General features: G+C 40.9%; 9 protein-coding genes, 1 long non-coding RNA gene and 1 other non-coding gene across 23 annotated transcripts; 8 read left to right on the top strand and 3 right to left on the bottom strand.

Moving 5' to 3' along the window:
- Window positions 1-1402: 1402 nt before the first annotated feature.
- Window positions 1403-6799, top strand: glb1l (galactosidase, beta 1-like). The gene is made up of 16 exons (XM_018702368.2): window positions 1403-1616; window positions 1952-2121; window positions 2225-2375; window positions 2749-2809; window positions 2892-2986; window positions 3070-3250; window positions 3336-3394; window positions 3486-3607; window positions 4182-4222; window positions 4325-4443; window positions 4541-4615; window positions 4706-4795; window positions 4921-5034; window positions 5231-5362; window positions 5749-5976; window positions 6117-6799. The coding sequence occupies exons 1-16, from the start codon at window positions 1548-1550 to the stop codon at window positions 6312-6314; spliced, it is 1905 nt and encodes a 634-aa protein (XP_018557884.1). The 5' UTR covers window positions 1403-1547; the 3' UTR covers window positions 6315-6799.
- ankzf1 (ankyrin repeat and zinc finger peptidyl tRNA hydrolase 1) lies at window positions 6771-13836 on the bottom strand. Its single transcript, XM_051071814.1, is given in 21 exon segments — window positions 6771-7128; window positions 7223-7293; window positions 7382-7549; window positions 7633-7744; window positions 7875-8058; window positions 8061-8159; window positions 8252-8383; window positions 8495-8662; window positions 8848-8949; window positions 9036-9258; window positions 9545-9698; window positions 9848-9957; window positions 10059-10270; window positions 10359-10461; window positions 10557-10672; window positions 10753-10906; window positions 11292-11951; window positions 12036-12157; window positions 12236-12373; window positions 13339-13439; window positions 13684-13836. Coding segments are annotated over 16 exon segments (2205 nt in total). The 5' UTR covers window positions 10877-10906; window positions 11292-11951; window positions 12036-12157; window positions 12236-12373; window positions 13339-13439; window positions 13684-13836; the 3' UTR covers window positions 6771-7001.
- Window positions 13837-13876: 40 nt separating this feature from the next.
- trnak-uuu (transfer RNA lysine (anticodon UUU)) lies at window positions 13877-13949 on the top strand. The gene has a single exon. It is a non-coding gene; the product is annotated as a tRNA-Lys (tRNA).
- A 60-nt stretch (window positions 13950-14009) lies between these two features.
- Window positions 14010-16625, top strand: LOC108901041 (hatching enzyme 1.2). The gene is made up of 9 exons (XM_018702369.2): window positions 14010-14486; window positions 14581-14623; window positions 14714-14776; window positions 14898-15053; window positions 15184-15301; window positions 15501-15679; window positions 15894-15975; window positions 16076-16200; window positions 16321-16625. Exons 1-9 carry the CDS (start codon window positions 14427-14429, stop codon window positions 16338-16340), a joined length of 846 nt encoding a protein of 281 aa, XP_018557885.1. The 5' UTR covers window positions 14010-14426; the 3' UTR covers window positions 16341-16625.
- A 747-nt stretch (window positions 16626-17372) lies between these two features.
- hce2l1 (high choriolytic enzyme 2-like 1) lies at window positions 17373-19444 on the top strand. The gene is made up of 9 exons (XM_018702372.2): window positions 17373-17512; window positions 17613-17664; window positions 17779-17838; window positions 17927-18079; window positions 18169-18286; window positions 18374-18552; window positions 18662-18743; window positions 18833-18957; window positions 19051-19444. The coding sequence occupies exons 1-9, from the start codon at window positions 17441-17443 to the stop codon at window positions 19062-19064; spliced, it is 855 nt and encodes a 284-aa protein (XP_018557888.1). The 5' UTR covers window positions 17373-17440; the 3' UTR covers window positions 19065-19444.
- Window positions 19445-20472: 1028 nt separating this feature from the next.
- Window positions 20473-25891, top strand: tra2b (transformer 2 beta homolog). 7 transcript variants are annotated; one of them, XM_051071824.1, is made up of 9 exons: window positions 20473-20619; window positions 22592-22851; window positions 23089-23339; window positions 23473-23635; window positions 23862-24050; window positions 24135-24250; window positions 25183-25305; window positions 25427-25497; window positions 25596-25891. In XM_051071824.1, the coding sequence occupies exons 3-9, from the start codon at window positions 23218-23220 to the stop codon at window positions 25604-25606; spliced, it is 795 nt and encodes a 264-aa protein (XP_050927781.1). In that variant the 5' UTR covers window positions 20473-20619; window positions 22592-22851; window positions 23089-23217; the 3' UTR covers window positions 25607-25891. The 7 variants fall into 7 exon arrangements, with proteins under 7 accessions (XP_050927781.1, XP_018557990.1, XP_050927782.1 ...); XM_018702474.2 differs by having other exon boundaries at window positions 23194-23339; XM_051071825.1 differs by having other exon boundaries at window positions 22592-22827.
- A 3460-nt stretch (window positions 25892-29351) lies between these two features.
- igf2bp2a (insulin-like growth factor 2 mRNA binding protein 2a) lies at window positions 29352-75901 on the top strand. Of its 5 annotated transcripts, none has more exons than XM_051071851.1 (16): window positions 29356-29931; window positions 31183-31243; window positions 55315-55363; window positions 56890-56941; window positions 59556-59619; window positions 60652-60942; window positions 61578-61712; window positions 64578-64700; window positions 66154-66289; window positions 68342-68500; window positions 69662-69703; window positions 69846-69968; window positions 70429-70503; window positions 70664-70795; window positions 71258-71371; window positions 72522-75901. In XM_051071851.1, exons 1-16 carry the CDS (start codon window positions 29757-29759, stop codon window positions 72618-72620), a joined length of 1830 nt encoding a protein of 609 aa, XP_050927808.1. In that variant the 5' UTR covers window positions 29356-29756; the 3' UTR covers window positions 72621-75901. The 5 variants fall into 5 exon arrangements, 4 of the variants coding, with proteins under 4 accessions (XP_050927808.1, XP_018557877.1, XP_018557878.1 ...); XM_018702361.2 differs by lacking the exon at window positions 69662-69703 and adding an exon at window positions 69025-69093 and having other exon boundaries at window positions 29358-29931; window positions 68342-68479; XM_018702362.2 differs by lacking the exons at window positions 29356-29931; window positions 69662-69703 and adding exons at window positions 29966-30392; window positions 69025-69093 and having other exon boundaries at window positions 68342-68479.
- Window positions 66385-68407, bottom strand: LOC108901036 (uncharacterized). Its single transcript, XR_007813614.1, has 3 exons — window positions 68315-68407; window positions 68020-68163; window positions 66385-66746 (listed from the first exon to the last, which is right to left on the bottom strand). It is a non-coding gene; the product is annotated as an uncharacterized LOC108901036 (long non-coding RNA).
- tmem41aa (transmembrane protein 41aa) lies at window positions 74886-81677 on the bottom strand. The gene is made up of 5 exons (XM_018702366.2): window positions 81393-81677; window positions 80420-80570; window positions 79728-79889; window positions 79052-79190; window positions 74886-78849 (listed from the first exon to the last, which is right to left on the bottom strand). Exons 1-5 carry the CDS (start codon window positions 81569-81571, stop codon window positions 78629-78631), a joined length of 852 nt encoding a protein of 283 aa, XP_018557882.1. The 5' UTR covers window positions 81572-81677; the 3' UTR covers window positions 74886-78628.
- Window positions 81374-92248, top strand: ehhadh (enoyl-CoA, hydratase/3-hydroxyacyl CoA dehydrogenase). Of its 3 annotated transcripts, none has more exons than XM_018702359.2 (7): window positions 81374-81510; window positions 84118-84221; window positions 85158-85327; window positions 86221-86332; window positions 86930-87032; window positions 89688-90031; window positions 90360-92248. In XM_018702359.2, the coding sequence occupies exons 3-7, from the start codon at window positions 85187-85189 to the stop codon at window positions 91610-91612; spliced, it is 1953 nt and encodes a 650-aa protein (XP_018557875.1). In that variant the 5' UTR covers window positions 81374-81510; window positions 84118-84221; window positions 85158-85186; the 3' UTR covers window positions 91613-92248. The 3 variants fall into 3 exon arrangements, with proteins under 3 accessions (XP_018557875.1, XP_018557876.1, XP_018557873.1); XM_018702360.2 differs by having other exon boundaries at window positions 81379-81499; XM_018702357.2 differs by lacking the exon at window positions 81374-81510 and adding an exon at window positions 82024-82804.
- A 731-nt stretch (window positions 92249-92979) lies between these two features.
- zgc:162707 (UPF0524 protein C3orf70 homolog B) lies at window positions 92980-105805 on the top strand. Its single transcript, XM_018702468.2, has 2 exons — window positions 92980-93618; window positions 103286-105805. The coding sequence occupies exons 1-2, from the start codon at window positions 93435-93437 to the stop codon at window positions 103978-103980; spliced, it is 879 nt and encodes a 292-aa protein (XP_018557984.1). The 5' UTR covers window positions 92980-93434; the 3' UTR covers window positions 103981-105805.
- Window positions 105806-141967: the final 36162 nt, after the last annotated feature.

Below are 141967 nucleotides of genomic sequence, written 5' to 3' on the forward strand. Positions count from 1 at the left end.
GGTGTGTGTGTGTGTGCTACCACATGGACACAATGACAGGCCAGCAGGCGGATGCAAGCATTATTAGCCCAAATTACCAGGATTAACAGCTTTGTGTATACATGACAGACAAAGATAAACTGTTGTTTCCATTACACACTACAACATCAACCACGTCTCTCCCACTTAACTTAAGAGCTCTCTCTAACCATAATGGTGTGCAGGAAAAAGCAGCACTAGTGTCCCCAAGTCAATTCTGATTTTCTTTAAGTCAACACACTTGGAAACATGCAGTTAAACAGACAAATAACAGACCTTAATGACAAGTTGAGTCAAGGACAGAGGGAGTAAACAAAATGGTATATTAACAAAAGGAACCTCCCAACGTTAAAATATAACATAAACATTTAAAAAATAAAGCTTCCTCGTTGTATATATAGATTGTATATAGATTAAAATCGTGTGGGTCAGTTTGAATTTGAACCGAATTTCCTAAATTTTCTTATGACGTCTGACATTGTCTCATTTTGGACATCTGCGCAGTTTGGTTCACAGAAAGTATTGAGGTGCCATCTAGTGTCCTTTACAAGAATGTGAAGTCACTACTCATCAACCTAATTCAAAGACCGTCTGCAAATGTATTATTATGATTTCATGATTTCACCACCATAACGAAATGAAGTGTCTGTTGCGGAGGCCTGGTATGAAAAAGTACAAGCCCCTGTTTTTTGAATAATTTTTGAATAAATGTACATTTTATTGTTAAAGGTTGACATGAAATCATCATTCAGACAACATGAAAAGATGCACAGACACAGAGCTTGGTCCTGCAGCTGTAATAAAGCAAACCATTCCTGAACTGGCTGCTTTGTTATCACGCCATGCCAAACACAATGGGAATTGTTCTCAGTCTACATAATGCAGGGTATGACAGCAAAGCATTATATCATATGACTGTCTTGTGTTTTTTTCTCCTTACTTTATACAGCTATTTATTTAATTTGATCATTATTCGTTTTTAAGGTGCTCCCTGTGTTGACATATATAGAGACATCAGCTTTGTTACATTTTAGATGAGCAGATGACAGATGAAATGTTTAGCCCTAACAGTGACATCTTGTGGTCAAACTCTAAACACATCTAAAAGTGTAAATCAAATTCTTTTTCATCATTTGTTACACATATACCCCAGCGGATATTTCTTTATTCTTCCTTCTCTTTTAAATTACACTCTTCAGATTTGTTACAGTTAGAAATAATTAGAAAATTGGAAACAAAAATGAGGGCTGGATTTGTTATGCGAGGTTCACCATGCGAAGCTCACTGTCAGCGGAGGTTATTGAACGATTCGTTCTAGCAGGGGTGGGTTGAGATGAATTCGGCGGAGTTTAGGACCCTGCAGATTACCACTGAGGATCACATGACTGTGCTTTAGAGGCGGGCAGGACGTTGGTAGTCAGGCATGCAGAGAGGAAGACAGCTAAACTGTGCCAACAGACATAAAGTTGTAACAGTGTTTGAAGAAATGAATTAGTTACAGGTTGAGTCGTTAGAAGAAGGCAGCGGACATGGCTGCTGCTGGTGTCTTACTCTTCGTTGCAGTGAGCCTTGCCTGTTTATCTGTCAGTGGAAACCTGGTAAGATGTAAACAAGAAGTTGACTAATTTAGGAATAGAGAAGTCACCTGATCAGTCATAGGTCTGTAGTTCATGGAAAAATATTCTACCAGTTTTTTTTCTATTTTACCTTGATTTTATAATCGGGAAATTCTCTTTGAATTCAAGTAGATGTCAATATAATAGATAGAGATGATATGACAAGAGACAGTTATAACATCTGTATGAACTGGTGCCAAATACTGTACTGTGTGAAATGGAAATTGTATCTCACCCGAGAAAGTAAATGCAGACTGCTACCTGTTTTAAAATGCACTCTTTCGCTCTCAGAGCAGTCACTATACTATCTCTTGCAGGTCTCTGGAGAAAGATCTTTCTCTATAGACTACAAACACAACTGTTTCCTGAAAGATGGGAAGCCTTTTCAGTACATCTCTGGCAGCATCCACTACTCCAGAATCCCACGCTACTACTGGAGGGACCGGCTTGTAAAGATGTACATGACTGGTCTCAATGCTATCCAAGTGTAAGCTGAACACATACATACAGTATATATATTCTGTCAGTGGGGATGTTCTGTCTTTACCTTTCTGTAATGGTTTGACTACATTCACTCTGCCTCCACGCAGATATGTGCCCTGGAACTTCCATGAAGCAGTACAGGGGGTCCACAACTTCACAGGGGACAGAGATTTGGAGCATTTTTTGGATCTGGCCAATCAGACGGGTCTCCTGGTCATCCTGCGTCCGGGACCGTACATCTGTGCAGAATGGGAAATGGTGTTAAAATTGACCTTTGCTTTGTTTATGCCATTATACAAAGTCTGATGACTAAAACAAATAGCAATTCAGAACCCATTCACTAGAAAATTAAATAAACCTAAATTCAGTGTTAGTAGTGTCAGTAAATCAGTATTTAAAATGTATTTCATATACACTTGAAAATACAGATGGGTGGCACTAACTGCATTATAATTTACCATTTTAGAGAGAAAAGAAACTGCGATTTATGAAATGATTACCCGGTTTGGCTATTAGTCACCTTACTAAGAAATCAGAAACATAATCTCCATCTGCTTCCTGTCAGTGTCCTTTGAGTGATGTTGTGCATCTATAACACAACAAATTTGCCACTTTCAATATTTCTTCCCAGGGTGGATTGCCAGCGTGGCTACTTCAGAAACCAAACATCATACTTCGCTCTGCAGACACAGGTATAACATGCACTTTTGTGTGTATTTGCCTTAAAAAAAAAAAAAAAAAGTAATATGCTGCTGATTTGTTTTCTTGCTGCAGATTATGCGCAGGCAGTCAGCAACTGGCTTGCTGTTCTCCTCCCCAAAATGAAGCCGTGGCTCTATATCAACGGGGGTAACATCATTAGTGTCCAGGTAGAGTACTGAGTGGGTACTTTTTTTTCCTCGCAGTTAGTATATTAATCTTGGATTGAACTGATAATCTCTCTTTACTGCAGGTGGAGAATGAATATGGAAGCTACTACGCTTGTGACTACAACTACATGCGTCACCTGCGGACTCTGTTCCGCTTCTTTCTTGGTGAGGACACTGTCCTCTTCACCACTGATGGAAACACAGACAAGGAGATGACATGTGGGACTCTGGAGGGATTATATGCAACAGTAGACTTTGGCACAGGTGTGTTAAGGGGATTGCAGCAACTACTTATCTGAACTTATTCATACAGAAATTTGCAATGTCGTATATTTCCTGCTTTATTCAGACACCAACGTAACAGAAGCCTTCAGCCGGCAAAGACGGTTTGAACCTCGGGGCCCCCTGGTTAGTTACATGAATTCTTGTAATGATTTACATTCATTAATTGCTGACTCATCCAACTAAGCAGGGAAAAATGTTTTAAATGGCGTTTCAGGTGAACTCGGAGTTCTACACTGGCTGGTTGGACCACTGGGGAGATCAGCATGCTGTGGTTGATGCTCAGAAGGTCAGCAGGGTGCTAGGAGAAATGCTAACCATGGGGGCCAACGTCAACATGTATGTCTCCCCAAACTCTCAATTCTTCCAAGGTTTCCTCCTCTCTGGGCAAATTTGGTTAAAGGATACGGCTGCCGTTGTTCTGTATTTTTGTTGTTGTCAACAGATCCTACGAAAAGACCAAAACCAGCATAGCAAACTTTACTAAAAGAGGAGGAGATAGCACATCTAACTGGGGGCTTTTTTCAGCTGCAGATTAATACATTTGCGTGCCATAAACACTCAATGCAATTACTTCCTGTAATGTCTTAAAATAAACCACAGTGCCTGTGGTCATTGTAATAAAATAACCTATCATCAAGTGTGTTTAGTAGTAGTTTTCATGCAGTGTGGGTGGTCTTCAGCACAGATGAATAAGCTACAACAGGCTGTGGGATATCACCAGTGGGAACAGTTTACTGCTGGTTGTGGTCTTTAAATTGGGTTTGTTGACAATAAGAAAAATATCACCTGCCTGATCCTTTAAGATGCATCAGTCACCAACTTTGAGCTCCCAAGAGGTTGAAGTCACCTGTTTGGTTGATGAAGATTAGATTCCCCTGAAATATTACAGTCTCCTCCTCTCTCTTTGCAGGTACATGTTTGAGGGAGGTACCAACTTCGGCTACTGGAATGGTAAAGTACATTGCCTTCATTATCACCATCTCAGTGTTGGAGAGAAAGGCTCAGCTTGTGGTGCAATCATCTCTTTGTAACTCTCTGCCCCTCTCTTCTAAGGTGCTGATCATGACACTAGGTTCCGCTCAGTGGTGACTAGTTATGATTACGACGCCCCACTGTCTGAGGCAGGCGACCCCACTGAGAAGCTGTTGGCCATCAGAGATGTCATTAAGCAGGTACAACTGATTGAACTGCTGCCCGCTCAAGTTGTTTTCCTGGTTTCACTTATACACTTGTTTGTGATATGATTAATTAATCACTGTTTCTTTACAGTTTAGAGATATTCCGTCTGGACCCATGCCACCAGCAACTCCCAAATTTGCCTATGGCTTTGTTACACTGAGAAAGGTAATCCTGTTTTATTTCAGGAAATATTTTGGAACGTCTAATAGCACAAAAGTGGTTTGTTTGATGTTAATAATGGAAAAACTTTTATAGGTTGGTAACGTCAGCAGTCTGTTAAACACCCTTTCGCCTCTGGGGCCAGTCAAATCTCAGCATCCTCTGACATTTGAAGAGATGAAACAGGTATGGTGTCTCTCTGAAGGCAACAACAGGGGGGAGACTAATGTTGTAGCAACAGTAAAACCTCTTGAAACATGGAGAACTTCTAGACTGTTGTGTCTGCAACCTGTCATGTCTATTGTGTTCAGTACTATGGATACATGCTGTATCGGACCACACTGCCCCGGGACCTCTCAGAGCCCACGCCACTTATCTCTCCACTGAATGGGGTTCATGACCGTGCATATGTGTCCGTCAATGGGGTAAGCCTTTACAATGAACTTTTGTTGTCCGGCCAGTCAGATTTCCAGATCATATATGGGGAAAATATCACAGGTCAACTCCAAGCATGCTTGTTCGTGTAATGCCTGTGTTGTGAAAGTTCAAAGTCTTGCTTGGTAACTTTGCATTTTTTTAATGTTCATACTTGTGATTAAGCGTGTGTGTCTGTGTGAACAGGTTTTTCGGGGCCTGTTAGAGAGAGACACAGCTCTGGTGATGAACATCACTGGACAGCAGGGGGACACTGTGGACATCCTTGTTGAGAACATGGGCAGAGTTAACTTTGGCAGCAAGATCAATGACTACAAAGTGAGTGTAACTTTTTTCCTGCACACATGCAGCTCTTTAATGCTTACACTCCACTATAGCAGTCTCTTTATTTCTTTTTCTTAGTGCACCAAAAAAGAAAGTATCTCTTGTTCATGTTAGATTGGCTATACATAAAAACTATATTGAATATTATCTTAAATGTTGACGTAACTGCAGTAACAGAAATCCAGATAGACGACTAATCTGCACAAGAACTTCTCCAAAAGGCAAACTCCCCATATCTTCACAAAAAATAAATAAATAAATAAGGACTGATACGCATAGCTCCTTAACTTTAAAACAACTATGAAAAATTGAGGACTATTTCCACTTGCTTACTTACATAGTGTACAAATGCTAGCTGGTAAACAGTATGTGTACCGCAGGGCCTCTTGAGCAACCTGATCCTGGGTAAAGATGTACTGACCGATTGGAAGATCTACCCTCTGGACATTGACGGAGCCATCGCTGCCAGATGGCCTCATTCAGACAGTCGAAAGTATTTCCCCACCCCTCAGAAAGAACCTTTACCTGGACCAGCCATCTACATGGGGACATTACAGCCCAATGGCTTGGCATGGGACACCTTTCTCAAGCTTTATGAATGGACGAAGGTAGTATAGATATTTTTGGTGGTGGTGTTGGGGGGGCCTTTTGGCTTCAGTACAGTTAATTCCTGTGTGGGTTTAACTCATCATTCCAGTGATACTATCATTTCATAATTTCTGATTTTAACATTGTTGTCTTCTATCAGGGTCAGGTCTGGATTAATGGTGTGAACCTGGGCCGATACTGGCCGGCCAGGGGCCCTCAACAGACCCTTTATATCCCAGGACCCTTGCTCAGCACCTCCCTACCCAACAACATCACAGTGCTGGAGCTGGAGGGGGCACCGGCACACTTACGAGTTCTGTTTATGGACCGGCCTCAGCTCAGTGTCCCTGTGCAATAGTCCTGACAGAGTGCACCGAGTTTTACTTTTTTTTTTTTTCCCCGACATCCAGCTGGAGAAATATTATATCCCAAAAGCTGTTTAAATCACCCTGTATCATCATTAGAAGGTGTGACTGAGTCAGAGTAGAATTACTCCTCTGGACAATTCACCTGACATGGGGAAACTGCGCAGAAGAACAATACTTTGCTCTGCATTATTTCTGTGGCATCATTATTTTTTTACCACTTAAGACTTCAGTGTTTAATATGTAGCCAATTCTTTACCAGTCACATTCCAGTGTAAACCGCTTTAAACTTTGACACAGCAGCTTCACAGTGAAACAGTGATCCAATGATGATTTTGTCCTTGAGGTTTAATATTCACTGAGGCCTGTGGAAAAAATAATAGTGATCCATAAACAGTATTACTCTTTTTTTTTTGCATTTGCTTTTTAACTTTTTCTGTAATTGCGGATACTGTGAATAAATTATAACTTTATTTCATTATGTTTTGATACAGTATATGCATCCAGTTGTCTTAGATCATCTGCTATTTTAAAATGATATTTGAAATGTGTGTTCAGAGTTGAAAATGAAACTAGAACATTGGCATGACAAAGTTACAAGTGTCTTCACAGAGCTGCACAAATTCACTTGTACTTTTAATGAGGTAGCTTCCTTCCAACTGAAAATTTCCACATGAGTGTTAGGTCTTTCCTGGAAGGGTGTTTGCTTTTCGATGTGCTTGCACGCAGCGAGGGGTACAGAACGAATAGTCCAGGTACTGAAATGGGATCTTCCCAAGCAGAGACTCTCCACACAACCAGCACCTCCTGGTGACAGAGACAAACCAACATAGTTTAGTAGACATCTCTGAGTGAAGTGCTGACTAAGCTCAATGACAGGATGGCTCCTGGGGGGTCTTACTTGACGTTAGAGAGGCTGACTCCTGTGGCAGCTACCTGCTCCGCTAACCTTTTCTCTGCTGCCAAAGCTCTCTGTAATCAACAAGCAGACAGTGAGCATTTCCAAACTTCCCCAAAAAAATATTGTTGAGTATCAGTGATCAAATGCACATTAACTCACTTTTTCACGATCAGTCAGTGATGCAAACCTCTTCTTTTCCTCTGCCTCCAACTCTTGTTTCCTCTTCTCCTCCTTCTGCTCCTTTTCTCGCTGTTTTCTCAATGCCTTTTGAGCCTTCTTCTTCTCTGTCTTTTTGGATTCAATCTCTGCTGTCAGTGGCCCTGGGACCTTGAGTTGCACAGGTGTAAACTATAAGTGCTCTGCTTGTATTTAGTGGGATTTGTATCAGACATTAGACCATCAATTCTTACCTGTGCCTTGCTGTAGTCATATTTGTCAGGATTCTCACCCATGTATTTACGAAAGACATTCCTTGTGTCTTTGTCAGGGGCGACAATATATGGGGTGTGCCCTTTGTTATCCCTGTGAAGGAATATTGCAGAAATAATGCTCATACTTAGGCACAGGTTTGTTGCATTTACTGTAATTGTTACAAATTGTCACACTGAAATCTTACTTGTATTAAAGCTGCCTATACTATTTTTTTTCATACCTGCAGGCTGGGTCTGCTCCTGCATCAAGGAGCAGCCTGACCGCTGCCTTTTGTGCAGCTGCTGATGCAACATGTAGCAAAGTGAACCCTGATGAGTCTATGGGCTTATTAAGGCGAGTCAGAGGACTTGGCACATCAGAGAGGTTGCTCTTCCAACTGCTCTCCACTTTCCACCATTTCTCCAGGGTAGCTCTAGGAGTCTACTTAGTGTGTCCACATCCCCGACCTTGCAGGCTGTAAAGAGGGCATCTCTCAGACCATACTCCCATGACTCATCAACGGTTTCTATAAAGACAGAGAAAGTCTAACAATGAATTCTGAGGGTGAGAAACTGGTGTAATGTGACAAACAGCAGCACAGAAAACGCCCTTACTCACCTTCCAGTTGTTTCTTGCTCTGTGGTTTCCTCTTCCTCTTATTCTTTGATTGTATCGCTCGAGGAGTGTCTTTTACTGGTGTAGCCTCAGGTACCTCCTCTTCCTTATTGTCTGCTTCTGTGTTACTCAATTCTGTAGTAGATGAATATGAAATTTCATAAACCCTGCAGAACTTGTGTGTGATAAATAAGCATCCCTTGTAGCTACAGCCACCTATGTGATGGCATACTGGACCAGACCTACCCTCATTTTGCATTTTGGTTTCCTCCTTCTTTCTCCTCCTTTTTCTCCTGTGCCTGGAGGGATAGATTTCACTTTCCCTGAGGTCCAGAGTTCCTAAAGTCAGCTCCACCATCTCCAGCTGGATCTCTCCACCCTCTTCTTTATCTGAGCTATCATGGTTTTCTTCTGCTGGTGCCAAAAATAAAAGGAAGTGTATAGTAATACTAAATTTCACAATAATATTAACAACTTTATGTTGAAACAGTAATGAATTTGCACCTAATTTTAATAAAGTATTTTTTGCCATGATATTTTATCTACATAGAGCTTAATAGTGTAAATCCACAGTATATATATAAACTTCTCAAACCAACCTTGCTCTTGATCAGTGTTGCTTTGTGCCACTGGTTTGACAGTTTTTTTCCATGCCTTCTTCTTAGACGGACTGAAGACTGCAGACATGTCTGTGTCTCTCCCTGCATTAAGATATTTTGATTATACCCTGGCTGTATGACAATGAGCAGACAACATGTTATTACTCTAAGTATGTTATTCATCTTACCATAAACATGAACTGTGGAAAGCACCTCGTGCACCCTCTGTACCTCTCGAAAAGTTGCCCTGCGTGTGGCAAAGGGAAGCGTTCGGACCCTGGGATCTTTTTTGTCAAGGGGGGCTGCGCGGCCACTAAAGAAGATGGTCTTGCTGTAGCTAGGGGCTCGTACAAATATTGCAGAGGCGTCCTTCAAGTATTCAGCCCACGTCACCAGAAGATCCTGAATGTCCTGCAAAAGGTTACAGAAGTGGTGTTGTGTTGAAAAATTACATCACTTTTAAAACTGAGATGCAGTATGAGAAATTGTAAGAATTCAGCCACACTCCCAGCTGGTACTACAGAAAAATGACTGCAATTCAGTAGATGGCCCTCAACAGGGTTATGTGGATCATAGAAAGCTATGAGTAAAGTACAACAGCCTTCAACTTATTTTGTCTGTATTCTGTAATTAAAGCAGAGCTATTCATAGCCATCACTAAAAGGGCGAAACACAGTTAAATGGACTGGAATCTTGCCTTGACTAGCGCTGCTTCATTATATCTCCTCAGAGCAGCTCCTGCAGACTTCGGTGTGTGACTGCGGTTCTGAGAGTCTCTGAGTCCTTGAGCAGTGCCTCGCTTCGCTCGCACTGTGTATCGGTGGAAAGTCTTGTGCTGGAGGACTTCTTTTCTGTAATACAATAATAAATACAATGTGTTGAGCAGGTGCTCACACAGCACTAAGCTGGCTGTTCTACTCTTCTCTTTCTCTTCTTGGCATTATGTGTAACCTTAAGTGCTGATACCTGACAGGCAAATACAAAGAAAATGTCCACTTACCCTTGGAATACAGCACCAGCAAAGTGGCCTCCACCTGTCATGAGAATGACCCACACAGTCTTCTTACTTATCGCCATTAGAGAGGATCCTACATCCTGTTCTTCATCTGGCTGAAATTTTACAGGAGCAGAACATGAAATTAGCATAAAAATCAAAGGTGTGTTAGCACACGGACTGCACACTGTATTGTGCTGTACCTGCTGAGCCTCACCTTCCCCTGCAGTATGCAGCGGTAGACTGACAGATACTGTCCTGCGGAGTTCTGAAAAGCCACCTTGCTGGAGAGCCGGCCGGTAATTAGTCCAGTTTCAGCTGAGCTCTCATTATCTGTGCTGGTGACATTACTGCTCGTTCCCACATCGTCATTATCTGAGCTTTCTTCGTCTGAATCGGACTCTGAGCCTGAGATACTTGACATGTCTCCTGTAAAGTGAAAATTAATTAGCTGTTTCAATCACTTTTATTTCCTGTTAAACTCCATGCTGAATGTGTAGGATTCTGGTTTCCTCACCAGCTCCAGTCTTCCTTTCAAACTCCTCCACTGTGACTGGTGGCAGTCCTGCCATTTTTTGTCTCAAGTTGAAGCGATGCCAGTCGAGCTTGTAGTGCTCCATCTGAAATGTACGCAAATGGTAACCAGAAGGCATGAGCGGGCTTCATTGCACCATTTTATCTTTGCTAACAGCACAGAGCAGTGTTTGATGATCACCTGTTCTTCACGATTAATAAAGGGGCATCTGCAGGCTGAGCAGACCATCTTGTCTGACACCTCTCTGGCCTGGCTGCACTCCCACTGTCTGTCATCCTCTGGGCATGTATCTTCCACTAGATTTCAGACAGAAGAATTAAGATTAATTATCTGCCTTTATTATAAACATGAACCCACAGCTACAGTTCATACACACCTTGTGATGGTGGCTCAGTGTTAACAGGCTGCTTCAGGATGGGGTCCACTTCTCTCAGTCCAGTTAAAGTCTCATCATTTGGGCGCAAATCAAAGATGGAGTGGTGGTCGGCATGAGTCGTCATTGTTACTGTTTTTTTGTTTTACTTCATGACCTATTGGGACATTAGAGACAAACAATCTTACTGTAAGTTTGAAGTTATCGAAAATTATACGTTTCGTTCGGAAACAGCCACAATAATTAACTACACCAGTCTGTTGTTAAGAGTTCAGTCAAGCTCCTCTTTGTGTCCGCCGTGACAACATGACAGTCATGAACCGGCAACAACATAGACATCAGTGTTACTGTTATAAAAGCTAATGTTATGTTGGTTGACTTGACCATATATTATGTCCTTTGAACGACACGTGTAGCAGTGACCAGCGGTGACTATTATCTTTGTTAAAAGGTTGTGCTGTTTTCTCTATTCTCTAACAGGTTGTTCTGTAACTTGTAAATAATATAAGTTACAATTAAGTAATTTAAAAATAGGAACTCACCATAAAAAGACGTCTCACAAGGCAGCGCTGACGTTATATTACCCTGTATTTCCTCATGCTGCTGACATAGTACGGAAGCCCCAAAGCGTCAACAGGGCTTCAATGAGAAGGCGTTCACAGACCAAAGGTTCCACACTAGCCCGTGTTTCCCTCAGCACTCAATGCACATTAATGGCACGTTTATATATTGTTGTTTAATTTGTCTCCCTTTTACCAGTATTTTAACTTGAACTTTCCCACCTGAATATTTCCTTATTTCATCCAAGGATAATGAAGAATAAACTGAGGAAATTTGCCGCTATTAAATGAAGACTCTGTCAGGTTGATACATTTCTATTTACACATTAGATGTATATAGAAGGCACAAATCTGTGTCATTTTATACATTAAACTCATATTGAGTGTGTCCAATACATCACTGGCCAATTATTTTGCACATGAGCTACTGGCTATTAAATACTTCTGAGATGATATCAAGTCAAACACTTTATTTAGGGCTATAAAATATATCCAAAATCCAGCTGTAAGAATTAAATGCAACAAAAAATAGAAAACAAATGTATCTGTAATTTTACAAAGCAAACTTTAAATGTTCGATTCACTTAGGCTCGCCTTGATTTTGCTTTGACTTGCTGCTTGGTGCGTGGATCAAAGCCTCTGCTGTTGGCAAGGAAAGACAGCATATTACAAACTGTATCTTATACAGGCTTACTAGTATGTAGACATCCTCCTTACTCCCCTTACCAGCCATATTACGAGCCCTGGCCTCTGCCAGATGTTGTTTCACCTCCAAAATTTCAGCATCGAGGCCCCTTGCCTTGTTTGTGAAACGCTCACTCCTTTCTTGTAAATCTCTTTTTTGGTTTCTGAAACATAATGAATGTACGGTGCAGGTTTGCACATTTACATACTTCTTTCTCTGAGCACACAGCACAGTACAATACCTGTCTTCAGAGGCTTGACCATTCAGTTGATCAGAGAGATGACTTTCCTCTTGCAGTATACAACCCATTTCCTGTAACATATCAACAACTTCACTCTTCTCAATCAACAAGTCCACCCTCCGCTCAGTTTCCCGGATGCTGCAAGTGAGAGAAGAACTTGTTGAAACTGAACAACTGCACAAAGGTCACATGGTCCAGTGTCACACTCTGTTGCATATTTGCATATTTTTAGTTTGTTTGGCCAAAGTTCACTCAGTTTGATCATGTTAGAAGGATGTGATTTGGGATTCCTTTCCGCAAAGGGCAGAACATTACACCTTTTAAACACAAGGGGTCCAATTTTAAAAGTGGTGGCATGTTGCATGTTACCAGCGATATGGACACACGGCTCGCTTTGCAGCTCATCTTGACCTTTGAGTTGAGATAACAACTGACACACAGTCTGAAGGGTTTTGACTTTCAACATCCCCTACATCTGTTGATTTTGTTCAGTTAATTCATTTTGTTCAAAAAGTGCTTCACTGCATGTGTGCTTGACAATTTAATTTGATCTGATTAATTCATTTCAGTGCTGGCATGGCAAAGCAAGTGCTTTCCTCAAACAGATGGCCTTTGCTGTTGAGTACAAATGTGTTATGCCAATACTATTTATTGGCCAGATTTTTTTTTAGTTCATTTGGATGTATAATATTTAAAGTACGTTTTTTTTTTCCTCTATGATTTTTAAAAACTGAGAGGTGCCTTAAAACAGCGAATACAGATAATTGATGTGCAATGTCCCCTGTCAAAGAATTTTTTTGAAAACTATTAGATCATGGAAGTTACCACCAGAAGAGCTAGATGGAGAGGAACGCTTGGGGGGCTTAGCTTTCCTCTCAGAGTAAGTCTACTGGGAAAATAGGGTGAAAGTAAAAATTGAAATGTTTAACCCAGTGCCTACAAAAACATGTGCTGTACCGTGCAGAACAAATTAACCCTATTTATCGATAACCACCGGCGTTACGTTGCACTGCAGTAACACAGAGGAGACACGTGTTCAGGTTAAAACACTTTTTTTTTACATTATAAACACTAAAGTTATCCAAACTAAGTGATAATGGTACCATTGAGTTATCTCTTCCTCAACATGCTGTCTTTGCCGTCGGACCTCGGTCAGCTTTCGACTGTTTTCGTGGATAGCGTGCAGCAACTGCTTGATGTGCTCCTGCAATTTTACAAGAGCAGTTACTTTGTTAACAAAGCGTAACTTAGTTTCATATGAAAGAGCTAACACTCGCTCTAATGTTGGCGAGCTGTCAGAGCAGTTTCTTTAGTTATTATTATCCTCGATAATTTGTAACTTTAGGATAAACGTATTTAGCTACAGCTACCGACATCAAGCACTCCAAGCAAACATTTAGCTAGGTTGCTAGCTAGTTAAGAGTTAGCCAACGGTGACATAAACCTACCGGAACATCTTCATGTTGTGTTAGAGATGTGTAGTCAGAAAAAGCGGTCATGGTTGCCTTATTTCTCTAAAACTCTCTTGCAGGATTTCTTGACCTGTCTCAGTGAGAAGACACTCCGTACTGGTTCAAGTAGACAAGTACATGCTCCGTTTTGGACTGCTTTTTAGGAAGTGCTTCCGGGTAGTTACTCAGAGCCCGGATAGCTCAGTCGGTAGAGCATCAGACTTTTAATCTGAGGGTCCAGGGTTCAAGTCCCTGTTCGGGCGATAGTATTTTTCTTCTCTCACAGTGTATTTATTTCAAGAATATATTGTTCGTGCGAGTTTTGCGACGATTTCTCTTCATCTGATATGAGCTGCGTAACGCTTCAATGTAACTGCTGGTAAGCTTAACTTCAGCAGAAACAAAACAGCACTCCTGCTGCATGTATAATACACCTATAGCCCTAAAATTGCCCCAGAGCTGTGCCAAACATTAAACCGTTTAATTTAAAGCTAGTCATTGAAGTGCAGCTGTTATTACACACAGTGAGACCTCACATTATCCTGCTGTTGGAGTTGTTGTTTATGAAAGAATCTAACTAATTTGAGGATTAAACTCACTCACAAACAAATAACAGCAACCCTGTAATTTACCCGAGATAATCATGGGTATTATCCCAGGATAGTGATTGGGAACACCTATAAAGCTAGGTGTTAGTGCAGGTAAAATGGCAACACTGAAGACATTTCTGACCAGCAAAGATGGACCGGATTATCCTCTTGTGCATGGTTTCCACCTGTCTCTCAGCTGTACATACTCAGGTAAATTTGCATGGGATTGGAGTGGGACTGCGATTTAAAACGTTTGACAACAGCTTGCAACAGAATTGCAAACAACTTTCTGTTCTCTTTGCAGAAATTTTTGTTCAGCCCAAAATGGGGACCCATTGGCTATAAAGGTAAATACAATTTGGATTTGATCAAATGTTAATGTAAGTGTGACTGCAGGAAAAGCACACTCATGCTGACTAATAACTCTTCTTTTTAAGAGCGTGAGGAGCACGGTGATGGGACAGCAATGGATGAAATCATTAAAGCTAATGAGTTCCAAGGTAAGTTGCACACAGTTTACTTGAATTCTTTTGCAGTTTACACAACATATTGTAACAAAAGAGCTCCTGCTGTCCTGTCTACAGTTCAATTAAATTCAATTTCCTCTGATTTCTGTCTCAGCATCCCGAATCATTGACGGCACCACCAGTCTCAGAGAGGGAGACATTGCTGTTTCTGCTGGAAGGCGGAACAAAGTCTGCTTTGCACGGAGCTGCCTCTGGTCTAAGTCGGTGGATGGACATGTCTATGTTGCATACAGGCTCTCACCTGAATACTGTATGTTTTTAACTTTTCTAAATATAATAAGTGTGGTACATTAGAGTCTAATACTTTTTAAGATTTACCAACATTGTTTTCAGTGACTTATAAATTGGTTCTGCTCCATTACATCTAAACCAATGAACAGCTGAAATGGAGACAAAGCTGATCAAGAAAGGGATGGAGAACATAGAGGAAGGTACTTGTGTGCGGTTTGTTCCTCGGACTCACCAGCGAGACTACATTGACATCCAGCCAAAGTCTGGGTGAGAGCCTTTGTCTGGAAAGTTTAATAGTTTTTGTTTTTAAAAATGTTACTCCTCAGGCAAAATGTTTTTCTGCGTGGTGATGTGAAATGCAGAGGTGAGTAGCAGCAGTTGTTAGAAATATGAGCAGAGTTACTTTTCCTACTTTGAGCTTTTCTAATGATGTGCTCTGTGTCTGGGCATGTGTGTCTTAATCCAGGTGTTGGTCCTACCTTGGTGCGCGTGGTGGAAGACAGACCGTATCTCTCCAGAGCCCCGACTGCCTCCAAGTCGGAGTGATTTCCCATGAATTCATGCACGCCCTGGGCTTTGTGCATGAGCAGTCTCGCTTTGACCGGGACAACTATGTCACCATCATGTGGCCAAGCATTTGGAGGGGTAATTTCAAAGGGGCGGGAAGGGGGGTGGCACTTGGGGAATGAACTCTCCACCAACGGTAAATTAAAGAATATTTTCAATTAACAGTATTTGTGTACCAATTTTCAAAACAAAGATGTAAAATGCTTTACATTGTATAACAAAGCAACAACAACAAAAATCTGGACGAATGCTCTTGATTATTAAGTATAAACTATTTTCCCATTTCCAACAGATCGTCTGAGGAATTTTGAAAAATTCAAGACTGACAACCTGGACCTACCATATGACTACGGCTCAATCATGCACTTTGGGATGTAAGTTATGTAACGTAGATTCAGATCAATGAATAATATTGTGGCTATAATTTATGTATTATAATGTAATACATGTATATGTGTGCTTGTGTGTGTTCAGGTATGCTTACTCTCAGGATGGGGAACCAACCATTGTTCCTAAGAACAGCAAGAACATAAAGTTGGGCCAAGCATCAACTCTCAGCCACATTGACAAGCTGAAAATCAACAGGCTTTATAAATGCGGTTGGTAACAAATATCCTGAACTAACCTCCAGTAATTATTTTCAGCAAAAGGGGCAAATAATACTGGAGATGTCCCTCACTGTCAAATGTTTAATTTTCTTTCTGTCTCTCTCTGCATAGGTACCAAGGATGATTATTAACCAAACTGAGTTGGGGTGAAACAGGAGTGTGCTGGAGGCGAATATATGATAAATTGATATTAAATCATGGAAACAATTCCAATAAAGAGTGATTCAAGCTTTCTGTCAGCATCTCTGTCTGCATGCAATTGTATGAATTTAAACAAGATGTCTTGCTTATGTTGAGAAGATTGAGAAGGTTATAATAAAGTGGTGAAGTGTCACTATCTATCCTATATGAACAGCATAGGTCATTTCATAAATCACTCAGAAATTACTTGAATTTTAAAAAAATGTATCCCTGCTTGCATGCAGGCTTTCCACTACAGTAAAATAAAGTATTTGAAGAATTAAAACGTGGGTCATGTGATCACATTAAATGAGAGATATTTATCCATTTTTATCAGATGAATCCTAAAAAGAATTACTCACCTGGATTAATTAAGAAGCAGTTTGTGGTATGGCAGGTTATGTGCAAATCCATAATACCCTTAATTCAGATTTCAAATGCTATAGTGTTAATGTTTTTGCAATAACCATGGAAGATTAAATAAGATGCTACCCCATTAAATTCCTCCTTCAGTCACTGTCCTTCAAATTGGCCCCTTGATAAAAATAGAAATAATATTTGGAAGAGGATAAAGTTTTGTTTTTATATATTTACCTATGTAACAAAATGATTGCTGTCAACACAGTTATCAACTGAGTTTATCACAAAATCACTGGTTGCCAGTTCAGTCAGACACAAATTGCTGGTCTGTTGGACTGGGTGGACAGTTATTCTCCCGCTAGCATCTGCTGAGTTGTTGCACATCCAGCAGCAAAACACCTTTGAGCGTCTCATTTCTGAAAGTGCTGAATCTTAACACGCGATAAGTACAGGGCACAAGCGAAGGTCAGCATCAGGACCACCTGTTACGGCTCAGCAGTGGACTTGAGTAAATTACATAGACTGGATGATGAGGGGTCTTAATCATGCTTCATCACAGAACATGTGCCCAATCAGTACAGAGCACAGGAGGAGAAGTGGGTATATAGATTCAGTGGTGGTGAGGAGTTCATTGAGCTCTTGCATCGGACGACCGCAGACTGAAACTCGTACACCAATCTGAAACACAACAATGCATTCTACCATGATCCTCCTGGGTGTCCTCCTTGGCTTGCTGACCCAGGCGTACACTCTACCTGTTAAGGTCAGTACCAAGAGAAAATATTCCGGATCAGACCCCCTTTTTTAGTTTTGTTGTGCTTTCAAACCAAACTATATTAACACCCTCCTCCTTTGTATTACAGAATTCTACAGGAGTACATGAGGGAAAAGTGAGGTTGAAAAGGAAATACTCAGGTGGGCTCTATATAATCTACTTTTACACCATGTATGTGAATAATATCTACATTTTTAGGATAATTCTTACTATGGAAAATAGACTCTTAAAACCTTTAATGTTTTTGCGTTCAGATGAAATCACAGACCGTGAGGAAATGAATGTAATGGATCAAATCCTGGAGGTCAACAGCAGTGAGTAAGCTGTAGATTATAAAAAAATCTATTGATTTAATTTTTTTAGTATCTATCATGGACTTAATACAGTGGTTTTCCTCCTAAGGATTGCGAGCCCCTAGAGGACTGACATTCAGAGAGGGAGACATTGCCAGCTCATACATACGGAGTGCGATAACCTGCCCTGGCAATGCCTGTCTGTGGCCTAAATCAGTTGATGGATTTGTTTATGTACCATACATCCTCTCTCCACTATATGGTATGAATCTTCATATTCAAAGAGGTGTCAGAAAGGCATTTGCAGTTTGAATCTTTCTGCAAATTGTTTTTTTTATTTTTTTATGATAGACGACATGGACAGAATCACCATAGAAACTGGGATGCAAGACATTTCCTCTGGAACATGCATTAAATTTGTTCCACGCACTCACGAAGGCAGCTTCCTTGACATTCAGCCAAGATATGGGTGAGTGTGACTGCGACACGCTGCTTTTTGTGTGTGTGTTGGTTTTGCACTGTACTGTCACATGTAATTTTTGTTCTGTACCCCAAGCTGCTGGTCATTTCTGGGGCAGACTGGGGGAAGCCAGACCTTGTCACTTCAGACTCCTGGGTGCATGTGGTCAGGAGTGGCCGCCCACGAGTTCATGCACGCTCTTGGTTTTGTACATGAGCAGTCCCGCTCAGACCGAGACCACTATGTGACAATTGTATGGAAAAACATCATGCCAGGTGAGGATGAATGATCCCCTCACAACATTATGTTACTGCAATCAGAAAGCCTATTTTTTAACCTGACCAGAATAGATCTAATGTGCTTTGTTTTCTTGCATTTTGACAGACCACATCCATAACTTCAGGAAACAAGTGACAAACAATCTCAACAGCCCATATGACTACAGCTCTATCATGCATTATGGAAGGTGAGCTGCTCTTAGAGGCAAAATAATTACAGGTTTTTCATGTTTTCCTGGGGCGTTACCACCATATACTTTATGCATCTTTGATCCAGATACGCTTTTTCTGAAGATGGTGGACCAACAATAATCCCAAGACCAGATCCTTACATTCCCATTGGCCAGCGAGATGGACCCAGTGCTCTAGATCTTCATAAAATAAATGTCCTTTATAACTGTGGTAGGTGAACTTACACATATATTGGCATTTGTTGAAAATTATTTCTTTCATTAAATTTTTTTTTTTTTCTCTCTCTCTGCACTCCCTCTATAGGTGCCAATGAGTAACTGGATCCAGAGCAGTGCTTTCTGTTATTCTGCCATATCTGTTAAATCTGCTCTCAGGTCATGTCAGATGGTTCATTATAAGTGCTGATCTTCAGCAGATTATATGGGAAACTATCAATTTTTAGTGATTTTATTCTTCTTTATTAATATCACTAATTATTATCCCAAATTCTAGTCTGAATACAATCCACTAAAGCGCCATAAAATTATCATAAAATGAACTAAAGGAACCAGTGAGAACTGAAAGCTGCTGCAGACTGAAACACCAGTTCTTGCATGGCTGCTGCTGCCAATTAAATCACTGCATCCACTCTCTGAATGATGTTGCTCCATTTTTCCATTTTCTGCCTCCTCCTCAGCTTCTGCTTACTTTCAATAAAGAAAATGCAACAGTAAGAGTTATGGTCTGTTTTACATACTACTTTACTATGTCTTGCTGATGTGATCTTTTTCCGTTCGGACCCATCTGAAAATAGCAGCTCCCTTTATGTGCATTCACACATGTAGAATGATTGAAGTTTTATTAAAACAAAAAGTGGGGAAATATATCTTCTACTGTACCAAACCATTCAAGTTTCAGGAGTTTTAAATCTGACAAAGCATAGAAAGTACCCCTCAACCCCTGCCCCCATACTTTCTTTTTGACCGCAAGATAGCAGTCATTTTCTGCTCTTCACCCTGCCTTGATAAAATTGTGGTGGAAAAGGAATGCAAGGCAAAGACACACAGCAAATAACAGATAGCAGGAGCAGATAGTTAGCAGTATGGTGTTAATTGAATCCATTAGTTGACAATGTGGAAAAAATACTTCTGTTCTGAAATATTCTCTTATTGGCTCAGAGGCCATAAAATGATCAAACTGTTATAATAATGAATTATCATAATTAACAATAATTATTATGAATGTGCTAAGTTTGAAAACTAAATTGTTGCAAAAAATAGATAGATAAATGTATTCTTTTCTTTTATCATATGCCATGATGAGTGGCTTTGACTAATTATTGTTTTTTGAAGGCTTAAAAGCCACATATTTAATTTAGAGGACAATTTGGTGAGTGGTGGGGACTTGACATACATGAAACAAATATGCAGTAGGTATTATTAAACTTTTTGCTTGATTGTAAATCTCACAAGGTACACTGCAATCTCAAAACGACCTCCAAACCATAGTCTGCAACATTTTGTTTAACAGATTTAAAATATCGACATGAATCTTAAAACTCATTTTCCTTACAGCTCTGTTATGTTGTCTCCTCTTTTACTCACTGAGAGTTAATTTAAGGGCAAGTGTGGTTTTCTTAATGAGGCTCGTTAAGGAAACTATAAGAGTACATACTGGAAGAATGCTGATGCTTATTATGGTCAGGTTCCTGTAGCATGGCATCTCTCTCATGATCCAAATCCAGGCAAAACCTGAGGGAGGAGCTACTGTTTACAGTCGCTGCTGCTTTATACACACACACACATACACACACACACGTACTGTAGATCGTTGTTAGCTGCCACTTTAATATATTCACCGTCATTTAAAATGAGCGATAACGACAAAGGTCGGGTACGTATGAGCTTTGTTAAGGCTTTGTCTGTAACAGCTAACTTAAAAGTGACTCGACTGCACGGAGCTGAAATGTTATGTTGGCTAATACTGGTTAGCTAACGTTAGCTAGCTAGCTCAACCCTACAGTCCTAATCAGTTATTTACATTATCATAATTTTGACGATCTAACATTATCGTTAGCACATATAAAGGAAACAGTAGCGTTTGCCAATAGTCTGTAGCTAGTTGGCTAACTGTAGCCTGTGTTAGCTAGATCTCAGGGCCTGTCTGAGTGTACGAGAAATCCAGCACAGAGGCTAAAACGTTAATGTTAGCTTCAGGCGTTACTGGTCAGGCAGCCTAACCAGTTATTAAAAAGAAACTGGTGGATAATCAGAAGGACAATTAAGCGTTAATTCTATTTTTTTTGAAAGGGCAATTACAGCTACGTTGTTACATAATGTTTAACATCAGTTAGACTTCTTAAAAATATTGAGAACAGGTTAGCTGTCTGCAGAAACTAATGGGGTAATGAAGTGGTAGTAAACTGTATCTGGAAATAGTACATAGTTGGAGTGATGTGAATTTCTGTTTGCTAACAGTAATCATAGTGTGTCATAATGGTTTATCTTATTTACAATAATGCGACTATAATCTTAACAAGAAAGAAAAAACGAAAGAAAACAAAACAAACGGCCTCAAGATCTCCTCTTATTCATTTGCATTAACTCCCTCATTAAGCATTTGCATTATATCTTGGCAACATAGTGATATCATACTGCCACTAGCAGGTAGTCAAACAGAGGGTGTCTACATCCTACAGAAGAATACCCCATATACTGCTCTGTGCAAGTCCCATCTAGCATGCACTGCACTATGAAAGAGTTTTATGACGTCTCTGAAAACATGTCTTTGAATTTTGCTCACAGGCTCAAATATATTTAAAAGGGAAAATGACATTTGGTTTAGACTAAGTCTGTGAGGAGATCAGTTTATAAGAACATATTTGGCCTTCATTTTCCTGTATGTATTTAAGGATGTAATTGACTCAAAACCTTTTTGAACCAGCTTGTTCTGTTTCACATTTGTTATTTCCCTATAGACACTGTTGCCCACATTGACTGTGGACATGCAGGTCATAGCAACCTAATATTTTTTCACATCAGCCTCTAGAACATGATCATCTAGAACTGGTTTCATGTGGTTGTATTGACTGATAGGGAAACCTCACAAGAACTTCAGCTTATGTAATAAAGATTTGCCCCTGAGGTTTCCAAGCTGTTTTATCAGCACCAATGATGCGAGTCAATACAAATGAGTGGCAGCCACATCTTGAGGTCGTTTGGGCTAATTTAAGCCTAGATTTATTTGAAAATTATGAAGGCATTGTTGAGCAGGGATTCACATTCAGTGGTTTGAAATACATTATGATGCCTTAAAGGCCACTTGGAAGAGATTAGGTCAACATGATTCATTTGGGCATGTACATTTCAAGAAGAATCACACTATGTTTAAAGCAAAAGAGACTGACGTGCAAGAATGAAAGGTAATTGTGTAAATATAGTTCATATTATTCTGTCCCAACTTGTGTATAGGACAGTATTGTTTGTTCTCTTCTCCTGATGTGCAGACGGCCTGTCAAAGTGGCAAGACGCAACGAGAATGGAAAAATCAGATGAACATGTGTTCACATGCTTACCTTTCAGTTTAGGCAGCAGTTTTCATTTTCAAGATAATCACACCTTCCTGTGCTGATTTTTGTACCTACAGTGCTTTATATACTTTTAAGTGAAAGTGGCTGATAGGACATAACAGTGAATGTAGAACCACTGAAAGTGAAATATTTATAAAACTAACACTAAAGATTTGTATTATGTGGTCTGAAACGTTCCCATGCATGTCATAAGATCGTAATAACACATTAAAAGTTGAATGAGGGTGCGGTTTTAATTGTAGTCATATATTCTTCATCCTTTTCTTTTTCATAAAGGTTAAGGTCGGACGAAGAAAATGCAGAAGAAGTCTCATGTCCTCTTTATTTTCAATAATATGAAGCTCAGATGTGTGAAGCTGAATTGTTGAATGCATGCTAAAACATGAGGAGGGAAGAAGTATGGGCAGTGTGTGAGATGGGGGAAGTAAGAAGAAGTAAGACAATTGAAGAAAGAAGAATAATGTGAAGTAATGAAGTTACAGAAATGAAGTTAAGGAAGTAATCTGGATAAGGTCACTGCGCTAAGTAATTCTCTGGTCTGTTTGTCAAATGCGTGCATGTTCTTTTTCTTGAATTCAACACATTCATTAAAATCATTACAGATTTTACACAAGTGACAAATTTCTGTTTTTTCATCATGTTGACAATTTAATTATACTGATTAATGTAATCGTACTGATGTCATATTATCCATGGCTACACAAAATAGCATTAACCTGCATTCCTAGTTCACAATCCAAAATTCTTTTTTTCCTTTTCTGTACTCTTCACAGGATAATAGTAATTCTTAACTACATAGAAATATTTAGGCAAATGAGGCAGATTTGTCCTCTCATTGGAGCTGAAAAGATGCGTGTTGGTGTGTGTGGTCCGTTCAGGAGTCTCGCTCTGCATCCAGGAGCATGAGTCCACGTGGCTCAGGGAAGTCGGCAAGCCGCTCCCCGGCTCACTCGCCAGCCCACTCAAAAGATGGCTCCCGCCACTCCCACTCCAAATCTCGGTCCCGGTCCAGGTCAAAATCTGGGTGAGTCTTCCCTATCAGTTGTCAGACAGGATATGAAGATGCTAGTCTGTCTTTTAAAGCAGCCATAGAAGAGTTGGATGGGAATAGCCATATAGCCAGTGTTTATGTTGAGGTATCGTTTCTGTCTGTGCAGGTCCCATTCCCACCGTGGTTCACGCAGACACTACAGCAGATCTCGTTCCCGCTCAAGGTCCTATCATCGCCGATCTCGTAGTAGGTCTTACAGCGGAGAGCGACGGCGCAGGAGCCACAGCCGCTCACCCATGTCCAATCGCCGTAGGCACATCGGCAACCGTGTAAGTGCTCAATGGCTCTTATTTTTAAAATGTATCCACATTGCCTGTGCTCTTGTATGAAAGGTGAATTTTTGTTCGCAAACAAAGCAATGTACTTGTAGCATTTTATATCTGTCTAATATTTAAAACAGCAACTTGATTAGTTTGAGTACTGATGGTCTCTTTTAATTGATGATTGCATCAAATAATACTCATATCCAGACCTTAATGTCTTTAAAAATTACAGGCGAATCCAGACCCAAACTGCTGCCTGGGAGTGTTTGGCCTGAGCTTGTACACCACAGAGAGGGATCTGAGGGAAGTCTTCTCTAAATACGGCCCCCTGGCGGACGTCTGCATTGTGTATGACCAGCAGTCGAGGCGCTCCAGGGGCTTTGCCTTCGTTTACTTTGAGAACACAGGTGATGCTAAAGAGGTAAGAATATGAGTTAGCAAAAGCCTCAGCCAGAAAATGTTGCAGAAATATTTTGTGCTAATTTATATGTTTGTTGGCTGCCAGGCAAAGGAACGAGCCAATGGCATGGAGCTGGATGGTCGTAGGATCAGGGTAGACTTCTCCATCACAAAAAGACCTCACACCCCAACCCCCGGAATCTACATGGGCCGACCCACGTAGTAAGCCATCTGGACCATATTGAGTGTTCATTCATGTTACCACATTTCATGTGGTGTTTCTAATGTGGTGTGCTTTTTTTTTTTTTTTTTTTAACCCAAGATCTATTTAAGATCTAATCCATCAAAGAGAAAGATCAGTGCGTTTTTAATTTTATTAAGTAAGTTTTGCAAGTGGCCAAAATACTGTTTCCTCTTAGAGGCAAATATTTTTGTAATTTAATTGTAAAGCAAGTTTTAAACAAATACTGAAGTTTTGGAAAAGTTATGGACACAAACATCAAAATCATCCAGTTCAGTGTCACACAAATGGACTAAAGTCACCGGCATTATTTTCACAAATCAGAAAAAAACAGAACAATATTGGGCAGTTGAGTGCTCTTGGGCTATCCGTCAGTGGTCACTTCAGTTCAGTTTAATTAGGGGTATTAATTAGCTGAAAAAGATATGGGTAGGCGTTTAATTGCCGAAGTTAATTTCCTCAAGAATTTTATGTTTCAGAAAAGAACATTTTAACTGATTAACCGTTATCAGAGTTACAAAATAAACACAAACCAGAGCCCTTGCAACTTACAGATGTATTGTTAGTTTGTTGAATGTCTATTTGTACAAAATTTTTACTTGGTTGAATTTAAGGCTTGTTGTTGTTTTCTGGTAAAAATAGTCATTGGTAAAAAAAGAATCTTATTATTCTGTTTTCATAATATTGAAAAAAAAAAAAACTTTCTAGACACTGATTGAATTGTATTTATTTTCCCACATAAATGCAAACGTAGGAAGTACGTTGTAGAGGCTTCCTGAATGTTGGCTTTACCATATGCCAACCTCACATACATAGCTTAATAGTTTGCTACATGTACAGTATCGTGTTTTTTCAGTTGGAAATGGAGAAGTAAAATAAGACATACAACTAAATATTTTCTTTGTCTGTGCAGCGGTGGAGGTGGTCCCAGCGGTCCTCGGCGTTATTCACGTGACTACGACCGTGGGTATGATCGCGGGTACGACAGAGGCGGCTATGATCGCTATGATGACAGGGACTACTACAGATCATACAGGTAACGATCTCAATCCTTCAAGTAAAGATTATCATTGAGACACTGATTCTTAGCTGGTGCTATTATAGAAATATAAATACCCTCTGAAGTTGACAAAAATGTTCATTTTGAATTGTTTCAGAAGACGATCTCCATCACCATATTACAGAGGGGCTTATAGGTCTCGTTCCAGATCACGGTCTTACTCTCCCCGTGAGTCTTTCCCATAAATTATCAGCTGTTTGATTAATTATGATTCAACAGGTTGCAGTGTGTTGGGGTTTGTCTCATGACTCTGTTTTGTTTAATAGGTCGCTATTGAACATCATGGTCAAGCAAAATCCCCTCTCCTCCGAAGCACAGACAGGAAATGTTTGAGTGATGAGATTGATTTCACAATAGATGTCCTTTCTTCAGGTGATCTTTTCACTTCTGTTCGCCAACATGACCAGTACATTTAAACTGACTCAACACGTGTTTTTTTATTTTGAATGTATAGGCAACCCCTGTCATAAATGTTATATTAATATTTAGATTTTTTTGGATACAAATTGCGTGAAAATTCATCTTTGAACAGATTAAAAGAGAGATGCATTTTTTCCACTTTGACTTGTGTCCTTCCTGACTGCACATTGTCTCAAAAACATTTTCTGTCGCAAGGCTGTTCTAATAAAGGCAGGGATGCATCAAGGCTGTCGTCTCACCACATTGTGCTAATCTCTGCAGAATTTTACTTCTCTCAGCCCTAACAATAGGAACTGCGATGCATGTGGATGCCACATTTTTTGTGCTATTTAACTGAGTTTTTCTGGACAGCCACTATTAAACTGTCAAATCAACAAATGAATAATGATAATGGGCAGAACATGAGCTCACATATCAAGTCTCAAATGCCTTCCTCTTAGAAACTATAAAAACAGACAAAGTGGAGCCAAGCTACTGGTGAAGCTCTTACAAAATACATCTAGAGTGACAATTTGATAATGTCAAATACTTCATCTTGGGTCAAAACACAGGTGTTGTTACATCCATCCATCGGGCAAGATGAGTTTTCTTGAAATGTCAACACAAATTATATCACCTTGCATAACAGTATAAAGTGTCTCTATGAAAAATTGACCAGAAATAGCCCGTTAATTGAAACAGACTAGCATTTTAACATGGTTATCCAACTGATGTGAGAAAAATGGTGAGGCAGTCTTAGAATGGATTTGGCCAAGTGCTTTAGTAAAGTGTCAGCTTATCTAACAACCCATAGAGAGAATATTAGAGATGCATATTCCTTTAGCCTTGTTCCAGACCTCTGAATCACTGCCCACATTTCTGATGTTTTTTCAGCAATTCAAATAATAATGATGTGAAACAAAATGGCAGTTTGTCCAGCTTATATTCCCTTTACTACAACCTATAAATCTACGACTTAAATGCCACTGCTTATCAGGCTCAAATTTAAAGTGAACATGTATACATGTTGATGATGATTTGTTGTAACTCTTTATATTCCTTTAACAAACATATGACTTATCCACGAGTACATGCAGCTGAACAAGTACAGTGTTTACTGTTTCACTGTTCCCTCACCATGTGGTGAAGCAAGACCTGCCGAGCAGCGCCTGGCTGTGAGGAACTGAAGTCCAATATCTACCCCTACTGGGCACAGAGGAGTCCAAACCTGTTCAAGCATCCATGTCATAAAGTACAGTACAGTACATGACCAAATGTATGACTTCTTGGGGTCTTAGTTTATTGTAGTTTCTCAATTTTAGCTAGTAGTGCAAGAAAAAAAAATCTCAGATCTTCAAGTGTAATGTGTTTTTTGTTTTGATGAACCGTTTAAATAAAAGTGTCATAGTATTAGCATTGAAAGGTATCTGTTTCCTGAAAGATGTCAATGCAGCAATGTGTAGTTTCCAACTATTCTTTGTTTATTGCATTTAATAAGCTTTTCACCTTGTTTTGTTTGAGAAAAAGAAAATGTTATGAAGTAAATTCAGTTCAAGATTTCACTCAGATTTTCTACAAGCAGTAAAAGAAATATAATATATACTTGAATAAATGGTTAATTTACCATTTGTTTTATTGAACAACATAACAGAATAATGAAGCTTTGAGAGTCTAGATGTCAATAATAATGTGTAAACGACTGTTGTGTTTTATCCCACAGGGGATAGAACAGTATAACAACAAACTGTGTAAACTGTCATTTTAATTCCCTTTTAATCCTAGTTTGTGTTAATACTGTTGTTTGAATGGTTCTTTTACCTGATCCCCCTGTAGCCCCCCCCCCCCCCCGTTTAACAGTTTTTAACAGCTGTCCCCACCTTGGAAACTCCGTAAGCCTATTTATTTCCCTCTTTTACCACAAGTCTACATGTATGTATGTGTGTGTGTGTGTGTGTGTGTGTGTGTGTGTGTGTGTGTTGTTTGTTCTGGTCAGCAGTTCTCTCTGCGTTCCCGCAAATGTCACATCCCACCCAGTCCCGTTCATTTTCCTTTCTGAGTGGAAATCATTTTTGGGTGGCTGCATGATTTGACAGCATACTGACCTAAATGGGGACAGCATGTAACAGCAAAGGATGTAAACAAATCCCAAGTGTGCAGTGAAATTTTTCTACTTTGTGTTAATCTACTAGCAAAAGAAAAAAAAATAAATTGCTATTCAAATGGAAATGCACAGGTAAAGAAAGGTGAAAGCTAAAAGCAGTAATGGGATATTGTTCAATTTTTAGTTTAAAATGAATGTAGTAATGATTTACTGTAGTAAATGAGTTTTAAAATGAATGGGTAATCTGTTTGACCTCAGGTCTGAATGAGTTTCAGCTGGCAGCGGCAGAAAAGCCTACAACAACTGTGTTAGCATGTCATCAGGAAAGTAACTAAAGAGCTGTTTTGTAAATAGACCACAGCTTGGACATTCCTCTGTTCACACACTGACGTAAACAAGGAGAGGAATGGTCACTCCTGCTGCTGGCACTCTCTGCACTACAGTGGGGTGGCAGTAATGTTCCAAGGCACAGGCCAGTCACATGTAGAAACACTCAAGTGCTGCAGGCAAAGGCTCCTCCCCTTGGTAACTAGTGTAGGTACAAGACTACACATCCATGCAGGAGCACTGCAGCCTGCCCCCCCACCCCCACCCCCCTCCCTCGCCATGCAGCCGCAGCAATTCCCTCATATATTTCAGCTTTTGTTTTGAAATCCGCTTTACGTACTTCCTCAGTTTCCCTCCCAAACACACCCACATGCACACACCTACATCAAGAAAAAGGAAGGGGGGGGGGAATGCTATACCATGTATGTAGCCTGGAGTATGAGCTCAGACTGGCTGAGTGACACTGCATAGAGGGCGCCTCCTCCCTGCACAGGGCCAGGAATCCCCTCACTTCTCCTTATCAGCCTCTAAAAATAAATGTTTGCTCAGTTTTACATTTTGCTGTTGGATCTATTAGCACGATCCTCAGATGCAAACTGAGAGGGTCGCCGTGTTTAATAATATTGTGTAAAGTGCATAGGACATAGGTTACATGCTGCAGGTCTGTGCCCTTTGACGGTGGCCCCTGGTCAGGCTTGTATAGGGGGCCACCACCAAAATGTAGAGTAGGTTATTTCTGCACCAGGACGACATTTACAAGAAGAGCTGCTTTTAGGTTTCACTTTACGTACTGTTTGGAACCCTTCATTATTTATTTATTTATTCATTCATTTTTATACTTATATTTTTTATACCGTTTTATAATTGTTGCCAAACACTGCAACATCATGAATAAATATTATATCTGGTGTTTTTATTACAGGATAATATCTCCAACAGACGTCCACGGCGAGGTTTGGACCCCCTGCATACGCCGCTCCATAAATCCATATTTCTGTATTGGCCATAAGTAAATAAAAGGCGAACTGTGAGGATCAGTGACACTGTTTGGGTCGACTAGTACAGTGACAGCGACTTGATTTTCCACACAGTAGCCCTTTTTCACTCCCCCAGCCTGGAGGGACCCAAGGCACGGCCCTTATTATGATTTGATGAAATAACCCTTCTGCCTCCTTTAAGCCCATCCCTTTGCTGAATGTACCCAGTGATCATCATGCCACTTTCATACCCTAATGCACTTTCTACGCTGGGAAAGCAGGAGTGATCCCACATGCACCTCCAAATATTTTTTTTCTTGTGATTTTAAGGGAGATTTTATTTAGAGGCGGTGCTTGTTGGCTCCAGAGTAGCGTCGTAACGACACTTTTTTTCCCCAGTCCTTGTTAAAAGAGTTTGACCAGGGCCAGAGTTGGTGCTGGGGGGTCGCCTATAGCTTAGTAATTTCCTGGGGGGTAATTGTCGCGTTTTTAAAAAAAAAATCCCAGCAGATTTTTCTATTTTATTTTTTATTTTATTTTTATTTTTTATTTTTCTACTTCTCTGAATATCGCCACTCTCACTCTTAAGATCTGATACCCTTCGAGATTTTTCCTTTCAGATCATGAACAAACTATATGTTGGGAATTTAAGTCCTTCGGTCACTGTCGAGGACTTGAAACAGCTCTTTGGGGAGAGGAAGCTGCCAGTGGCCGATCAGGTCCTACTGAAATCCGGCTATGCTTTTGTGGACTTCCCCGATCAGAACTCGGCCATAAAGGCTATAGAGACTCTTTCTGGTAAGTGTGGATTTGATAAGTGATGCTGCTGGTGACAGGAAAAATTCACAGCGAGTCGAACTGCGAGATCGGATTATTTAAAAAAAACAAAAAACAAAAAAACAAACAAAAAAAAAAAAAAACCAACACAGACACACACAATAGCTCAGGGTGTCCGAAATGTGAAATATTTATCATTGCTTGTGTTATTTTCCTTTGCTCGGGACAGTGTTTTTGCGATCACATCCGTGTGTGCCATCAGAGTTTAGATGAACGCTCAGTCATGCACGCTCCAACAAAAATTGGATAAATTATCGATCGCAGGACACACTCAGGGCTTTGGTGCCCGTTTGCCTAAAGAAAACAGGAGCCGTCGTAACGCAATTAACGCGCACAATAACCTATATTTTGGAGATTCCGATAGTGCGGAGCTATAGTTTGCAATCACCCGCTGGAATGTATGGGATGGTCTGATGGTTCGGGTAGGCATAATTATTTTTCACTTATTTTTTATCTTGATTTTATTAAAGAGAGCACGGCGAAGCGAGCGCGGAAAACTTGCCAAATCCATGTTCCTCTGGTGTCTGGGTATGTTTTTACGAGGTGTCTTGGAGGTGGGTCACGGGGGTCCGGAGGAAAGAGCTAATAAACAGGTAGCTGAGTGGGGGACGAGGTGAGACGCTAATTCCGTGCTGCGCCAGGCCACTCATAATAGTAACGAAAACCCGTGTTCAAGCTTCGCCGAGGAGCGCTTCAAAATTCGCCCCCCCCTCCTCTCTCTCTCTCCCTTCGGCTTGGGTCAACACGGAGAATTAAGAAAACACCTACCTACAATAGAAAGAGTACAAGTCATTCCCCCCTTTCAAACCATCTCTTCTTTGATGTTGCATTCTTTACTGAGAGCAGAAAAAAATACCCCTCATTGCACTGAGAGGGTTGTGGGAGTGGAAAGCATGGCTGCCCATTTCCCCCCACACTATATAAGCTTATCATGCTTCATTTTGGCGCCGATTTCCTCTATTGTGACCCACAAAATGACACATTGTGCTTGTTTGAATCTAAACGTATACACTTTATCCACCGCCTTGCGTACAACGCGCCCGTGTAGAGTACTTTTTTAAGGGGAGGGGGGGGAGGGGGGGTTGGCTGTTTGAATGGGGACGCACCTACTTGGTGAAGTGATTCAAAGTGTTGCTGTGTAGGCCTACCAGCTTGCATTGTTACTTTCATGACACACGCCTAATGTTACACTATCAATTTTCGTCCTTACAGGTAAAGTTGAGTTACACGGAAAGGTGATAGAGGTAGACTACTCTGTTCCCAAAAAACTAAGGTAGGCCTACAATCTGACACACACACGCAAAGCACACGCACACACACACACACACACTCTCTGACATTGAATCATACGCCTATACTGTGCCCCACGGCAGACTGTGTGACCTGTAGGCTTCCGCCGTGAAATATAGCAAGCAGCTTTTCCCCTGATTTTCTCGGCTTCTGTGTGTTATTTCTGCCACCAGTCTGTTTGTTGTTTCATTTCCTGGCGATGGAAGTGTAATTGCATGGTGATGAAACAAAAGAAAGAGGGCAACAAAGAAACAGTTTAGTCCCAACATCCGCAGAACACACGGTGGCTGCTGCCATATCGCGTGATCTGCAGCAAGGCCTATCTCACTGTAAAACATGGACACACACGCACGAGACACACAGTGCACGCATGTAACAATTTGATCTCAAATGAATCTCACGTATGTGCTGTCAACAAACTTTTCCATTTAGTGCTTCATGTGAATTCATTGTTTCTTCACGAGGCTGTTTTCCTATATGTAGGCGTTAAAGTTTCATTATTGACTGTAACACTGCAATGCACGACGAGATGCATACCAATCAGCTGAGCCTCTCCCCTGCTTACTGAATGCATGTGTGTGTGTGTGTGTGTGTGTGTGTGTAAATATATATGTCTGAGACACTGATTGTGTGTGTGAGGAGAGCGGGAGTTGGTTCGTGGGCTAATGTATAGGCCAACCGTCAACTCCGCAACCTACAACGGTGCTGTCTCGTTTTGTGCTTTTGTATCAGCTTGTCCACTCAGTTTGCAAACACAAGAAATCCAATTTGCTTGGGGGAAAAATAATTTAAACAAGCAGCATTTTCTTGTGCGTAATGCGTACTATAGTCACTCGTTTGTGGTAGATTGCGGAACCTATACTGTCTTAACACGTATAGAAGCGCCACGTTTCTCAACAATGCCCCTGGCTGTAGGGAAAGACTACATTGCGTGACAAAAAGGTAAATATTCAGGCCCCTTGCGGAGGAACACGTGACCCATACTTCATGCGTTTCCAGCATAGTCCTCCCCCTCCAGTGCAGGCTAGACTTTCCTGTATTACAGCTCTCGGTTTTATAGCTGTGCTGCACTGTGGAGGAAAAATATGTATGTTTCAAATGTGCAGTGATCGGGCTGCTATGCCGTTCCCTCGTTTTGTGGCTCGATTGAGAGCGTTTTGTATGCTGCAAAACGCAAAATGGTGTAGAAAAGCCTGCGCCACTCCCCACAGTTAATGTGCACGTAGGCCATGGCAATGTTGGGAGAGCCTCATAATGGCTGCCATGATGGCCTTGCACACTGCAGGGCCATAGGCGGAATCAGATGGAACAGATGTCCATACATGTGCCCGCATGTGTCCAATCGGCATGTGTGGAGCTGCTGGACCTGTATGCGTGTCCTGAACAGGCCTGTAAAGCGAAATCCTCGCCATATTAGCGAGGTCGACGTGAGTACAGCGTAAGGCACGTACAGGTGTTCATTTTGAAGCACAGAGTTAGTGTGAATCTGGGCGAAATCACACATGGAGGTGTAACTTCATATTATTTCCTCAAATCGTTTTAAAGTGATCATGCTTTTCTACAGTGATAATTTAATTTCACGTTTAAACATCTCGAGAGTTTTTCAGTCTCCGCTGTGAGCTCTGGTCTGTTATTGCAGAAATATTTACATTGTTTTTATCTCTAAAGCTTGAGATAAGTATTTTCGTCCTGCAGTGTGTAATGTATTGTCATAATTCAAAGGTATAGCAACGCAATGCAAGTTTCTCTTTTAAGGATTTTTTAAAAATTAATTCTCCTGCAGCCACAGACATGTTGAGAAATACACTTTATATTTAATAATATTAAAAAGCTAGAATACTCAAATTATATTTGCTTTATTTATGTTATTTCTACATTTTGTATTTAAATGATGATATAAATAATTATAGCTATTCTTATGCATTTGATTTTAAATATATGTGGTTACTATAGTGAAGTCATGGTTAAACAGGGCAGGGGCAGTGAACCAATGCTCAGCTTTTGTTTTGTGATTTAAGAAGTTGTGTGTGAGCTCAGTCTCACCTTCAGGCCTACTGGCTTTTCTTGGCTTTGTGAGGCTGCTGTAGTTTCAGCCGCTGTTTGCTGTGTTTGTATATTTGTGTATTTTTGCTGTGTTATGTTCTCAGCATGCTCATAGGCACAGTGGGATTAACAATTAAATTATGCCTATTTTTAATGACAAGAAACAATGACTGATCCTGATTTGTTGTGATAACATTTTGTTTGCTAATGAGCCTTCTTCTCTAAAACACTGGGCCTTGTTAAAGCAATTCTGAATAACCCAGAAAAGAAAAGGTGTGTGTTGTCTTGGTTTGGCTGTCCTATTTATGACTTAAATGTTATTTTACTTACATATATTTTATATTTTGATATTTCATACTGGTTCAGAGATGCCAGCTTGCATGTAATTTTACTTGGAGCTATTTTAAAAGAAGTAAAGTAGATTTTTGATTTTATTTGTAAATGCTTTTGAAGCTTCTTGTCGTGGAAAATACAGAATAATTAGTTGCACCCTATTAGTCATATTTCAAACTGAGTTTTTAGAATTAATAGGGTTATTTGTTTTAAAATGGATTGATTTGATCACTTTAATGGTGCTCTTATAATGCAGGTTAGTTTATACAAATTTCAGAGCTATGACAACTAATATTCAAAATTAATTGAATATTTTCATATTAGTGAGTAAAAACACAGAATCATACTTCTGGTGTATGTCTGTTGATTGTTATAATCACAAAAGTTTGATATATTCTTGTAGGTTTAAAATAAAAATTGTTTAATCCTTTGATGATGAAATTCTCAGTACAACAGAACTCATGAAACAGAGAAAATAAATATATTTATGTTCAATGATTATGAAAAATAATTATTTGTTTATTATTACTTACTGCCATTCATTATTTAATTTATATTGTCTAAATTTGATTGGAAGAATGACAATTAGTTTGAGGAGAAAATAACAGTTGTTTCATCATTCTTGCATTTTTGCTCATGTATTTTTTAATGGTGGCTTATTTTGATACTAGGAATCAGAAATGTGTTTCCCCTCCTTAATTAAGTTTCCTTGTTAAGCAAATCATGTGGGTGAGTGTCTTCTCATGCAACTCAAAAAGAAAGACAGTGATACAGGTGCTATAGAAGTGATATGCAGTGTTGCTTGACTATGAAATATGTGGTGAGGATGTGGAGAAAGCAGCTAGCCTGAGGCTCTTGCTATGAACATGATCAATATTCAGTTATCAGTATTAAGCATGTGAAGACAGTAGTGTTGTTGTTGTTGTTGTGGGATAGATGCAATTAAAGCTTCCTTCCTGCATAGTATACAGATTTGTTTACTTGCTTGTTTAGCAGTTGAGAGTAACAAAAGTAGACTTCTCTCCTCCTAATTGTCTCTCTACACCTTTGACTTAACCTGGAGTGAAAACGTGATGAAATAGTAGCCTGAGTAAATAGTAAGTGATGAACTTGTGCTAACTCTTGTATTACACTCCATTAGGCTGTATCACAATAAACACAAGTGGAACTGTTTGCAGTTTGCAGCTAATGTTGTTTGATAAAGCTAAATTGATTACAAGACCTCTTTCTTACAAAAGGATACAAACCAAGACATGGATGTAAACATCTGCATTGCACCACAGTGCTGCACATGCAGATGTGTGTGTTGGGTTGTCAGTGCACACTGAGTCAAAACAGCGAAATATGATAGCCATCAGTTGATCCACTCCGAATCCATTAATACTCCCCAGTTGATCCTGGGTGAAGGGGGAAGTTCTCCAATTCAGGCTCTGGTTCTGTCCGGAGTGATAGCAGGAGTCACTGCACTGCTCCCCTCTGAAAGCCGCTTCCGCTGCACCCTCCTCCTGACTCCTCACATCTCCTTTCACCTGTCTGAAAGGAGGTATCACGCAGAGGGATCTGTGGAGCAGATGCCCAAAGTGTCTCTCGTCTAAGTTCATTTTCTGTCTTAAAGAGCGTTGTCAGTGTCTTTTTAACTTATGGTTGGTCTGTGTCTTGTGAGAGGTGAAAAAGAGAGGACACGCCATGTTTTTGATCAGTTTAACTTTGGTCAAGCCCGCATGATATAAAATCATGCTCATGAGGTGTGGAAAATAATGGCAAATGAGGTAGCTCTTCATTAGCACTCCCCAGAAATGTATTAACTAAATGCTTTTATTTTGAGTGTGTTAAAGCACCTACATTTCAATTCTCCAAAGCTGCTAAATTTGTACAGCAATTATTAACTTTTTCACGAAAGTGGAGTAGTGTATTTTTCTCCTGAAGTGATAACAGACTTGCCAGTGCAACAGAGTACATAGCTTAAGGGAGCAGGGAGATTAGATATGAGAGAATTGTAGATTCACTGTGTGTCTATCAGACCTGTGGGATCGCTGTTTAAGCTCACCGAGAGCTGGAAACACCGTTTTTAACAGACACTTGTGTGTATATCAAAGCAGCAACTGTAGAGATTCACTTCCCAGCAAGCTGTCATTCACATTCCACTCCAACCTGTTGCATGACAGATATGTTAGTGTAGCAGTGCACTCATTACAACCAGGAGTTAAGTAATCAGCTGGACGACTCGTAGGAGCAGCACTGAGGAGGTGTGGAAGGTGTGGTCGGGATGAGCAGCAATGCTCTAACTGGATGACTTACATTCTTCTGTTAATAGCAAGTCTCCAAAATATACCGGAGATAAGAGAAGTAAAACAGGCGCGCTCGCTACTTGGAGATGGTTTCACCTTAAGGGAAGTGACAGAATTGGAGCAGCGATTGCTGATGTGTTTGGTCAGTGACAGATAGCAGTTTGGGCTGACACCATTCATCCAACAGGAGATGAAGGGGGCGCCTCCTCTACCTGTGTTTTTTATTTGTGACCACAACTTTATACACTACCGATCACAAGTTCTCATTATTGAGAGCAACGGAGAGACAGCCCACGGTAGAATGTAAAATAAACCCTCATTGATTAAAGATGAGAGCTATATCGTCCCCTTGAACTGAGCCACCGAGGCCGTTTTTCTTCTGTTTTGATGAGGACTGATGATATATTTTTTATTGGCCTGCTGAGGTCGGTGTGTGTTTGTCGCAAATATAAGAAAAAGCTGTTTTCCCACGCTCTGTCAGCACTGAATTTATTAGAAATACATTTTGGTCATTATAAATACTGTTAGCACTGTGTTAATTAGAAATGCAATGCTAACAATGCGTGGGAGTTCAACTTTTCCTCTGCATTATTTCACTCTTGAGCACACCTGTCCACCAGGTGTGCATTAGGCAACACTTTGCTATTTGTACATATGTGTGACCACCACCATCTCAGTCCTTTAAAGGAACGGCAAACATTTTTTTGAGCAGATGTTTGAGGGCGCTTTTTTGCTAAGCAGGGTTTGATGAATTGCTGGAATCTTAAATGTGCTGCATATGAATATTTAATGAATTATAAATCACGATTATGAGTAGTTCTGTTTGTACCCAACTTCTTTTTTTGGTGAAGTAATTTGAAGATGTAACAGCTGTTTTGTCTCTCCTTCCATTTCTATGTTCCTCTGTTACTCAGTCTGCGTCTCTTATGCGTGTGTGCGCAGCATGTGGGCGTGGGGTTTATGCACATGTAGATATGTTCACAGACAGCCTGAGGATGACACTGGAGAGAGGGACAAGCTGTGGTGAATCCCAGCTGAAAGCTACGTGCCGGATGTAAAGTTTAGTGTTTCTCACCCCTCAGTGTGCCAGTGCTCCCAATGGGCACCCAAGGGTGTGGTCTCCATGGAAGGGTGGGCAGCTGAGGCGCACAGCAGGTGGCATTGCTCACGCAGGCAGACCCCCGTCCTTGTCCCATATCAACACCATATAACCCTACCACCCTTGTGCAACTTTAGAGCTCTGATGGGTCTTGAACAGGTGAAATGAATACGGCGGAAACTCCCATCGAGCCAATCACAGCACGACATGGAGAGAGCCGGGGGCCGTTATGCTTGCACACAACCAATCCTAATCGAGTGGGTCGAATGCGAGGGATCGAGACTGAAGAGGCTCTGTGACATTGGCTTAGAGCCTCAAGCAGGGAATGCTGTTGGCCTGAAGCTTGAGCCAGTCTTCTTAATCTCTTCAGACCTTTTTCCTTTGGACATTTCTCAGTTCCTTACCTTGCTTTTTAAAAAAGGCAGGAGCACGGCCAGAGGAGTGGCCATGGGTGGCACAAGCCCCCCCCCGATTCCGATCTGATTGGCCCTCTTGGTGCCCTGACCAGCAGAGTCCGAGGTAGTTGGCTCATTAGTGCCATGGATGGATTATTTGATAGGCCTACCAGGTGCAGCTTCAGGACACCCTGGTCTGAAGCTCTGTATGAAGCGACTATTAACTTTTCTTGTTGGAAAAGTCAATGAAACAACGCTAAAAAAAACACCAACAAAAATACATAAAATGACCACTCATACTTAGGTGCCTTGCTCCTAAGTATGAGTGGTGGTGGGGGGGGCTTTTTTATGCTTGTGTCTTATAATCTGTTGAAGCAGCTATTTATTAGTATAATTTCATATTTGAATATTTAATATTTATTTAGCAGTCACTTAATACACGGAATAGACAAAATATCTATCAATACTGTACCATTTATTATTGCCAAGCATCAGGACATTAAGTGAGTCTTAACAGATTTTTACAAATGTGGCCTCTCCTTTTTTAAAACTGTGTCCCCATTTGGCCCCCATTCAGAAGTTTCTAAACCTTCCCCTGTTTTGAGGATCATTCAGATATGGTGTCAATTAAGAAATGATACGCATGGACTTTTTTTGTATACAGTTTCTCCCATGTAACTGCAGGAATGTTTTTTGATGTTCCACCTATTGTCATCTCTCTTTGAAGCAGCAAATGCTGAAGGAGACAGTGTAGTGGCATTTACAGCATCTCGATGTGGAAGCAAGACTTTGTCATTGTGCTTGCGAATGTGTGTGTCCGTGTGTGTTTACAGGTCACACTGTACTCTTTTCCAAATGTTCCAGGTTAGGTTCTCCACGTTGCCATGGGAACCGGTTTTGAGTGTTTTGCTTACTTACAGGAGTAGAGCTCAAATGATGAAGACTTTCACAAAACGAACCCAAAGTCCCCCATGTGAACAGAACATCATGCAAGCTGCAAAAAAAACTTCAATCTAAAGTTGCTGTTTGCTGCATGCGACACCCTGCGATTCACCCCTGCAAGTGATCATAATAATATCTTTTGATATCACTGTCAGAATCCTATGATTACAGCTTAAGTTTGTTATGAGCTGCTGTCAGATGGGGGGGACCCTGTAATTTCCACCCATTCCCAAGAGAGTGGAGACTGCCTACCGGTTATAGCTGCAAGCCCCACACTGCAGTCCAACCGTGTGCTGGTGGCTCACGCTATGGGCGGTGCAGTGGTCAGAGTGCCGATTTTATATGACAGTGAATACATAGCCTAGTAAGGTGCCTCAATGAAAATGCCTGTGTAAAGCTATCGCTTCACTGAAATGTTCAAGTGCTCATTTTCTTTCCACAAGTGCAGCAGGGAAAAGTGCTGAGTGGGCTGTCCATCTATGTCACAGTTGCAGCCCTTTTGTGACCTTTCTTATTCATAAACCCACTCCGAGCCATCATTTCCATCCTTTTCCATATGTATGCAATGGAAGCTGGGAACGCCCCCCCCCCCCTTCCTCCTCCCCCTCCCCACACAACAGAACAAGTCATCTACAGTAAGGTCTTGACACAGCTGAGCCTCCGACACAACCTGGAGCACAGTCTGACCATTGTGTTTTCTCTGTTTTGCACTGTCTGTGACAGAAGAGGAAGACACGGAGAGGACTTCCGAGTCAAGACACGTGCATGTCCCTTTCATGCTTATGGTTTCCTCTGTAGTGTGCGTGCATGCGTGCGCAGTCCATGTGTGACTCTGCTCCTGTGTCGGGAGAGATGAGCACTGCTGACAGAGGGCAGCATTTCTTCCCCCTCTGGCTGAGGTTCGCTCAGCAGGATGTGAGAGGCTGCTGGTGCAGACTGTGACGGTGGCTCTTTCTTGCTGCAGGTGTGAGACTAACAGAAAGCGAAATCATGTATATTCTTATATCAGCCCTTTAACATACCTTCTCTTGACCTGTCATCTGGTTTTATTTCCTCACCGGGTTTTTGCGCTGACTTACAGTCTGTCTAATCTAAACCGGTAGTTTGATATTAAAATGTCACTTGTAAAGGTGATGTGCCCGCACACAATTAGATTGAATTTTCTGTAGTCAAAATTCAATCAAGTTGATCAAGTCAATGCAATCAAATAATGGGCAGCCCAGACATGACAGACGTGGTTTAAAACATGTAGAGCAAAGGTTTTCAACTCAAATTACCCATACTTACGGCACTTAAATACTCAGTGGGAATTTTTTTTTAACAGTAAATGCCAGTTGAGATTGACAATGGGGAAAAAGCAAAAAGGCAACTACTAGACCAAAGCAGTCACATTAAGCTGCACTTTCACTTGAAACTGTTTGTGCTGTTGCTGGTCAGATTTTTTCTTCAGCTCTGAAAAAGACATTTTGAAGTAAGGTGTTAGGTTTGCCACAGTAAATTAGTACTTTTGGTCATCGCTCAAGTGTATATGTGAGTGTATTTTTGAATGTTTTATATATTTCTGGAGCCTGGGGAAAAATAAAAACGTGAAAAATAAAAACATATGTCGTTAAAAAATAAACAATACAATACAATAAATTCTACACGTCGGGGGTCTTGTGAAATTGTCTTGTGAGCCTGACCTGGCCCTGGGCCATTTGTTTGGGAGCCTTGATCTAAAGCATGTGCATAATGAGTTACTTAAAGGAGCAGTTCAGAATTATGGGAAATTTTGGCTATTTTGCTGATTTAGACTGATACAACTCTAATATATATCTATTTAATATGAGTATATGTCATTTTAAAAAATTGCTGATGAGATGCTCATCTATTAGTCCACAAAATTATTTTATAACCGTCACAATTGGCAACCCCTTTTGCTCTCACTGAGCTGTGGCAGGCTATCCTTCAGCTTCAGCAGAAGTAGTGTTTAGTGTTTGGCAATGGTGATATGCCATAAAGCCTGTTGTTTTACACAGCTGTGCTTGATCCTGACCATGATTTGCTGAGCCCAGAGATGAGTCGGGTAATGTGGGCCAGGCAGGTGCTAGAGAGTAGGACGGCTCCATCTGCCTCTCTGCCAAGCGACCCAGCACATGCCAATACCCAGTCAGTCGCAGCGTGAGAGACAGACACAGAGCATGTATGTGAATGAGAGAGATTGTTAGAGAGCAACGGAAAGAAAGAGAAAGAGACGAAGAGAAAGTTGCAGGGGGAAGGGTGGGGGTCCTTTTGATTTTATCACACTGAACGTCACGTTGTAGTGAGAGGGGCAGTGTATTTTCCAACAGCCGCTGCAGAGCTGGACACATAGAGCCATTAGTAGAATGTGAAAAAAACTGTTTGTAAATAGTTGTTGTCTTGCTGACCCTTAGCTAATATTTCCCAGGGGGGAGCAGAATACTTTATTGTGAAGTGTTCAATCTGTGCATGTCTCGCTAAACAGTCTATACTCGAGGGTTTCCCAAGGGTGCAGTAGCTGCTGCAGTAGCGGTGCTCCACTGTGTATGAGGAGTACTCTGTCAGTCCTGAGGTTTTTAAGCTATTATGCTCCTGATTTTAAACGTATTTCATTTATGAGCAAATCAGCACATGTGAAACAGCCAAAATGTACGTTGCAAGTTGCTAGGATACCAGCCCATTGATTGATCGGGTGTGTGTGTTTAGCAGTGAGTTCTTTTTATTTCTTGTTGCCATCTGTCTTCAGCGGTTGCCAACATGTTGGTTGCCCAACCAGCAATGCAGCACCTCTGTCTCACGTACGCAGGCAACATTATGACACTGACTGATGAATTGCCCATCCCTGTCAGGTTAAATGAAGCACACACTGACACAAATCCAATTAAAATTGAAGAGTGCGTCCATAGCATGATAGTGTTAAAAAACCTAAAGGCAAAAACACAGAACACGAACATCTTCAGCTCACCAGGTTAGTAAATATTTGATGCTGAAGCAGCCATGCATGTGCTCCTGCAGGAGGGTTGCAAAAGTTAATGGGGTCTTTGCCCATTAAGCAAAGTCTGTTTTTTTTTTTCCTCAACATTTACTGAACATCAGCACAATCACTCTGTACATGTTCAGGTGATTTTAATTTTTGCTAATGGTGATCACAAGATGCAGCTGCAGCACACCTCCTCGCTCAAGGGAAAGTCACACTCTCTCCCCCACTGCAGCATTTGCTGCCCCCCACCCCCCACCCTCTTTCTCCTCTGCATGCTTTGTGACAGCCCTACCATGTCATGTGTACCACCTAGATTGTGTGCATTGTCTCTCACCGCCTCCCTGCAGCTCACAGTGTCACTGCTCCCCCTGGCACAGTGCGGCGGTGCAGAATGAGGCCGGCTGTGAGTTAGCGTGAGTGAGTGTAAATAGTGTACAACCGTATGTTATGTACTGTAAGCTGAATGTGAGCCGCCCTATCAGAGACAGGCATTTTATTCTTAGTAGAGTTGTGGTTACCCTTAGTTGAATTCTTCTACAACAGTAGACGTCTGTGTGTGTGCGTGTGTCCATGTCATCGTATGTGTGTGTGTGTGTATGTGTGTGTATATGTACTGTGCGTCTTGTGTTCCTGCCATTCCCTAAGCGGGAGGCAACAGTTCATTTCAGAGATGGTTGCTAAGATGGTTTTGTTTTAAGTGGTGTGAGGAGTGACTCCAGGCAGCCCGGTTTCCAGTCGCTTGACGTTGCAGGAGAATAAATTACAGAGATATAGAATGACAAGCTTCAAAGGCGAGTTTGATCTCAAAGAGACAGTGGTATAGATGTGGAGCCGCTGAAGATGATACATCAAATATGCTGCACTTCAAGAAAAGTCTTATTTAGGAGGACTTGTGTTTTGTTCTTCCCTTTGTCGCATGTAATTGTTGCACACTTGGATGGATACATGGTCACCTCAGGCGTTCGTAGAGCATTTACAGTATTGCTGTGTCCTCCCCATCACTGCATATCATCAAAGCTGGCTTATCACAGCACACGCACAGCACACGCACACACAGATAGACTCTGATTTGATCAAACATCAGTGCAAATAACAGAAATGCCACCAGACAAAACACAGCTCTGATTTGCTTTTCATAACACTGGCTAGTTTTTTCTTGTCATTATAAAACACAACCCACCACTACAGATGTTAACCTTTTCCACGATGAGGTCTGATTATGATGAATTATGCTATTACCGTTATGTGTGTGCCACATGCTCAGACCTGCCAGGCCGTCACACTGACTCAGTGCCTTTTCAGAGCAGTTGTTGTGGCTGTCTTAAGGAATGAGCGGCCAGGTTTTTAGATCAACCCTTATTCCTAATAACCCCTTCAACTTAGACAGGGTGTTTGTTAAAGAGGGGAACCAGCCTCGAATGTTTTCTGCCAGGAATGATGAAAGCTGGCGGCCTGTAAATGCTTACAGATTTGTTTTGGTGTTTCTGTGTGGAGGAGAGTCGTAAGGCTGAGTGGGGCTGGAAATAGTTGTTAAATTAGTGGACTGCACCCTTGAATATCATGTCTTGCAAAACTGAGACGCTGTTTCATTGTTACTGAAATTCTCATATTGACGCTTACATATTGAGCCTTGAGGTTCAATGTCTGTTTCTCCTTCAACAAAATGACAAAACAGACATGGGAGGAGCTTGGTTCCTAGACTACGGTGGTGATAAGGATTTGAGATTTTCATCCTGACAAGGTTTTTTTTTTGTTGTTTGTTTTTTCTCCCAACATAGTACTGTCGCATTCACATACTCTAGCATTTTGTCAGAAAATCAAATGTGGTGGACAAACATTAAACAAACATAAACCGTAACAGAGGCTCCAGCGTTTGCGAGTTGAGGGATCGCTTCAGGTTGGCAGACGTTTGGGCTCTACTGAGTGCCTTCTAGTCACATATATAAGAGGCACCGAAAACAAACCTTTCCCTCAGGCTTTTCCACAATCACCAATAATTCTCTCTCGCCTTCTCTGTCTCACTTTAAATGCTGCCCACACAACAGGCATTTCCACCCGCTCCCCTCTGCTGTGGAGTTTGGGCTCCCTAACTTGAGATATCGACGTCAACTCTGAATATTTTCTCAAGTATTTATTGCATATTGATCAGGGCTGACACCCCCGTGAGTGACTCCGATAATTGAATTAGTCTGTGTATTGCATTCTCACACTACATACAGGCATCCCCAGAACTCCAGCTATCGTTTTCCTTATTCACAACAACAGCTTCCCATTCCCAGCACCCCCTCCCATTGAAACACACACACACACACACACACAGACACACATAGCTCCAGTGCAATGCAGCTCTGAACCCTAACCATCTGCAGTTCACTTCCTCTCAAGCCCCCTGCCTCATTTCACAGAGTAGGTCAGGATTTGGAGCCATTTTAGCCACAGGATTAAAGTCTGACAGGGATAATGCCACTTCAGCCACTTGTGGGTCACGTGACACGAGATGATCTAAGGTTTTGGGAGGAGCACTATAATGTAATTAATGTATTGGAGGCTCTTATCCATTTGACTCCACCCATTGTAGAGCTGGACGACCATAACCATTAAAAACTGCTCTTTTACAGGTGACAGTAAAGGAAACAGTGATGGCCATATGGTGTTTTCCGCCCATGTTTTTTGCCATTCTGTGCTCATCCTCTGCAGACAGCAAATAAAAGCCAGTCTCTCCTCTGCTCAGAACTGCCTATTGATGTAATGTTAACCTTAAACCCGTTTGTACTGTCCCCCCAACCTGCACAAGTGTGTCCTATATAGTTAATCCCACCGCCTTGTTAATCTCTTGATGGCTTATCAGGGTTGCTGTACTTTATTTACTTTACTACTCTTCACTCACTTGTGTAAAATTGCTGTTGGTCTGCAATTCATTTAATCTCTTCATCAGTTCTTATCTCTTGCTGATTCTTTGTTTTCCTCTCTTGTCTGTCCATTTTTACAAGTTGCTGATTATTTGTGATGCTTAAATTGGCAAATGTAAAGTACAATCAAAATGATATACTGATAAATAAATGATTGATCATTTACAGTTGATTTGTATTGTTTTCCACATGAATTATTATCAGCCATCAGGAATCTGCTATATTTAAAAATGCTGAGACATTTAAATAAATATTTCTTTTATTTTATAAGGGCTGCAACTCAAAGCATTTTCATTATCAGTTTATCTGCTGATCAATTATTAATTGGGTGTTTAAACGTGTTAGAAAACACTGAAAATTTCTGATCTTAGGTTCCCAGAGCCCAAAGTGGCGTCTTCAGGTTATTTATTTTTCCCCAAATCCCCAAAATATTAAATTTATAATGACATAGTACAAAAAATACAGCAAATCTTCACATTTGAGAACTGACAACCAGCAAATTTATTGCTTGAAAAATGGAAATAAGAATTTATCGATTATCACAATTGTTGGCAATTAATTTTCAGGTGATTTGTTTTGTTTCCCAATACTTGGTAATTATAATTATCACTAATCATTATATGATGACTAGAATTATTTATATTTGTGCCATTTAAATTAATAATTAAATAACTGTATGATGAAAATTCAGGCATTGCTCCCCTCATTTTCATGTATTTAATTTTTCTTTTATTTAACCAGGTAAAAGTTGTCTTTTTTTGAGAGCAACATGACCAAGAGGGCAACATTAAAACAATAAATACAAACAATGCAAACAGGCTAAGACAACTGTCACACACTACAAAACAATACAGACAAAATCCAGTTAAGCTGTATGAAGAGGTAGGATTTCCCCAAACTATCTAAAAGAAAGTAAAAACAATATATTTAAAAGCAAGCATATTAACCTAGACTGCTATATTTCAGACCCTTTAAAACTGACTTGAACTCACCAGCAGTCATTTTAAAAGGCACTGTAATTAGAGTCAAACACTCATCCTTAATTTAACTTATTCTAAACCACATGCATGTGTCAGAGAGTGTCTCCCGGCCTGGCACCGGTTCTCGACCCTGTGTTTGAGAAACGTAGTGTGTGTTTTTGGCTGTTTCCAAAAGCTTTGTTCTGCCGCTGTTTGTAGAGCGAGGGTTCCTCGGTGACAGCAGCTGTGACTGGCAGGGGTGTTTTGAAATATGCTGCTTATTGACCAGCCTTGCCAGTATTTCTGTCTCTCAGTGGATGAATCTTCACACACCTCCTGCTTGTTTCTGTACGTGTTTTCACTCTCTCTGGTAGGAACTTCCCTGCAGACAGGGGGAGGGGAAAGAGAAGAGGTAGTGCGTTCATGTGTGTGTGAACAAGTAAAGCTCGCTCTCAAGAGGGAGCCGGAGGGAGAAGTGAGACGGGCAGAGAGAGAGGGAGAGGGACGATGAGAGATAGACAGCAGAGGAGCGGGAGACAGACAGAGAGGGAAGCAGGGCAAACAGTCCGAGGGCTTGCGTAATGTTGAGTGATGTGCGTGCGGTATTGATCCAGGTTAACCCCACCAGGACCTACACCTATGGCAGGCGGGCTCAGCCTTCCAGCTACAGTATAATACCTTATGGTTGGCAGATTAAAGGATGAGACCTAAGGAACAAGCTGCACAACTCAACATAAAGCAACAGAAGCAGCCATGAGGAGCAGCTAACAGCGGACCCACACTGCACCACCGCAGTATGAGCTGGTATCCACCTGTCAGTAGCTCTTAGCACTGAGGTGTGTGAGAGCGAGAAAGACACAGAATATACATCAGTGTGATCGTGTAGAGAAGAGCTGTAGGCACACCAGTTGGCTATATGTTAGCGTGCCTGTAGTTGTGTGTGATTTGCGTGTCAGTTGTGTCCCTGTGTGCCTGTCAGCGACAGTGCTGACTATGTGCCTTGTGACGGGGACTCAGATGAGTCCTCAGTTAGTGAAGTAGCAGTGTGGTGGAGCAGGCAGGCGTTTGATGTGTGCAGGACAGGACAGAACAGCGTAGCACACGTCTCTGCATGTCCCCTTGAATCAGCTTTCTGTTTATTATTATTACTTTTATTCCTCTTCCTTTTGTTTTTTTTTTTTTGTCTTGATCATTGTGGCTTAGTGTATTAAAATGAAAATGCTGTCATTGCACGTGATTAAATGTTTGCAATATTTTGCATGATAAGCAGAAGTTACTTTTGCCCAGGATTATACATGTTTTATGCCTATGACACTAATAGCTGTATTTAAGGTTATTAATTCAGTTTTAGCTGTTGGGTAAACACTACCTCTATTTGAGGCTGTTGGCAGGGCTCATTGATATAGATATGTATAACCCCCATCTACTTAAAAATGCATTTTGCTTATTGTTGCTTCACTTGGATGCCTATGAAGAATGATGTACGTGCTGTTTGACACTTTTCACATTCATCTGGTGAAGGGGGAAAATAAGTTTCTCTGTACTCGCCTTAAATCTCAGTTTAACATATGTAAACTGTGAGCATGATTTGTGACATCACACATAGTTTAGAAGCCAGTATCGATCCAATCTGCAATTCACACATGTGGTGTGAAAATCAGAGAAAAAATCCAACGCATGTACACAAGCGGTGGATTTTTCCTGTAAATCTTGGGACATCTTGTGTCCAGCAGTGAAACTTTTGAAATTAACCAAATTTGCATATTCATTGATTCTGGATTTTTCAAAAGGAGTTGATGTAATTTTAAGACTTTTTAGCTTTTTAACTTTTTAGTGGAAAAAATATATTCTACACAAATTATCATTCAAAGCAGAGTATTTTTATATATCTTAAAAAATGTCTGGTGGGGATCTTTAAATATTTATTACTGACAAATATCTGCAGCAGATTGAAATGCTGTCTGTTTAAATAAATATGTGGTTTGGTGTCAGTGTACAGGGGTTACTCTTTTCATCGATAGGTCTTTGGAGGCTCTCTGTTCACATGCTTCGTTGAAGTGTCAGTGACATTTAATCTTGAAAAGATTTTCTTCCTGTGGTAAACAGTCATGCTCTGCTGTTGTGGTAGTAGTATCAGATTATCATACTTTCTTCTCCCTGTACAGTTCTGACTTCTTGTTTCTATTTATGAGCTCCAGACTGCAGAGTGATCAGCTGTTTCCTGCTGCTACTATACTGGCCATAAGAAGCTTTAGCAAAACATCTATATAGATAGATGTGGAACAAGAATGCATTTTGTGCATGCAAATGTAAATGTCTGGATTTGATTTGAAATGTCTGACTGCGTGTTTAACACCATGTGGAGTGGTTCATTGTAATATCACTTTGTTAGAAATGTGTTATGCCACAGTGATGGGAAAATGGAACATTTTAAGATACTCATTTCATTGGCTTAGTGGGCATGACGGGAGAAAATTTGTTTTGTGTCAGCTGGGGACCCTGTGGCATTTTAGCACCGACCAGAAATTAATTTATAATGATTACACCTTAGAACTGAAAATTATTTTAGTGTCTACAACAGTATGCAAATAACTATGGACATTCCAGGAGCACTGTGTGTGTCTTACCACATTGTTTACAGCTGTGATTTTTTTTTTTTTTTTGATTTTTTTTTTTTTATTTGGTTGTGTATTACATGCATAGCCTTGAACTGATGTGTCGTGAAAATCACCCTCTATAAACGCCTCTGTGGACACAGTTGATAATGACAGAGGACTGTATGAAGCCATCTCTCACACTGTGTAAATCTCAAATATGAATGACCTGCTTGGACTAAGTCATTGAAATCTATTGAATCATTTGTAATTAAGACCATTATGTGATACTAAATCATTCCTTGATGTAAGATATTAATCTGCTTTAGATTTCCCTGCATACCAGTAGGCCTCCTCAATGAACTTTGTACTACATGTAATGGATGAAGAAACAACGTGCAGTGTTTCCCTATTTACATCTTTCTATTAACCAGCTGAATGAGTGTTGACAGTGAGGAGCAGACAAACGTCAACAGGAAGGCTGTGGCTTCCATTAGAGCTGTGTGTCTACCTGCCTGCTTCTGGGTCTGTGTCTCCCCGCCTCTGTGCCACAGCGAAAAAAAAAAAAAAAAAAAACGAATGTGTGAAGAGAAACAGGCAGGCAGGTAAGCCTGCTGAATTCTGATGAGTTCTCACCCACCGAGGGCTGGGAGGGAAAACTGAGGCAGGCACCTGAGCCCTACACTCTGAGATGAGATGGTTAGCAGCACCATGGAGCGGCAGCTTTGTTCACCCTGCAGTATCAGTGTGAAAAATATGTGGTTAGGGAGCAATGAAACACAGCAGATACAATGCCTGTTTTCTTGCTCAGGGTTTTGGGGGATAGATTTTCGATGAATGCAAATGAATGCCTGGAGGAATAAAAGGATTTAATGAAACTGAAAGTGAAGACAACTGTCACTGGTAACAAATATTAATACCATGGAAGTGTCTGTACTTTCATTTAGATGAACGAAGGACTGCCTCTTTTTGTCTCAGTGGTGTCTGTTTTGGGTGCTTTTTTTTTTTACAACTTAAGGAGGAGAAGCAATTTTCCCACATTGTCTCTGAAGGCTCTCCCTCGCCATAAAAACAACAATTATGACATTGTGTTCAGATTGTGACACTCATAAGTGTAGAGAGATTATTAATTCATTAAGTTAAAGCTGCTATAATTGATATTTTTACATCAACAATGGAACAGATAACTACGTGTAATGGGAAAAGAGACAAAACCGCAGAGGATTATCACCCAACTCAGCTCTTTGTTTTGGTTTTACAGACCACATCTTCTATGTCTTGGAGAATTTAGCAGCTAAAGATCCAAATGTGTCTTTCAGGAGTTGGTAGAGACCTAAAACAGAGCTAAAAGAGAGTGAACTTTGGACCAGGTGGCAAAAACACAACTCCAAATGAATGATAATTTTGCTCCATATAAACAACTGTTTCCTAACATGTTGGCCATATCACGGGTGATAATAAGACAGTTTTGTGTTCATAGCTTGTTTTCGTTGTCTCTAGGTGGCTGACAATCAGTCAGTGCCTCTTTAATTAAGGAGTATAAATTGATCAATTGAGAGGATAGATTCATTAGTTGCATTTTCAACAGCACACTTAATGCTTAATGTGTCACTGATTTCAACAGTTTTTATTGATTGCTTTATTTTTGGACCTGTTTTTGACCTGAACTAAATCTCCCATTCAGAACTCTCTTCCAGACTTTGTACTGACCCCAACAAGTTCTCTAAAACTGTTGAACAACAATAGACTAAAAAAACTATTTTAGATTGTTTTGCCAGCTACTGTTTCCAAGGTCGAGTTTCAGTTTTTCTATGATTTCTATCCTTTATGAGCACACATTATTCAAAGTACCCTCCCAGATAACACCTAATTTTAACACCTTAACTTTCATTTCCTGATCATTTTCAAGAAAGGGTTAGGGGTTAGGGGAAAATGTCCTTAGAAGAAAAGCTCCATTTAAACCCAAGCAAATATTATTATCCATTGATTTGAAATTTTGCTCCACATATACATTAGATTGTGTGCTTGTTTGGAGGCAAATTTCACATCTTGTGTGCAGACCTGCTGTGACCGAACCAACTGAAAAAAAAACAAAAAACAATCTAAATTAGTCAAGCAATTAATTTCAATTTATTAATCAGAAGCGTACAATTTGAACACTCTCTCTTTTCCCCTCTAATTAGTACAAGTGTACACACTTCTTTGCTGGAACCTTAGTGGAAATGATCACAGAATGATTTGGAAATTACAGACCAGAAAAATAAAGCATCACCAGAATCTATAATATAATGATAAATATGTTTTTCTGGCCTAATAGAGCCATTGTGTACACTGGATTACATTTCTCCTGTGCTTGCAGCCCAGTTCACAATCACATACTTAGACACGCAATAGAAAAAAGTTACTTGAAGTCTAACTGAATGTTGCAGGTTGCAGTATATACCATGTATATAGTACACCTTTATATACAGCCTGTGGTAGCACGTGGGCTGAGAAACTAGTTCAGGATTTGTTTGTCCTTCTACAGTGCAAACAGCGACAATCTTTGTGGCTAAAGGACAATAACAATGCGTAGACACTTCTGTCATACAAATCCTGTTATCTCTGCCCCACAACAATTGGATGGGCCTTAGAGAGGTGCTTAGGAGCACTACACAGAAATGGTCTGAGCTCCATCTTAATCCAGCAGCAGAGAGTGGGACACAGTGGGAGCGCCGCCAGGGTTTGAAAAGAGGAGCAGGGGGACATCTCCCACACAGTGGGGTCTATACCGAATATTGTTGACTTGTTGCTTCCTCTCTGAGATTTCAGGGCATTTGGGTTCTTAAGAGCTTAAGGGTCAAAGCTAGAAATTGGGTTAATTCAGATTAGACGAGTCTGTGGGTGGTGTATAAGGACCACCAGGCTATTTGACCAACCCACCCAAAATGACCCATATATATTAAAGTTCTCTTTCACTTCTAGAGGGGGTGTAAATAACAGGTAAAAACAGTGTAGACTTACTGTTAGCTCCGAGCTTTACGGTCCATACTGATGATGCAATAAGCCCTCACATACATGCACATGCAGCTGTAAATGTGGCTGATTGTCAGATGATCACATTATACTGCACTCAGTACTTGAAGCGTCAGACGACTACACATGAGCGAAGCATAGGCATTAGTGTTGCTCAGACAGTCTGTATCACTGGATTTGTAATATGATCATGTAATAGGTGCATAATCACACGCTTCTAGTGTGATTTATGACCACAGAGGTTTTCATTTCCTATTTTATCTGCATGGTATGGCTGCGTTGAAGGCCAGATCATATTTCATTTTGAAAGTCATCAATTATCTTCCCTGCAATGAAGTCTTTCGTCGGACTGTCTCTGGACTGATGTGGACTTCCCTTCCTGGATCTGTTGTGTTGTTACGTGTGGCCTTCAGCGGGAACAAAGCGCTTTGTCAGACAGAGAAGGGGTGGGGGTGGGGGTGGGGTGAAAAACAGATGAAGAGATTTCTGTTTTTCTGACAGTGTGTGAGTGAGTCGGTGATGTTGTTCACATCTTATCACAAGGAATGAATGATCTCAAGCATCATACGTGCCTATATTGGTGTAGCATAAAGCCAGTGTGGTTATAATTGGAGAGTTTTGAACTGAGTGAGTCTGAGTAAGTGCTGACAGCTAAATTGACACAGAGGAGAAGGAAATGACTGTAAAATGGAGAAACAGAAACTTAATCAGGCAAGAGAATTTTGCAAACAATTAAGCGTGAGGTTTCTAGTAGAGAGGTGACTGTGCGTGTGTAGGAGCGTTTGTGGGAGTTTTGTGAGGCAGCGGGCCTCGGACAGACCCGGCAGACTGAAAGGCTATTCGGGATGTCTTTTTATTTGTCCAGAGAGAGCCTCCCCGCTGGGCACAGCTCACAGCCGTGTGAGCCATCTCTGACAGCGTGAGCATCCGCATAGAGCAGCGAGAGAAAGGTAAACAAGGCTTTTAAAGGGCTCATTAGACAGAATCCTTGACCGGAGAGGGAAACGTTTAATCATACACTTCTGTGAGTTTCTGTTATAAAAAAAAAAAAAGGAAAAGAAAAGGGTTTTGACCCCGGTGAAGGAAGTCTATGAGATTCCTGAACAACTCTGACTGACTTTTTTGTGTTCCAGTGTGATACTGATGTGGGTGCGTTTCAGGAGCAAATGATACAGTTTGTGACAAATTGAATAACCATAATGCCGTGTTGATTTTGACTGAATATGTGAGAGATTTGTGGTATCAACGTAGGAAGAAAGAGACTTCCTCTACCTTACTCTTTATATTCTAAAGGTCATACAAGCTATTAATCTGCATAGGCCAGAGCTGCCAATAATTTACTGTCAATCAACTAATAGATTAAACAACCAAAGCTTGGAGCTCCATTCCTTACAGTTCTTTAATCCTAGTCACAATCAAATGCTCTCAGTGGGTGTTTGACCTCTTTCATGTGTAGACACAAAGGTTTTAAAATGTAGATGGAAAGGTAAAACAAAAGTAAACATCACAGGGTTTAAAAATTAGGTTTCATAGGTTCACCTTCAGGAACACTGCAACCCTCTGGCGAGGGGTGAATACCCTCTTTCTCACCCCTCTCCCCTCTCAGAGGTTAAAATTCCTTCGACTGCTCCGCGTGCGTGTGCGTATTAGTATGCACGTGTGCGCACACACACGGTCTCTTACCTCGTGCAGGTGGGTGCAGTAAATATTAGCTTTTCAAATGAACATGGCCACCCTCAGATATTTAAAGGCCAAAATTGAGAGGCTTTCTCTTCTCTCTGGGCAGGCCGCTCCAAACCAACAGCAGACAGCTTGGTTACATTCAACAAACATTAAGTAACCATTGACTTCAGTCTGTATCTTCTTCTGTAGTCCATTTTGGACTTTGGAAAAGGAGGAGCTGAGAAAGGGCGTTGAGTTCACCTTGAAAGCAAACAAACAGGAGATATTAGCAGATGCCTGTTGCCTCATATAATACAACTGAGTTATTCCCTGGTTATAAAGCAACGCATATAACCTGAGGATGTATAGCTGATGTCTGCAGCTGGACCTGAACATTGTAGACAGGCAACAGTATATGTTACAGGGTGGCATGTACTTTGGGCCTCTCCCTGCCTTGGAGACAGACAGACAGACAGAGAGCAGTGATCTTATGGTCAGCCAGCGGCCACAGGCATGCTGAAAATGAGACCTTGAAAACTGTCGGGAGGCAGTGTCACTTTTTCCAAGAGATGTCCATTCAGGAAACATCCTTTGCATATTTCAGAGTGACAGACAAGCAAGTGGACTTTAAAACGTGTGCAAGCTTCAGAGAAAAAAAAAAAACCCCAAGAAGGTCTAGATTGAATAGAAAATGATGCATGTGTTGACATGATGTAGTCTTATTGAGACAGCAGTCTCCATCAGTTTTGTTTACCTTGTAGTGGATCAGCTAATGTGCCTATTAACATGTGTGCAGAGGACAGCAGCACTGTGCTGGAGTTCAGCTCCTAGCATTACATCAAGGTTACACTTAGCAAATCAATTAACAAAAAAACCCACAAAACAATAGCGCACTTGGCCCTCAGAATTCACATTCACAGGCTATTAAAGCAGACAATGCTGAATGAAAGGAGCTTTTAGTTTTCATAATCAGCAGCTCAGGGATGCCAATGTTTGGGACTATTTTGAGGTTTTGAGTTCGCCTCAAATGCTTTGCTGCTATTGGCTGCCTTCAGGTTCCAGGAGGTTGTGTACTGCGTTAAAAAGGTGATGTGTTTTAGCGGCACAGACACATTTTTATCGGTTTACCCGTGTTTGGATACCAGTTGCCAAGAGCGGTCTTTCAACGAACCACTCACTTTAAACCACCATCAGTGACAGAAAGCTTACAGGCCACTGTGTGGTAGGACACACTGGGAGTTCAGTCACTTTTTGATTTTTTTTTTTTTTTTTCCCCTGCGCTTTTGTGTCTGCTGTTTGTTACTCTAAGAGGACTCAGACTGCAGAGAGATAGACTTCACTCATTTTCCTGTTCTTTTATTTATGATAGTACTTTTTAAACTGATGCTAGCTCACTGATAAAGATTTACAGAAGCAAAATTAATTGTTTTTTGTCTTGTCTCTAATCTGTGATTGCTTGCCTTTGAAACAATATTAGCGGTCTGTTCGTTTACTAGTATTTTGACAATACTGTGTTAAGTACAGATAGATCAATGAGGAGAGGAGAGGAGAGGGTTGTCCCAAATCCATGTGACGCTCTGTTTCTCCCCTTTGAGTTTCTTTTTTTTTTTTTTTTTTTCTCCTAGAGTGGCACAATCAGAAAGAGTCATTCATTCATGTCCAGCTGCCAGCTTGGTCCTCTTCTCGCTGCTGACAGGAAATTCTAACCTGCTGTCTTTTTCAGCCAGACGTGTTCAGAGAGAAAGATGCGAAACCTAGATGGAGGAATGTGTGTTAGTGTGTGAGCACCCACGTAGACATAGGAAAATAGCTATGGGTGTGTTTGTTTGTGTCTCCTGTGGAGAGTCCTCCTGAACTTAGATCCACCTCTCATTATCGCTTATTACCACTCCTCCTCCACTTCATCTCCGTACCTCCATCTCTCGCTCTTGTAATGGATTTCTGGGATACGGTAGCTCAGCTGTGTGGCTTTTCCTCCGCCAGCCTCTCTGCTTTTTAAATCGGCAGCTCTCGTTGCGGAGCTGGACGCTCTTACGTTAATGTAGTTGTTAACAGCTTGTGGTCACCAGGCGGTTTGTGCGGCTTTGCTGTTTGAGCTGATGCACTCACTGGAGGCAGAGAGAAGCTGTGTGTACATCTCTCTCTGTCTGTCTGACTTGGTGTATTTACTATATTTACATAACTAAAAAACTCATTTTTTTCAAATCTTTATGGTCTCAACAGCTCGGTCTCTGAGCATCTTTGTTGGTGATTACAAATCAAATTCACAAAAGTGCAAACAGTTGGCAAATTAACAGGCAAAAATCAAGGAACAAATGAATACATTTTCAGGGAATAAATAAAAGTCTTGTTTATTGTTTGGTAAAGTAGTCATTTCTGTCACTTTTTTGCTTCTCACAGTGAGAGTAATAGTAATAAGAATTGCACTCGTAGGAGGGTGTTACTGAAAGTCGCTTGCTGCTGTCTAATAAACATCCTCACCTACACACCTAAAATCTCCTGCTGCACTTCTGTGACAGTGCTTTGATTGGTGATACTGTCTAACAAACAGTGGGTGGTGTAGAATGTAAGGTTACATTGACTGTTAAATGACACAGAGTGTAATTCAGCCGTGATCTGACATTTCTGCCCTCGTCATAGAAATACCCTCTGATAGCTGCTGATACAGCAAATGTGAATGAGTTTGAATGAACGTTTAGTGTTGTTGTAAACACAACAGATGACTGTAACTATAAGTGTGTGTGTGTGTGTGTGTGTGTGTGTGTGTGTGTGTGTGTATGAGTTTGTGGTTCAGGTCTGTTAAAGCCACTTCGTCTGTGTGTCTCGTCTCTGCAGGAGTCGGAAGATCCAGATCCGGAACATTCCGCCTCATCTACAGTGGGAGGTCAGTTGTTTGTCTGTGTGTGTGTATGTGTGTGTGTGTGTGTGTGTGTGTGTGTGTGTGTGTGTGTGTGTGTTACACAGTGACGTCCAGTTGAGCAGCACCAGGTAGCACATAAACCAGTTTCCCGACAATGAGTCATCAGGCTTTATACTACATACTACATCTGTAGACATAAATGTTTGTGTGTGTGTGTGTGTGTGTGTGTGTGTGTGTGCACGCATGTGTTTATGTCTTATATCTATGTCTACGTGTTTGTCGCTGTGTGTCAACACAGCCCTTGCTGGGGTCCAAGCTGTTTTTCTGACTGTCTCCGGGTCTGTGAACTTTCTTTCGTCTCTCTGGGTCACTACTGTTCCTGTTGGTCGTCTTCCACACTGCATTCACTTTTGTTTCCCTCATGAAGCTCTCAAAACTTTTCAATCAGAAGTTTCAAATTAGTCTCTCTGTTTGTTTGACAAATAATACAAAGTTGCCAGATAATTCTCCTCAAGTTTCTGACGCAGCCTCCAAATCCACAATCCAAACCAAGTCATTCATTCAATCATTTCATAGCAGACTGACAGTCGTGGTGGTCATATTCTTGCCGTCACCTGCCCATTTTTGTCACCTACCAGCATCGACAGATATTTATTATTTGTCATCCTCTCTGTACCGTTATTTCATTGTCAAGACATTCACGCAGTCATTGAAAATAATAAGTACATTTACTCAAGTTCTGTGTGTAAGTATGATTTCTTTCAAAGGGAAATATTGTGGATTTTATTCCACATTTATTTAAGGTTGCAGTCAGTTTTCTCATAAAGTTTTTTGTCATATTAAAACACATGATTATCTTACACCATGTATTATAAAGTAAACTATACATCAATGATAGTCCTCTTAGAGTTTGTTTTATATATGATAATATAACCTTCTGAAATGAGACTTTCCAAATAATAAAAAAGACCTAAGTTTCATTTAGTATTTTCACATTTTCATATTTCTACTTTTACATGACTGAAGAATCTGAATACCTTTTTTAATTCGCAGAGCTGACAGATTGCTACATACTTAGTCTTAACTAGTCTTAACATATTAATATGATAGATAATGTCCTCACCACTGTAATTAATTGATTGATATTGACTATTTGATTTTTTTCTAGCTCGGGGATTGGTGTGTAAATGCTAACAAACTAACATTTTCTATCTCAGCCGAGTGTAACAACTTTTCTGTGAAATTTTGCCTTTTCCTCTGGTGATGTTTAACCTGAAGGGTCTTGGATTCATTGAAATTTTTTGTGTCTAAACTTATTTATCTTTGTAAAGGCAGCTATAACAGAAATATTAAATGATCAATGTGATTATAAAAAAGACTGTTTGGCAGGTTATGTTCCAGGGCTGGATGTCTAGTACTTCTCTTTAAAGGTCAATGGGATTTTGAATGAAGTTCTGAAGTTCTGTGTTTGTGCGTATCCCAACGTGCCTGTGTGTTTTTAGCATCAGCGGACGTCTTGTCTCTAATTCATGCTCTTGCTTCTCCCTCAGGTTTTGGATGGCCTTCTAGCTCAATATGGTACTGTAGAAAACGTGGAACAAGGTACAGAACTCTTCTCCTCCCTGTTTGCTACTCGTCTCATCATCATCTGCTCCAACTGTTGTGCACACGTGTCTGTTTAGCACACACACAAACACGCGCACACAGACCTCCCAGTGAGTCAAGTCTCCCTGTGTGACTTGACTTCCTCGTTACCATCATCCCACACACCCATTATCTAAACATAACCCATCTCTGCATATAAATCTGCCTTTATCATCTTGTCTGTCTGCGTGCGTGCATGTGTGTCTTATAAGTCTGACCCAGAGAGAGGATCGTTTGAATTACATGCAGCCTCTATAATAAGCACTGTGTATTGCCACGGGTCCCCTTGGCCTCAGTGTATGGATTGAAGTGGGCAGACATGGCAGACATCCATTAGTAATGTGTCCATGTGTGGGTGTATGTGTGTGTGCCTGTATGTGTCTGCGTGTGCGTCTGTTTTGGGGAGGTGCATCGTGGTAATGGGTGAGGACACTGTAGGCGCCTGTGGTAAAGCTTTTGCACTGTCTGAAGAGTGTGTGTGTGTGTGTGTGTGTGTGCGTGTGCGCGTGTGTGCAGAGAGTAGTCAGCACTAGAGCTATCCCCAAGAACTTTTCGCTGTTTACACACACATGCGCAAGTAGTAGATGTGCACAGGCAGAAGCAAACACCCACACACACACACACACACACACGCACGCGCGCACACAGTTTCTCTCTGTGCGTCAAACCAGCCAAGACCAACTACCACCCACTGTAGTCATGACAGGTGCTAAAAGAGAACCCAGCAGAGAAATTACTCCACTCAGAGTTTCCCAGATGCCGCTGCTTCATGTGTACCGTCCCAAACACCAGCGCAGCATTTCCTCCTCTTAATCCCTCCATGCGGCTCACCCAACATCGGTTGCACAGTCACACTGTACGGTCAAAACTTCCAGAGAGCCATCTCGCCTGTGTGTATCTGTCACCGTCTTCGCCGCTGTCTCAACTTCCTGTCTGCCCACCTCCTGTCCCGTCACTTTTCCCTGCCTGCGTCCATGCACTCTGGTTACGGGGCTGAGGTTTTTTTTGTCCCATGTTCTTGTGTGGCATGGTGGAGGCTGCCGGTGGTGGGGCAGGGCAAGGCAAGGCAAGGCATGGCAAGGCAAGGCGGGGCGGGGCAGAGCTGGCTGTGAGCGCCGGGGCCGGGCACCACGCCAGGCTCTGCCCACTCACCCTCTCTAAGCCAGCTGGGCGCTCTCACTAGTTTTAACCCTTCCAAAACTGCTGACTGCCGTGCACCAGCAGGTTTGGAAGTTTTTGTTTTCGCTGACAGAAACGCTCTAATGCCTATTTTTATTTAACAAAGGGAAAACACTTTCTCACTCTTCATGTGATATTGGCAATGTACCTTGAATTTCTTGGCTCGTTTATTCTGTGCGTTTGTCACTTTTTTTGTAATTGTGGGTAACTTTCCAAGTATTGCAGTGGAGTTTATTAGCACATTCTTTAAGCTATTTAACACATCTACAGTAGATGTTTTTTCAGCGTGAACAATCAAAGAGCAGTGGCCTCTCGTAGACTCATAGATTTGACACTTAGTGGTTACACAAACAGAGTTTCATCATTGACATAGCAGAGGTGCCGTTGTCTCTTCTGACAAACAGAGGCCTTGGTAGACCAGAGGGTATAATATCAGTAAGACTTGTAGTATTTCTTTTTCTCTCACTGTTGCTCTCTCAACCTACAGATGCTGAAAGTTACATTTTTCTCAGAATAAAAAGAGTTATCTTTTAAAATGAAGCCAAAAAAATAAATAAATAAATACACAAATAAATAAAAGTGAAGCAAATGCACATCACACAAAACAATCTTGGTACAAAGCAATTTCTCCAAAGCATTTTATAGACAGGTGATCCTTGTTTTGTCTAAAACACAAGTTTATTCAGTTAACTTTATTACGAGGCAGAGAAAAGCAGCAATTCTCACAATTTAGCAGCTAAAACAAGGAAATGTTGCATGCATGTTTTTTGTTTGTTTAGTTTTTTTGCTTGACAAATTACTAAAATGATCCCCCCATTCTCAAAATAGTTGCCAGTTTATATTCTGTCAGTCAACTGATTGATTAATCGACTAATCGTGAGCTTGTCTCATCATTGCATGTGCTGTACATTGGACGCTTCAATCGAAAACACCTTACAGTTCAGTGTTTTAAAGCATGTGTGGTCCCAGCGGGAATCAAACCCCGAACTGTGGCAGAGCCAGTGCTGTTCTGTCCTCACTGAGCAACACAGGAGCACAAATCTTCCCAAGGTGTGTCTCTGTTGTGCATTTCATTTCACTTCATCACAGATTACTTGATTTGTTTAGGCCACCATGAGAAACTTAAATCCGTTATTGTGTAAGTGGCAGAGAGTCTATTGTGTCAAGCAGCTCCTGTCTGCAGAGGCAGCAGCAGGGTCTGGAGGGAAGCCAGTGTGGTGATGGCTGTAATGGATTCACACAGACAAGTGGCTCTCTGGGTCACCACGGGAACCTGGACGCGTGTCTGACTCACCTACGGCGACAACAAAGACCTGCTACGTACATGTGTAAATGTGGCCCTATCTCATGTTTTTGATTTTGTCTCTCTCTCTCCCTTTTTCTTGTATGACAGTGAACACTGACACAGAAACAGCAGTGGTGAATGTTACATACGCAACCAAGGAGGAAGCTAAAGTGTAAGCATCCCAAATAATGATGGCCAAAATGCAAGAGTAAGCCTTGAGATGTATTTGCTTTTTACTAGTCAGTGTGCACAGACAAGGAGCAGCAACATGAGCAGCATTGTTCACATACTTGCCTGTGTACTTTATGTGTACCTGGAGGATTAAAAAGTATAGTCACCGAAAGGTCAGAGTGGGGCCAAAGCGACCATGGGCAAAACCAGTTTAGAACTTGTTAAAATGATAGCAGGATATCTACATAAAGCTGGCTACATTAAATAATGTACCCTTTTCTTTCCATTTCAAACCATCTGTCCACATTTTGCTGGTGTTTTTTTTCGTACCCATACACTTAGCCACTAAACTAAACTAAATGGTCCGAAAATTTTAAGAGTTTTAAGAGTTTTTAGTGTCAACAGGCAAATTTGAGCTTTCCATGTGATCTCTCACAGTAAATGTCAGTACTTCTAATCACATACATCAGCAGCACAGTGGTTGAATTCAGACATGTAAATGGTAAAAACTAAATTGTTTTTTAAATGTCTCTCGCCACTCTTTACCAGATCTTAGGTGTGATGTGCAGTTTTGATCTTTTGATGCAGACTGAAAAGAGGATGGTGAAAAAAAGAGATTTAACATTAAGGACAGAAGGCTTTGTAAAATGGAACGCTGAGTTTTTTTTTTTTTTTTTTAAATCAGCAGTCTCAGGGTGGACATAGTTTTAGTTTCTCGCAAAAATTTGTTGCTGTTTGCTCTGGTCGCTCTCAGTTGTAATGTCCTCAAACACTGAATCCATCATTTATGTGCTTAAATGCATCTATCAGTGGTTTAGTGTTCATTTCTTTGGATGCACACAACCATTACTTTGAAGAAAGGCAGGATACATGTGCACACAAGTATATAGTTAAAAGCAAGTATATCAGTTTCTTGAGGAAGGTTTAAATAATGGCAATTTGCAAAAAACTTCTGCACTGATATGCTGCTGCTTCTTTGTATTCATGTATCTGTTTGTGCTCTGTCTCTCCTCCTGTCACCTGTCCTCTCCAGAGCCATTGAGAAGTTGACAGGACATCAGTTCGACGACTGCTCCTTTAACGTGTCATATATTATGGACATGGATGCTGCTCCGCCCGTCCAGACTCCCCGCACACGGCGCGGGGGCCGATCGTCCCGGGACCAGGGTGCCTCTCAGCCCGGGCCCTCGGGAGGCTTGGGTGCTCCCCGCCCCAGACAACAAGATTTCCCCCTGCGCATGCTTGTGCCTACTCAGTTTGTGGGAGCTATCATTGGCAAAGAGGGTCTCACCATCAAGAATGTCACCAAACAGACACAGTCCAAGTAAGCTGCTCTGATGAATATAAGATATGATAAGATTTATATGTTACAAGCAGCAAGAAACAAGAGTGACAAAAAAATAAAATATAAGAAAGGCACAGAAGTAAAAAAGTTAAAGTGCAGCAATCAGCATTAAAAAAGTCTCTAATAAACGGAAAATGTGCAGTTGTGAAATGTGCAGTCGTAATATAGGAAAAATGCTGATAATCATTGAGGTAGATGAAATTATGTGCAAATAAGATGGTGACTCTTGGATTCGGTCTCAGCCTGGTTTCTGCTGGGTTTGGTCTTGAGTGGCAAAAACAAGAAACTTGAGCGTTTTGGTGCTGTATGCAGGCTTACATTTGAAGACCAACTGAGATATAATGCAAAATTGTGTGCAATAAAAGCTTTACGCTGTCAGATTATTGGAAATGAACAGCCCAAATACTGTTGCCTGATTTTTTTTTCTTGTGAAAATTCTTTAACTGTTTCCTCTCTTTTTAATTCATTATTTTTGTCTTAGTGATATTCTCTCTGTGTCTTATTTGTCTTTTTTTATACTTTTTATAGAGCCCTCGACCAAACTTCATTTCCAGACAATTGATGTGATTTTGTCTCTCTCTCTCTCTCTGCCTCTCTGTCTCCTCCTCCCTCAGGGTGGACATTCATCGGAAGGAAAATGCAGGTGCAGCAGAAAAGCCCATCACCATCCACTCAACACCCGAGGGCTGCTCCTCCGCCTGTCGCATGATCCTGGACATCATGCAGAAGGAGGCCAACGAGACCAAGACGTGAGCCTTCATTTCAGCATGCACAAACATTCCTGGACGTGCGCATAAACACACTCAGATGTGCTTATGCAGCGCATGTATACGCTCCCGCAGGGAGATTAGCCATAATGTCTACAGGGCTATAATCTTATCCTTTAACCTGAGCTGTACACCTTTTAATCTCACTGTGCATTCTCTTGCTTGGACCACTAACACAGTAAACACAGTGCACACGACGCACTCACATAGGCTAACACGTGATCGCAGATTAGCATTTAAGAAACAAGGCCAACATGTCTAATTAGGTTTGACACTTTTAACAAGGCACCTTTTAAACTCTTAGAACTTCTGCTTGATCTGAGGATCAGTGCCCACCTCTAACACATAATACCACTGTTTGTCTTTATTCGTTTTTTAGAGTGTGATGTTTGTCAAGGCGGGGCTGCAAATAACATCCTCGATTCCTTGATTTAGGAGAAGACAGTTACAGTAGAATATGAAAACGTTGCCATTGCTTTAATTTCCTTTTCTTTTGCACAAGATGATACATCCGAGTAAACGTCACATTTAAAACTCATTTTATCAAAGGTTGTTCCATGCCATGTGTTTTTTTATTTTCTTTTTTGCTGCGTGTGTATTCAGAGACATGTCACAGGACCATGGAAATATTTCAGAGTGTTTAATGAGTAATGGCGTACACTTACAACTTTGAGAATTGGGTCTAGATTAAACTTACTTGCTGCTGATAATGTCACACTTTGCTCCCTGTCAATCTCCCCGACATCCAGAGTAAGATTGAGTTTAAAACTTTATGCTACATCCGTGTCATCATCTCTTGTTTGCTAGGATGATGCTCAAGCTAGGTAGCACTTTGTTAAAGGAATAGTTCCACATTTTGGGAAATATGCTTAAAGAATAGAAAAATGATCTAATTACCTTTCAGAGAATCTTAAGTTGGCTATAGCTTTAAATGACACCAATGTTTTCCTTTAAGTTACAAAAACGCAAAATGGCAAAAACACCAGAACCTACAAAAACACCACCAGCTTTTTGATGACATCTGTGTCATGTTCCCATTGAGTTTGAATGTAATTGTTCTAAGGCGCCTTAGTCATCTGCCGTGCGTGCAACGTAATCTAACAACAAGCATTCAGTCGGCTGGTCTGATCCACTTCAGTCTGTCAAATCATTAATCCAGCTATCAAAAGTCACAATAACTTCCACACCTCTGATGTGTGTTGACTAAGTAACGCCACCCTGCCCTGCCCGGGTGCCACACCTGCAGAAATTAACTTGTCGCCTCGCCTGCCCTACACCCTGTAATTTCACAGGGTCTAACACCCAACACCCAGCGAACCCTGAACCACTAAACCTGGGCTTTAAACTCACAACACCGTCATCTCCCCCTTACTCGCCCCACAGCTCACCCCAGACTAATTTCACCCTACAGCACAGATCTACACTTGCAGATTATAGCATGCCCTGACCTGCCACCCCCTCCCCTACACGCACGTACACACACACACCGCCGCCATCACCGCCACTACCATCAAGTCTGTGACCCAGCCCAAAAGAAACCCCCAGCGTCTGGTTACCCTCCACCCCACCTCACCGCAAACACTCACACCCAACAATTGCCCTGCAGAACAGAAATACAGATGATACAGAAAGTATACTCCTCCTATTTTAATAACCTTACTACCATCCAATCACTGCCACATGTGTTCATACATACACCTGGGGCTTTTTAGTTTTCTGTTTTTTGTTTCTTTATTTTTGAATCAGTCTTTATCTAATGGGTCTCTTGTACAGAACATTGTAATTAGTCACAAATTTTAGGGAAAATAGAAGATTTTCATGAAAATGGCTCCATTTATTGGAATATAATGCTTTTCATTGCAGTATTTTTACTGAATGAATAAATGAACAAATGAGGGTTTTTTTTGTGTGTGTGTGTCATGCACACAACTATGCCTAGCCAACTGCACAACCTTCACAATAAAATCTGTAGACCATCATTGTCTGCAACACAATTAATGATTCATCAGTAAAATAATAAATAAATTAAAGTTAAAATTAGTTAAACATTTTACCTTGGTTTCTCCTTTAGGCTTTTGAGACTAGAGGCTTAAAGATCTAAATTAAACAATGATACTAATGTTTCCGCATCTGTTCACCAGAATATCTCAGGGTTTTGCAAAGCCATTGCATGGAAAATTAACTCTATTAAATCATCATAATTTTGCAGTGCACCATTTGACCCATGGTTCCTTCCAGGAAACATGCTCAGAAAGTATTAGAAAATTATGAAGAATCACACCGAGGAGTTTATCACTTTTTATTTTAAGAGTGGAAAAAAAGAGATGAAAATTGAAACAACAAAAAACAAAAAGAAAAAGAAAGACATAATGAAATTCAGGAGATAATTTATAGTTTCACTGCTGTTGCTTGCTTAGAGAGACGCCAGCAAAGAGTTGTGCTTGTTGCGACAGCGCCTTGTTTGTTGTAAAGCGCTGTGATCAGTGTGTTCTTGCAATCGGAAACACATCAACATTTTGTTGAACAGCCGCGCAAAATCAGCATCAAAACAAGGTTAAAGCTTGATCTGCCTCTTGCAAAAATCAGGGTGTTTTTCTGTGAAATCTGCAAAAACAACAAAAAAAAAGGATGAACCTTACATTGTGGTTGGGCTCGTGTCTTAACATTGCTGCCCTGTGCTTACAGCAGCACTTCCAGCTGGGCAGCTATCCACATTCCTGCTCATCCCCATCACAGCATCACATTCCTCACACCACATCAGTGGCACTCAGCAGAACTTATTCTCTATCATCTCTCCTAACCTGTGTGTGTGTGTGTGTGTGTGTGTGTTTATGTTTATGTGTGTAGGACGGAGGACATCCCTCTGAAAATCCTCGCCCACAACAGCCTGGTCGGTCGACTGATTGGGAAGGAGGGCCGCAACCTGAAGAAAATCGAAGAGGAGACAGGGACCAAGATAACCATCTCCTCGTAAGTCGCCTCTCCCGCTGCTCCCGCCTTCCTCTTTCACACACGCAGGAAAATCAAACACACACACACACACACACACACTGGATTATTTGGACACTTTGACGTGAGTGCAGTTATTTCAACTTCTTCGATGCCACACCTTTCTCCCTCCATGCTCATTAGCCTTTTTAGCATGTGGTTTCACTTAACTGAGTTGTTACAGAACAAACGTGAAGAGCTGATTGCAGTTCCTTCACTCCAGAACATGATCTTAGAGAGGCGGCGATTACACCTCATTTAACGGACTGTGCTCACCAGCCTTCGTTCATTTAGGGCTAATGAATTGCTGTGTCTCCATGAGCTCTGAGGACGTAATGAGCCTTGAGAAGGAGACAGAACGGAGGAGAGAAACCATAAGAGAAGGAGAGGGTCCTTTTGAGAAAAGGCATGCAGACCATTCCTTATTGACGGTTTTGTGAAATTCTTTCAGAGTGTCCTCCACGTCCTCTGTCACTGAGGAGAGAAAAGACAAATCTTGCTTCAAAGGCCTAATGTTGAGCATCATTAAAGCTAGCTGCTTTATGGAGCAACCACTTATGTCTTTTTGCTGGGTTTTTACGCTCTTATGCTATTTTTTTTTCTTTCAAGTAATAACAACATGGATGGCTGAATCCATTTAAACAGATTCCACACATAGGCTACATAAGAGAACTGTATGACGTCTTTTCTGTCTCTAGGCGAACTATGAAAAGAAAATTACCCTGAAGAGGTTTGTCTCCATTTTGGCTCAGAGACATCAAATTCCTTACTCAAGGTCTAAGTTGCAAAGTAGGGATGTGAAATTGTGGGGTGAAACGTGTGGGAAATGTACTGTGTCTTGTGTTTACTGGCTGATGTAATACACCTATATTTGGTTGGTTTTCAAGCACTGTCGTATTATTAAGCTCCAACTCCATCATACTTAGAGTCTGTCGTTCAGTTTAACTAACACACATCAGTAACTCTGCAGTGGTGTTGTTGTCTTGAGTTGTCTGACAATAAAGCTCACAAGTGATAAACATGGGACTCTTTCACACCTCTACCACCCATGAGTTGCATGATGGGAAGTGTAGTGTTTTTGGCGCTTGACCCAAACTAGGAAACTTAAAATCACAGTATCACTGTCTTCTTTTTTTTTTAATATATCCATGTCTTGTGAGTCATCTGACAATTTAATTGCTTGTTTGCTAAGCAAGAAATTTTGTTGTCAGTTTTCATGTTGATGATGCAGTAAGATAAACACAAAGACAGGAAATAAAAATTAAAAACCGCTCAGTGACCTCCACCTTCTGAGAAAAAGTGTGAGCGGAATATGAGTGTGCCTGTTCCCTTTATTTGTAATTGCATATGCGTATACTCATTCGTATGTGTGTGTGTGTGTGCACGTGTGTGTGTGCGTGTGTGTGTGTGTGTGTGTGTGTGTTCTTCTTTGCAGGTTACAAGACTTAACCATTTATAACCCTGAGAGGACCATCACGGTAAAGGGCAGCTTGGAGGCGTGTTGCAAAGCCGAGGTGGAGATCATGAAGAAACTGAGGGAAGCCTACGAGAATGACATTGCTGCTATAAACGTAAGCTCATCCCCAGTGTGTGTGTGTGTGTGTGTGTGTGTTTTGTCTGTCTCGTGATCTCAGGTTGACTCACACAGACTGACAGGTGAACAACAGAGAGGAATGATGATATACACCAGGATAATATCATTTCCCTATTCAGTACATGTTACCCCCAGGATTAGCAATACCCATCGCTGTGTGCTTTGGTAAATGGATAACAGTAAACGATCGCTGAATAGCTCATCAGTGACTCGAGTGTTTGAGCACAGCATGTCTGTGGACGTGTGTGTTTGTGCATGTGTGTGTGTGTGTGTGTGTGTGTGTTCCACGGAGCCTCTGACTCATGCTCACTTCCCCGCTGTGTGTGTCTGTGTTCCTGCTGTAACACACTGCGTTTCCCAGCATCCATCTGATATCTGTAGGCCGCTCTCTCGCCCAGCTCCTCTTTCACACTGCCCTGATGACATCACCAGTCCTGCAGCCAGAGAGGTCAACCACAGAGGAAGAGAGACAGTGATGATATCACACGCTACATGCACAACGCAGACATGAACACTGATAATGTGATTGTATTAACAGCGATGATGCTGTTCATGATGAGCAGCAGGAACTTCTGGAGAGACTCAGAATTAGTTTCTCAGTATCTGCGTTCCCTTTGCTTCTCTCACACAGACTGGCAGTTTTCTCCTTCATTCTCACTGTCCAAATATTGGCTCGGAAATAACCATCAAGAAATAACACGCAGCATGCAGTTAAATTGTTCTGGCTGGTGTGAGCAGTTCTGGCACCTGTCAGGCTGAGCGTCTACAGTAAGCGGTGAGGGCCATCTAGCGTGACACTGCGGATATTACACAAAGCTTTCTGGGAACAAGGAAGTGAAAGGAGACCGCGTGTCTTGTCACGGCCATGAAACCAGAATAGCTGACTTGACTTTGAGGGAAGAATATTTTTGTCATGCCGTTACAGCAGCAAACTGTCCCGTGAAAACCATGCACCTCCAAAACATCAACCTCTCATGAGCTAAGAAAAACAGTCTGGTTTTCAGTGGTGTGACTGAGCATTTTTCACATTGTCCAGTGGGTTTTTTAATGGTTTATTAAGCTTAAGAAGTTGAAGAATTTTCTCAGCCCATAAAGAAACACTTTTATCCAAAACACTCAAAATCACCACATATGGAGATGGAGATACAAATATAAGTAGCACTTTTGTGAGATGGAATTAGTAGTAGTAAAGGAATAGTTCACACAACAACAAAGGCTGCAACAATTATTTTCATTATCAATTAATTTGCCGATTCATTTCTCAAAAAAAGGACAATGCTCCAGCAAGTGATAGAGCAAAACAATGCATGTTACAAATTTCCAGAACACAAGCTAACATTTTTAAATTTACTTGTATTTTCCAAACAATAGTCCAAAACCCAGATATATTTAGTTTAGTATAAAAGAAACCTAAGATAAGCAAATACATATATTTTGAGAAATTACATCCAGAAATTGTTTGCATTTTTGCAGGACAAATGATTTAAAGAATAACTAAAGAATAACTAAAAATTGTTGCTGACTATTTCTCCCAGTTCTCGACCTCACATTTGTCAGCTCATATTAAAAGTCATATCTCTCAGGAGAGCATTAAAAACACCATTTTGGTTTGTTTCTGCAACTGTGCAAGTCGAGAGCATAAAGACAATTTGCAAATTTTGCTTATTGTTTTTTACTTGAAAAAATAAATGTTAAAAAATTACTTACTTAGTAGGAGTCATTTGTGTTTTCTCCTCATTTTCTCTTCCGTTCCGATTAACTGTAGATTTTCTAAGTTGTGTTTTTTACACTAGTGTGATCTGTAGCGGTCAGTGTCTTCTTGCAGCAGGAAACATAACAGCTTTTGGATGTCTGGGGGCATGAGATCCACGATAAAATCTGTTTAAACTGATTTGCTCCTTTATTAAAAATAAAAATAAGTAAATAAATAAATTAAAACAATGATCCTTAATTAAATCCTAATGTGTCGTCTTCTTTCTCATAACTCGTGACTAAAATCCACATCTGCCTCTCCTCCTCTTCTGCACAGCAACAGGCCAACCTGATCCCAGGCTTGAACCTGAACGCTCTGGGCATCTTCTCCTCTGGTCTGCCGGTGCTGCCCCCTGCTGCTGGACCACGTGGTGCAGTGCCCCCTGTGGCACCAGCAGGATACAACCCATTCTTAGTGAGCATGCCCTTTTTTTCTGCACACAACCATGAAAAGCGCAGGGAAGAAAGATTTTTAAAAATGGTTCTTTAGGCGTGACTTCTTTGCCACTGTTGGTTTTTCCCACCCAGCAAAATGATGAACAGCTCTTGTGGGGATTAGTTTTGACTTGATAAAGCAATTTGTTTCCAACATATGGTAGACCAGGTTCCCCCTCAAGTGCTTTTTGAAAAAACAATGCTTTGTTGACTCAGGTCTTCCTGCATGATGTTGTACACAGTTTGAAACAACCAGAATTCCCCCATCTTCTCCAGAGATGAGTCAGTTTGTCTGTAAAACAAAGTATCCACTCATTGCCTGATGAGGGCGAGCCAAAGTGGTGTGAGACAGTGTGTGAGAATGTATTTGCGTGCTTCATAGTCAAGAAAGTTAGTGTGTGATTCACTGTGAGTTTATGCCCTGAAATTCCCCTAAGTGAGAGCTTGAGTTGTGTATATGCTTGTGTCTCATAATGTGTGTTTTAATGTGCCATCTGATCGGTCTGCTTGTTGCTTCACTTCCAGAGTCACTCTTCACATCTCAGTGGCCTGTACGGGATTCCTCCAGCAAGTGCCATCCCCCACCAGCACTCAGTATGTTCCCTAAAATCTGCACTACAGTCAGTGTTGCCTTGGTGATCAGAGACTAATGTTTTTTTGTGCTACTTGATAGTTGTTTTAATAGTTAAGGGCAGTTAAAAACCATGTCAAACCCTAACTCTTATACTCACAAAAAGCTTTGGAAAAGCTTCACGCTTAGGTTGTAACAGCTTTCTTCAAGCAACCTCCATCCACTTCCTTGAGTCCTGGTACAGAATAGATAAATAAAGGAAGATATAAGACTAATCAAGAGGGAGACGTAAATGATTGACTATTACAACGTCTCGGTCAGCGTCTGTGGACAGCGGGTCTGGCATTCCTGCGTACCATCGCCCAGTCACCAGAACACCACAAATATTTCTGGAAGGGGACTTTTCAGCCCAGAGTTGTCCTGTGGCTCGTAAAAATTCACTTCATAAACCTCGAGTACATGAGTGTTACCATGCTAAGAAAAACAAAAACACAGGGCAACCATCTGCCCTAATAGGAAATATTCCATTCAGACTCGGCCAGAGCGGGATGTTTACCCAGAGAGAAAACCCTCACAGAGAGCTCAGTTTAGCTTTCCTTGCATGCGGTATCATCGTCTTCGGCTGCTCTTCAAGTATCTGACAAGTTAAATCTAGATTTTTGTAACTATTTAAAGTGGTTTTTAATGTTTTTCTCTGCCACCATCAGCGGGAGAGTTTAGTGAAAGTGCAGTAAAATATTTTTTTCTGTGTGGTCTTTTTTTTTTTTTTTTTTAGCAACAGGCTCCAGAACAGGAGGTTGTCTACCTCTTTATTCCAACTCAGGCAGTCGGGGCCCTGATCGGAAAGAAGGGTCAGCACATCAAACAACTTGCCCACTTCGCTGGAGCATCCATCAAGGTGGGTTTGTCAGTATCAAACAAACCCTTCAGTGATTATCAACATGCAGAGTTAAATCTACAAACACAAGTCAAAAGTGCGTCGCATTTTTTTAAAGCCTCAAATCGAGCATTTAAGTTATTAGGTTGGAAGTGAGTGCTGGCTGAGTCAGCAGCACTTCACGGGCCACAGCTGAGGATGTTAGTTATTTATGGCGAAAAACAAAGAAAAAAAAGGAGATGACTAGTGAGCTGAGCAATTCAGAAAGCCCCTCAAGGCCCGTCTGGAGAGGTGGGACAGCTGGTCAATGAATCCTTGTAACGTAATCACAGGCAATTCTTTTTTTTTTTCTTTTTTTTTTTCTTTGAGGAATTTGCAGGCCTCTCAGATGATTCAGTGGTTTGCATTGAATGACTAAAGAGCAAGAGCACCCGCTTTTGGCCATATTTGTCTCCATAACTTGCCTCTGTGTGTATGTCAGATTGCCCCAGCTGAGAATCCAGACGTTACTGAGAGGATGGTTATCATTACTGGAACTCCAGAGGCTCAGTTTAAGGTAAAAAAAAACAAAAACCAAACACTATGAATGTGTGCAGGAATATTCATAAAAAATCATTCATTTGTCCTGTACAGTATTATAGTAAACAGCAGTGGATCACTGTGTGTCCCCATTTTCCCCAGTCTCTCCTTGCCTCATACCCTCCTCTGTATTCCAGGCCCAAGGTCGGATATTTGGGAAGCTGAAAGAGGAGAACTTCTTCTCAGCAAAGGAGGAGGTCAAACTGGAGACGCACATCAAGGTTCCCTCAACTGCAGCTGGCAGGGTCATCGGTAAAGGAGGAAAAACGGTGAGCTGATGCTTGATTTGAATTAAATTATGGTCAAATTATGGAGGTACTAAAACTGTTGCACTGACATTACATTACTTTAACTGCGTGAATCATATGCTGCTCGTCTCCAGTTATCCAATTATTTCTGTTAATGTAATGTGGTCAGTAAGAGAGAGTGCTTTTCATGTCTAGTTCCATCAAGAAGACTGTGCTTGAACACTGTTCTAAAAACAGACTCTTCACTCAAAAGTAACTCAGCAACTATTTATTGAAATGAGCTACTGTTCATATTTACATAAGAACAAGTGCATTCACTTCCATAACCGATAAAGTAAATAATTAATACCCTGCCATCTTGTTTGCTTGGTTTCATCAGCAGTTTACCATAATTTGATACCTTGTCTCTCAGTGAACAATGTCAGTGTGTTTAGTAAGCAGTAAGATGATGACCTCTGAAGTCTGTGTCTATGTATGTTTCAGGTAAACGAGCTACAAAACCTTACAAGTGCAGAGGTCATCGTACCGCGGGACCAAACTCCAGATGAGAATGATGAGGTCTTTGTGAAAATCAGTGGGCATTTTTTTGCCAGCCAGGTACAAACAGAATTATTATTAGTTCTTACATTACTGTGGATGGTGTCGCTGAACCTTATGTACCAAATACAGTGTAAAAAGGTGTAAAATTGACCTACCTCAAAAGGTGCAACAAACGCTAACAGGAGAATGAGGGAGCTGCCTGTCAGTCTGAACACACACACACACACACACACACACACACACACACACACACACACACACACTCCTGAGAGGAGCTCTAATCAGGCTGCATAAATGAAAACACCTGAGTGGATATACCATCTTTCTTTATGAAAAACTAAATCATGATACAAGGGTTTTCTATTCTTATTGTGTATTTATTGTGTGCACTGTTGGTATGACAAGAATGGTGCCTAACTTAGCATTAGCATACAACTACAAATGTACATGTAAATTTCCCACAAGTGGGATAAATAAAGTCTATCTTATCTTAAATCCCATTAATTAAAAATGGATTAGATTTAAATTTAGCCCTTTTTTCTTACCTTAAACCAGTTTTTTAAAATATAGTTTTACTTTGTTCATGCAGAATAGCAAAACTGTGAATCAATGCAACAAAACAGATACAACATCCATCCATCCATCTATTATCTGTATCACCTGTCCTTTGAGGGTCGTGAGGGGGCTGGAGTCAATCCCAGCTCACATTGAACGTGAGGTGGGGTACACCCTGGACAGGATGGCGGTCTATCACAGGGCTGACCCACAGAGGCAAACAACCGTCCACACTCACATTCACACATATCTAGTGGCAATTTAGAGTCACCAGTTAAACTACCCTGCATGTCTTTGGACTGTGGGAGGAAGCCAGAGTAAAGTAAAACATATCAAAGAGAAATCAATATAGGAAGGATACAGTTTATCCACCCACACACTCCAAACCACTCATCTTGCCACTGTGCAGTTCATAGAAACCTGACAGTTATCTGTCAGTAGTTAGAGTCTATCTTTGAGATACATTTACAGATGGGGTTAAACTAAATGGGTGTACACATAGGCTTTAATTAAATCAGTCTTTTTTATTTATTTTTTTTTTAACATTGTGGGGATCCTTCCCTTCACATTTTCTGTTATTTTCATATGCACATCTTGTCATGTATCATCACTCAGCTAACACCTCATCCTACATGTGATGTCTTTGCAACAGACTGCACAGAGGAAGATCCGGGAGATCATACAGCAGGTCAAACAGCAGGAACAGAAACACCAGCAGGGCGCCGCTGTGTCACCGCACCACTCCAAGTGACCAGCGGGGCATCTTCAGTGGGCGCCAGCCAATGAATGTAGCCCTCCCAAACGGACAGAGACCTACCCAGACAAAGGCCAAGGCCAAGGGGGACATGCAGGGCAGACCAGCAGCACCGGGATCAAAACCAAAGAACTTTACTAGGGGGGAAACGAGTGAGAGCCAAAGGCTGAGGGCATTGTGTGCACTGCCAGCCCTGTGAGAGCAGATAGAGTGGGAGAGACCGTACTGATATAATACAATTAAAAAAAAAAGACCAAAAAAAATCTACAAGAAAGATGGAAATGGCAGAGAATTGGGAACTGTTGTTTTCACAGTTTTTAAAAAAAAAAAAAAGTAAACAGGAAATAGTATGTCGCCCTGCATAACGTTATCTCTTTAGTTGGACTAACATAGGCCTAACAAACAGATAAAGCAAGTGTATTAACACGAGCATATACAAGGCAATGTGATTGATATTTTTGGTTAGAACGAAAGCGAGTGACAATGGACCTACTCTTACAAGAGTTTGAGATATTCAGATTGCAAGATTAAATATCCTTAGCAGTATTAATACAGAGTAGAAAATTATATTGATACACACCAGAGAGTATGCACTGTTATTTTTCTACCAAAATGACAGTACGACTTGGTGTAGTTTTTAATATTTTGCTTGTTTCAGAGATTGACTGGGCTGTGACAGCCACGCAAAGCGGTTTCCCTTGTTTGTTCACACTTAAGGCCACTGAAATCAAAAAACAAAACCCCTGTAAGTTAATATGGTGAATGGTTCTGAGTCTTTGTAACAAGCCTGTGTGTGTGCCAACACAAAAGATAACGTCCCTTTGAAATGTCTCTCACCATTCATATCTGATGCTACACTTATTTCTTTTTCTTTCTTTCTTCTCTGCTAATCTCTGCTTCACTTTCTCATCACTTTCTCTCATCTGGCATTATGGGTTTTTTTAATAGGATAAAAATATTTGTTGTCGAGAAACACTTTTTTTTCCGTAGCCTTTTGATAACATTGAACTGACTGCCACTTTCGCTCAATAGAGGTTAAATGCCACCGAGGGATTTTTATTTTTTAAACCAGTAAACTGGTATCACTCTCCCATGCTGTACAGTAGTAGACTATATCTATATTCATGCTTGTTGTCCTGATATATAAAAAAAATCAAAAGGATGTCTCTGAAGGCATTCTCCTCGACGATCAGAGCAAAAATTGACGTCTTAAAAAAAAACAACGGTGCACCTTTGCTTGTTAACAGGCGACCAATCGTTTTGAATGTGCACTGCCTCACGCTTGGCCTTATGAGGACGTCACAAGGGCCAGCACAAAATGTGAGCCGAGGGCCCAGAGAGGGGACAGGGGGTCTGAGGGAGGGGAGGGTGGGAGGGGTGCAGACTTGTGGTGTGTGGAGTGGCAGTGAGGAAACGTTTTGGGGGTTACAGGGTGGGGGGTGGGGGGGATTATAGGGAGGCACTGTATGACCTGTGGTACACACACAACCGCAAACGTGACCGCAGCCGCGTTTGGCTTTAACCCTCTCTTGTCAGGGAGCTTTCTAAAACGGCATGACAGCTGTGAATGTACAATATGCAGCCTTTTTAGAAAATATCACCCCTGCCGTGTCCAGCAGGCCAGGCCGGAGGCACAGACACACAGATTGTCATTCTCACTCGCGCTCTTTTCTTTTAACTTCACTGTTTGTTGTTTTATTTTGGCGAGCTGCCCATAACCCCCCCCCCCCCCCCGACTGCTCTGCTGTGAGCACACTGGACACGCACGCCCTGGTGTCCCTTTGTGCTTTACTTTGGAGACCATGGAAGCTTGTTGCCTTATTTTGTCACCTTTCAGACATCACCCATCAGCTTCATCTTCCAGACGCAAGGTTATTGCCAATACGCACAGCTTCCTCCGCGTGTGTATGTGTGTGTGCGTGTGCGCATGTGTGTGTGTGTATATATATAAAAAGAGAGAGTAATATTTATGAATCTATTTTTTTCCTATTTTGTGATGAGAGCTATTGATAAGAAACAAAAAGAAAAACAAAGTCCTTTTCTTTTTTTCCTCAGTGGGACACTGCCATATTATTTTGAAGGGAAGTGTTTATTTTCTTGAAAACTAGACTATGAATAATAATATAAATAAAACCTGAAAAAATAGGAGAACAGTAAAGCGAACGACCGTGCTAACTTTGGTCAGGATGTGAACAGTGCGCATGTCAGTATTGTGATCTACCTCAGGCTTCAGGGTACCTCAGTCCAATCTTTCATTTCCCCTTTTTCCACATTTTGTATGCCTTGTTAACCTTGTTGATCATTTTGAGCGTTTTTAATTTTTCTTTTTTAATGAAAAACAAAAAAAAAGATCAAGAGAAAAGATCTACAGTAATCTCTAAGCTTTTCAGGTCCAGCTGACTAGTGAAACTTTGTAAACCGTAGTCAACTCTGTTGGACTGTCTTTGCCTGGACGCCAAACAACCTCTTAATGATACACGTCAAAGGATTTCCAAGTCGATTTTCGCTAGATAGGAATGAAGAGCAGGATCTAAGGGGTACATACCTGCCCGAAGTGGTTCTGAATGTGGATGTTGTGTACTGATTTCACCATCAATGAAAGGAAAAAAAACAAAAAACAAAAAGAACATACAAATCGGTTGATAGAAACAGAAACTAACCAACTGTACCTCCTGTTTTTCCCAACTGTACCTCCAGGTTTTTTGAAACTTAAAAAAAAGAAAATTAAAAAAAAAAAAAACAATGAAGTTTATTCACTTGTGAAAAAAAAAAGAATTTTATAATAATCCACCCCAATCTTACCAGCTCTATTTGATAACAGCGTACTCTGGGGTTGATTTGAAGAAAACACGAAACTGCAAAAATACACTGACAGGACTCTTGAACGTGGTGTAAAACCCTAGTCTTCTGTGTAGAATGTAGAACAACTCTAGTCGTTGAAATGTCACTGTGTACGACAAGATAACTGTATATCTGTAAACATGTACAATAGAGTCACACATAAATGCATCGTTTTCTGTCTCTCTATAACACTTACCAGTCTGCACCTGCATTGTGAGAGATGGTGGGAGAGGTTTAGAGTGTCACAGCTTCTCACAAACTGACCTCTAAATGGTTTTCTCATCAATCTACCAATATTATTTTAATTTTTTTTTTTTTTTTTTTTTTTTTTGTGCTGTACATTTCAGAATTACCTCTCAGAATCCAAGGCTGACTTTAGTTACTAAAACCGATGTAGGGCAAAAGAATTAAATAAATGGATGATATAGTGAAAGTTAGTGTTTGTCTTTGGAGTTTTCTTAACTGTCGAGAGATTTTTTTTTTTTTGGACGGCAGACCTATGTCATCAGATGAGGTGGATCATTTTTGTCCCAGTGATCACACAGACTAGCAGTGCTAAAATAAATAAACATTAAAGGTCTATCAAAACTCACACAATGCCTGAGGCTGTTTCAGCAAGCCTCCCCACAGCCAGTACAGTACCTCATACTGATGACGATATAGCTCACCAGACCTGATTAAGATACCCTGACCTTACCCACACGAATGCAGTACGGTGCTTCTACTCCAACGCATGACTCCTGTGGTGGTCTGCTTCACTGTAGTTGGGCGGGTCAAGGAGAAAACGGCTTTTCACAGTAGCACTGGAAATTGTAGTTAGTCAGTCATGGTTTGTTTTGACTGTCAGGAGTAGTTTTTTTCTTTTTCTTTCTTTCTTTTTTTTTAGAAGCAGTTTTGAAGTTGAGGCTCTTTCCTTGCATTGCATTGCAGAGGACTCTTCAGACCTCTGTCTCTCTCTCTTTTTTTATGGCTCTTTATAAGCACAGGTTTTCCTCTAGCTGGTTCAGTTTCGCTATGGTGTTGAGAGCGGAGCATCCTGGTTGTTGCTCTGCGGGGCAACTGCAATCTGAGGCTAAACTTGTCAAGATGGTAGTAAACTTTTTTTTTTTTTAACTTCCAAGGATAGTTGTTTTCTAGGTTTTGTGGGGTGTTGCTAGGCATTAATATTCAGTACCAGAAAACCACAATTACACACATCACTGAGGATGTACAGTGTTGTTAGTCATATCACACAGTGGTTGGATAGTTTTAGGCTTTATTTTGTTTTCTGTTGATCTGGTTTTCTCGTCATTTACACTGATTTAATAATGCAGTACGTCTGGAGCTTGCTTTAATATTCATTCCTGTTAGATCACTACCAATAATAGTAGCTGTTACAATGTGGTTGAAAAATATCCTAGCTAGGGTTTTGAACATATGTGGGAATGAGAATGGCAAAAAATATATAAATTAAAAAAAAAAAAAGCAAGTGGATATGACTGTATGACAAGCTGGAGGGTTGACAGAGTATCCAGGTCTGAAAATAAAAAGGTGATTAAACTTGTTCTGCCTTTGGGACTGAACAGCAAAGAGGGCATTTAACAACCATCCAAAAAAACAATTATGGATAAGCTGAGGAAGGATTTAGTAGGAGAACCACAGCAGTGTTTTTTTTGTCCCATCTTCTTGTTCAATGAGAAAACACAAAGCATTGCATGAGACTGTTGTAGGCGATCCAGTATGTACTACACTTCATATAGCACTAGACTTTTGTGGTTTTACATGGATCCATTTCTTAACGGCATTTCACCATTTGGGAGATTCCTTTTGTTTCCTCAGTAGGTCAAAACCCTCAAGTCCTACATTTCCCACGGGCCAAAAGGTCCCAAACACCTCAAGGTAATTGGTGACTGTGCGCTGGACAGACATATGATCCATTTTTAATACATCTCATGGATCCATGCCTTTCTAGTAACAGCCATGCTGTTGTTTTGAGTTGTGAGTGAACTGTATTGCTGAGCAACCTGGATCTGAGCAATAAAGAATATTTGAAAGAAAGTATTGGTTTCCACATGTTTACTGTTCTATTATTCAAGTTTTTTTCACCTTTGAAATAAAGATCTGATTTATTTTAAATGTCACAGCCATGTCACATGTCATTACACACACATTAACCCACATTAAGGAGTTACAGAATGACATTTTATATAGTACAGACTACAGACACTGTAGGGCCAAGATACTGTTCAAAAGACACATGGACACGTAATAAGAGGCAGCAAAGAAAGATTTTGAAGTAATATTAAGGCTTGGTTTAACCGAGGCCTCACACTGCGTGAAATAAATGCACATTCACTTTCAAATAAAGAATCTGACTGATTAACATCAAGACACTTTAAATCAGGGCTGTACATTTAGTTACAAAAAAATAAAGTATTTCAATTGGTTCCGTAAAATGACGTGGCACTCTGGTCTTTCTGAGGCCAAATTCTGGTCTCTTAATTACACTGTACAATTTGAAAAACTTGTAAAAACTTCCCTATATACTTAATTACAATTTGTACTGAAATTACAAAATGTGATTGTCAAACAAGAAAAAATACAACTTCAAGCTGTGTAGTGTATCCAGAAAACATAATCAGTATTTCAGTTACAAAAGACATAACTTACACAAACCCAACAAAACAATTATCTGAACCATCTGCCTCTAGATGTATGGGTAGACCTTTAACCTATACATTAATTTGTTCCACTTGTCAATGCTGGAGGTAGAAGTTTAAGTCTCTAACTGCATGACAGGCACTTTGAATACTAGCTCTTTCAATACTAGTATGAGCAAAATGTCCTTAAAATCCTTCCCTCTTTCCATATTACTGTACATTCATACATCTATATACATATACTGTGTATGCTGTACCCACACAAGTTGTGGTACAGAAACACCAACATCTGGTAACACAGCATACACAACTTTGAATCCCATTGTGACAGCTTCATCATTTTTTTTAAAGCTACCTTCTCCATGCCCAGGTGGCTCCAGAAAAATAAAGCACTCCAGATAAAAGAGGCCGTCACACACGTGTGTGTGAACAAAGGTTTTCTGAAGAGTCTCCACTTTAAATACATTCACTTTTGAGGACAGAGCACATCGAAACACCAAGGGACAAAGTAATTTCCGAAGCAAATCACTGGACCTTCTTATCTGTGATGAGTCCGTTCTGCGACTGGACATCCAATCTGAGACGCCTCTGACTGTAGTGGCGGATGAGAGCACCGGGCAGCAGAGCCATGCAGGCAATGGCCAGCAGCTGCAGCAGCCGCTCCCAGGAGAACAAGTCATCCAGCGACGATACCTCAGACAACATGACGCCTGTCTGGACGCAGATGAAGTTGTACGGCAAGAGACCTATGAAAGAAGATTATTTGCAGAACTGAGAGAAATACTTTGGTATTATTATTTGAACTGGTTGACAATTAATGAAAAAAAGGCCCTCATCTCTTAAGGAGTGTAAACACAATCACCTCTACCATCAGCAAACATTTTGTCATTACATCATTTACTAACAGCTCTAACAAGCCATCAGTTAGGGTGATCCATGTGTGCTTACCAATGAAGACTGAACAGAAGAAGAAGGTGATGGGGATGTTGACAATCGGGGCAGACATGTTCAGAAACCAGTTGGGTGTCATGGGAAAGAATCTCAGGAAGAGCAGAAAGAAGAACAGACTGTCCTGGTTCTCCTCAACCTGGGAAGAGAGATATCAGATGTTAAAGAAGAATCTATGAAGAGAGAGCAGATGCCAGTTTCCTTTTTTTTTGCAATTTCTCTTTGGCTATCAATGTTATGTCACGTTGTTTCTGATACTGAAAATCCAGCATCAACTGGCAGTAAACACTGTAACAAGTTGTGAAGCGTTTCACCAGGAACATGACAAGAATTATTATTTTACTTGGTTATGGTGCGATCAGATCCATTTCGGTGACTAACACTGCAAAACTAAATCTGCTGTCGCTTGTGGGAGGTGATAAAACCTGTGAAGGCGTCCACCCATATCCGTAGAGATTTTACAGAAAAAATTGCAAAAGCAGGTTTTCATTGGGACCCTCAGAATGGGGTACAACAGATCATTTTCTCTCTTTGTAGAATATCTACACACCTGGATGAACAGTTAATTACTGACCTGGTGCATTAATGCTTCACAAGTTTGTATGTTGTTAAATATAATTCTGTACTGACAGTTTCAATATCTGTTGCACTGAATTAGTTGTTTACACAGATGTACCTTCCTCTGTAGCATGGAGACTTTATTAGGAAAGAGGTTCACAATGTAGCGTTTTCCGAAGGCCTGGGACAGGAGATAGCACATAGTGGAGCCCACAGTGGTGAGTGCACAGGCTAGCAGCAGTCCTTGATACGGTCCAAATATAGCTCCTGCAAGAATGTTCTGCACAAAGACAAGTAGAGACAAAGAGACTTGTGTTACGACATATCCTAAATATGTGTGTAATAATCAGCTCTGACAAACTTTGTGATCAACAGCGGTTTGAAGTGTAAGCCACTGGGTGAGGGCCACTTTAACCTGCATGTGGTTTGTGGTTTTGGCCTCTTCTCTATGCTGTGCTGCACAGTCAGCTCTGCAGAAAGTATTACAGTGAGTACAGTGAGCTGTCAACAGAACAGCATGGCTGTCAAACAAAAGCAAATGTGACAGTCCTTTGTTGTTTGCACTAGATAAGTATTTTTATCCTCTGCAGCGTGTCTTCTTTAAAGAAGAAACCCGAGCCACACACTACATGCCGGTCAACAGCCTTTCCCGTTTTCCTTCATGCAAGCCTAAATTCTTTTACTCCTACCAAGCATGACAGTTTGTGTCAAATCTCAAATCCACGTGTGTTATTTTTCTGTCAAACATATTCAATATTCTTGTCATCCGACATCAGTACAAAGAACGTCTTAGAATATTTTTTACCTTACCAGGAACGAGGATCCAGGAATGGCAAAGGACTGCTTGTACAGATATGCACTACAAAAGAGCAGCAGGACATATCCAGTGTGCTCTGTCTTGTAAAACTGCAGGAGCTCAGCCAGTTCCCTCAGCTCCTCCAAGTCTGAAGGGAATTTCAACCTATGGGAACATAAAAACTCAAGTTAGTCACATCATCCACTCATCCATGCTCAGAAAGATTTGAGAAATATGGACAAAATCTGACTTAATCATCTATAATGTCTCAATATTGACAAAGTATATCTAATAACAGAAGTTTCCAAGGATTTCTGCCATATTTGTTTAGATCTAATTGTTTAATAGAGATATAATGATTAGCCGATGGATCAATTTGGTGATAAACATTAAGTAAACCTGCAATATCTTACTGTTATCAATTAATCATTAACTTACGTTTTGTAACGTAAAATACAAATAATTGACTGTAAACTTCTTGACTCAATGCTCTGCACAAAACTACCACACTGTGAGATTTCAATAGGGATTTTTCACTATCATGTTAGTGACCTAATGATTAGTTAATCATTTCGTTGACAAATGATAGATTAGGCTATATTGTAATTGATCTATCATACTCTATTAAGCACATTACCTATGGTTAATTCAGAGTGGTAGAATACTTCACACACAAGCATAAAAATACATTTTACACTATTGTTTAACAATGACTTGCTTCATTTATCAAGAGCATTTGACCCAATATTATGTTCGATAAGTGTATAACATAAAATCAGTCAGTTTATGAGCATAACTGGTGTTTAGTGTTTATGACTGGTTATGGTGCCTTTGTGTATGTGTGTGAAGGGGAGAGAGGATGAGATGGGGGAATGCTAACTTTAGCTGGATACTAACAGTGACGTTACAGTAGCATACAATTTAAATACCACTTTAAATGCTGCGGGTAGTGTCAAACCTCTCCTGCTAACAGCTAACATCAGTCACCTGCTGGTTTCCTCCGCGCTGTCAGGGGGCTGCAGCTTCTCGGACTCTGAGTCCAAATGTTCTTTATCGGTAGCTGAATGAGGACGTCGCCGGGGTCCTGCGGGCAGGTACAGTGACAGTGAGTACAGGTACAAGCTGGCAGAAACAACTACAGCGACTAATCCGACGAGAGAGCGCATATTTGTTGCCTCTGTATTCAGTGAGTAGAATAGATAGAAACAACTGTCGGCTAACTGCCGCAGCGACGTCACATCCCGGTATCAACTTCTTCTTTGGTGTTTAGGCGGTTTGCATCCCCGCAACAACGAACTTAAAGTTATTGTAATATTTAAGTTAAAAAAAAAAAAACAATATTGAAAGGTAATTACGTGGTACATTAAAATATGTTTTAAACATATTAACAGAGAAGGGGGAAATGGGTAGAGACAATTTCGTTTTCTGTTCCAGGCCAGGTGGTGGCGATAATGGTCTGGGTTGTTGAATTTAACTGTCGTTTGAAAGCAGGGCTGCGGTCGAACAGTAATTTTTTGCTCAGGACAGTTCCTAACTGGGTGAAATGACCCGGAAGCATCTAAGTGACAGCCATAATAAGAGCTGGTCGAATTCTCTAAAGGAAGCATCTATCTTATCTCCTTTAACATAGGACACACAGAACCGTCCTTTGCGAAAGGCAAGGAGAGGATACCGTCCCACAATTCTACAAATCTGTAACTATGGATTTGTCCTCTTCGTCTCATGACGAACAGACAGATTTAATTTATAGTCATTATCATAATTACAACTAAGAACTCTACATGTATATTCCTTTCATGATATATTATTTCAACATTTTAGCCTTTTTGTTTTTATTTTCAACAATATCTATTTTGTTGTTTCCTCTGCGTTACTGATGTTTAAATGTTCCCTGTGTAGAAAATGAAAACATAAATTCTGTAGGAGGTGTGATTCTGTGTTGGACAGAAATTGAATTGTAGCTTACAGCTGTACATGTCTTCCATGTGTTATAAATAAAGTAAAAAAAAAGTTTGTTTAAAAAAAACCCTAGTGTAGTGCTAATTCCTTATCAAATCTCCTTCACATCTTTCCTTGATCTCATGACGTTTTCCAATGAGGTCAAGGAAAAGTGGTTAGGAAAGGAGTTTTTTTTTTTATATAGTATTCGACCGCAGCCCAGCAGTCAAGAAAGCGAAGAAGAACAGAAGCGTTTGGAAGTATGCATGTCTACGCGGTGTGAAAGTGTGGCAAAGGTGATGTCTTTCTGCCAGCAACAGTGAAGTTTCAAAGTTCAGCCTGCACACCAAAAAGAAGTGCGACAACTTGCACTGCTCGATCGACATCATGGCGAAATATAGTCGTGTTTCAGAGTCCGTTGGCTTGATTACTCTACAAAATCCGCCTGTGAACGCGCTCAGGTGAGCTGAAGTCACAATCAAGGCTGCGGGGTGTCTTTAATTACAAGATCCGTAATATTTGCCTTGAGGGGTACAACTTTCTGCAACTTCGTAGGCTTGGGTGATTTTTGGTAAAGCATTAGAGCTATACTTGCATAAGAAAACGTGCACACAACATCACTTTGTGGTCAAGAGAATAACTTGAATTTGTGAGGTCAAGATAAAGAAGAAAAACACACACACACTTTGCCAGGGGGTGGCGTCAGAGGAAAGGTTTTTGTTAGATGAAGCCGTATTGGAATGTAACGAATTACATTTATTTAAGTACTGTACTTTGCTTGAGTATATGGATGTTAAGCTTCTTTACACTTTACACTTGTTCTTTTGACATACAATGCCTTGTACGTTATCAGTATACCATAATTTAATGCTGCTTGTTTTTATGGAAATGTATCAGTAATAATATTAGTAATGATAATAAAGTGCTCTGAAACTGACAGGGGCCATTCTGCTGCATGATGACCTCTGTTGATACTGAAAGTACATTTTGCTGATACTTGTTACTTTTTACCTAAGTAAAAGTTTGGCTACAGGACTTTTACTTGTAGTGATAGATTTTTCAACTGTGGTATTTCTAATTTTACCTAAGTAAATAATCTGTATCCTTCCTCGACACGTGATCTATATATATCCAATGGACTCCTGAGGACATCTCAGACTCTGCTCCACAGGCTCAGTTTTACTTGTCAGAAATGACTCACTATCACCACATGATGCTTCACAACAGCAAACCCTCAAAATTAATGACTTACTTCTCCTAGGGTTTCACTGAGAGCAGTTCACACACTTACACATGGTGCCTCAGCTGTGGAAATAAAGGAGGGGTACTTTTCTCAAACATATTAATCATGTCCACTTCTCTATTTAGGCCACTGCTGAATCATTTTATAGAAACATATTTAATATATAAAGTATGGTTTGTTCTCAATAATGCATATCTGGTGAATTAAATAGATTTCATAATGCACTTTGTCAATGGCCTTTATTAAAGATGACTCCAAGGATGGAGCCATAGAGAGCAAGCTATAAAATTATAGCAATAATAAAAATTTACAGTAAATCAAAAAAAATTGTAAAGAGGGTTTTGCCTTAAAGAGAAAGGAATCTCTGCAGCAGAAAGGCCCATCTCTTAATACTAACTAATAACAATTTAAAAGCTAACACATTTCAAAATTCAGTATTTCTGAAGAGGACTGACTGAATTTAAATCTGCACTTGTATGTACCAATATTATAAACCCATTGCCCTGTAAAAATGTGTTTTATTTTATACAGTGCAGCGGTGAGGCAGGGCATCGTTGACACGGTGGAGAGAGCACTCAGTGATCCAAAGGTGAAGTCAGTGGTTATCTGTGGCCAGAATGGAATATTCTGTGGGGGTATGGATGTTTTTTTTCTTCTTCTTCTTCTTCATTTCCCATAACTGGTATGAACATGCCCTTAGCCATAAGACTGCAAAAACTCTTGTGAAAAGGTATCACTCCAAGACATTCTGGTTGCAAGCAATGGGTTCATCGGGTTCCACACCCCACATTGTTAACTTGATTTCTTCCATTCACTGATTTTCATAAGGACTGCTGAATTTTTTATTCAAATAGCCTTCACCAGCAATAAAAGAGATTCACTTTGAACTTGAATGTCAATGTGTAGTACATTTAAAGCACATTATTCTTATTGTAATTGGTCCAAGGTTAAACATGGTGAATGAAAGTACATTTCATAGATTTTTAAACAATCATTTGTGCTGTGGATGCACTCAATGCAGAAGGCAGTCGAGGCGGGAGGGAAAAGAATATTACAACCCTATATATGAATTGGAACTGGATTTCATTAAAAAAAAATTAAAAAGAAAGAAACATGTAGAATTTCTCCATGCATAGCATTCAAAAGAATATACCTTCAGTGTTGCTGATGGAATCATATGATGACAAAATCAAAAGTACGTAATTGCACTAGAAGGCTGAGATAAATATTCCTCAATAGATCATGTTTATTAAAGAATGAGTATGGCTCATTAAAGTGTGAGTGTTATTAAATAAGCATGAACTGTTGAAGAATATTTCAAAAAGAATCAGCAGTAGTGTTGTAACTAAATTATTAAGTTACTGTCAAAATAGTTGGCTGTTAATTTTTTTGACAAATTTTATTCCAGCTCAAATCAGCAGTGTCTGTGTGTGTGCGTATGTGTTTTTTTTTAAACCAAAGTGGGCTGTAATATGTAATCTCCCTTCATCCAGCTGACATCCAGACAGATGTGTAACCAGATGCACCTCATAAAACCACAGATAACATCATCGGCTTAATTTGCATAACAGGGGCGGACATCAAAGAGTTTGGGACGAACATGTCTGGGCCTCTGCTGGTGCCGATGATCCACGCCATCGAGGCTGCAAACAAACCAGTGGTGGCAGCCATAGAGGGGAGCGCTTTAGGCGGAGGCCTCGAGTTGGCCCTTGGCTGTCATTATCGAATCGCTCACTCCAAAGTTAGTTCACGCTTCAGATCTCTCTGTCTCTCTCAGTCAGTGTCTCTCTAATGTCAGTGTCGAGCTGCATCAGCATCTGACTGACAGTGTTGAATTACATGTTACAGAGTGACTTGTCATTGAATTGCTATGTTTCCAGAGTCATTAAAAGTAAGACCAGTTCATATTTGTTTTGTCAGTTAGAAAAAAACAAAATGTAATTCCTTCTAAATAACCAGTACTTCCCCAGAGGAACAAATACAGACATATTCTTGAGATTATCTTATTCTGTGATGTAAAAGCAGATTTTATTTAACCACCTTCTACAAGGATAGGCTGAAAAGTTCATAGGTTGACCAAGAAGGAGTTATGCCACAGCAATGAAACTTGGCATGCATTAAATTCAACCTTTCCTGATACTAACTGCATTGTTTCCTTCCAGATAAACCCACAATGAAGAAGTAGTTTGAAAAGCAGTACTAGAGAGAGATTTTGTGAATATGGATAAAATTTGGCACTGTGGTGTTATCAAATATCTGCAGAAAAAGGTTTTAGCCCCTGAAGACATTCATGCTGACATGGTTGCTACATTAGGGGATGATGCTCCAGCTTTATCAACTGTGAAAAAGTGGGCAGCTGAATTCAAGAGGTAACATTGGTGGATAACATTGATGGAAGTAATGCGTGGACTGCAGGGGAGACTGTGTTGAAAAATAAACATTTGGTCTAATTCAACCATTGCATCATGGTCAGCCTATGAACTTTTCAGTCCCCCCCTCCCCCCACCGTAAGCTATGAAATAATCAATGTAATGTATTTACTTGCCAGAGACAGCTGTGTCTGTGAATGTCATGCAGACCCACTGTTCAGTACCTTCCTCATTCATCACACTCTGTGGCTTTGTGTCCTCTCAGGCCAGACTGGGTCTTCCAGAGGTGACTCTGGGTCTGCTGCCAGCTGCAGGGGGAACCCAGCGTCTGCCAAGGCTTATTGGGGTCCCAGCTGCCTTAGACCTCATCACCACAGGTAGCAAAGACAGGTTAACCTTGCCTAACTTTTTCATGGGTTTAGACAAACCAGATACAGGAAAGTATCAGCAAATACAAAGAAGTCAACATACGCAATAGTTTGTTTTTTCCTACAGTATTCAGTTTGTCCACCCACCTTTTGTGTATTTGATTTGTGGTCCAAAGTTTATACAACATGCAAATGTTCCTGTATGTTATAGTCATGAGAGTCAATTATTAACATTGCCTTGGCAGAGCTGTCGATTAACACTGTACACAGGTATAATGCTGCTGTTGCTGAGAAACTGGTAGTTTACTCTGATGACCAGCAGGTGTCAGCATGTGTTAAGTTTACCCATCATCACTGGCAGTGACACCTCTTGTGTCGTTATCTGAAATGTTTAGGCAAACTGTAAATCATCTTTTTCTTTTCTAAGACTATTGATTTGGCATTTTGTCTTTATTTGATAAAGGCCAGAATCAAACAAGGACATGTTACAGTTATAAGGTCACAATCACAAGGACAACAAGACACTCTGTGTTATTCCCTGCCTAATAATTTGAATTGTCACATGTCACCCATGTAGACCCTTGATGTCTTTCATGTCTCCCACAGGCCGCCACGTCACTGCTGCTGAGGCACTGCAACTCGGAGTAGTGGATCAGGTTACTGATCACAGCACTGTGGATGCTGCTGTAAAGTTTGCCCAAAGTGTTGCAAGGTGAAACAGAAAAAACCCCTAAGAGCACAAAGTACCCACTGGTTTAAAATCCACTTGCTCCTCGCTGGTTTAAAGATTAACAAAGTAGAAGGAACAGAAATCCCTCCTAGAGCAGTTATTTTGGGCAAGCCCGACCTCAAGAAGTGTTGACATGTAGGTTATGGAAGTCAAAGGAAGCAGAAAACACAGCAGGCAGATCCTCCGCAACAGAAGCCATAAATGTTTCATGCTCTGTCAGATGTGCTCTGATGTCTTCACTGCGTTTGCTGTATTATTCAGAAGGGCGAAAAGGGACAAACTTTCCTAGAATATTAATAATGGCCCCTCGCCAGTCATTTGGTGGATGAGGATTGCCTTGCACCCATGAATCAGACTCATTTACGCACTGAATGGATTTCTAACTTGTAAGTGTGCCATGTCCCTGCAGTTTAGGTGGAATGATTTCTCTGTCTGTGTAAAGGATAACCCATTCAGATTTGCAACATAGTGGTAATGGTGACAGACCACACTTAGAGGGGAAAAAGAAATAAAACAGCATAGAAGACTGATTTTACTGAGCTCTTAGAAAGAAAAAAACATGATCTTTTGCTTTTTATATGAGAAGAGTCATATGAGAGGAATGATTCCCAGTGCTTCCTGTCTTTATGGTAAGCTGAAGCTAGTGCCCTGGCACATGCTTCATATTTAATGTACAGATGTGAGAGTGGTGTCAATCTTCTCATCAGAGTCTCAGCAAGAGAGGGAATAAGTGTATTTCCCAAAAAAGCATTTAAGAATGTTATATCTGCTTTGGTATTGTGAACCTGCACACAAACCACCCACTCTGGTGTGTGATTTTGTGTGTTAAAATTGTCCAAGTACATGAGGGGAAGATGTATTTTGTTCAGCTTTGCTTCAACAGAACCCTGGTTGTACAAGCACCTTTAATTTTTCTGCATGAAATGAACATGAGATGATGTTTTCATGACTGTAGCCAGTGAGTTACTTGCTTCAGAGATGCCATCTTCAACCGTCTGCTGCCAGCTTGCTTGGCAATGATAGCTAATTTATAAGATATTAATGTTAATAAGAAATCTGTTTTTTTTTTTTGTTGTTGTTGTTTTTTGCTAAAGGCACAATATTAGGCAGAAACTATCTCAGTAAATCTGTGTAAAATGTCAATAGCAAGTGTCGGATTGCATGTGGAAAAAGTCACAATCAAAAGATGATTGCAATCTCATGCTTTTTAGAGATGCTTTTTTTTTCCACACAACGCTGCCAAGATGACTTTGAGTGGGTGAGAAAGTCAGTGTTGTTAGTAAAGCTGAGGCTTAGACTGAGTCAGACAGAAAAGCCAGCAGCATACAAGATTGGAGATTTGGGGAGATAGAGAGAAAATCTGTGACGACTTTGACCGATACACCAGTCTTGAGTTGATTAGCAGGGGTGTTAAATGGGGATGGGGAAAAAATGTGTCTAAATTTCCAAATCAAGAGTAAGTGTTCGTGACACAGAGATGCACGGCTGGTGAGTCAACCAGCACAGGATAGATTTAGTCTGTCACAACGGATGAATGCAAACATAAGACACAATGCTGCCGTCAAGCTGACACACAGGTGTATATTCATGCACAAAGCAGTTTGTGCGCTGAAACTGGTGCACGTGTGGGCTCCAGAACGCACACACATTCCTCACATGCACAGATTCAAGTCTCGCCTGTGACAAGATTAACTTTTTTTTTACCTCAGTAGTCGCAACATCTGCGCGCTACATCTGTCAGGATGACCAGGCTTCCCACTCGCTGCACAACAAATCCACAGCTCAACCATTTACAGATTAACTGCTGCAATAATGCCTCCTAAAGTACATGTGATTTCACATTGCACTGCCTCACAAAATCATTCACTGACATTCCACTGTGGACAGAATGTACATTTAACTGGCCTGAGATGACCTTCACTTTTCATTCTTCATCTCTGATATATTGATACTGACAACTGTATTAGACAAAATTGTTAGATATTAGATTATGTGGACACCATGAATCAGATGCGGCTGCTGTCTCTTTAAGCTTTGCCATGGTGACCCAGTTTCTGGCCCAGACCCACGGCTGAGTGTAATTCAGTGGAGCTGTGAAGGATTCTGACTACTGTCTCATGTAATCATGTCAGAGGAGACAGGAATGGGAATTAAGATGCTTTTAACAAGGTTTAAGCAGAGTGGCTTTCTTCTTCACTCACATTGTTCCAAGGTTTAAATTGCCACAGACAGGAAGTGCTGTGTTGTAAAGTTTTTAGAGCTCTAGTATTAAATCTTCTCATGTAGTTTCACCTGGAAAATTGCTCCGGTATTGTACCACTGCTCACAGGCCAGAGAATCACAAAAATCCAATTTCCTTCCCCATTGCTCTCAGTTGGAAATTTACCAACTTTTTTGCCCAGAACCAAATTGTTGCTTTTCATTTAATTTCAGATCGGTGTTATTCAAGGTGAAATGTAGAGTCCTTCCGATTATCTTGGAAACGGTCTGTCAAATCACCCTGTAACTGGGTGATTTGGGTGTAACAGGTGTACATTTTGATTTGCTTTAAGCTTTAAACTGGCAGCAAAAGTCACAGAACTACAGATAAAAAGTCATTGCTATGGAGTCTCTTTTCTTCTCTGTTTCTATTTTAGGAAAACCGCTGGATGCCCGTCGTATAAGCACCTATCCATGTCCACGCCCATCTGATTTGGATGCTCTGTTTGAGGGAGTGATGGAGAAGGTGCGACAAAGTGCCCGTGGAGCCATAGCACCAGTTGCGTGTGTCCAGGCGGTCCGGGCAGCCGCTACCCAGCCCTACACTCAGGGCATGGAGCGTGAGAAAGAGCTGATGGCCACTCTCTTCACCTCGGGGCAGGCCCGCGCCCTGCAGTACTGTTTCTTTGCTCAGAGGGCTGTCAGCAGGTGGAGCATGCCCAATGGAGCCCGCTGGGACACAAGCAAGCCTAGGCCTGTTCATAAAGCAGCTGTCATCGGTAAGTGCTTTGGGCATTTAATTTCTAATGTCTGAGCTTCCAGTAAGCACAAGCACACTGACTCATCAAGCTATCTGTGTGGCATCTCCAAATTCACGTTGCCTATGGAAACTAAGCCCTCGTGTACAGTTCAGCTCAGTTTAAATGGATGAACTCTCTCTCCCCTGCAGGGAATATTGGATGTATGACAATGTGGATATGTGAAGCTCAGCAGCTTGTGCATTAAAATTGCAGGCTTTGGAAAAACTTCATGCTGCCAGGCTGAATCTATTCACAGTTAAGCATTGTTAATTTTTATATAGTCACCATATGATTTTGTCCTCTTAAGGTCTTGGTACAATGGGAAGAGGCATAACAGTGGCCCTGGCTCAGACAGGCTTGTCTGTGATCGCTGTGGAGACCCAGGAGAAGCAGTTGATGGACGCAAAGCAGGCAGTGTCAGGTATGTTGGAGCGAGGGGCTAGGAGACGTGGAGTGGCCCCTGCGCTTGATAAGATCAGTTACAGCCATGACATCCAGGCTGTAGCAGACGTTGATCTGGTCATTGAGGCTGTGTTTGAGGACATGGGTCTGAAGAAGAAAGTCTTCCAGCAGCTTGCTTCTATTTGTAGACCTGGTACTTTCCTGTGCACCAACACTTCTGCGCTAGACGTGGACCACCTGGCCTCTCAAACCCACAACCCAGAGCTGGTGGTTGGGATGCATTTCTTTGCCCCAGCCCACGTCATGAAGCTGCTAGAAGTGGTGTATGGACCACGGTCCTCTCCTCAAGCTGTGGCCACTGCCATGCAGCTGGGAAAGAAAATGGGCAAAGTCAGTGTGGCTGTTGGAAACTGCCCGGGCTTTGTGGGGAACCGGATGCTGAAGCCATACATGGAGCAGGCTTTCTTCCTCTTAGAAGAGGGAGCCACGCCTGAGTTGGTAGATCGAGCACTTGAGGAGTTTGGGTTTCCCATGGGTGTGTTCAGGATGTCCGACCTCTCTGGGCTCGACGTGGGCTGGAGGGTCAGAAAGGGGGACGGGCTAGCGGAGCCTGGTGCACCATCAGGGCAGCCAGCTAGAATCCGACAAGGCCGCCGGTACAGCCCCCTGGGAGACCTGCTCTGTGAGCAGGGGCGGTTCGGTCAGAAAACAGGCCAGGGATGGTACCAGTACAACAAACCTGGCAGTCAGGTAGCCAGGTCTGATCCCTGGCTTCACAGCTTTCTGGAGGGTTACCGAGCCCAGCACGGCCTGGTGGCACGTCGCATTGACAACCAGGAGGTGCTGGATCGTTGCCTCTATGCCCTCATCAATGAAGGCTTCCGTATACTGGAGGATGGAATAGCTGCAGGGCCTGAAGACATAGATATGATCTATGTGTTTGGCTATGGTTGGCCCAGGCACCGTGGAGGCCCTATGTTTTATGCCAGCATGGTGGGGCTGGGGAAGGTCCTGGAGAGGCTGGAGCACTACCACCAGGCCCACCCTGATGTGCCCTACCTGAAGCCCTGCAGCTTGCTCTGGAGGTTGGTGGCCAGTGGCAGCCCACCTCTCCATAAGTGGAGAGAAGTCATCAGGAAACTCCACAGCCAGCTTTAAATGTCACACATTCCAGCTTTAATATCAATACACTTGGTTAATGATGATCTTACACTACATTGCGTTTTTCAACATAATAATAATACTGATTTATTTTTATATATTATGCGTATGGGTAATGTAATAGGAGGCACTTAATATCTCTGATCAGCCAGTGGCCTTCTAAGCCTACACTGAGTTACCAGTTTATCACGTGTGCAGTCCTACCAAAATCCTATCTTTGTGAAGCTAACAGACTTTTTCTTGATGCTCTGTCAAAAATGTTAATTCAACTTGGTAATATATTGATTGTATTATTGTTTCTAACATTTTGTCTGCCTCATATTTGTAAGTGGGGGTGGACAAAATACTAGAAACAGCTTTGCATATATGGCAACTACTGCAAAAGTTAGAACAGAGCTGACTGAAACAGTGGCAACAGACCTGAAATTAAATCATGAGATTTTATGTAAATTGGTGATTCAGTATATACAATTATGTGAATGTCTTGTTTAACTCTGATCTGTAATAACAGATTTCTCAATCAGTGGTTTAATCTGTTGCACATTTTACTGTATGTAAAACATGTAATAACCCAAAGCTCATCTAAATATCATCTGATGCCTCAATAAAGAAATGTCATATACTTGCATATTAGATGTGTGTGAAGCTAGTGCACTATATATACAGTATTAATGTTCATTTTAGCTATTGTTCGGCATGTTGTTATTTTTTCATTCTGACCCCACAGGCAGGTGACTGCGAGCTTTAAGTTCATTATAGTTTCATAATTTCTGGAGGAGAAATGTGAAAAAAGTTCTCTCTCTCTCTCTCTCTCTCTCTCCTCTCTCTCTCTCTCTCTCTCTCTCTCTCTGTGTGTGTGTGTGTGTGTGTGTGTGTGTGTGTGTGTGTGTGTGTGGAGAGAGAGAGAGCTTTCTATTTTCTGCTGACTCAGCTACAGCGGTGACAGAGGAGAGCAGCTGAGGCACACGACTCTCAAGTGCTTTTATATAAATCAATGGCTCATTCCAGAGTAAATCTCACGCCCAGCAGTGAGCAGATGTTAGGGCTGCCATCTAGCGGCTGAAGGGCTCCTGACTGAGCAGCTGGATTATAATGTAATACACTGTGTGCTCCATATTCGTCTGCAACTACATAATTTCTTTAACCTTTCCTTGTTTCACTGAAAGGTTTTTGTATACGACACGAGTACAAATTCCTACCAAACTGATATAATTTTATTAGTGTGATGTAATTTTATTAATCTAATCTGGAAATATTTCCCACGAGTGAATATTTTTAGGTGAATCGGTCGATGTGTTCATTTCGGATCCAGACCGTGGTGGTTTTGAAGTTTTTGGAGGAGCTGATGAAAGCCTGGGTGTGTGTTTGAAGCGCGCAGAGCAGCTGGCTTTGTGTTTGTGGACTCCTCCCGTTGTGTGATGAAGTTCAGATGCGCGCCGTTGTTCCGTACGCGCGTCACCGCCAGCGCACAGAGGAGCTTTCCCGACGCGAGAGGAGGATGACAGAGAGATGTGTGGATCACGACCGTGGGAGGCTCAGAATGTGACACTACGCCTCGCCAATTGACGCCTTTCTTTGTAATGAACACTAACCCAGCTGCTCTGGATTCGGAAATCAAGCAACGTCTTTCGCGTCCGACTCCGAGGTGAGAAGCTGCCCGGAGCTGCGTGGAACGTAAACCTCGGTTCGGTCCCTCACGGTTATGTTGTAGTTTACCCGGACGAGGCTGTGTGTGTTGTGTGTGTGTGTGTGTCTTGTAGGTTTTTTTTTTTTTTTTTTTTTTTTTTTGGTTTTTGTTTTTGATCCAGGAAATGTTGGCATGGCCGCCTCGGGAGCACATAAGTGTCCAAAGAGTGAGAAGTTGGACGAGGCGCAGGCTTTGGCCAAGAGCTGCGCAGGAAGACCAGACTTCCTGCCTTGTGATGGACTCTCCATCTGCGCTACGCACAGCCACGGGAAGTGTTTCAAGCTGCACTGGTGCTGCCACTTGGGCTGGTGTCACTGTAAGTTTGTTTAATATGGTTTAATAGCTCTCTGTATTACCACAAATATATCTCACTGTCAGTGTTATGGCAAAATATGCTGGGTATTTGGTACTCACGGCCATGTTATGAACGTAGAGGCGTCAGTTCACTGTAAGAACACACTCATACAGTACAGCGACAAACAAGGGCAAAATGTAGCAGATATTGATAAACTATCACAAAATGTATAATGTGAACCATCATCCAAGGTTATGTAAAGGTTGGACCTCTCCTCAGCTGACTCCCCAGACGCACTCAAAAACCCTAAAACTTTACCCCCCAAAAAATAATAATAATTTTACTGCCTTATTTGTATTATTTGCACAAACATCGAGGTGAAACTCATATAATCAGAGTCAAACCTTCAGATAGATCCCTCTAAAATGAATAGTTTATGTGGTCTAAACAATGGCGGATGAAAAATTCATGAGCAGGGGATATGAATGTTGCAGGTCATTGTTCATGTGTTTGACATTATTTATCAGATTTGACTTGTTTTGGAGACAGTGCTAAATTTTGATATTCAGCCCAAACTGTCGGTATATACTCTACATAAAGTTTAAGGTAGCTCTTGAGAATTTACAGTCCTCTAGCATTCATAATGTGCCTCTTCAGGGTGTTTGTCTTAATGATACATTAAAGATATTACGTTGATTTGATTCTCTTTCTGTAAATTAAATTTATAACTAATACATTTTAAAGCATTTAGGAGTCTAAAACAAATAACTAAAAAATAATCTTAATTTCTGATATTCCTCTGCCTTTCAATTCACTTTGTATCAAGCTCCAAGTAGTCTAAGAATGGGGCTTATAGGCTTTCCTGCTTATAATCAGTCTGTTTTACCCCTTATCAAGACACCATCCTTCAAAAGAGAGTCTGCACACATCTCGCCCATCATAAATACGAGAGCACAGGTGTATATTTTCCAAAACATCAAAAGAATTGCACAAGCACACACACACAAAACTGACTGAATCCACCATTAGCCTCCACTTTCTTCACGGTTACTGGAAATACTTCATGACGTGCATGTCAACATCACGCACTTGAATCATCACTTTCATTTCTGCTTTAAAAGTCTTGGGATGTTCTGTATTTTTGTTATTGTCAACAAATCCCATGACTTGACTTCACTTGCGCTCAAAAACTATTTAAAAAAAAAACCCAACAGATTATTCCTTCATTTCAGCAAACATGGGCACAGTTTGTTTCGAGTCAATCCCACAGATGTCCTCCTAAGTGCTGTAAACACTCACCAGGGCCCCAAATGTGTATTAATCCACAGCTGAAAACAGTCCCAAGAAATGTGCTATTCATTCCTTTATGCTTAACATTTACTGAAAACTATAGTGCTCAGCTGTTTTAGGAAAAAAAAAAACTGAGCCTTTTGGGCTGAGAGCTACAGACATTAAGAAAAATGTAGATTAAAAGTGCAAGTAGATTTTCTGCTTTTGACCACAAGAACCACACAATGTCAAGCAGTTAGACAAAATCAGCAGCTATTCTTCAGTCATAGGCCACATATTAAATGAATTCTATAGTATTAAGATAATACAATTTATATTGACCGTTAAATTATTGGTAGAGCACAGGGCTGCACCTCCACTTAAACATGGACAATTTTCTTTTCACTTTGAGCAGTGACATTTTCAACACCCGTGTACCTCAGACATTTTCGCTCCATTTGAACCTTTCTCAACCTGACACTTTGACAATACCACCGAATCCCAATAGATGTGCTTAAACCTGACAGGATGGTCCGTCTCTTTGTGTCGCCCTAAGTTACCCCCATCACTGGCTGCCCTGAAAATCCTCAGATCAGTGTAAAACACAATCACCATCCTACTCTGCACCAGTCAATCGGGGCTTATAGTGTGCAACTGCACAAGTCACATTGTAATCTTTGCCATGTAATCATTGGATTTAGATGCCTGCCTCCGTTCGGAATGAGCCAAGTGATTTGAAATATCTGATGTGGCAGAAAAATGATGAGTTCTGTCCAGTGTTTATTATGAGCCACATCCGGGATTTGTGATTCTGGGCGAAGTCTGCTCAGCGTTACATCATTTGTAAACATTTAGACTAGCTCCTTCTTTCCGCTTTGACATATTTATCACTTAGACTGGAAAGGTTTTGTGCAGATGGACATTTTTTTACCCATTATTTCCATTATATCCATGCATGTTATGCCAACAAGAGAGATCCAGCCTCATCACAATGGAGCTTCTCACCTTCACCTTACTTTCCACTGTAATTCACAGGCTCCCCTTGCATGCACCACAGTGAGAGTAAACCAGCTTAGACTGCTGAATCAGGCAGAACCAGGACACCCAGTGAGAAAAGTATAGCAGTGTGCTTCTGCATGCAATGCCTGCCTGCTCTGCTTGGCTCACACCCTTCTTTCTAGAGATGCATAATAGGGCTAGATTCAAAATAGTGACATGTTGTTACACCCTTATCTTGTTCTTTTTCCATTTTGAACGTGGCTATGACTGTTGCCTGGAGTACAAACTTGTTCTGAAGCTGATAATTGTGCATTCACCACGGGGAGCCTAGATAGACTGCCTTTTTAATTACATTTTTAATAGGTTTCCAGGGAAAGAAATACAAAAGGTCACTTGGCTCAGCATTTAAATTCTCAAACACAAATTATTTCTGTTTTCTTACCTGTAGAGTGGTATGGGGTAATTACCTGTGACTTCATTCCTGGCTTCTCCTATTTCCTACATGCCATTGCAAACCGAATGGCTGTAAAATGCCGCTTTCTGTACTCAGAGGACAGAAATCATCCTTGCAGGTGAAAGAAAGTAAATGATGTTGTTACTTTGATGACCTTCTAGCAATTTCTACTTAGTCATAGCTTTGTTGAAAGCTTCGGGCAGAGAAAAAAATTTGGAAAACTGGAATTGAATGTAGGCGGAGGCAGTGTTCCCAGCTGGTGACAACATCCAAGCCTCTCATTAGTGGTAATTAGCTGTGTTTAGTGTCATCGCCAATATGTCATGTCTGATGAGGGTTTTTGCTCACAGCAGCACTGGAACCACCTGGTATGAATGTATTTTTTTTTTTCTGTCTCTTTATCCTCTACTAACTGATTACAATTACTAGGCAGAGCAATGAATTACTCATTAAGAAAATCTAACAAAGTCTAATGACTCCTGAACAGTCTTGTCAGTCTGTTCGTGTTCTGTCAGCTCTAATTTTGTATTCAACAACTTGTACTTCTGTTGTAGATGGAAAGAAAGTGGGATCTGTCTGTCAGACTTCCTCTGCAGTCTCGTCTGTCACACCACACAGCTGTAGCTTGCAAATCTTTTGAAAGGGAAATATGGAGGCTTATTCAATAAAGCCCTGACCTTTATTGATTTATTTGGTGACCAATTCAAAATTCACTGCAGTGCTGAATCTTAAAAAGCTTCACCCACTATTAAAGGATCAATATATTGTCAGCACAGGCCTGAGGGGCTGTTTTTTTTTTTTGATCGACCGTTCACGTTTTGGGAACTGCAGCGCTTCGACCAATTTAACTGCTGGTCCCCCGGCGATGGAAGCAGATCAGCACCAAGGCAAAAGTTTTCTCATGTTTTAAAGGATAGGTTTGAATTCTCTCAAAATTCCCTTAATGCAATACCACTTTCCCCCTTTGTGTTACTATTGCCTCATCCCAGCTCAGAACGGAAACCACTGTCTGAAAAAACACAAAGAGGATGAGGACTTGATTGTAACTTTGTCATTCACTCACTTGATTTTGCCACATCTACAGGTGACAGTAGATGCGTTGTACTGAAAAGAGAGCAAACAGCCTTGCTGTTTTTCCGCTGCGTTCCATGTCTGGTGTTAAAATGCTACTTCTAAGATGGTTTTCTGTCATAATTACATGTTCACAACAGCTCTCTAGCTCCCTCCAGTATGCATTAGTGACGAGACCAACAATTTTCACAGGAAGACATTTTGTCATGTCATATAATAGCAGTAATATTATATATAGCAGTAATATTCCTCATGCTCGTTCACTGTCGTGGCTTACAGGGAACATTGGAATAAAACACAGCAGTTGTTGCTGTTAGTAACATATGCACTTTTCCTGCTATGACAAGTCAAAATGTCTGCTGCGGAAAAATCCTGTTCCTTGCTAACCGATACTGTAGGCGAGTTAAGCATCAATTGATCACTGTATCAGTGAATTTTACAAACAGCCATCACTGGAGCAACGCAGTACACACTTTTTGTATGATTGTTTCTAAAGTCAAACAGGTCTCCTTCAATAAATTAGTGTTGCATTAGGATAGACTTGAAGAAATCTGAACCTTTCCTTTAAGGCTTGTTACAGGAGTTAAAGCCAAATGTTTGTGATGGAAAAACAGTTTGAAGGCTTGCATTTTCTCACTGTGGTGACAGACTAAACATTGCATTTCGAACTGGCTGTAAGTCAGTAACAGCCCCTGTCCCTGAAACAGGAAACAGGAAAGGAGTTTCTATGATGCTGCGTCAGACCATCCCCTTTGCTGAAACCTGAAACTTATGTTGCTGCCCCAGCTGCAGCCCCTTTGTTGGACAGATTTAAACACAAAGAGCAGCGGATGTGCGACCAGACAGTATCCACCAGCCAAATGGGTAGAGCAGCTGTTATGAAGAATGCTAACAATCTGCTAAGATCGTTTATTTTGTTCACCTGATTTTGCCAACATGCTGCTTTGAACTGAAATGTGGCATTTAGAGTATCAGTGTGCACATAAAGACTGCTGGTTTTGGCTCAAATATGCAAAAAAAAAAACTGTGGGGGTTGTTAATGACTCAGTCTCTACTGAGGCTTTGATATAAGCTGATATTAAAGTGACATAATCCATGAGAGACAGTCGTGCTCATTCATTTCGACTGCATGTTTGGCTTGTCAACAATGAACCTCAAGCTGCAAGTATTGTCCTTCCAGCTGCAGCCTGAAGGGGCGAGAGCAGAGCGAAAATTTGGACAGAGTTATGTTGAATCTCCGTGAAAGAGATTGAGAGACTGATGAGCTGCATGCTGCATTATTCAGAGAGACCATCTCCCGTATTAAACCGTGCAGTCATCAGCCAGGCAACGGCCCAGGAGAGAGCAGAGGAGGCTTTCAAGATGGACAGGGGTGGTAGCAGAGGAGTTGGAGCTCCTCCTCCACTCCTCCACTCGCTCCTCTAGAGACTGTGACTTCCTAGGGATGAGTTGCCTGCTCTCCCATTTTCTCATTAACCTCTTGCTGGACACTCTTGATTTGCACCATAAATGTCTTTTAAAAACATGTCCTGGATATATATAACATCGTCAATCTTCTTGTTCCAACTCTTTAATTAAGTCAAACGATTCTTACGCTGACTAAAATAATTCATCCCAAGCTTTGCTAATTTACAGTATGTAGTAGATATTTTGTGATATGTTCTTATCTCTGGACACCTTTCTCTGCATTTCCACAAGCAGAGTCTGTTCCCTAGCTGTCAAGTAGAGGAGGAGTCACCTCAACGGCTTTTAACTGTAGAAATTATGCATTCATAATCACATTTTTGGATAGAAGAGTTGTTATTTTCTTTTTGATACATCCAACAGCCTCATTTACATTGCCTTTAGTCAGCGATCTCCTACAACTCCTCAGTCAACTTGTTGCTTTTAGTGGCATTTAATTATAACGCAATGAAAGGAAGCAAAGTGAAGAATAACATAGGAGTCATTCTCCTTTGTCAAAGTGCAACATGTCCTGTGGCGGCATATTATTCTGGTCTATTGAGGCCGCAATCAGTGGAAAACGTGTCTGTGTTTCCTCTGCTGATGAGTTGTCTCAGACTGACTGTAAATAACTGAGTGTTTGATTCTGTAGCACTGACTCAAAAACCTGACTTTTACTGTTGATTCTTCAGATGGCTGATTTTTATTTTTATTTTTTTAATTCTGTCAATCACCATTGTAGCAAGGCTAGAAATGTCTTGTGACATCACGCTGTCTGTGTTTGACCAGTTATCTCGAGGAACAAGAAATACATAGCAAAACAACAAGAGGGACGAGAAGTGTTAGACCCATCACCAGTTTCTCACAATTTTAAGGTCAATTTGTTATAAACCGTCACTACTCAGGAATAATCTGGTGATATAACATTTTTTTCATATTGTAAACAAAGCCTAAATGAGGAACTGATCCTACTAACAAGTCTGTGTGGACAAAGACTGATAAAGATCATTACTGCTGTTCTTTAAGTGTTGTCTAAACAATTTAACACAGCAATGAACCACTGGGCTGGGTGATGTGTTTCTACCATCACAAACACACACACTGCAGTTAATTTTGATACAATCCAATACACACACACACACACACACACACACACACACACAACTTCCTGGTTCTGTAAATACTAAAACCTGTATAAATGTGTATTAATCCACAGCTGAAAATAGTCGCTAACAAAACATGCTATTTACTCCTGTTTGCATCACATTAGCTAAAAACAAGAGTGACCATCTTTTTAGGAACTTCCTAATCTAATTAGTGATCATTAGTATTAGTGTCCTATTTCTTCAGCATGAAATAATGGGCTCAGGGTTCAGTGGTGCAGATGGGGTATGACAGTCAGGAAAATTGAGACATGGACTCAAGTGTTGTTGGTTTTGGCCTTTAATATGTTTTAGAATAGGTTTAATATTTTTGGCATTATCCTTCACGGAAAATTTTCTTAACCTACAACTAAGAATTGAGATTTGGCTTAATTTCTCTTTGTATGATAAACTTTGCTAATTTTGCTTTTGTTGTTGGGACATCTGGTCCTTATTAGTATGGAAATACAAACACACACACACACACACACACACACACACAGGGCAGAGGGAGAGCGAGCAGAGGCCGCCTTACAGCTGACATTGTCATGCAATGGCCTCAGCAATGGGCAACACAGAGGGGTAGAGTAACAACTGAATATCAATAAAGCTCCACTGACAGCACTCACTGGCTGTCAGTTACTGTTGGTTTCACTTCTCAGCGAACAGCCTGAACAGTAAAGCGACACTGAAGTCACACATTAGCTTCTGTCCTGCTTTGTTAAGATTTGTTGTTGTGCCCATCATTTACATTGTCCATTATTACTCCTGGTCGATACTATCTAAACGTTGAATGTATTTCACTTGTCATATAAATTTGCAAAGACAAATACATTGGTTACATTCATGTTAACTAGCTTGCAGTCGTCTTTCTTTTTCTTTCTTGGCACATTGCTACAGTGTTACCACTTCCTGCTGTTGATCACAGAAATAGTGTAAAACTACTGGTGAAATGTCACTTGCATGCTTGCATGATAAAAATAAATAAATAAAAACAGGGATCAGGAATCAGTTGTAAAAATATAGCTCCATAGCACTACTAGTGGTCAAAAAACTCCACAGGGTACCATTAAAGGATGTTGAAATGTTATGTTATTATATAATATGTAATAATAATATTTGTAACAGAACAGCATTTGTAATAATCTTAACTCAGAGTATTTTAGAGCATGCAGTCTAGGTATTAGAAAATAGAAAGTTGTGTTTTGCTGTTTTGCCTCACATAAAGATTCTCCTCTCTTCCTTTCTGTCAGACCATAATAAGTGAGATTAATCTCACACATAACACACTGTCCTCTTGAGCTCTGAGAAACAGTGATATTTCTAACTAAGTGCAAACTAATTCTGCATTCTGTAGCCATCTACAGACAGCCTGTGTTCCCTCTGCAGGGCTGCTGAGGACAACCAGTGTTGGTTTGGTGTTAGCTCCATATGCCTGTCTGTTTTGTTGTCTGCCTATGCATCTGTCTGTCCCCCAGTATTGCTCTCGGTATTTGAAACTGCAGATGGATGAATGCAATTAGATGTAATATGCTAAAAACTAAATGTCAACATGTTGCCCTCTACAGCTTTAGCTCTCATTTGTTGCCGCTATCTTGTCTGCCTGAATGCGCTCGTCTCAGTCTGAGCACGGGCCATTGAGCTTCTCTCATTAAAGAGAGGACGGCTACTTTTCCCCCTTTTGTCTGTATCAAAATTAGCTCCTGTGTTTTGTGTTAACAATGTTTGTGTAGCATACAGGCATCAAAGCTTCAGTCACAGCCTCTTTTAATCTCTTTACATTGGTGGATAGTAACGATGAGCTGGTCGTGTAAATTTTGTTAAAACTATTTTAGAACTGTGTAGCTGATTTAGCTCAAATGAATGTCTTTTCTGTGTGCGGGAAAAATGTCTCGTCAGCATTACAGACCCTCTTTGTCCATTGAGCGATGCAAAACAGAGCCACTTCTCCTATTTTGAAGTAGTTTGATGTTTTCGCCGTAACCTTGGAAAAGAGTTTGATTGAATGGGTCCCCCCCAGCCGGTGAAACAGAAGACAAGGACACAGAGTGAGAGGAAGTGATGCGTAGGCCTGTCATCTTCTGTAGTTTCTCCCTCTCTCTCCAGGGAGCCAGTTAAACACACATCTGAGCTATACTATTCAGGCAGCACGGCTCGGAGTTGGAGGCAGTGGGCTGCAAACAATGAGTAACATTCAGGAGCAGTCATTTTGCACACCACCAGTACATGATTTGCCAAAAGGGGAGGCATAACTCACACGGAAGATGTTGTAAATTTTTATATGAGTGTAGGCTTTCTGCAGAACAAACGTATTTATTCAAGGATTTATGTGACACTCTACAGCACATCATTACACCATTCTAATCCATTGCGTTAGCAATCCAGATGTAAATCACCACCAAATCATGATTTCTTAGCCGTAAGTGTTGTTGTATGGCCTTAATTCTATATGCCATTTTATCATTTTCGAACTGAGTCTTGCTTTAGTTTTTGAAGGGTCAGAAATGACTGATGCACTGCTCTGGATGTACTGAAATTTAAACGAGGTTTCACTCTGGCAGCAGCTCCTCCTCAGCTGGTGGTAGAAAAAAAGGTATTTTTGCCTTTGGCAGCAAAAAAACATTTTGTGAAGTGAAAATTGCCAACACCACTGAGAAAGCACGGATGATTGGTTATTATAGACACACTATATGCTCGCAGCCCAGCATTTGGCATCTTCAAAAATTATACCTTCACCTGAGACTGATTGAAAACATGTTTGTACACTTGTGACAATTTTTCTGACATGTATGTGTCATGTAACAGATAACAGAACAGGTAGCACAGGATGAAAGGTTAGAAGTTGTATTCTTATCACACTACACCTCTCTGTGTTGTTCTCCATCAATTCCTGAGGGAAATACCCGGCTCTTAAGTTGCTAATTGCTGCACTATGTTCACCAGCTATCTTACATTTGTCCAGCTGCTGTTTGGTGCTGAGCAGGTAGTGTGCTGAAAAAGCTGCCAGGTGATGAGAGTGAGCTGTAAAGTTGGAACTTGAATCAGTAAGCTAAAACATACAACTGCTCTTTACTGCTGAGAAGAACAGCAAATTTGGTTGATGATTATTATTATTATTTTTTTTGTGGGTTATTCACTGTGAGCGACAACTTTCATCCATTGATCTGTTGATCCATTGTCAATATAAACATATTGAATACAGCAGCTTTAAAATGAAAAAAAAAAGATCTGTGATTCTCTGCAGCCTAGTATTTTTCTAAACAATGCAAATGATTTTCCTTTTTTTCCTCCCCTCTCCCTCCTCCTTCAGGCAAATACGTGTACCAGCCCATGACCAATGTGTGCCAGCTGCCTAGTACAACCGTGCCACCTGTCGGCTCAGAGTACAGTAACACCATCGACCTGTCCGTCTCTCTGGCTGAGCGCTTCCTGAAGCTCGCCCCCTGCTTCCGGTCGCCACCTCACTTGGAGTCGCCCAAATACTGCGTCATCGCGGACCTGTTCGTGGACGACTACATTGTCAAACGCATCAGCGGGAAGATGTGCTACGTGCAGCGGCCCCCGCCCCCCTTACCAGAACCTCCTCATCCTCCCACTCCTCCCCCACCTGCTCCAGCTACACCTCAGAAGCCCCAGAATCCCGCTCAGCCTCGGCAACCGGTCAAGGCCGCGCTGCCCACCCAGCAAACGCCCGCCCCTGCGCCCGTGCAGCCAGTTCAGCAGGTGTACAGTGAACACAAACACCCCTCCCCTGTGGATAAGATAAAAGGCCCCAAAATGGACCACTGCTCCTCTCCATCCAGCTCCGAGGACTCCGGCATCAACGCGCTGGGTCTGCACTACCTGGAGTCCTGCGAGGAGGAGAGCGAGGAAGAGGACGACGACGAGTTGAGCACAGATGGAAACTCTAGCCCCGGAAGCCTCTGGGATCAAGACGACTGTTCTGTGCTTTCTCCATCCAAGTCTATGATAGAGATCATTGAAAAGATTGAAACAACTGTGTAACTCACACAACAACGGGGATCCCAGCTGAGCGGGAGCGTGATTTGCAGAGCTGAATCATATCAGACAATTGAGGATTTATCTTACATGAGTAGAAAACAAACCTCCTCACTAATAGCAGCAGGGCGTTGCCGGGTTGTTTTGAGTTTAATTTGTTTTCCCGCAGGTGGCCGAGGACTGTACGGTTCACATTCACACGCAGCCTCTGCTCTGTCCACATCCCCTGCACGGAGTGAATTTCTGGAACTTATTACAATAAAGGAAAATAAGGAAGCACAAGAATATCAAAACACATGCATGGTAGACCAAATAGACCTCTTGAACATGGAAACTGTACGGTGAAAAATCTGAAAATACAGAAGAATCTATAATAGGTGCACCTCCTTCACAGGAAAGTAGAAAAAGTGAGATATTTTTTTCAGAAATATCTCTTTAGGTATACATTACTGGAGATAAATTATCTGTGAACAAAGGTGATATAAATAGGATTCATGATGATAAGAGGCAGTTGAGTAATTCTTAGTTATCTGGCAATCGGACTTTATTCTAATCCAATATTCAAGTGGCAAATGAGTGTGCCATTTCTTGTTCTCTGGTCAGTGGCTCCACCCACATGCGTTAGTGATCCTGACACTTCAACATAATAACCACAAGGCCAGCTACCTCTCCCGTCCAAAAGCACATCAGCCTTTTTAACCCGTTAATTACTGAGCTCTGAGCTGCTGGGACAAGCCTGCTTTTATCATGTTAATAAAAAAAGGAATAAAAGAAATTGCCGGCCCACTGTCTGTCTGCACAACACGAGCGGCAGTTAAGTAGGTCAGTGTTCGACAATCAAGGATTACACAGAAGCACATTCCTATAATGTACCTGCCAGTGAGGACCAAGAATACTCTTGTACCTTCTAAAACCATTTAGCAGAGATTAACACAATGTTCTGACCACTGTTTTCTGGTCGAGCTGAACCGAACTGCAGCGCTGTTCAAGGTTAAGTGGGGCGTTAAACAAAACATGACTCATATTGACCTCTATTAGCAGCCAAGAAATTAAATAGCATGGACGTGTCTCTGGCACAGCTACAGTGGCAACAGTAGGAGTCACGTTGTCACAGCAGAGACTAGTAAAACACCCAGCGAAGTGGGATTATATCCAATATATACATATAAACTTATGAAATAATAAAGCTGCATTGTTATTTGCTTTCTGGGCTTGAGAGTGAAATGTCTTGTGGCGAGTCTGGGAAAGGTGTTCAGACTAGGTTAGACTTTATGTCACTGTTATTTTGTGCTATGTGGCAGGAAAATTCACTGAATGCACCTTTAGAAGAAGATAACAGTATGGAATAGGATGCTGCATAGGTGTTTTGATGTTGTGATGGACATGATGTTATAAGAAATACACACAAATATGAAATTAGTGAGATAGCCCATTATTAGTCAGTTAGTTAAATGAGGCTGGGCTGAGTTTTTGTTTTTTGTTTTTTTAATCCACAAAAATCACTAAAATGTTCACAGGTATGTATTGCTACAATGCTAAAAGCACTAGGTGTTAAAAAAAAGAAAGAAAAAGAAAAAAAAGAAGTCATTTTGCATGACTGCATTCATTTGCAGAGGTCCCTCATGTCAAAAATCTGTTTAACAAATTTGTGATTCAGAGTGTTCAATAAGCACAAATTCTGTATCTGTTCAAATTCAAATAAAATGTTTTTTATTCAGGACAGCCCCTGACTGTACACTGAACACAGTCCCTCTTAATAGAGTTTAAAATATGTCTTTTCTTCTTATTACTGTTATATTATTTTCATATGAATAAATATTAATGAAACTCACCTTTCTTTTTCTCCCTCAGTTTGAAATATGTGGACATTTTCCACAAAAAGAGTTGAAATCTTCTTTGAAATGCATTCAAACTTCCTGCGGCTGACACAGAGATGACTAATATTCTCATGAGATTCAGTGGAAGAGCAAAGCAAAGTGAGAGATACACTAAAATTGAGTCATTACCTTAGCTGTGGTGGTTTGTCTCGCCTGAAATGTCTTGAGGAATGTTCTTTGTTTTTGTTTTCCACCTTTCCTCCTTTGTAACCCCTACTCACTTTTGCTGCACTGCCATAGAGAAAGTGAGCTACTTGCAATGGAAAGGTTATGACTGGAGACCACTAAAAGATGACCTACGTCTCAGTTTTAGTATTGAGGGACCTGTACCTCAATTCGACTAGCGTGTTTCCTCTTATTGATCCACACCAACGACAGAGGCAGATTCCTGCCATGTCCTCTGGGCCTCTCTCCCAGACAGTCTTCTCCACACTTTGTCTAGCAGCTGATTTTATTTATAAGAGACCATGCAAGTGCCTTTCTCACCTTGACTTCGAGCTCAGATTGATTTCTCCTCGCTTCTCTTTTCTCCCTGCATTGTGTCTATTGATTCTTTGCACTCTGCTAGTGCGAAGAGGAAACCAAGGCCGGGATGAAATGCTAATCAGTTTATATAAATGTACATCACCTATTCTGCTTGGTGATGAAGAGGAGGAGTGTGCAGCTAGCTGCTGGAGAGCCGGCATGACAGCACAGAGTGGGAGAAGAGAAGAGAAAAGAAGAGAAAAAGAAAGAGAGTACAGCACATGGAGGGAGTGCAGCGACAGGCAAAGGAAAGGAAGCTCAATTAAAAGGATGATGATGCAAGCACATGTAAAGTCTTAGGATGGACTGTGCATGTGTGTGTGTGCGTGAGTGAGTGAGTGAGTAGGCAGGCACACATGGTTACATGTTCTTCAGCATTTTGAAATAATTTCCGTTTTTTGTTTTTTGTTTTTTTCTTTAAAGCCACGGACAGATTTCATGAAGAGATAGATCGCTGTTACTGTTAATCCCTCGCAGCAAAGTCATTCAATTGGCAGGCACTTTGAGCAGTGCAGAGCTCACAAACGCACACACACACACACACACACACACACACAAGACGATACACACCAAATCAAAAAACGCCCTTGTTCAAGGACTGCTTCACACGCAGGGCTGGCACAGCGCAAGTCACACAAGCTGCAAAGAGATGTTGTCAGTTCCACTTTTTTCTTTTGATGTGCATACAAAGACGTAACTCTCCTAAGGAGGTTTCCTTTTCATTTCACACAACTGCATTTCTCTCCAGAGGCCAGTTATTAAATGAACAAAACCCAAACACAAAATGAAAACATGGAGTGCCTCACCTGAGAAAGGGGAGAAGCATTATAGGTAGAATTGGGATTAGTGTCGTTCACAGACATGCTCTCAACATTAACCTTTAAACCATCACATTAGCATTTGTATTAGGAGATCATATTGCACCTTGTTGGTTTCATTCATTTTACTCAATTAAGCACTTAAGTACCTTCTGTTCTTCAAGCTATTTGTTTTTCTCTAAGGGTTTTCTCTAAAAAAGTGTGGTGCAAATAACGTTGTGTTTTCCTTCTTTTGTCTCATTTGTTCTTCCTTGCAGTGCACACAAGCATGCTGCAAATACCAGAAGCCAGTGACAGTGATTTGTGACGACAGCGCTGAGTAATTGTGTTGTGGGTAAGCACCATTAAATAGGCATAAAGCAGTACAATTTGTGTATAGTCATAAAATATAACAGCCTGTGTTAGAAGTTATTTGTAAGCTTTTAAATACACGTGTGCATGTAAGTGCCATATGATATCATATGAATGGAAAAAGATGTTTTTTGGGGGTGGGGGTTGTAATAATTAATACTACAATACACTCTAAAAAGTTAAATGTAATTTTAGTTTCAGATCTGTTTCAGGTAGGTAGTTTGTTTTGTTTGGTAGCATAGGGAAACCCAAGCATTCAAGGGTTAAACTCCACTGACTGAGCTCATGCTGTATCAAGCTTTGTTTAAATCCACAGAGCTTTATTTCAAACTCTTGTAGAGATCCCAGTTTTGGGGAAACGATCGAACAATTAAGCCATAAAAAACGAGTCTTGAGTATGAATATAACATCATTTAGCTGGAGGAAGCTGACGAATATACTGCAATCTTTTTTTTTTTCTTTTTTTCTTCACTTAAAGCTACCGGTAGGAAAATGTATGGGAGAAACCTGGAGAAACCTGGAGGTTAATGTATTTGTAATTTGACAGTCCACATCATAGAAATCCATATCAGCTCCCTACAGGGAACCAGCACCGTATTGCAGGTATACAGCTTTCTCATGTGGTCCATCTCTAATCAGAAACATTCAGAGCCAAACTTCAACAGCAGCACTCCATTTTCAAAAGGGGAATTTAAATGTCCAATTTACAACATAATATCCCTGCGATTGGCCTGATGCAGGCGGTGTGCAGTTAACAGGGGAAACCACCAGCAGGTTGCTGATAAACAATCAGACACATGGCTTTCCCTTGGCCGTCCTCAATGGATGATGGGTTTCTGATAAGCTCTAAAACGCCAGAGTGTCACCTGCAGTGCAGGTCCACACTCCCTGCCTGTAAAATATTCATTACTTTTTTTCCCCCCGTCACTGTCTGCCCTCGTCTTTGAAAATGGATTTAGAGCACTTTTTCCTTTTAGACACAGAGCGTGACTTTCTCCCCACACGCTCCACACAACAGCTTCGAGCTTTAGTCTGGATAGGCAGGGGTGTGTTTGAAAGTATTCTCCTTTTGTTGCTTAGAGCTACTTGGTGATTCATCCTTTCACTACTCCTGGTGAAAAGCCTGTGAGTGCTTCTTTTTGCAGCGGCAGAATGACTCACAGTTGCATATCTTAATGTGATTAGTTGGCTTTGTTGCTTTGGATTAGTCTGTATTAGCTGATGATCCTGTAGTTGGAGAAAGAAGTGGATGAATCATCACATTTGCACGCAAAATTTTCAACAGCTTTAATGTTTAAAAATACCAAACTATTCCACGTATCACTGATGGAACGTTTGCAATGAAAAAGATCGCTCACAGTGAGCCTGGATCAAATCAACATTTTCACAATATTTCTCAGTTGAAACAAATTCTTTATCTTTTTACTTCCCTGCTGCTCTCAGGGTTTTTGATAGTAGCCATTAGAAGAACAACTGTGTGTTTTTTGTGCACTGAGTGGAAGAGTGAATCCATCTTAATCACATCAAAGAGTCAGAGGATGTTGGTGATGTCCACTCTGGCTTTCAACTTTGAAAGCCAGTGAAGTCAATATTGTTGCCTTCTCTAGTGACTCCCTTTCTGTTTGTTAAATCTTTTCTCCTGTGAATTAGGGTTTTTTGTCTCTCTTTTGATTTTTAGAAACAGGACAAATGGAACAATGGAACAAATGGGTAGATGTATCTACTTTGTAAGGTCTGTGCAAAAACAAGATAAAAGTTATCAGATTTGTTTTTGGAGGACATGATTTATTTGGAAAGGAGTGAATCTGATATCAAAGGGATGTGTTCTTGCATTGCCCTTAACTTAACATTGTATTAGAATATTAAATGTGATGAAAAGAGAGTAATTTTCATTCTTTTCACCCACACATCACAGGAAAATATTACAAGGCTCCTGTCAAGAGACCGTGTGCCCGATTCAGCAGCTCAGTCGGCTAAAACCACTTGAGGAATTAATCAAAAGCTGGTGGCCAAATGGTCCAGTGGGGGTTTACAATCACTTGAACTCAGACTGCAGTTTTAAATCATGCCAATTCAAGTACCCAGCCCTCACAATGGACAATAGAGGACGTACAGAGAAATTGCAGATGTGACATCAAGAGGGTCCAACATCATAAAACTCTGTTTCCACTCTCACTGCTCAATACAAGGGCTGATTAGTAACACAGTGTACATTCACATGATTGATGTCACCCCAGTCCTCACCCACAATACTTTGGACAGATGCGGCTGTCATCTGCGAGAGTATCTCATAATGCTGCCACTCAAAAATTGCATTGTTCTCCTCTGTTTAATACTTTCTAAAGGGTTGCCCAAAATAGAGGGACAGAACTAGGCCAGTGCTGGACCTAGATTGCTTCCAGCAGATATGACTGAAAAAATATGGGATGTAAGCTCTCTCAATCTAAACGCCTGCTGTCTGTCTACCATCTAAAAAAAAAACAAAAAAAACAAACAAAACATTGGTTTCAGGGGAATTATTGCATTATGAGATCTTAGCCATTATGGCACCCCAGGACAAGCTTTGTGGATCCATTAATGGGTGTGGAGATCTTGAAGGAAAATGCTGTCCTCAAAAGCACGCCATGCTTTAAACTCAAGTATGAAAAGTAACAACAAAAGTTTGTACAGGCTCTTTGTACTTTCCTTATACAAAGTTTATAAAATGTCACAGTGTTTAGCATTCCACCTCACTGCACACAGTAATTGGTTGTTTCACAGGTGATTGGAGTTGTTATTTCAATCATAGCTCAATGAGGCTATTCTTACTGCTTCATTTTCTCTCTCTCTCTCTCAGGGTGGCTAAAGTTGCAAAACACCCACACCAACCTTTGTATTGTGTCTAAATAGAGGACATTACACCTACACCACACAGTGAGAGTGTTGAAGAGAAATAAAGGTTGGTTATGTTCTGGCCCTGAATTCTGCTCTTGGTAACACAGTGTGTTAACAAGTATGTAGTGTTATCAATCTGCAAAATGCAATACGATATCTCTCAACACATAACATACCTAGAAATCCAGAAACGATAGCTGCAGCTCAACCTAATGCTAACAATGAAAACAGACAAGCCAAACCTCCAAACCATGAGTTATTTAATAGTGACCAAAACCAGGTGCACAACACCACCGGCTCAGCTGTAAGAAATCAGACAGACTCATTTGTGTTTGAAAGTGTGTGTGTGTGTGTGTCTGTGTGTCTGTGCCAGATAGGTAAGAGTATGAGGAGCGTCCAACAGACATGTCTGATTAAGCAGTGTGTAAATGGCGCTGCTGGCTGGACCAGATGAGGCCCAGCAGATGGTTTTCCACACCGCAGGCTTGTGTGTGCTGCACCACGCCATGCCATGGCCCCCCCAAAACCCCCTCAACCAGCAACACAGCATGGCCCCCCTGCCCCGGCCCCATTCTCACCGCCTGCCCTAACACTATTAGCATGTAAATGACAGCTGAGCCCCTTCGCCTGTGGGCACTGATAGGCTGCAGTGGATCTCTAGCTTCTCGGTGCATTGATATCATTTTCTTCATTGTTGTGGGATTATGTGGGGGTGGGTGCTGGTTGTGGGGAGGTCAGGTTGGCTTGAGTCATTTTATGAATATCAAAGGTTCTTATGTTGTCGACAGACCTCTTCTGATGGATACAGAGGCAGGGTTGAAGGAGGAGTTTCAAGGACAACATTTCTAGTTAGTTCCTGCAAGAGAATGTCACGCAGGAGAGAAAACACAAAGACTGAGTCGCTTCTTTTTGCTCTGTTGTTCCATTTTTTCCATACTTATTCAATGTCATGTGGGAGCTTATACAATTATGCACTGAAAGTAAATAAACAAAACATCGAACCAAGCTTGAAGGGGCACATTAATCAAAATGCACTACCATGTTGCAGCTGAGCCCATTTGCTTTTTGATACAATCAGTAAAGGAACCTCAGATTTAACAAATTGTTCCCGGTTTTGTTTTACATAAACACCTTATACATACAGTATTTCAGACAGGTTGAGGTTTATGCTTCGAACACATTTCATATCAGTCAAACATCCTCACTTGCAAACAACAGCATCATATTGTTCTGCGTGCAGCTATTGTTGATCCCACCACTTTCGACGCTGCTAGTTTGTCTTTATTTCCCGCTCCATTTCCTGCCTCTGGTTCTCTATGTTCATTTCTTATTTTTGTGCACCGCACTGGGGCTTCGTGAGCAAAGTTACAATAAATTTGATTAATTGCAGACTATTACACTGCAATTTTTTGCCAAAGGCTGCAATGCTCCCTTGGCCAAAATAACAGGGATATAGAGCCACTGAGGCATAAGCAAATACATAAATAGACACAGAGAAAAACCTAATGAATGTCACATGAACCCACCCACCCCCATCCAAAAACAAGCACTTGCAAAAGTATTTAGGATTTGGAGAGCAGCAGAAATGTTGCATTAACTTAGCTGTTTTTTCATAGAAAAGTCAAAAATTGTTATGTTATTCTTCTCATCCTCTCACATCTTGATGCAGCTCCCTTTGATCAGCCTCCTCTCTCATCCTGACAGCTGCAGGAGTCCAGTAGATACACCCCGACTGCGTCCACCCAGCTGCCTGCCTTCACACAGATTTCCTGCGTGTGTTATACTCACAGTGTGTAATCATCACGTTTGTACAAATCAGTTGCTAAAAAAAAACCTTTAATTTCCAACATAAATTCCTTGTACTTTCGGAGAGGAATCCTGAACTCCGCTTTGAGTTTTCACCAGTAAACATATGTCTGTATTTGTTGGCATCAAGATCAGAATGTTTTTGCAGTCGTGACACTCTGCACTATATGAAACTGCAGGTATAGATAGGAAGTTGCCTGGGTAGACTAAAGTATATCTCACCGGAGAGAACCTTCGCTGTATTTTCATTTAATATGATGTCTGCAACTTTCAACGTAGTTTCTTCAGCACTGCGCACACACACACACATACACACACACACACACATACACACACATACACACACGCACACAGGTGTATGAAACATGCCTTCCTTGTAATAAGTGCACAGAATCCCAGAGAGAGGCAGAAGGTCAGTGGGTTTAGATAGCTGGTAGATACAGTACTATAAGTTTTGCTCAGTAAGTAGCTCTGTCCTTCACTGCTCCGAGCTTTCTGTGGCTGCACTAAATTATTTAAGAGACAGCAGTCATCTCTAAGGAAACCCAGCAGACTCTCTTCTGTGTCCCATGAGCCCAAGAGGAGGCAGAGGGGTAGCTAGGGCACCGCTGCCGGAAATAACATGGCAGAGAGATTCGGCTGCAGTGACTTTATAGTACACGGCTGGTATCTGGTTCAGAGACCTCTGAGTCTCTGAGAGTAGAGTCAAGGTTTCCAAGCAGATGTGCTAAGCAGGAACAAAGGCCTCTTCTCTCGGGTGACGCAGGATCACAGCGAAGAGGACGGCTGTGTGTCCAAAGAGCATTTCAGACTAGTGGACGCAGCCAGGTCCAAACAAAAGAGGCTCAGTCCTCATCTCAACCTCTGTCGCCCTTTGGGTCCCCGGCAGCAACCCCTCTCCCCCGCACTCACATCTCCTTCGCGGAAAGTGACAGTTCATCTTTTTTCTCGTCCTCAGGCAGGACCAATCAGTGCTGACAAAAGTGATGGATGATCAGTAGGCCCTCTCTCTCCTGCTCCCAGCACTTTGCCATTTCAGTCTTTTGTTATCCAAATATTACCCTGCAAATCCATGTGTGTAAAACGTCATACCACGACTCCAGGGTTTTCCCTTCCATTATAAGGCTTAAGGGCAGTAGCCAAGCCAAACTGATGTAAAATAATCATGGAGAGCAGAAGTAACTACAAGACTTTTCCCAGATTTAATGGTTGTAGTTGGTCCCCACTTGGATCCTTTAGCAAGTTTTGTCTTTTTGGGGGCAATGCTCATTTATTATCTCTGCTTTTTCCAAATTTTTGCACACATACATGGTAATAATAACAGCCCAAAATTTTCTTGAACCCTTAAACCCTAGCATCACCATATACAAGCACCTAAGTCTTCCACAGACTTAGGGAAATGCTGAACATCATTTCATATTTGCACTTTAAATCGCTCAATACTCACACACACAAACAGGCACGATCAATGGATTCAGAGAAATGCTCACTTAGTAAAACAAATTACATTTCTGCCTGCTCTCTGTTCATGCTGTTAACCCAACAACTGCAGGTTATAACTCAAGTGCAAAGAGGTTTAGAGAGGAAGCTTTTACTTTTACTTTCTTTTAGCCCCTGGAAAACCCTCCCAGGTACAGAAACTGCTTGGCCTTGTTGCTCTATCATAGTTGAAAAACTTCAGTATTCACAGGTGTGCCGCAAATTAAAATGGTGGAATTAGATTAAATGCAAAATGACAGCACACTAAGTTTTACTCACCATCACACCTCCACGTGCGTACATAGACACAGACGCACAGTGTTGGCAGTGTGTCGGTTAAAAAGTGACAAATTGCAAAGTCAGGAGATGTCTGGAGACCGTCTGGGGGCCTGCTGTCATCCTTCTCACTCCAGATAATCATCACCTATCATCTCCCTCTCGGTTTGGATCTGTCCTGTCAGACCTTCTGTCTGTGCTTCCCACCACACTCACCGTGAACAGGCTGCATGAATGCATGTTGCAAAGGTTGCTGTAGAGCAGTAATGTTTAACAGCAGATATTGACTCTGAGTTGCCCCTGGCTGAAAAACGACACACTTGACACACAATGAAGACTAACCTCTTTCAGTATGTGTCTCTTGGACATCTCCTGCATGCAGAGAGTGTTTTCTCAGTCCTCTCTGCTTCCTCACATGGCCCACAACACAGCTGCACAGGGAAAGAAACCCTGTGGGACAAAACAAAAAACAAACAAACAAAAAAAAAACACCTTCCTCCTGTTTTTCTGTCTCTTTAATTTATCTCTTTCAATTAAAACCACACTAGGTTATTCTGATCATGCTGGAGTATTATGTAATTTCTTGAATAAAGCCTGGAGATTTGCTCCAAGTGATATGTTTTTGCCCTCACAAACAGGGATAGCAGTTAGGCTGTTTTATTCTACTGGGATGTCAGGCTCATTTTGTTATGTGGATGACATCATGCATTGCCTGTGCTCATTGTGGAGACACAGACACATGGGACCATTGTTAGTGCTTGTCTCAATTTGTCTCTGAAATCGTTAAAGCCAGACTGGAGCTGCAGCCAGGACTAGGAGGCCACACAGAAGTGTTAATTGTATACATCCTGGAACTCTTCCACACCTAGTTGAAACAGGTGCTGAATCTTATTTCTAGTGTTACAAAAAAAAGCATCTTTATCTTTCTGACAAAACATGAGGCATATTTCCAAGGTCTGCTGAAGAGACACAATAACATGAAATAACTTGAAACCAAACAACTCAAAGCTCAAATTATATCTTTTAACCCAATGCCCTTTTTTTCTAATCAAAAGACGAGGCAGGAGACTCAGAGAGGAAGATATCAGCCTCGCAGCAGGAGTTGTGTTGTCATTGTTGATAGTTCTGCCTGCATGGTGAAATTTGATGCAAGCTTTCCCCCGCTTTATTCCCACACCCCATTACCCAATTTAATTTCCCATTGTCTTTAGCTGGAAATGTCTTTGATTTATTCTCCACTCTGTGCCATCATGCGTCATTACAGATCTTGTAACATACCTCCTAGCATCTCTACAGATTTCATTTACTTTCTCAACCATAGCTTGTAAAAATAGGTGCATTTTTATGATGTGCTGGTGACTTTCTTCTCTCACCCCAAACTGTTTTAGATGCACACTAAAGAAAAAAAAAAAGTCAGAAAGTTCTAAAAGAAATGTTGCACTTAAACCTCTGTATTCATGACATCTGTACATGTGTGTCCTCATATACTGTATATGTATACATTAATGTTAGGCTTATCAGTCTGCTGAACATCATGTCACAATAATAACTTTGACCCCTAACTCTTAATTTTGCGAAAAGATTTAGGCATAATTCCTTTTTTTCCATAGTTTTGGCCATTGTTTCTATCAGTTATGACAACACTGTACTCACCAAGTTAATTGTTGAGATCTGGAAATGCTGCCACATCACTACAACAAAATTTAATGGGGCAAGAAACATGAGCAGTCAGATGATCAGACAACCTCTAAACAAGTCAACACTTTAGCCAGATTATCAGATTATCAGATTATCTAAACCACTGTATTTGGAAGTAATACCTGAAAGTGACCAGACCCGTAATGTCTGTAATAATCCTCCACTGCAGTGAGAAACTATGTCACTGCACGACTACGGTGAGTACAGTAGGTCAAAGATGAATCAGGAGGTCAGTCTATAAAATGAGATGGATTTATGCACAGTTTGGCTTTGTTTTCTCTTTCAACCACCCCATCCCATCCTCCTGGAAAGTATGTTCTTATACAACTACCTTGCAACAGCACATCTCAAAAAAAAAAGTCTCTCAGATTAAACATATTTAATTTCTTTTTCCTACAATATCTGGCGGAAGCAAAACAGCTTTTACCTATAGCAACCAAATGATGTTGAACATTTTATGGTTATATTTAGTTACTTAAAGCTTTTGATTAATGTCAGGAAAAGAATCTTTGTTGAATATTTTCACAGCCAAGAGAATGTGTTCGCTTTATTAACTGAAACTACTCTTTCCATAACAAAAGCCTTGTTTGTCTCAGATAATGATAATATGTCTTTCCTGAGTCAATCGCTAAAAGTACAAAAACAAGACAGTTGTAATAAACCAAGATTATCATTCAGTACATTTGTATCTACATTTGTATCTATCGTGGTGTATGAACATGTATTTCATATGGTACTGTCATATCTAAAGTGTATGAGTAACTGTTAACTTTACTTATAATCCAGTTCCCCCCAATTCAAAATGTGGGATCACAAGTTCTTTATAGTTATAAACTTAACACCCAGGTTCAGGTAAGTCCTGCAAACTTTCCTCAGCAAAGGAGGGCGTTCAGTTTATGCTGTGGCGTGTTGGTAGATGGTGCACCCATCAGGCTCAGTGGTAACTGAATGTATACATGTATGTATATATAGCCTGTAAAGAAAGTGAATGGGTTGCCGAATCTGGATCCCAAGTACTAAAGTTTTGATGCTATAAAATTTTTAAAATGTTTGATCTACCCATATTCCTGGTTTAAAGATGCTGCACACTGTCACCGCTACAGTTTGCATGCTTGTAACCTTCCTAATTCCTCTCTTGGGGAGTTGTAAATTGGCATGTCATTACAGCTTAGGTGTCAGGACAGGAGTTCCTCTACCTTGCTATAGGGGATTCAGGTGTAAAAGGCTACATACAAAGGCAAACTGAGTTGTCCTTGGGCAGAGGAATGACACATTTTTACTCCTGAAGCTTTGCACCCTGCTTCCTTTAAAGCTACAGGTGACTAATCTTCACTTGTCAAACCGGCAGCTTGTCTTTTTTTTTTTTTTTTTTTTTTTTTCCTTCCCAAAAGTGACACTTTGAAGGTCTCGACTCATTCCTCTAACTTTTTTTTCCTGCAGCGCTCAGATGTTGCTGATTTATCCTGTCTCCTGTAGAGAAAATAACCACAGTTTGACACTTGTACTTGCAAAGCAGGGCTCTGCAGTAAGGAACAGTCTCTGAGTCATGGCTTAGTAAGAGTCTTGGAGGGATATCATTAGCTGTTGCTGCAAATATCATACCAATGAAAATTGACATAATAAGACAGGGGAAGTAGTCGCACCAGTATTAAGTGCTGTGATAAATGTTAATACTAATACTAGAGTATGCAGGACTGTTAGCTGTTGCAAAAGAATAATAAAAAGAAAAGTTTTTTGTTGACTTGTGCTTTTGGTGGCACAAAAGTCATGCACTCAGACTTACCCTACTAACCTCTTCGCCCTCACACCTTTCTTTCATTAAAGCACCAAACAGTACAAACACAAGGCTGACACTTTTGGGTGAAAGATGAAGTAGTACAGAGGAGAACTGAAGAATGCAGATGAATTGGCAACAGAACTAAAGGCACAGAGGAACAGCAGGTCCCACACGCCCCAGCCCCCTCAGCTGGCTTTGTTCCTGCATCTTCTTTGCAACAATTCAAAAGCAGCTTGCACAAATTAGACCCATGGGGAGAGAGAGCGGACCAACATGCAGCAAACTACTGTCACTCACAAAGCCTTCTGCCGAGAAGAGGGAAGAAGGGGACACTGGATACGCAAGGTGCTCAAGCAGACGAATTGGCCACCAGGGACCAGATGTTCCTCTGCCGTGTAGCCTATTCCTGCTAATAAATGCTCTTGGCATTGCACTGCAGCAATGCCAAGAGTGGTCTTATTAATGTGGAGCAAAGGAAGTATTTACAAGTATTGTACAGATGCATCGTGTTGTGTTCTTTGCAGCCACTGAAGACAAATCATAGGGTTGCTCTCAGCATCACACTTCTGCACACACACCTGGTGCAGATGGTGACGAGAGGTGACAAAAAAAAAAAGAGAGACAAGAGGAAAAGAGAGAGAGACAGAGAGGGGAAACACATCTCACCACGGGAGGAACTTGGCAGCTTCCTCAACTTTGTAGATCGCAGGTGTTGTGTTCACGACGGTGATCGAGTTAGGAATGCCACACATCAGTGCAGGCTGGCAGGATGAGCTGGCAGGTGTTGTCTATGGGGAAATGCACTGGCAAGCATGAGGTGTCATATGTGGAGTGGATTGGAGAAACAGAACAAACCCTTATTCTGTCAAGGCCCAGCTTATGATATTCATAGTGGTTAGATCTGCAGTACTGAAATCTACAAAAAGCTGCACAGAGCACCAGAGGACTGTGAGTGTGTGTGTACTTTGGAATGTATCTGTGTAGTGTGGTACTTCAGCATGCCACTGCTTTAACTGGATTTTCCACACTTATTAGTTACACATTGTATTTATCCAATAGAGGGAATTAAACGCACTTAATACTTGAACAGTAAAGCCAGACATTATGAGGAGACCTGAAAGTACATGAATCATCAACATTTAAAAAATCAGCCCTTTAAAAGGGACAAAAAGGTTTTTGAACCGTTCAGTAGACAACATTTTCTACCGAGCAATTAAGCACAAATGGAAACTGTTTCGCAGCACAGCAGATGAAAGCAATTAGACGCTAACAGAAATGTTGAATTTGAGCAGCACAGTGAGGGCGATACCAAAATAGAATCGCACGTAATTCTCATTTAAGCAACAGTGAACTTGGTTTCAAAGGGTGGTGGTGGGAACACGTTTCTTTTCTTTCTTGTCACTGCCATTGTCAAGGATGGTGTACAGTTTGTAATGGCATCCAATTACTGAGGCTTTTCATCCAGGAGGCAGCATCAAACGGTTCGACTGTCAGCTTTTGTTGCTGGAGGCAGACAGGCAGGCCAGCCGAGGGAGAGACTGGTGCACGCAGCAGCACTTTCGTCTTCTCTCAGTGCCCATCTCTAGGTGATAAACGGCCTTCACGGTGACTGGTCAAAAAGCTGCTGCAATAATGAGCTCTTTCAGGTGAGGGCACTGCACTAAGTAGAACACAGGGGTTCTTTTTCAGTGTGGCAAACCAGCTCCATCATCATAAGAGAAAGTGTATATTAAACACAGGCAGCATTAAAACCAATAGGCATGTGATTGTTAATTCAAGAGGTCCTTACTCAACCTTACCTGTTTGTCAGGCCACTGCATCATCCTGTTGCTACCCGAGGGACTTTCCTTAGCACTGTAGCTGCTGGATTTGACAGATATAAACAGATGCAGCATCAGACACGCACAAACACACACACACATGTACACAATGTATACGTACACACACACAAAGACAGAGCACAGACGTAAAGGCAGCGAGGGACAAACGGTTCCTGCCTGGGAGGGGGTATATTTAGAGTCTTGCGTAATGTGCTTTTAACACAACACAGAGTGGATGAATTTTTAATGCCAGGCAAGAGAGAGGGTGGGAGAGAAAAAAATGGATAAAGTTAAGTATTTAATCTGTGCTGTTGCTTAGGGGAGAGACAAGAGATCTGAGAGCAGCCTATGACCATCAGGCATGGCACACCGATGTACCAGCCATGGATGAGTGGGTCTGCGAGAGAGGGGATGGAAAGAAGGAGAGCGAGCAAGTGATGGAAGCAGAGCGAGGAATATTGGGAGATATGAAAGGCAAGGGAGTGAGGAGGAGAGAGTTTGCATGAATGAGCGAGCAGGAATAACTACGAGCCATGTCAACACTGTGCTGGGGAACCCCGGGGGGAAATAAAGGAGCGCACAGTTTCTCTGGTAAAGCCCCCCCCCCCAACACTCTAATGTGAATGTTCACAATGCAAAGACATGTAAAGACATGTCTCCTGCACTGTTTGGCATGGAGGAATGTAACTCAGTATAATCAAATGTGAGAAAAATCTTTAGCAAATACAACTGCATTTCCTCAGCTCCTTTCTTTTTTAATGTCATGGCCATGGAGTTGTTTTGAAAAGCTGTGAAAAATGAAGAAAAATCTGCAGGAGATATTTGACATCAGCATTAGAAACAGCTGCAGATGATGGTGGTGATCACCTTTTCCAATATTGCAAAAGGCATCAGAAGAAGATACTGGAGGTGACTGTCAGGCATAAGCTAAAGGGTAGAGATAAGGTATGCAGAGCAGTTCCCTCCTCCACCGGGAGACGGTTTCCAGGAGACACTGAGTGCAAAATAATTAAAAATCAAACTTATTGCTTTTTGGATTTTATCGTCATACTTGTGTGTTTCCCAGCCATAGCTTTACTCAAAGCACACACAATACTGAGAAGGCATAAGCCCAGGCCCTACAACTATTTCATTAACCACTAAAACTTGGACTGTGGACTTTGTTTTGATGTCGCCACGTATGCTCTCAAAAAAGGATTTCTTTTATAAGACTTTCTTAAAGGCTGGTGTTATTCTGTGTTTTTCTTACTGCGAACAACAACTGTTCTGACTTTACCTTCTTTCTGGCATTCAGCCCCAAAGCACAGCAGGACAGAGTGTGTGGGACTGAGTCAAAATAAACTATAATGCCCATGTTCATGTTAATGAAGGAACATGTCATCCAGTGCAAGTGTGGCTCACTGATGTATTATAGTTTCTGGGTAACACAGTCTGCGCAGGGCATGCTTGTTAGTAGGATCAGTTCTTTGCTGGTTTTGGTGCTTTAAAGAGATTTGTTGATCCTAAGAAAAATGTTCAGTAAGTCCAGATTAATCCATTCAAAGCTGAAATATGATCAAGTTTTCTCTCATTATTCAAAATAGCTGCTGTTGAATCCCAACAAAATAATTTGTCCTTTTGTTAAAATGTTTCTATTAGAAGTTGTATTGCCTAGAGCAGCAGTTTAAATGCACATTTAACATATGAAGATGGACAGAAAATTCCATTAAATCCATTCACCACTGAGGAGGTTGAGTTTGAATGTTCTCCCTGTGCTTGTGTGGATTCTCTCAGGGTACTCTGGATTCCTCCCACAGTCCAAAGACATGCATAGGTTAATTGGTGACTCTAAATTGGCCATAGGTGTGACTGTGAGTGTGATTGGTTGTTTGGCCCTGTGATGGACTGACGATCTGTACAGGGTGTACCCCGCCTCTCGCCCAATGTCAGCTGGGATAGGTTCCAAACCCTCTATGTACAAATACATAAAAATGAAAACTCATGGAACACCATCGAGAAGTGACACAGGACTTCAGCTCTATTTAGTCTTTAATGGCTGGTTATTCCTTTGCCAAGTCAACCAAAATCAACCCACTGCTACATCAGTGCATTTAATTTTCAAACCACCGCCACTCCTGCCTTATTTCCATTACCTGCTCTTCATCTGCAACTACAGGCTTTTAAAAACCCACAAATTACTTGTGCTTCAAGCTCCAGAGTGTAAAAATCACATGATGGTGTGCCAGCAAATGCGTAGGCAACAACTCTTCATCAGGGTTAGACTCCATGATCGACATACTGACTCACTGACATACAGTACAGTACTGCATGCTCTGAAACTTGTGCCAAGACCAAAATAGACAAATGTGTGAATTAGCAACACATCTATCTGCTGCTGGCTTGAAAACAAAAACAAAAAAGGAAATAAAGCATACATAAAACATCTTGAGATGTCTTAGAGACACCTGCCTTTATAACCAGCTGCCTGTGTGAATCCCACTGGGAGCTTTATCGCCTACTGTATGACTCACTACATGGTTTTCCTCTCAGCCTTTCTGTTTTCTCCTCCAGAATAATACTTAAGAGAGTGAACAAGATGACAGAAAACATACCACAAAGGCTGTTTGCCCTTTCCAAATGTTTGCCTGAAAACATTATGACAGTGTCACTGAAATTCATATGGTATAGCCTCTATAGTCACTGTTAGTGTTTGGTGTTGAGGGCAGCTAGAAATGACAGATGGGCAATCAGGAGCTGGCAATCTATCTTCTCCCGTGGCTTTACTGTAGGAGGAAATCTTTAGGGGCAGAGGATTGAAAAATGATCAGGATCGTTGATCAGCAGATGTTATAGGCTCACTGTTGCTAATCCTATACCCATATGCTCAAACCTCCCAAAAGAGGGACAACAGTGACGTGACAGCGAGTGATAGTCAGCCTGCATCAGTTGAGGCTGATGAGGAAATAACCTCAGCACAGGCAGCAACAGTGAAAGGAGAGGTCAAATGAGGTGCCACACGTTCAACAGTCACCCTGTCAACTCTGACAGCACTTTACTACCCTCTTTTCACCCCTTTTTTTCAGTGTTAGGAAGGCGGAGGAATGTCAGCCTGCAAATCAGTAGTTTCTCAATAAAAACAGTATTTACCCGCAGCTCTATGGCTGAAAAATATCCTTTTAGATGGTTTTCACTTGGTGGAAAATAATGGCCTTCATCTATTGATCATGCTTAGCTTGTAAGTAGAGTTTACTTCAACATTCAACTGTGCCTGATATCAAAATTTGGAGGTCAATTTCTCTGAATATGTAGTCCGTAAAGTGCTTTTTTAAAAAAAAAAAAAAAAAAAAAAAGTGGGCAAACTTAATTTGCAGGTTCCTTGTTCCAGACTAAACTGACCTTAGACTGTTGTCCACACAAACACGTGTGGTTGACAAACATTTCAGTGGTGATGATTTCATGTTTTTTACATTTACATTTTTACTTACATATATTTTATTGCACCTGCTAATGAAATACTGTGGAAAATGCTTCATTAGCACTGATGAAAAAATCTCCTGCCTTTATGATTATTTTCATTACCAATAAGTCAGTCAATAACTTACTTTTACGAGTAATTGCTTAATTGTTGGGTTTATGAAAGATAAATAACTGGAAGGATAATCGATCATCAAACATTAAAGATTGATGTCATGTTAATCAGTTATTATAATCTCACTCACTAAAGCATTTTAACATAATATTTGTGTTCTACCTTCCTGTTTTATATTGTTTATTTCTTTTTTAAAAAAGTTCTATTATCTGTTTTTTTGCTCTTTCTATTGAGCTGCAGAGTGGCAGCGGTATCCTGGAGCATCAAACGTGTTTGTATACACACTCAGGGAGCATCTCTTCATGCTGACTTTGCTGGTAGCAGAAATAAATTCAGAGGCCCATCAGTCAGAGAGGTAGGAGTGATCTCTCTTCTTCCACAGTTTCACACTGAGACTATAAACTGATCTCTGCCACCAGAGGAACAAAGCACACTTGCCAGACAGCGCACATGATGCAGCTGCAGCATACAGGAGCAGGGTTATTGCCACAGTCGGAGTTTTCTATTTGGATATTATACAGTCTGTACTTGAAGCTGAAGTACCAGATGTGCTGGTGTGATTTCCTGTTGGGTTTTGAGTCCATATAATGCTCTGTGAGGTGGAGAAGGAGAGAAGAAAAGAGCTTGCCATATCCATGTAAAAAAAAAAAAAAAAAGAATCAGAATGATACAGCAGCACATACAGCAGTTATCTCTTGCCATACAGCTGAGTGCTGTATTTTTCTGTCACATGTGTAGATTGACCTCTCACATTGGTTTGAAGAAAAATGAAGGTCATCTTCTGACACCAGCAGCTTTTTAACTTTCTCTTTCTTACAGATAGGTTGTGACTGATGGAACCCAGAGGTGTGTGAGCTGCCATTCTGGGCTCATCTGGCCCATGACGGCCCCCGAGGCGGTGGCTGTCACCAGCAGAGCAGACCTCCTGCTCCCGGCTGTGGCTTCCGTTGGGCCGAGGCCAGCTAATGAGGACATTATCAGATCAGTGTCTTCAGCCTGACACAAGCCTAGCCGCCAGCACATCTGATGTGACCTTTTCCCACCTGCTCTCAAGATGAACGACCAGGAGCTTCACACAATATAGTCACAGGAGAAAGGAGGTTATGGATATTATATATTATTTCCAGAAAGTGAATAACTTCAGAGGTGAATAAGGGAAGGGGATGTGATTTATGTGACATGATTCAGTTTCGAAAGTCTGTGGGTTACACTATTGGTTTTCGTTGACTTATTGCTGAATACTGCATGCTCGAGAACCCTGGATTAGATTGATAATTTTTAAAGACAAACTGTGCTTTTGTTATTGCATCATTATTTTCAAACTACATGTAGATTTAGCAGATATTTCACTAAAACCACAAATGTCAACCTGCTGGTGTCACTAGAGGAAAAATCAGGCAATCAACAAAGTCAGCAGGGCACATGAATGTGAAAATTTCAGGACAATCTCACTGATGGCTGTTGAGATATGAGATATGTAAGTGGTGGAAAATCATTTGAGAGTGGTAAGCTTGTATTGTTAAAATAATGTGTCAGTCAGTGAGGCGGTACTTAGGTACTACCCTCAGCACGCCTCCTTGGTGATGGGTAATTGGCATGTTTATATATGCATGGCTCCATCACACGGCTGAATGGTGTCATTAGCGCGAAACATGCACCAGCTAGTGCATGAGAGGAGCAGCTAGTTATGACACTGTCATACACTCATCTTCACACAACACTTTAAGGCCGAAAACAGTGTCGCTGCTGCCTTTTTGTCTTCGACGGGGCCTACAAACCAAGTGTGAAAACTAACTCTGACTGCCGTGCATGCACTGGTGAACATTTGCTTGACGGGGCAAAGTTACAACAGATGAGCAACAACAGAGAGCCATCTGTTTTACCTTTAGTCATGAGACAACAGTAAACATCTCAGCACTGCTCACCCTGATTCAGATTATAGGGAATGAAATAGCTGCATATTTTTTTCCAGATGTTTCAGAGCAAAAACCTTTGCAGTAAAACATAACCATCCGTTGCCATCTCTGCAGTCAGAAAAAGCATAATTTTCCCTTCACTGTAGAGACCTGAGAGCAAATTAGCTTTGTTTACTGTTTTGTACAAATACATCAACATCATTATCATCACTATGATGGAGGAGAGGTGTCTATAAACTAAAACCAATTTTAACTTTCAATTGTCATCTCCAAAACAGAGCCATTCTATCATTTTGAAAGCCTTATGTGAGCCATTAGTATGCACAATGAGGTGCACTTCATCTCTGCACACAGGGAGCAAATTAATTTCAAGCACTGCCACTGGAGTGGTGTTGTGTAATGGTGGACGCTAAGCATAGGTGCTGTTTTTCTGCAGCTGGATGCACACTCAGCCAGGGACAGTGGGGCTGTAAACATCACATGACATGTTATTCATGTATTTATCCCTCTACCCAGTCAGTTGTTTGGACAGAGAAGCACCATACTACCTTTAATACGCTCATCTTGGGCGGCGACATTCATAGAGCATCCACTGTATATGCTGGAAACATGTTCAAGAGGAACCTTAGAAGATGACAGTTTAATGTCCTCTGTGGCAGCTAATTTGGCTGCGTGGGAGTAAGAGGGAGCTGCCAGAGTGTTTATTTCCCTGAGAAAAAAAATCAACATATCTGATCTCTGGTGGGAGGGAGAGTCATTTTCCAGAGTGAATTTTCTTCCTTGCTGAGAATAACGGCTGTTAGAGGCTGCACAAGATCACCGCCTCCTATTTTCACAGGATGTATTTATAAATTGAGATTAGTCTGAGGGGTTGTGCTGTTACTTAGTGCATGCATTTGACAGCTTTATGCAGGAACCTTAATGAACCTTGCAGCCGTGGATGCATATGTTTGCATAGACATATAGAGCCTGACAACATTACAGTTACAGTCTGGAGGATAGTGTCTACTTTAATTTTGGTGCCAGTACTTATCCCATTCATGTACCAAGTACACCAGATGTTTTGTATGTTTTTGTTTAGCCCAGAGAAGTTGTTTAAAAGGATGTGAAATTTGTGAGCAAAACAGGCTAAAGCTTAAAACTGCTCAAACACTGTTAAATGGCTTCACTTTTCCTTAATAGCTTTAGTTGAGAGCATCAACAAGCAAATACCAAAAGCAGTACATCACCACATTGTTGCCATTTTATAAGATTACATTTTTACAAGACAAGCTACTCTTTTTTCAGTCCATTAATGAAATGTATTAAGTGTTATTTCCTTTGTTTAGGAAAAAAATAGAGCTTGCTGCATCCAATACAAGTGCTTCCATTGAGTCTTTTTATGCTTTTAATGTAGGCTGAGGAAACAGTTTCAGTCATTGTGGATAATTCATGTCACTTTCTCTTATGAGAAGAAAAATGTATATACTTTGAAGGGTTTTAATTTGCACTTTAATTAATTGAAGCATCATGAGATGGTGCCCAATAATTAAAGCTATTTTCATTGTCCTTCATGTCAAGTGCAACCTCGGTAGTAGGAGAAATGGAAAGCTTATGTGTGCAAACAGAACATATGGTGCAGTGTTTTCTGAGGCTGATTCCTAAAACATTAAGACACATACACCTACCTCAAATTATCCTTATTATTTCAATATAGAACAAACATCTCTTATGTGTGTGACAAGCCGAGAGGTTTATCAGGTTTAAATCCATTATAATCAAATGCCATCAGTGTAATATTATTGCAGCAGCCCTCAACATGAGCCTGTCCCTGCGCCCAGAGGTAATAAATAGGTGAACTGTCACATTACTGTACTTGTTTGAATCACACTACATCCCTCGACAGTTTGCGTCGCTGTCGCATTTATCAACACCTCACACAAAACCTGGTGTTGCTGTTGCCTCAGGTTGGAGTAACTGGCTGTATGAAAAACAGGGAAAGCCTCTGAGAGGATCTGAAAGATGGAAAAACATGAAGAAGGCTGACACATCCAAGAAGAGAGTTTTCTGTGAAATCTGTGCTGTATCAGTAAAGTGAGTAAAGCCAAGAGTGTGACCGATCAATTCTTTTGGTAGGTATAGCAAAGCATGGATTTGATCATGAATTCATTCCCCCCATCACCACCACCACCAGCTGTATGCTGTCTTACAGCTCATTGTTTTGGTTTTTCAACTACAACTTAGTAATCAGCTTGTCAGCTAAAGACATAGATATTTCATCCAGGAATTTGTGTTGACCAAAAATGTACTAAAAGGAGAGTTTATATGGGACTCCAAATAAATGCTTTTGCACCATGTCAACTGGATGTGTTAACAGGCTGCTGGTTGCTAATATGTTTTCCATATCCAATTTTTATAGTAAATATGTCAGTGTTGCGTTTACAATTTGGTGTCTCATTCCCAAGTAACCAAAAAATAAAAATAAAACACATCTAAAGAAGTAGTAATAAGTAAAGAGAGTGCTTTCAGAATTGGTCGCAACAGTTCAGCAGCTCAACCTGTCTCTCACAGCAACATCAATTCACTAATCATTGACCAAAACTGATGAAAGCCAAAGGTAATCACCTCAGCTGCAGCTCTGACTGTCACAGTTGTTGCGCCGCTGGTTCAAGCCTTTTCACCTCCACAGTGGAAGAGGCTAAGGACAGTGTGAAGGTGATGAGAGGAGAGCGTCTGATTCACCATGCAGTCTTTTCCTTTCCTGTCTCTGCAGGCAGATGGTGAGTTGGATGAGTGCCTTTAGATTGGCTGCAATCTTCTCATCTGTGGCCTGTCTCTGCCCATCAACAGCTGCCTCTCAGGCAGTAAACGTATTGATTACAGGTGGCACTGATCTCTAAACAGGTGAGCTCAGGCATCTGGGGCTCAATGGGAGGAAACAAGAACATAAGGAGAAGCACGCTAATTCTTAATGTGGTAGAGTAATATAATGCTATCCAGAGTGATCACACATATTGAGTGATTCTTCAGCAGCACTGAGGAAGTTAAAGACAGCCTTTGCCCTTACTGTAGCAAACGTGTGAAGATGATGTTAGTGCTGCAAGTCTTGCTAAATACAGAATACTAATTTGCCTGGAAATCAGGTAACAAGTTTAATTAATGTCAGTACACATCACAGACACACACACATGCACACACCCACCCACACACACACAGACGCACAATTATTGACGACATGGCCACAATGACCCTCCCTATAGGAGTGACTAAATCCACTGGTGTTCTGTTTTCAGTTGTCCAATGTTGTGTAGGGGGCTCTCTGCTTTAACCCTTATTAAAACCCTGGGTGGCCTCATTACTTCGCCTCCCACAGTGCCTGCAAAGATTTACATTATCTTTCATATTCTGATGAATAATAAACAGTTGTGTGGTTCACAGTGCTCTTTCTTTTTCTTTCTATTTTTTGCATGTGGTTGTCAAAATTATACACATATACAGAACATACAAACATCACATATATGTGACTTACAGAATATATAGAACTGAGCCAAAGAAATACATTAGTCTTTTTGACAGCAGCATGCGATGTCTGGCAGTTTCAAAGTATTTATCATATTGGTGAATTGTTAGATGTTTTCTCTCTCAAGTCAGTTCAGTTGCTCATTTCGAGACAGTGGAGACCTGTGAGGGATGCTCTGTTCAAACTTTACAAAGATACTGATTCCAGTAGTGAATGTGCTAATACTGAGTACCAATCTGACACTTGAGCTGTACATTGTGTCACAAAATACTTAGTTGCTGCCCTCTGTGAGTGAATGGATGTAACTTTTAGAAGACGGAGCAGATTCTAGATTTAGTGGATGTCTAGAGAATATTGTGCTCTTATGGCAAACAGATATCAGATAACAGGTCTCACTAAGTTGGTTTTAGATAGTAATGGCAAATTTGCTTATTTGTTTTGTTTCATGGGTGGGGTGGGGGGATTTCTTGCCTGAGTGCAGTGACATTCTTGGGGTCTATGCTGGTTGCCTGGCAACAAGGCCCAAGGAACTCACTGCTACTGCCCAAGAAATACCCCCCATAAAACCACAACTTCCCTCTTTTCCTTTTTACACCTTTGTATGGCTTAAACACACAACATGGAATGCAATCATTACAGAGCTTCAGAGAGATTGGTAGGCAGATTTTTTCACCTTAGACATAGCAGGGTTAACTGTTTCCCCCTTTTTCCAGGCTACTGGTTATAACATCATATTGAACTGACTGACATAACAGCAGTATTGAGCTCCCTGTCCAACTACTGACAACAACACGCATAAGCATATTTTGTAAAATGCTGATCTATTACTTTAAGAAACTGACAATTGAAGATCACCTGAGTATTAAGGGACCCAGACAATGGAAAGTATTGCAGGCTTTGTGAGTCACAACCCATACAATTCCCACCATGAGAAATGTGAGCTGAGAGTGTTTTCATTTTCTTCATTTCACAGTGTCTGTGTTAGCATATTAATGATGAAACCCAGGATTAGAGTGCATGGACCAGTGCTGCCTTGTCCCCGGACAACGCTGTCAACATGTTTTGTAATTCAGCTGTGTCAGTCTCATGTGAGATTCATTGAGTGCAAGTCAGCACGAAAACACCATGGAGCCAAAGAGAACAAAATTGCTATAGAGAAAATGCAAAATGAGGTTACTCCTAATAAGAATGACTTTTAGTTTTCAAAATGTCACAGCACACACCAAGGTAAAAATTTATCCAGACTCCTCCCTCTAAAATAGGCTTCCTTGCCCTGTCCCATGGAGGAGTGAACATCTGAAGGTATTTCTACGAGCCTGTAATAATAAGGTTAGGACCTGGTGGAGGACTTTTTAATTACTTAGTCATGGCCAGGGTCCTGCTGAGAAGCGTTTTACCCCACTCCCAAACTTCCCAGCAGAGGCAGCAAGGTCAAACACTTCAAGAAATTAACAGACTTAAACACCAAAATCAAGTCCCTACAGTCCCTACAGATACTTCTTGTAATTAGCAAACTTTTATCTAATGTTTTCCACTTTGAAGTTAAGGAGGATGCAGAGCAGGGGTAAATACGAATATCTAAATAATACTGCGTAGCCCTCCACAGCACCTTAAACTCATTTAAAAGGAGTGTTACAGCATCCTCATGAGCCTGATATTGTTGCTAAATGTCATGGTAACAACCTTGCCGAGCAGGGGTGCAGCTTCCCTCTGACACAGCCTCCTTCCTGACTTTCATCATTAAACTGCACACATGGGCAAGAGGCTTTGAAAAGCCTGCCATTATTGAGTGCTCTTTAAAGGAAGCTCTTTTCATTTAGTGATCTAGTGAAGATGATTTGCATTCAGGGATTTTACTTGTGCTGTGTGATGTTCAACAGGCTACACTGCTCCAGAGAGCTTGCTCTTCTCATCTGCATTAGTGATTGATGGCGGCTGATTTTCCCTTGAACTTTCAGGGATGTTGAGTTCAGAGCACTGAGGGTGGTGTGTGATGGTAAGTGGGGGTGGGGGGTGGAAGGGGGGGAAGGAGGGGCAGGCAGGGAGTACAGTGGGCTCAAGGAGGACAAGCTCTTTAGTCAGTCCATATTCACAGATAATCTGACAATCAGCCAGAGATGGCTCTTTGAAAAGGCTTGATTGTAGCTCTCTGTGATAGTAGTCATCCACCAGTCTTCGTGTCAAAACATGGCATTGTCCCCTAAAAATTACCTTTTTATACTCCTAATTTGCAATAGCAAATATGCTTATATGAAATGTAACATTTTCCATGAACATAATAATGAGTTGTTGTGAAAGCTACTCTGTGGAGTTTTGACCACAATGTCTTTATGCGCATGTCCCCAACACACATGTACGTGGACAAGCACAATGCAAAAGTTATTCCTATGGATGGTCTCATGCTATGCAGCTGACATACAGTTGCGGGTGGTGCTGTAATTTGTAAAGAAATTAAGCAGTTCCCTAACAAATACAAGGAAGAAGAAGTAAACATGAATGTAAATAATGTTGGAATTTAGATATTTTAAAAATATTTAATGAAGAAGAAACTGCAGTCAACATTTATAATAGACCTAAAGGGTACATTGAATGATAACATAACTGACAACATAAAGAACACCTTTGGTTAACATACCATATCTGTATCAAAATGTTAATGTTCAGTGAAACACTTTGTCACTGAACATTTCTGCAAAATGTTCAGTGACAAAGTGTTTCATTTATTTTCCTACATTATCCAACTGAACCATTTTAGTTGATTTTATGTATTCACAGAACTCAGCTAAGGTCATAAAAAAACTGCACCCTTTAATATTGAAAAAGTCAACACAGCCTTGATGCAGGAGAGAAGGTGTTTACTCATGAACTTCTAACTGAAACCATAATCTTTGCCAAACATTAACCAAAGTGCTTATCATTTCCTAAACTAAATCTAGGGTACATACAGTAAGTGTAGCACCTACTACCCTAGAAAAATTCCTCACCAAACATAATTACCTAAACAAATCAATAATATGTAAATCTAATCTCATGGAGACTGGAGCTACCATGAACAGAACAACAGACACATCTATAAAAGAAGATTCAAACAGTCCTGCGTTATTACGTTAAAGTTTTGTTGAAACTGTCACAGGGAGGTGTTGGTGCTTACTCATTTGTCCTGGTGCTTTTGACCATACCAAATGGTTTTCATCAGTTGATGTAATTTGCTCAGCTATGAAACCGTTGAACCTTCCCATGATTCTGATTAGATTATTTTTTATAGTAGGCCCTACCTTAACCTATTTCACTTCAGTCCCAATGCTGTATATCTTGAAATGTAAGCTTGCACTGTTATTGTTAGTGTGAAACAGTTTTTGGCATTAGAATGGCAAAATGTGTTCTTTCATTAAATGTTGAAATTTCCTGTGTTTCGAGTTGACCTCGAACGTCTTAGGGCTGTTTTCTTCATTAAGTCAAGAGGTTTGTTTACATGGCTATATGTAGGCTAGATATTGCAATTAGTTGTTAGTCTGTAAAACTCCTGTCTTCCTCTTGGTCTTCCCTATACAAGCTGCGGCGTCAATGTAAAACACGCTAAAAGCGTTCAGTTTGTCCGTTCTAGGCTGAAGTACAATTATTTCGGCGCAACCCAGGTGCAACATGGCGGATCCATGGAGGAGGCCCCGCCCATTACGGATATATGAGTGTCTCATTCCAAGCGAACGCAAACATTAGTTATTAGTGTGTGTACTAAAACGAGTACTGCTAAAACGAGAGAAAGAGCTTTGAGCGATTATAAATTTACTGTTACTAATTTGGCACAAGCACCATAGCAACGTGTGGACTGTTTTTAGCTAAGAACCTGCCGCCCAAAGAGGCGAACAAACGGAGTGCGTGTGGGAAGCACGGTTTTTCGCCTAGCTTCTGAGTGAATATGGCGCCTGAAAACTGTCATAATATGGATATTTATAGTTACCAAACAGGACTTTTATTAAAGTTTGTGAATTTTAGTGATAGTGTGTTGGACATTGCCACACAATGTGGCTGCAGCAGAAGTGCTCAGGAGTTGCCGCTGCCAGAGACACCTGTCTTTTCCGCATGGCCCATGCCTCAGAGCGGTTTTTCCTCCTCTCTCAGCAAACCACTGACAGCTTTCTGCGGCTCCAAGGAACAGTAAGTACAGGCAATATTTCCCTTGATGATTTCAAATGAGCTCCAACAGCGCGCCAACATGTATAGTACTATAAACTGAATAACAAAACCCTGGATATTCTTATTATTTTCCATTTTATTTACATTGTCTTGTCAAATAATTATTTTTTCCATTATTCCCTTGAATCTTTGTGTTTTCAGTTATTATCAGTCCTGTAATTCGTGTGAGTTTTTTTTTACCTGGCATTTATGGTAAAAAAAAAATTAATCAATAACAGTATAGCCTCTCTGGACCCTAGTCAGGGTCATGTACTGAAGTTTGTAACTGTATATGCACTGTTTTACATAACAGTAGCTCTCACAAATCCAGCTCCCTTGCAGAAGAGTGTATTAGGTAAAATGTGTGTACCATAACAAGCCTTTATCAAAATTAGAATTGAGTGTATGGGATATGTTTCCAATTATTGCTTCATGTTTCTCAGATCTGTGTTTTTCACCACAAGCATAGTCTTTTTCTATACAAAGGAACAGACATTATAATATATTCTAAAACAAAAATATTCTGCAGTGATATAAAGTTACACTGCATTTGATTTCACTTTCAGCATTTGGTACTTCTCTCCACTGGTGTCCTAAACCACTAAACTGTCCATAAATCTGTTTTGATATTACCTTCAATTTCCTGGCTAACTGCACATTATCCTTGGCCTTCAATGAGCCCATTGTCTGGTTTAACAGTTTAATGAATTGTAGAATGGGCTCTGCAATATGTTCAGTCCTAGGCACACAAAGACTTCAACCATCTTTTTAATGTGCAGTTTGATATAATGCATAGTTTTTATGTACTCATTCATGTGCACAGACGCCTGTGTAATGTAACAGAGACACAGCCTTAAAGCTGCTCTAATCAATCTGTGTGTATTAACAATGGATGAAATAACTATATGTAATCTGAAAGGTTTCACTAGTAGTGATGAACCCACTGGAAAATATCATGCATCTCTGCAGTTCCCCTCGACTCTACAGGGCACAGAGTTTTACAACCTGCAACTTAACTGTTTTGTTTCATTCTTACAGCACTCATCAAGCTCATTTCCAGCCACAGCGGGTGCCTGTATCCACAAAAAAAGCTCTGATAAACATGATGTACACAACCTGCCCAGCATTAAACAACGGACAAAGAAGCAGGTGAGGAGCCAGATATTTCTCCCATGAGTTAGTGGAGACTAAACCATATTGAAGTTACACCTATGTTTGTTGCTCTGTGTCTGTTTGATGTGTAAACTAGAACCCCTTTGCTATTAATGATATACACCACATCAGCTCATTTAGTTTTATGTACCGTAGCTTTGACAATAGTCCCCTGTGTCAGTGGAAACTGTAGTCCCATCCACAGTGTGGTGTTTAGGACCAGACAGTAGTTAGTAAGCATTAAATTGATCATGTGCATGCATGTAGAATTGAAACAACACAGAGGCATCCTGGCAGGCACTGGATACATTTTTTAATTAAGATTAGCAGCACCTGTCAGGTAGGTTGTTTACCTAAGGCATAAATGACTTTAGATAAGCATCTTCTTTCCAACAATTTAGCGCCTGCTGGAAACTAATTCACCTTAATTCTTCAAATCAAACATGATTCAAGTGAATTGTTATTCGATCGTCATGGTAATCATGAAATATACCTATACAGTAATTGTTTCTCAGTGTAGGGGCCAAAGTAAGATGGCTCTCTACCTTTCTCTTACATTCAGGGTATAATGAAGACCAAAATACTGTGCCAAGAATAATTATCTACAATGTTGTAAATCCTCACAGTGAAAGCTTCTCATGGAAATATGCTGCGATTTCAGTTTGTTTAGATAAAATGTTCATTTCTTATTGTCTACTACAGATTTACTTCATTTAATTCCTGTACTGTATGCGTACAGGCATGACAGTGGATGTGTTAAAATTGGGAGGGAGCCCACTGAGGATGAATATGAACAGAACCCAGAATTTTGTGCTACGCCATTGATTTGGAGCCATTTGTAGTCAGATACAAATAAGAATCATGGAGCGAAGAGGGATCTTAAATGCACTCAGTCGTAGTTTATCCACCAAGCCAGTTCCACCGCTTAAAGATGTCACCATTTCAATGATCATGCATTGTGAGCGCAATACCACGGAGTGGAGGATACCTTTCAGTGCTGAAGAAAAGAAGATTAGCTCAGCCTACAGATGCTTGGTGTGCTTCTAACACCATTTGATGATATAAGCACACCCGGCAGAATGAAAGTGAATGTGACAATCACTTCATCACAGACAAGGCTAATTCAATTAACCTCCATTTTCCGCATATACACCTTAAATGGTAGCTGACATCTACTGCTGAGAGAAAGAGAACAGATTCTCTCTGTTGTAAACTAAGAAGAAACTAAGCTACATTGCTATTCCAGTACCAATAACATGCAATAATAGCTTCGCAATGATTGCTTTTCTGCATGTTTTGTTTGGTTGAAAGGTTTTTGTCAATACCTTTTCAGGAAACACCATTTTATAGGCGCTGTTGTGATTAAGCTGCAACCAGTATTACTAATGACCTAAATAGAAGCTTCCTTTTGCAGTATTGAGCAGTATTAAGGGAAACATCTGATTATGAGAACTTGTGGTCAAAGTCCATCCTCCAGTGAGTCGGGCACATCATCTTTCCTGCATTCAGTCTTTGAATAATGCATGCCAGCTAGCCGCATGCATCAGCAGCAGATGCACAAGCCTCTATGGCATTTCTTCTCCTCACAGCCAGACTACAGGCATCCCATCTGCACCCAGCGACACTGAAAAAAAATCAGCCACGAGGAGCAGCAGTGCTACATCATCCCAAAACAGTTGCAGAAAGTGAACACTTCCTTCCAAACATTGCTGTTTTTGGAGGATTTTGTCGCAGTGGATGTCCTGACAGGACAGCTACTGTATACCACTCTCTCGCTGTTGCAGTATGAGCGACCAACAGAGATGAACAGATATGAGAGATGAAAGACTGAGGCAGCGTTGGTAGCTCAGCACCTCAGCACTCTCTGCATTTGGATGCCAAAGATCACAACTCCATGCTCCATTTTCACAGCTAATTTTGAACTCATGTGAGATGCTTTACCATGAGGTTACGCGACCTTAGGGAAATCCCTGCACGTGTCCGCACCACAACTGCATTCCATCGGTCATTATCAAAAGGATCAGGGAGCTGGGGTTCCTGTGGTCTTTGACAAAACATTCAGGAACAGAACCTCTTTCACTCTCCAAAGATGTTCTGTTTGTTTCACAGCTCACGGTTGTTGCAGCTTTGTCTGAGATTTTAGGATTATGAGCTTTGATGCAGAATCGTTTTTTTCATCTTTTATTCTTTTGCTCTGGTCATGGCCAAATAAGTCTGGCAGTCATAAGTCAACTGCTGCCACGTGAAACCTGAATGCCAAAAAAGGACTTGACAGCCACAATAAAGTCTGGAGTGTATTCTCTGTGAATGTTCACAATTCTTTTTTAGACACTACAGCTGCATCAAAACACCTCTCAGACAACAGACAGAACCAACTGAAAGAAATGAGTGTACCATTTTGGTGACTGCTCTGACATTGAGCTCTAGATTTCACCAAAAAAGCCCCACAAAGTAGATTGGAGGGACCACAGTGTTTGCTTGTTTTAGCTTCATGACTCACAGTGGCCTCAGACAGATTGCCTTTAGCACTACTTCTGTAAGAAACCTGCTGGGCAATAAAAAGCATATGATACTACAAATAAAACCTTAACGTCAGAGTAAAACATATTATTACCACTGCATTGAGTTCAATTCTCACAAGACTTGCAGGGAAAGGCAAATGAACTCCACAGAAAACTGGCAGGGGAATTACATCTGAGAGAACTGAAAGCTTCAGTAGAAGGAATCTATTATCTATAATCATTTGGGAGGCTATCTGAAACAAGACCTTTAAACCACAACCCAACCCTCTGAAGATCGTCTACCCACTAATAAACTGGATTTTCAATTAGCACCTATCTGACGTTACAACGATAACACAAAACCAATTACACGCTGTGCTGCAGATAACTCGTAATCCACTTAATAGGTCTGATTTGACTTCCTCTTTTTTCTCCCCCCCACCACCACCACTGCTGCCCGGGGGCTTTTTGTTTTCCAACCAGAACAAGGTATCACTTTGAATTATCGACGGCATATCAGTGATAACAGGCCAGCCAGTCTCCTTGAGGTCCTGATAGTGTGTTTCTATGTCTGGGTGTTGATGACAGCTTTGGAGGTGAGACGAGCAAAGCAATGTTTTCATCTGTGGCTTCAGGTTCTAACACATGAATTCACAGTTCAGCATCATGGCCTCAGTACACCTCAGTGCTCTTTGTGTTTTTCTTAGATGATGTTAATTAGCATTAACCTTAATCACAAGTCTAGAGGAATATGCAGCCTATTTCTGTGTCTTATCTTTGGACATTTTACAAAGGATATATAGATTTTTAAATTGTCTGTTTAAAACTGCAACTTACAGTCAGTTTTCCACAGGCCAAAGTGGTGTTATGTTATCTTGTTTGAGCACCTAAAAATGCTCAGTTTATTATAATGTAAAACAAAAGGGAACAAGGCTAGAACCATTGAATGTCTGGCATTTTTGCTAGGAAATAACTTAAGCCATTAATAAATTATGAAAAAAATGTCTGTCATAATAAAAATAATTAAGTAAATATAAACTTGTGAGGTACAGTATATGGAGATTGTTGGTTTTCTCATAAATGTAAAGGACTGTCATTTCTACTTTTCAGTCTAACCATACACGGTATGCTGAAGAAAGAGAACAAGTGAGCTGTAGATCTGGGAAATTCAGCTTTCTGGAAGCAGCAGAGCTGAATAAGTAGACTGAGTGACTGCAGCTATTAACCTGGAGCTATTTCAGCTTTGACAGATAACAGAGACCTGCCTCTAATGATGCCGCAGAGTCACAGCGACAATCTAGCACCTTAATTGAGAGAGGAAAGAGCACAAATAGCTGCCATGTTTTAAAAAAGACCAGTACTCAAACTACAGTGTGGAGCAATCAGCTATAACTTTGCATCTGTGCAAAAGTAATAACAAATCAATCAATCAAAAATAACGAATGATCATGCACCTGATGACACTCATCTCATGCATCATACAATGCACAAATCAATCATAATTTGCATTAAAATGATACTTCATTGAACTCTTTTCTCATGTCTCACACTGCATATTCTCCCTGTTCAGGAAAGCAAACAAAAGCCAAACCATTTTTGCCTCAGGCTGATTTGTACGAATGGGTGGAGAGAAAAAAAGAGATGGTAGATGCATTTATCAAATATGGCAATTTGCTTAATGGACTCTGACAAAGCCATTGGCGGTCTTTATTTAGATGCAGATGACTTCCTCCGTACTGGCTTCCTCTGTCACTCTTGCCGCCGCCTGTCAGGGAAAAGAGAAGAAAGCTCCCTCCTGTTTCTACAGACTGACAATCACAACCGCTGTCTGCCCGTATATGAGACTGACTGACTGCTTGCCTACAACTCCCCTTTGCTCACACTGTTTCCCCTTTCACTGTATAAATTCTCCATTAATGCAGCAAAAAGAGAACAAGCCATATCTCAGCTGGGCTGCTCCATGTGCATGAAGGCACATGGTCATGGTTGTCATGATGTCTAAGAAAAATGGAGGAAGTTGGCTGAGAGAAATACTGACAGGTCTAAAAACATTGTCTAGCATAGCTGCCACTCCTAAACACAGCCTGGTGAAACAGTGAGATGAAATAGTGTTTGTGTTCGACATTATACACCATGACTTTTAACAAATATACCAGCAAAAATTAAGCTATTCTGTATTCAATTGCTGTATTGCTTACAGGATAAGTTTTAGGCCTGGAAGAGCTGATAAGCATGCAACCAGCATACTGAAAGCACAGGGCTTTCCTGCTATTAAAGAAACTCACAGAGGAGGAGTGAGGCTGGGAGGAGGGGGGTGATTTAATGTTGAGGCAACAGTGCCCTCTTGGAAAAAAAAAAAGCATCAGCCTCTGCTGTTTATCTGTCGTATCACACAATTACATTGTTTGATGCAACAAATATCTTTTATACACAATTTGTGCCTCAAAATATCAACATTTGTAAATTTGTAAAACAAAAAAAACAACAACATATAATCAATAATTGATAATAAAATAATTAATTAATTAATATAATTTCACTGGTGTCACAAGTGAAATTAATCACATATTTGGACAATCTTCTTCAACATTTTCTTCTTCAGCTACTGATGTTGCATTAATTTTTTGTACACCTGTGTACGTCCATTGTCACTTCCTTTAGCTATTACACATTCAGACATCTGCATGTTGAACTTGTACGCTAATATATTGCTTTACACTGCAGCAACCCAGAGCTGCAATGATTAGTAATGATCAGTTGATTAGCTGATCATCTGCAAACTATTTTGATATTTTGAATATTCTGGATGTTTGGTTGAACACAACATCTGAAGATGACGTCTTTGGTTCTGTGATGTGTATTTTTCCCACTATTTTTTATGTTTCATAGAGTAAATTATTATTCTATATTGAAAATAATCTTTATTTACAGCCTTACACACAAAATATCTGAGGAGAAAACAAACTGAGATATTTGTTTTGAACAATTCCTTAAAGGCACAACGCTACAGACCAACTGGGATTTCTTCACCATTTGTTTCTGAATAATTAGACCGAAGTCCTTTGGGCCTTTGCTTTGAGAATTGTAGGATAGAGCCTTTTGCAAAAATAAACACAACAAATTGAGTTCTTCTTTAATGAGGCTTAAATATGACTTCTGTGCTTAAGATGTGCTAATGGAGATTAATCTACAGCGCTGTCATAGCTTCAAATCCTCTGCGTCTCATTGCGGAGGAGGGATTAACAGAAATCCACCAGGGAAGATGATAAGTGGTCCTTTAAGTCTACATAGGGACTGAAGGCCTGTTGAGAGACTAGGAAATTACCTACTGTACCATGGAAACCTCTGACATCAATATGGTAACAAACTTTATGCAAAGACCTTCAAACCCTGTTGAACAAATGGCCCGTGGCAGAGACTCTAACATCCTGTGTTTCTCTGAACTCAGTCGAGGGTCAGTGCTGTTGGATTTATACATCTTTTATTTTTTGGTTTTGGTTTGATGGTTATGACACATATTTTTTTGAAGCTGAAATTTGTAACATAAAAGATCATTTTGTGAATACAGTTTCACCAGCTATCAAGATATAGACAGCAAAATTTTAATTTAAAGCGTTAGCATCTATTCCTCATCTGAATATGTACCAAATTGACTCAGTAATCAGTTCAGTTTCGCGGGTTTGAATGAGATAGTAGCAATCACATTTCAGTTTGCAGGAATCTGTTCAGCATCCAGTCCACTGCAGGCAGCGGCAGCAGTCATTACTGGTGACATTTGATGACACAGCAAGGCCAATATCTGAACTGGACGCATGGGACAAAAGCATCAAATCAATGTCTCTCATTGACTTGATAGAGCAAAAGCAATCACTTCCCTGCATCTCACTGATGAAAAGTAGCACAAAAACACAGAGCTACATATTACACACTGCATGAATCTTATGTCTGTGGGCAAGGATTGTGTCAGGACCTTGTCAACGGCAGCCATGACAAAGGGGAGGTGATTGTTTTTCCCATCTTGCCACATAATGAGCTTGGGGCGAGACACAGGGTTACTAATAGAAACATGTTGTATGCAGTGTACAACACAGTGGGAACAAAACAAACTGCTTTTGTCAATAACAAAAAGGACCCTGCCATTGCTTTTTGTATGTCTCATTTCATAATTCTCTTTCTCACACACTGGCATGGTGCATTGTGATTTGTCCTTTTACAAAATTGCTCTAACTGTGCAACTTGCTTTCTAGGCCCACTTTTTGAGGGAGGGGGCTATGGAGCTGAACCACTTAAGTGCAGCACTTCATTGATATTCATGCGGGAAGAGCATGCAAAAGTGGTCTGATCTCTTTAGTGGGCCTATTTCACTGTTAAATGAAATGTTACATTCAGAGGGAGACTCTGAGGTGTTAGCATAGCACTGAGTAAGAAAGTATCAGCCTCAACACAGAAGAGAAAATATAGGTTGCTTATAGTAAACACCTGCTTCCATTTACTACAGCTGCATACACAAAGTGCCACATGTCACACACACAGTCAAGATGTGTTGTGTGTCAGTCAGCTAATCAATTAATTAATCAATTAATTGTTGGTGTGCCACTTTAGTCAAATTTCCACACATTCCTTGGTAAACATTAAGAATGTTACCATGGCAGTAGGTTGGTTTTTCAGTTTCTAGGCATAATTCAGTGTACTGCATGTGTGTGTAGTCCACACTGTACTTGATGGTTACGTGGGGGTGACATATTTTTGCTCCAAGGTCTTGAGCCTCTCTGCACGACCAGGAGGGGGGGGTTAGGTTGTGAGGAAAGTGTTTTCTTTTTTTCCTGCTACTTCAGTCTACCTACCACATGCTTAATACACACATGATGGTGAGGCAGAGAAAGCAATCTGATCGTTCACTTATAGGTCCTGCAAATTTATTTTCAGCTTCCTACTTACAATGAGCCCTTTGGTCCGACTCACAATTTTTAGTTCAAATGATGATGACGTAAATCCATGCACCAGTCAGGATTTAGAACATCTGAATCACAGTCTGATGACTGTTGTTTTGTTCGTCTGCTCATGTTGCCAGGCACTGTAAAACTCCACGCACACAGTTCTGTTTTTTTTTAGCATTTAATTAAAAATGACTAAAGATGTTTTCTATTCATTCTAAGTTACTTAAGTATAAGTCCTTTAATTAGATTTAAGTAAAAGTAGAAATACAACACTATAAAAAAATTATCAGTCTTGTATCATAACATTACAGAATCTTTTATATTAATTTGTTAACATTTAAGCAGTACTTAATGTTGTAGTTGATTGAGATGGAGCTATTGATAACTGTCTCATACTATTGAGTAGTTTAATCTATAGGAATGCATTCTATTTTATAAACCATCATAGGTTTTGTATGTAAAATCTTTATCTGAATAGTCACTAGTAATTATTGTATTAAAATACATAAAAGTATAAATTCTTCTGATATGTAGTGATTGAATAGAATAATTAAACAAAAATAATGTTCTTTAATCTGTATTTAAATAGTACTTGGTACTAATTGTTTTCTTTTAGCCCCTGGCTTCACTGTACCTAATACATTTAATGTATTTCTGAATGCAAGGCACTACACTGATGTCAGTTCTTAAGAATAACACTGCACAGCCTTGACAGCATAATCTGTGAAATGATACTGTTAAGATTTATAGCGGTATAGAAAAATAATTAATTACTGCACTTACTCAGGTATTTGTACTTGAGTATTTCCATTTTTACACTACTTTATACTTCTATTATACTGCATTTAAACATTGTACTAGTTACTCCAGTACATTCAAACAGCTTTAATTACTAGTTACTTTTAAGATTTAGATTATTAATTGAAATTTTAATCAACAACTAAAT

The sequence above is a fragment of the Lates calcarifer genome, linkage group LG1, assembly GCF_001640805.2.
Source record: "Lates calcarifer isolate ASB-BC8 linkage group LG1, TLL_Latcal_v3, whole genome shotgun sequence".
Taxonomy (NCBI): domain Eukaryota; kingdom Metazoa; phylum Chordata; class Actinopteri; family Centropomidae; genus Lates; species Lates calcarifer.

Bases quoted from the DNA above. Each gene is read 5' to 3' on its own strand.
- glb1l (XM_018702368.2), top strand. From the start codon at position 1,548: ATGGCTGCTGCTGGTGTCTTACTCTTCGTTGCAGTGAGCCTTGCCTGT. The intron at 4,616-4,705 runs GTAATCCTGTTT...AAACTTTTATAG, and splicing joins GCTTTGTTACACTGAGAAAG to GTTGGTAACGTCAGCAGTCT. The intron at 5,363-5,748 runs GTGAGTGTAACT...TGTGTACCGCAG, and splicing joins GCAAGATCAATGACTACAAA to GGCCTCTTGAGCAACCTGAT.
- LOC108901041 (XM_018702369.2), top strand. From the start codon at position 14,427: ATGGACCGGATTATCCTCTTGTGCATGGTTTCCACCTGTCTCTCAGCT. The intron at 14,624-14,713 runs GTAAATACAATT...CTTCTTTTTAAG, and splicing joins GGGACCCATTGGCTATAAAG to AGCGTGAGGAGCACGGTGAT. The intron at 15,976-16,075 runs GTAAGTTATGTA...GTGTGTGTTCAG, and splicing joins TCAATCATGCACTTTGGGAT to GTATGCTTACTCTCAGGATG.
- hce2l1 (XM_018702372.2), top strand. From the start codon at position 17,441: ATGCATTCTACCATGATCCTCCTGGGTGTCCTCCTTGGCTTGCTGACC. The intron at 17,513-17,612 runs GTCAGTACCAAG...TTTGTATTACAG, and splicing joins CGTACACTCTACCTGTTAAG to AATTCTACAGGAGTACATGA. The intron at 18,553-18,661 runs GTGAGGATGAAT...GCATTTTGACAG, and splicing joins ATGGAAAAACATCATGCCAG to ACCACATCCATAACTTCAGG.
- tra2b (XM_018702472.2), top strand. From the start codon at position 20,596: ATGAGCGATAACGACAAAGGTCGG. The intron at 20,620-23,193 runs GTACGTATGAGC...TGGTCCGTTCAG, and splicing joins GCGATAACGACAAAGGTCGG to GAGTCTCGCTCTGCATCCAG. The intron at 23,340-23,472 runs GTGAGTCTTCCC...CTGTCTGTGCAG, and splicing joins CGGTCCAGGTCAAAATCTGG to GTCCCATTCCCACCGTGGTT.
- igf2bp2a (XM_018702361.2), top strand. From the start codon at position 29,757: ATGAACAAACTATATGTTGGGAATTTAAGTCCTTCGGTCACTGTCGAG. The intron at 60,943-61,577 runs GTAAGCTGCTCT...CTCCTCCCTCAG, and splicing joins ACCAAACAGACACAGTCCAA to GGTGGACATTCATCGGAAGG. The intron at 71,372-72,521 runs GTACAAACAGAA...TCTTTGCAACAG, and splicing joins GGCATTTTTTTGCCAGCCAG to ACTGCACAGAGGAAGATCCG.
- tmem41aa (XM_018702366.2), bottom strand. From the start codon at position 81,571: ATGCGCTCTCTCGTCGGATTAGTCGCTGTAGTTGTTTCTGCCAGCTTG. The intron at 80,571-81,392 runs GTGACTGATGTT...ATGTTCCCATAG, and splicing joins AGCGCGGAGGAAACCAGCAG to GTTGAAATTCCCTTCAGACT. The intron at 79,890-80,419 runs GTAAGGTAAAAA...GTCTTTGTGCAG, and splicing joins TTCCTGGATCCTCGTTCCTG to AACATTCTTGCAGGAGCTAT.
- ehhadh (XM_018702357.2), top strand. From the start codon at position 82,731: ATGGCGAAATATAGTCGTGTTTCAGAGTCCGTTGGCTTGATTACTCTA. The intron at 82,805-84,117 runs GTGAGCTGAAGT...TATTTTATACAG, and splicing joins CCGCCTGTGAACGCGCTCAG to TGCAGCGGTGAGGCAGGGCA. The intron at 90,032-90,359 runs GTAAGTGCTTTG...TGTCCTCTTAAG, and splicing joins TCATAAAGCAGCTGTCATCG to GTCTTGGTACAATGGGAAGA.
- zgc:162707 (XM_018702468.2), top strand. From the start codon at position 93,435: ATGGCCGCCTCGGGAGCACATAAGTGTCCAAAGAGTGAGAAGTTGGAC. The intron at 93,619-103,285 runs GTAAGTTTGTTT...CTCCTCCTTCAG, and splicing joins CCACTTGGGCTGGTGTCACT to GCAAATACGTGTACCAGCCC.